Raw genomic sequence first — 126,818 nt, 5'->3', positions numbered from 1 at the left:
TAAAGGCTTGCACGCTGTTTCAGATCTTTAAGATCCTGTTGTAGGTCCAAAAATTTTCCTTCTCAGGCGACACCACCTATCGCAAATTCCTAATATGAGGTATGAAGTTTTCTCCCTTGTGTACCTTGTTGTACCGCAATTTGGACAGAGTGGATTTTCTCTTATACCAAGAAGGTGTACATGCAATTATTCCCAGATAGGATTTCCACCATGTCTTTAATCCCTTGTTGGCTCTTTGTTAGGAGTAGCCCTACATCCTTCCGTATTTCTTTTTTTCCCCCGGCTCAATTATGAAGTTCCTGAGAAATTTGTTGTCCGGGGCGGGGCATACGAAGGGACTAAGGAACCTTCTTTTACTAGTTCGTCAGCCCGTTCATTGCCCTCGACACCCTGATGTTCTGGAATCCACTTCAGTCTCACTTCTGGGCTCTGGGTTTTTGGATCGCCTTGAGAGCAGCTTAACTATCATCGCAGATACAAATCCCCCTGTTAACTACCAATGCTTCCCGTTTGTTTGCTACTTCAAGTATAGCAAACAGCTCCGCTTGGAAAACTGTGGTGTGTTTCCCTAGCGGAAAGAATTCTCCTGTGTTCGTTTCTATCTTGTACACTCCGGCCCCGGCTGACTTGGTCCATCCATGACCCATCTGTGTACCAGGCCAAACAAACGGTTAAGCTTCTTGATTTGGTTCATTGACCATTCTTCCCTTGTCGAAACTTCCACCCGAAAGCCTTTCTTTAACCTTAGTTTTTCACTCGTTGTAGTATTCTGGATGTCTGAATTGGTGTAATGATCGTCATAAGGCTTTGGGCAAATGAACATTGCGCCATTCTCCGCTATCCTTCATCTATTATGCGCCGCCTTGTCCTCCCTTTCAATCTAGACTGGGAGTTCCAGTAGCCTAAGAAGAATTCCGCAAGTATTGTTCTCTTGGCTCCAGAAATTTCCAAACAGACCAGTCTTTGCAGTCTAATCAGTTTTTGGGCGTTGGTAATCCGTATGAGACCCACGGTCATATGACTGCAACATAAAGCCACTGGAGAACATGGGGCTTTAGTAGAGACAAATCTCCTATCGACATAATTTATATTAAGGTCTCCAATCAGAATAATGTGTGCTGTTTGAGGAATATAATATTAGAAACCAAAAGAAATGATAGACAAGGAGAAAGCAGTAACGGCATAAAATGCCTTGGAGAAATCTGAAACTACTGCAGCTCAAGTTCTGGAAGAGTAAAAAAGGAAATGCTGGACAAAGAGGAACCAACTGCCTAGAAGCCTTGGAGGGTGAAAAAACTACTTCAAATGAAGGAACGAGTTGCAGCATAAGAATGTAAAATTCTTTAGAAAAGGCTCTTTTGACGGATCTTCGTTAATGCGAGTAGAATCTACCATAGCTTCAAAGGATAACACACACACACAAAAAATAGAAATTTAAAAAATATTTATGGGTTACTGTGAAAATCCCCTGTATAGTGCCAGTGAGGGAGCCCTAAACCCAAATCGGGGAGCAAAAGGGGGATCCCATCGGGGCGCTTCTATTGGTCCGGGGGCAATGGCAACGTTCTGTATCCCCCCTCGCCGCCCACACCGCCACCCTCTTTCTCCTCGCCCCCTTCTCCTACCCGTTCGGTTGACGACGTCGACAAAAACAAACTACGACGCGTCGCTACGCTCAGGGTTGCTACGGCGCCTCGCGTCGCTTTAATTTGGAATGTTTGAATCGGGCGGAAGCGGGAGAGTTTTTCTTTTATTTTATTTTTGTCGTTTGTTTGTTGCTTTAGGGGTTGTTTTTACTTACGCTCATGGATGACTTAAGTCTAATTCTTCATTCAGCCCAAATCACTTTTTAGGACGAAAGTAATACGAGTGTAAATAAATAATAAGGTAGAAAGAATTGTTTTAGAAGGTGATTGCTGGAGCCCCAACACAAAGAGAATTAATGGGGAGGTTGCGCCAAAACTCCCCGATTCGAACCCTTCGTTCATCGCCGCTCGTTAGGGAGGAAAATTTTTCAAAAGTTTTGGAGGGAGAACTTTGATACCCGGCATTTTTTAAACGGCCGGGTAGTATTTCCTTTTGTCGGGGGTTGTATTCAAATTAGAACGACCGCTGAAAGGGAAATTATTAAAGTTTTTAGATATGAATGGAGAAGGGTTACGTAACAGTGCGGAAGTAAAGTTTTTACTACTTTTGTTTCCAATAGAAGATTATCCTGTTGACTTTCTTTATGCTTAGTGTTCGTGACTATGACCAAGTTTACTACCCAAAGAAAAAAAACAACAACCTCTCACGCACGTAAGTAAAAGGAAGACGACGGATCACCTTGGTCACAACAACCGAAACAACCAGGAAGGAATTCCAAAGATCACCCTGTATATGAGAATTCTTTCAAACTCTTCGTCGAAACGCGGCAACGTGGGTTTTATAATGGGGCGAGAGAGCAATTGCCTGTGCTCCGGCGTCAGCCCTCGGTCGCAGTTCCGAGAAGGGTGGTCTGAACAGAGAACTGCGGGCCCCTTGCCACCCCCGTTTTCATGTTACTAATCCGCTCAGCCCTCGCTCTGTCTCCCTTTCTCTTATGCCCGGTACGCGGTCCCAGGGCCGCACAGTGCTGCGCCTTATGGACAAACGGGACAAAAATCTCATAACTGAAAAATCATTTGCTTGACAGTACCGATTTGAATAAAACAAAAACTTCTTGGTAACTAAGGCTATTACGTATATTTCAGTAACATTAATCTATACCGAGAGCCCTAAGTATAATGAGAGAGTAAAGAACAAACTTGGATCAAGATCGTTCTGGTCTGTAGCAAAAGCAGTTAGTTGGTCAAGAGAGAGTCCACTTGTCCAGCAGATTGTTCATTGATGCAGCTGCTTCGAATTTAGCTATATTGATTATAGGTTCAGACCCTACCGACCGGTTCGCAGATCCCAGTTTAGCAATATAGTCCGCTTTGTCGTTTCCAACAGTGCATAGGTACGCAGATAAGCTGAATCCTACCGTCCATCTTTACCGTAGCTCACCAAGGGCACGTAGCGTATGCGCAGCCCTCATTGCCTCCAATTGCATCACCAGGTCCAATGACGGAAAGCTCAACAGTCTCTATCGCTGTAACTAACGCCGTTCGCATGGAACCTATTAAGAGGAGACATGTACGGCGCTGGACTTTATCCAGTTGAGACCAGATTTTTGCTTTTTCAGTATATGACCACCAAACTATAGCCATGTGAGGAGAGTTTGTCAATAGATGAATAGATCCCGTGAAGGATTTTAGAGTACAAACTGCAGGTGTTGCCGAAAGCCCTTCTACAGGCCCATAGTGCGCAGGTGGCCTTTTTTATTGTGGTATCTGCGTCATCGTTCGAAAGTTGATATTTATATTTCTAGCCTAATACACAAATATTTATAATCAATACACTTTTGCATAGCCACTGAAAAATTCCTTTGTTTTCCGAGACCGATGTGTGAGACCTCTTCTGCTTTTTTTGAATTTCTCCGATCACTTCTGGAAAACAAGTGGTCGAGTACCATTCAGACTTTCAATTGACTGTGCTACATTTTTCTCACGTCACTGTCACCACATGACCGGTAATGCACAAGAAAAAGGCAATCTTTTGCTTCGATGTGCTTCTTCCGCGAACAACTTTTGTTGGATTTGGCTCATTTTGGAAGACCCATACAGTCGATTGTGGTTTGGTTTCATGCTCATATGCATAGATCCATGATTCGTCACCTGTGTAAATGTTATACACTTATGCCTTTGATCAACATAAGCTTTCTTTTTTGCGATATGATGATGCCTCAATCTCACGGTCATATGACAATCTTGTTTTATCAGTTCACACACAGCATCGATATTTTCTGGCAAAACAACCGATTTTGGAAGACCCTCACAGAATTTGTCCTGAAGCTAATGTCGGCTACAATTAAATTTGTTATACGAGTTTTTTAAGGTGCTTTCTAGCCGTATAAAGAATAAAGTTCATCGATACACGCTTGTTTTGAGAATCCACATCGAAAGTTATAAAAAGTAATTGCACAAACATGTTCACGAGTTAGAATAATTTTTCGCAAATAGTAACCCTCGGACCAAGCAGGCTTGGAATCTAATGTAATTTCTCAATCGAACTGTCCTGGAGTATTGCAACTGCACTCCTTCCAGAGACACAGCAGGTGGTGATCTGTGTATATAGGCCGGCCGTGTTTAAATATTCGTCCTGCAGCAGCCCCTAGCCACTAATGTTTTGACAACGCTGCAAGAACATGGCCTCTATCGAACTCACCAAACAAGGTTCTGAGGCACGGCATTTGAGTGCTTGGCTGATCACTGCGAAAGGGGTATTATTAAATGGCATTTCAATATCTAAGAACGCATTCGGGCAGGCCTTACAATTGACTAGAGCACATTCCACCTTTCTCAACGGTCAGTACGATGTGTAGGGGCTGTCTAATCGCTTTTTCCTGGTTTCGGAATAAAGACAACTTTTAACTCACGCCTTTGAGACGTAGCCCTGAGCAAGGGAAGTCCTGAATAGTCTCTCGATATGTGCAGTTAGAACTTCAAACCCATTTTGTAAAAGGCGTGTGTTTAATCTATCCATGCCCGGAAACTGAAAGGGCAGGAATGATTTTATTGCTCTGATAGATGACTATTCTTCTAGCAGTCTCGTACTCGATATGATTCGAGGCCCGAGAACTGCGAGGGGGATCGTGAAACGAGTTGGGGCCTGGAAAGCGTAGTATGACTTCTAAGGTCTCCCTCTCATTGGTTGTAAAGCCGCCATTTGGAAATGACAGCGATCCCATTTTAGTACCAGAGTCCTTGGACAGCAATCGCCTGCAGCACTTTTTTACATACACTCTTTTAGAGTCTCTGAGTATCTTTTTGTACTGCCTTTGAGCGGCATAGAACGCATTCCACTCAGTGCCAAGCTTGGGACGCTCTGCCTTGCGAAGAAGCCAGCCCGTAGTAACACGGTGTTGTTCGATCCTAATGTTCCACCGGGTATTCTTAGCATTTGGGGGTCTCCGCCTGAGTGGACAGCTGCTCTCAAATGCTGCAACTGTCTTACGATCAGGTTGATGGTCCCGATCTCAGTGTCTCCCGGAAGGATGTACCTTGCCGGCATGTCCACAAGATCACCGACTAGTTCCTCTCGAAAGTGGTCCCAATCAGCGTTTCTCGGATTTCTGTAGATTTTCAAATAATATGTGCCTGTGGTTTGACATTGTGACCTCAAGGGACACCCTCCATCAGCCAAAAAGGTTCACAGTGTTGAGTGAACAGATCATGAGATCGATGATTGATTGGCCCGTGTAGTTCTAGGCCGTTTGAGCAAAGGCTGTGATGCGAATTGGAATCACTACCCATGAGAAGTGGGAGACTCAAATATTCACAATATTTGACCATTACCGGTGGGGAGGAGGGTGAATCAACTTGATGAGAACATAGGCAGAGCACACTACCAGGTCCTTTTCCAAACCGGCTACTAAGTTCATTGTGCAGAGACCTGTGTGTGAAAATGCCGCATATTCCTAGTTAGAATGCAGGCGCGAGAATTTCCACAGGATGCATGTTTGTGCTAAACAAGATGGTTACAATGACTGCCATGGTAAAGGCAGACATGCTGGGTTAGATGTTCGCATTTTTCGAGTCCAGAGATAGTCTTGCGTCAAATACATCTTGAAAAAGTCCTATCCTGACCTGACCGTTTGTGGGATGACTTGAGGCATTTGTAGCGATTAATCACCTTCTTAAGAATAAGCATTTAATTCAGGATTTTTTAAATTAATTTTTATATCTCTAAATAATTTTCTTTTAATTTAAAGTCAAGGGTTAATTTATTTCAAAAAGTCAATGGCAAACCGTCAATTTTCTTTTTAAAAGAGCTTTCTAACAATGGACCATAAGTGTCATCATTCCATTTAGAGAACTTAAGTAGCGTTAGGTTTTACCATGTCAAAATTTTAGTAGACCTATGCTTGCGTCTTTCCGAAATATTTGTTTAAGAGCGTAGCGAATTTTTATAAAAAGAAAAACCTTAATAAAAACTATAATTAAATTATAAAAAGGATACCTGCATTAATCCTATCCATATTTGCAATAATTACAAATATTTGGCTAAATAACTAAATTTTGTAAATATTTTGACCCAGGAAATAAACCTAATAAACAAGCGCAATCAGATAACTTAGAACCCAAATTTATTTGATTGTCATACTGGAACCAAAGCTAACTATCATTTTTATTACATCGATGCTTGTCCTGTAAATAAAATTGCTATTTAAAATATGCGGAATTTATTTTTTTATTTTTTCATTTTTGTCCATTGTGTGCGATACTGTAGGCCGGCCAGACAGAAATGAATATTACTAGAAATTTTTTTCGAATGATGATGACGGTGTTTGAATGTCTGGTGACGTCACTGATCTGATTTATAAGGAAGAAGTCAAGGATTGATATTATTTTTCTGCAAGAATTCACTTAGAGTTCGAATAAAAACAAAAACTCGAGAAAATGGGAAATAATTGATTTCAGTTTCCCGGAACAAAATAATTTTTTTAGCATTTCTGTAGTAAATACGTCCCTGGACAAGTACAGAAAATACTTCAAATCGGTTTCAACTATCTAAAAGAAAAAATCTAATAAAGCACTTTAATGTTAAACCCGTCCCTGTCCCTCTCTCGTGTTACTAATCTAGACTCCCGCTCGCTCCGTCTCTGTCCCTCCTCGCCTCACGTGTTCTCTGCTCCCTCTGTCCCTCTTCCATCGTGCGGTTCTTTCTATCCGGCGAGCAGGGAGGCAACGGCCCGAACGAACGTTTCGAATTAAACTCTGTAAAGTCGGTATTAAACCGAAAGGGGGGTTTTGTTCAAGGCTGATTTTAAAAGGGTCACCGCCGCTGAAGAACGCCACCAATGACTAATGCGGGTTTTTATCCCCAGATGTCGGGCGTATGGCATTTTTATACTTGAGAAGATGAGCAAGCCACCGTTTCGAGGATAAGCAAATTTTAAAATGCTGGCGGGAAAATACGCATTTTTCAAATTCAAATTAAGGAGTTTGGAGAAATGTTGGCGCCCAACAGTGTGGTCCTGGCGTCGCGTCAGTGAGATGGAGCGAATATATATAAGAGTGAAAGTTGAACTTTTCCAACTTTGTTCGTATATCACTATTTCATACCTAAATTACGGTCTGGACCAAATTGCGTTCTTTCTAGCATAGTACGTTACTCGTAAGAATTCTTGGCACCCAACAGTGGTAATTCGATGAACATCCTGCCGCGAAAGCCACCCTTGGCTGTACTTCATGATATAATTTAAATTTTAAAAAATGTATAGTATATTCTCTTGAATGTTTCAGACTTTACCAGTCTTATTGAATGTATAATATCGATAATGCCCTTAACCCGTACCACTTGCTCCCTTTTTATCCGACGTTTGCACCTGTACAACCAACCAACCTGCCTGCCAACACTTGCTTGGGACCGTTCGGGGCTAAATGTATTAAAAAGTACGTATTTCTTGATAGAGTAATTTTGATTTTATTCCAGGCATTTGAGGCAATTTTCAGGCAGTTTTTCGAGGAACTTAGGTCACTTTTGAGTCATTATTTAACGCTTTTAAGCCATAATAAACATAACTTCAAATGCGCGGAAAAGTCCTAGAAATATAAAATATTCAAAATGCCCAAAAACTAACCAAAACGGGCTTTAAATACCTGAGAGACCACAGGAAATAGTTTTTCAACTTTAACCCACTGAAATAACTGAAAAAATGCCTTCAAATCAGTAAATGAACAGAGAAAACATTCCAAAGCTGGTTTCAAATGCTTGAAAGAGAATAGAAAATACTTCAAATATCTGGACGAAATAATAAATGGCTTCAAATACCTGAAATAACTGGCTTCACTTAAAGAACTCAGAAAACAATGAAAAACTGGCTTTAGATGCCTGAAAGGGCACAAAAGATACTTTAATTGCCTGGACTAAATAATAAATGGCTTTAAATGCTTGAAATAAATGGCTTTAGCTCACTAAAAGAACAGAGAAAACACTCCATAACTGGATTCAAATTGTTGAAAAGGAGCAGAAAATACTCCTTCTCCTTTAATGAAATAAAAAATGGCTTCAACTGCTTGGAATAAATAACTTCAAGCCACTAAAAAAAAACAGAGAAAATACTCCAAAAGTAGTTTTAAATTCATGAAATAACATAAAAAAATACTTCAAATGCTAGGACGAATTATTGAATAACTTCAAATGCCTGAAATAACTGATTTCAATCCTCTAAAAGAGCAGAGAAAACGCTTCAAAACTAGCTTATTTAAATGCCAAAAATAGCACAGGATACTTCTAATACTAGACGAAATAATAAATGGCTTTAAATGCTTAGAATAAAGCAAGTTAAAATCACTTTTATTAACTAAGGGATATTAATACCCTAATGATTTTTTTTATTTTATATATACCTTTAATTTTTGTAATAACTTTTGTTTTGTTCTATTATTATTTAATTTAGTTCCCCCAATTTCTGTTTGTGGCAGTACTTTTACTTATTTTTAAGCCTGTTTTTAAAAATTTTACAGTTTAGAAATATGTGTTGATTCTGCTATGAATTTTTAATTTTTCATTTTTTAGGATGCTTGTATGTAAACAAGATTTTCTCTTAAGTAATATAGCACATTTTCTTTTCTCACTCATTCTTTTGTCTTTCTTTTTAATAGCTTAAATTCTGGAAATAACATAAAAATTACTTCATAAAAATCTGTACGAATTAATAAAGGAGTTCAAATACTTGGAGTAAATGACTTCAATCCACTGAAAGAACAGAGAAAACATTCCAAAACTGGTTTCAAATGCCTGTAAGAGAATAAATGGTTTCTCAACACTTCAAAACTAGCTTTAATTGCTTAAAAGAGCATACACTTTAGCAAATATTTTAAATGCCTGGACAAAATAATAAATGACTTCAAACACCTGCAAGAACATTAAAAAGACGAACAAGAATAAACTTAAATGCCTCAAATAAACAGATTTAATTCTCAGATAGAATAAAGATTTTTAAATGCCTGAAAGACCTCAAAAAAAAACTTCAAATGCCTAGAACGCACATTCAATGGATAACCAACTGATGATACATTTTGTTAAAAAAAACCTCATCTAGACGCAGCTCTAAGAAACTCTCTCTGGCTGTCACATTAAAAAACCCCAAAAAGTTCTCAAGGCAGCCGACGTTTTAAAAATTCTCTCCCTTCGCCCTATAGTCAGACCCTCGTACAAAAAACCCCCTATAGAATAGAAATCCGTCGATGAGTGCACCCTCTTCCTCTCTCTCTTTCTCTCTACCTCTCTCTGTGTGTGCAACGTCGGCCAAATGTTCGTCGTATTCGACTACCTACCTGGGGCTCGGAAAAAGGGTCTTTCTCTTCTCGAAAGTCTCGCAGATGCCTACGGCCCAGGTATACGGAGTTTATGAAATCTTAGGGTTGATTTTGAGCGGGTCCTTCCTATTCTTCTCTCGATTTTCGAATTTTTAAATTACCCGCCTCGGTTTTATGGCTTCTCGGGACTGAGGAGGTCTAAGGGTTTTTCCCGATTTTTTGGCCTGCTTTTAAACCTGTTTTTATTCGATTTGAGGCCAAGTAGATCCGTATTATGGATCGTTTGGAGTTTATTTGATGTTAGATCCCATAAAAAATTTTAATTGCAATGTGTAAGGAAATAAATATTATTCACTTTGTCCAGGCAGTTGAAGACACCTTTGGGCGTTTAAGCTCATTTTTTTTTACTCTTCATATTTTCTCTCAAAGTAGCTTTAATTGCCTAAAATATAGTGAAAATATTTGAAAGGTAAATTCTTTGCAGTTAGGGCAATTTTTTCAGGCAATTTAAAGTCAATTTTTCTTCTTTCCAGGTACTTGATAATTTTTTTCTCAGATTTGGAAATGTTTAATAATGAATGAAAAGTTACTTCAATTATCGTTAATATTTCTCCAATTGCTTAAAAAATTTTAAGAATTGCTGCAACTGCCTGAAATATAGTGAAAATGGCTTCAACTGCCTAGAATAAATTTAAAATTATGATTTTAATGGCCCGGAAAATGTCTGAGAATAAATATAGAAAATAACTTCAACAAAAGAAAGAAATATAAAATTGCTGCAACTACCTGAAATATAGTGAAAATGGCTTCAACTTCCTAGAATAAATTTAAAATTATGATTTTAATGGCCCGGAAAATGTCTAAGGTTAAATATAGAAAATAACTTCAACAAAAGAAAGAAATATAAAATTGCTGCAACTGCCTGAAATATAGTGAAAATGGCTTTAACTGCCTGAAAGAAATTTTTAATTATCCTGTAAAAAATTACGTAATTTGTCCATGCACTTAAGGTCAGTATTATGCTAATAGGGGAATTTTTAATAGGCAATTGAAGTCAAATTTAGACGGTTAAAGTCAATTTCTCTTGCTTCCAAGCCTGAAAACATTTAAAAATGTGACTTCAAAAAAATCGAAATTTTCCAAATTGTAACTACCGTGAAATATCGGCAGTTGCCTGAAGTATAGTGAAAATAGCTGAACAAGTCAGTATTTTGCTGTTAAAGGAATTTTTTATAAACAGTTAAAGTCACCTTTAAGTCCTTAAATACGTTGTCTCTTTCTTCCAGAACTGAAAATGTGACATTAAAATTTTTTCTGAAAAATGTTAAATTTATTATCACTACTCGAAATGAAGCTCCAATATCTAGAAGGAGACGTAATTCTATGCATAAGCCATCAAGGAATTTATTCGCCGGCTAGTCTTATGAACTCTGGAAAACAGCGTACGTGAATTTTGAACCAGTGGACCCTTTGGTCATCTGCAATAAGAGTTAATATACTTCCAAGATATACAACAGCCTGGAAATAGAAAAAAATAAGTTCAAAAAGGATATCTAGTCTAAAAAAGGATAAATAGCTTAAAATTTTTACTGTGATTATAATAAGAGGCAGAAGATCTGAAAAATTACTCTAACATCTTAAGATGTTAAAAATTACTTTAAATACCTCAAGCTCAAAAGTGCCCTTAAATGGTTGAATTAAAACCAGGCTGTTGAGCTGCTGAACAATCAGAAGAAAAGAAAAGCTCCTCTACAGCACATACAACGATAAAATGACAACTAAGTTCAAAATCTGTCTCCAGAGAAGAAGTGCTACTGCAAAATAAGTCATGAGACACTTCCCTTTACTAGTTACTCAAGTGAACATTATTTCGTTTTAATGATCTCGATCTGAGTTTCATCGAAATAAATTAAAGATACGAAATTACCCGAACCGAAGAACAATTATCGAAACTAATTCCATACTTCTACAACAAATTCCTTTAACTGCGTGAAAATAAAATAGAAAATAAATACAACATCCTGGAAAAGTCTTATATATTACTTCCGTTCAATAAATACAAAATATTCCAATTGTGTGAAGTGACTTAGGAAATTAGTAAATAGGAAATAACTTTAACAACCTAAAATCTTAAAAATTACTAAAAATAAATTAAAAGTTGCTGAAATATTATGAAAATGACTTCAACTACCTGATAGAAATTACTCAGTCAAAAAATCAATAATTTTTGCATGCATTTGAAATCACCTTAATTACTGCAAATGGTTTCAACTGCCTGAAAGAATTCAAAAATTTGCCCTGTTGTCTGAAAAATGTTAAAACTGGCTTCAAGTACCTGAAAGAGTTTAAAAAATTACTCATTACAGTCAAAAATTAAATATTTTCTTCAGACACTTGAAGTAGCTTTTTATGATGCTAAGGAATTTTTAAGCAGATAAAGTCTTCTTTAGAAAATTAAAATATTCGTTTTAGAAATAACGAAAAACGAGGAAAAATATCAACATTTTTCCAATTGCCTGAAAAATATTTAAAATTACTTTAACTGACTGAAGAAAAAAAGAGAAAATAACTGGGGCACCAGCAAAGAAAACAAGAGCCTGGAAAAGTCCTAAAAATGACTTCAACTACCTGGAATAAATCGAAAATTATTATTTGAATTGCCTGGAAAATATTGAAAATGATGACTACTCAAGAGGAAATAAAATACTGACTTCAACTGTCTGGAAATGAAATAACTTTTCTCTACACGTCAGTTTTATGCAACTAAAAGAATTTTTTTGGGCAATTAAAGTCGCATTTAAACATCTAAGATTTTTTTTCATGTTAGACACTTTATGTCTTGTAAGGACTTCAGTTGCCTAAAAAAAAACTCTAAAGTGCTCCAATTGCATCAAGTATATTTAAAATGGATTTAACTGCCAGCAAGGAATTAAAAATTGAAGTTTTCCAGGCAACTGAAGTTTGTTTTAGTCAATTTTTTTCAGGTAATTTTTTTATGCATTAAAAGTAATTTTTTCTTCTTCAACGCACTCAATTTAAAAGAGTTTTTCCAGGGAATTAAAAATTAGTTTGACCTACAGATATTTAAAACGGGCTTCATTTGCCTTTTAATCTTTACCCAGGCACTTGAACTTAACTACCCAACACGAAATAAAATAGTAACTTCAAATGCCTGGAAGAAATTTATAATTATTCTGTCAAAAATTAAATAATTTTCCCACGCACACTTGGAAGTCGGTATTATGCTATTAAGGGTTTTCCAAGCATTTGAAGTCACGATTAAATGCTTAAAATCAATTTCTCTCTATTCCAGGCCTCAAAATATTTAACACCGTGACTTGGCTGAAAAATATTAAAAATTACTTGAGGTGCATGAAAAAAAATAACTTCTACAGAAAAGATCACCAGTCTAAAATAAATTAAAAAAATATTCCAGTTGCCTCGAATTACTTCAACTCCCTGTATTCTTAAAATTATGGTTACTGTTATTGAAATATTACTATAATTGAAAATTATGATTTAAATTGCGTGAAAAATATTGAAAATTATTTGAACTACTCAGATGAAAAAAAATTGTGACTTAAATTGCCCTAAAGAAATATTAAATTTTGGCAATTGCCTGAAATATGTATAGAAAAATGGCTTTAATTTTCTGAAAGATAAAATATAATTAAGAATTATTTTAATTGCCTGCAAATAATTTCAACTGCCCAAAAGAAATAAAAAATTTCTGTATTTGCCTGAAAAATATTAAGAATTACTTCAACTACTTAAAAAACTAAACAAATAGGAAATAACTTTAACAACATAAAGTTTAAAAAATTGCTCATCAGAGAAATCATCTATTCTGTATCCAAGATGCTCATATAAGATTTTAGGAAACGAATTGCCTCAATAAATAAAATATTTATAGTTAACTTTGATGCAGTAAATTTTCAAAAAATCTTCTTCTAAATCTTCTAAAAAGAAATATCCTTAAGTGACTTCAACTGGCTGAAATAAATAAAAAATTATTATTTGAATTGCCTGAGAAATATGAAAAATTTAAAATAAAATAGTCACCTCAACTGCCTGGAAGAAGCAAATTTTTGCAATTGTCTAAAATATAGTGAAAATAACTTTAACTGCCTGAAAGACATTTATAATTACCCTGTCAAAAGCTAAATAATTTTTCCAAGACTATTTGAAGTCAGTTTGATGCAACAAAAAAAATTTTTTTAGGCAATTAAAGTCGCTTTTAGGCATCTAAGGCTAATCTTTCTCATTTTAGCTACCTAATGCTTTCTAAGAACTTCAATTGCCTGTAAGAAACTCCAAATTTTTCCAATTATATGAAGAATATTGAAAATAGTTTCAGTGGCGTATAAAAAAACTAAAAAACTAAAAATTGAAATGTTCTCGGTCAGTTATAAGTACTAAAATAATTTTTTCAAGTATAAGTTAGAGTATCACCTGTAAGATGTAAAGTCAATTCTTTTAGGAACCCGATTCTACGTAGCGTTAGCTTTAGGCAGTTGAGGTTTTAGGCACAAAAATTTTAAAGATAAAATCGAGTGCCTGGAAGAAAAGAAAATAATATTTAACGTCTAGAAATGACTTCAATTGCCTGGAAAAAAATAAAAATGACTTTAATTGTTTGCAAATCACTTCAACTGGCTGGAATAAATCGAAAATTATTATTTGTTTTACCACCTGGAAAGTATTGAAAATTACTGCTCAAAAGAAAATACAATAATATCATCAACTGCCTGTAAGAATTAAAGAGAGTAGAGTAAAATTTTTCCAACTGCCTGAAATATTCAACATATTTCAAATGCCTTTAGCTTTTTGGCAAATGAAATATAATAAAGAATTATTCCAATTGCTTGTGTAATCTCTCTGCTTGTAGCGTCATATATTTGGGAAGCGTCTTTTTTTTGATGTAACTAACTCAGGGTTATTAACACACTCTGGAATTATTCAATATAAGCAAAAGGTGTTTCATTTATAATGCGAAAAAGACACGCGCGTTTACGCAAAACAAACAAACAGTAAAAAAGGAGGTCATTAGTGAACCCGCCATGAAAATTGGCTAAATGAAGCGCATAATGGCCCTTTTGTAGTTGAAAACATACACTTGTAACCACCAATAAACTCTCGTTTACGATCCTTGAATGAAAGGCAGGTCAAGTTTTGATCCTGACGTTATAAATAAGTTTCCATTCAGCGGGATTTATGAGATTTATGATGTGAAGATTAACATTTATTGATTATATGATTGGTTTAATTGAAGTGTTCATTTAAGAGATATCCTGTAACTAATTAGTATCATATAATTTAATTTCGTGTCTAGAAAAGTTGTTCTTTTTTTCTTTAAAAAGGATTTTTTTTTTGGATTTTGACCCACAAAACTTGTTGGATTTGTGGATGAAACTTGTCTCTATTTCCCTTAGTGAAGCCAAGTAAAAAAAATTACTCCTTTAGAAAAAAATGAGACATTGTTAAATATTTTTCCGGAAATTTAATAAAGGAAAATTTTCTATTTAGTTGATAGATCGATAGGCTAACCAGGTTTATCGGTACTTTAATATAAATTTTTGCTGTATTATAAGAAATCTTATATGAGCAGTATTAATTCACTTTCTTTAAGGGAGGCAGGAGAAGATGGCTTTCCAACTATTTTTATTAAAAATATAGCAAAATGCAAGATTCTGCGAATGTCAATTTTTAGCTATCCAATATCCCAGTACAAATGAAATTCATGATCAAATTTTAAATAGATAAACCTCACACAAAAATTTTGAACTTTTTGAATACGCACCCTGCTTTCCAAATCTAGAAAAACCCATAAATTGAATCACAACTGAAATAATTAAAATGCGACAAGCCAAGAGAATGGCTTAACCCCGTACGTAACTTAACATTTAACACATACAGTATTTTTAATGACATAAAAGTTCTTTGAAAAGATCTTAGTTGGTCATCGAGAATCATTCACCAAGTTTTTAGCAGAGTTTATACAGGTTGTTTCAAATTTGATCCTTAGCATGGGGATATCGAAATCTATAAGAGATACGAAGATGATTAAATTGGTAAATGGTTCGTAAGACATTCTTATGGGCGCCATATTTGGTTCTTGCATTTTTAAAATCTTTGCAAAATTCCGTTTTTATAATGTATGAGAAGTAATATATTTTATTATTATAAATACAAGATAGATAAAAATCAATCAATCAATCAATTTATTAATGCCAATATACAAAATAGTATTCACACAAGTCAAGAATTACAAAAAGTTAGTTAAAAGTTAAAAAATGGGGTATGACTGTTTATAAAAATTGATAATAAAATTTTTCCTAAAACACTACATAAAAGTCATTAAAACCAAAACATAGTGATTGATATACATACTATGAACAATACACAATCACAATATGTCTTAAATAAAATGCAATATTTAGGTAGGTACTCAATATCACAGATAGAATCCGAAGTTTAAAAACTCTTCAGTTGATTAGAATGCATTAGAGACTAGAATTTGTTTTATTTTATTCTTAAAACGTTCCAAATCTAAATCCACATAGTCGGTAGGAAGTTTATTATATAACTTAACAGCTAGAAATCCGGGACCACTCTGACACCTTGTTAAGCGTTGGTAAATTGGAACTAGCCTATTTATGTTTCTAGTACCATAGTTGTGTATATCACCATGTAGTTTATACCGATCCCTATTCCTGTGTACCCATAAAAGTTTTTCCAATATATATTCGGAAGGTAGGGTAAGTATTCCCTCCATAGAGAAAACAGATCTACAATCCTCCCTGCAACCCAGCCTACCCAAAATTCTGATTGCCCTTCTCCTTAGTGAAAACAACCTTTTTGTTTGAGGGGCATGACCCCACGCTAGAATAGCATATGTGGCTAAGGGATGGAAGGTGCCAAAATAGGTTGTTCTTAAGCCAGATTCAGATAAACATCCAGCTAGGCGACGAAGGGCATATAGAGATGTTTTTAGCCTTACGGCAACAATATTAATGTGGGAATGCCAGTGAAGTAGAGGATCCAATAAAACTCCCAGAAACTTAACAGAAGAATCCTTTGATATGTCAGCTGGTCTCAGAGTAAAAATAACTTTGTTGGTCTTGTCTGCGTTCCTGAATTCCTCCCTGAAATACTCTCAATTTCCTCTCTACGGTCTCGAGAGTATCTCCGGCACATGCCACTGTTATGTCATCAGCAAAAATGGTGAATTTACCAGATGGTTCAGTTAATGGTAGGTCATTTATATATATCAAAAAGAGGATAGGCCCCAAAACAGATCTTTGGGGAACACCTATGGTTATCCCACTGCTGATGACACCCCACCAACACTTACCATCTGATCTCTATTGGCCAGATAGGAAGCGAGAAGTTTAACACTGTTGGGACTGAGTCCATATTTAGAAAGTTTTTGCAGCAATATGTTATGAAGAACACAGTCGAATGCCTTGCTCAGATCGCAGAACAAGACACTGCCATATTGCAAACTATCAAAAGCATTTAACAAGTAATCAACTAAGACTAAAATGGCCATAGTGGTACTTTTACCCTTCCTGAAACCAAACTGGCTGGATGTAAAAAGATTGTTACCCTCAAAAAATTCCACAAGTTGAGTAGCAATACATTTTTCAAAGATTTTTGAGATTATGGGCAGCAAGGAGATAGGACGGTAGTTCTCGGGCCTATCAGGATCACCCTTTTTAAAAATAGGTATTACCTTGGCTGATCCGAGCACACCTGGAAAAGTGTTCTCCCTGAAGCATCTGTTTATTAGTTTTGTTACTGGAGCTATGAAAATGTTTTTAACAGACTTAATTAATTTGACATTTAGCCCATAGATGTCTTGACTAGTCTTATTTTTTAAGCCATCAATAATCTCTCTTACTTTTATGAATGATACAGGAGAGAAAGAGAACACATTCTCCGGCATACACAGAATAGAGAGACTTTGGATAGGGTTACCCTGGGACAGTGGAATGTCTCTAACAGTATCATGGGCAATACGTGAAAAGAAATTATTGAAATCGTCAGCCTTTAAAGTACTTTCATGAGATTTTTTCGTTTTTGACGTACCTACACTACCATTAACAACTTGCCATACGACCTTAGTTGGATTAGAAGCTGATGAGATGAATTTATCATTGGCTTTTATTTTTGCCTCCTGTATAGCAGCTCTATAAGCTTTTTGAAAGTCCTTAAACTCCTCCTCAAAATTTCTGTTTTTGTACTGTCGAGACACTTCACTCAGCAACTGTAGATGATCCCGCATGGCCCTTAGGTTATTGTCAAACCAAGTTATTGTACTTCTCTGATCAGTCCTCACCCTATATGTTTTCAGGGGAAAAGATTGAGTATATGCTTTTTCTAGAAAAGATAGAAATATTTTGAAACACTCATTGACAGCTACACTCTCCTCTGTCACAAAATTCCAGTTATATGAGGAAACCAGTTCAAAGAAACACAACCTACCTACCTCCTTGGGTCACAGGCCTACATACCTTATGGTGGTGCAGAGTCCCACCAATAATACTCTCATCGATTACTTCGCCAACAGCAGCTCCTGTCCAAGATGATCTGACACCCCAATATCGAACACACTGGATTTAAAGGAATCGGTACTGAAATTTATAAAAATGTTGTTCAGACAAGCTCCAGCCCTTGTATGGTCTGTTATAGTTTGTTAAAACCATAGCTCCCCATGATGTCAGAAAGGTCAAGGAAATTCTGCTGATCAGTATTGAAGTGGACATTAAAATCTCCCACAAAAAATTTTGTTTTATGTATACCAATTTTATTTATAATTGATTCAATTGAATTTAAGAATTATTGGAAATTTCCTGATGGAGACCTATATTTTGCTAAAACATATACATTTAAGTCATTTAAAAATGCTGCACAATATTCAAAACATTTTTCTACACAAAACATTTTTACATCATAGTCTGTTACTTTAAAACAATTCTTAGTATATATACCTACTCCCCCACCATTAAAGGATGCTCTCGAGTATATTGCTCTCGAGGTAGTTACAAACAAGCTAGCTGTAACTACCAAGCTGTAGAACAAGCAATACATTACTACAGTAGAGCACACACATTACTTTAGGGTTACACCATTACAAATTAATCCACTTACTCAAAAAAACAACTAAGGAAACTTTATTAACAATTTTATTGAGTTTTACACGCGTTGGTAAATAAATAAATAAATAAACAATAAATTTAACAAAAAAATAATTTATCTTAAAATAAAATTACATTAAGTGCTTAAATAATTGTCCCTGTGTACCAAGACAGCACTGCACTCTCTTACGAATATTGAGCACCTTGCGATTTATTGCTCGTTTACTTAATGATGGTTAATCGCATCTCCTCAAAATTTAAATTTCGAACTATAAAACTCAATTTTTTAGTGTTTCCCATAAATATGTGTCTGAAACATTTAAATCAGGAGATCTTGCCGGCCATCTTACAGGACCCTTTTTTCCAATCTACCTGTCACCAAACCATTCTGCAAGATAATTTGAAACTTGTGTTTTGTGTGGAGGAGCATCATCTTGATAAAACAGAACTTTTCTAAAGTAATCATGTTATCCAAATAGCCTTCAAAATCGTACTTTGGAAGAAGAATCTCCGTTTCAAAGTTCCATTAACAAAATAAAGACCCAAAATTCGATTTTTATAAATACCTGTCCAAACATTTAGGCTAAATCGCGCTTGTGCCCGAATTTCCCGAAATTGTCGGGGATTATTTTGTAAATTGGGGTAATCAGAATTTTTTTACGCTAGCCAGGTACAAAAAAACATTCGTCTTACAGCATCAATGTACTATTTGAGCTAAATATATTTTAAATGCCTTAAATCCACTTTTTTTCTAAAATTGAAATAATATTTTAGAAAACTTGTACTATGTGGATTTCTCTGAATTCATATTTATCTAGAAAGTATTTTTTATGTAGCGCAATAAGTACAGGAATTGCTAGTCTATACCTCAAGTAAATTTTCTTTAGCTTCTTCATTCATTCTATCTCTATATTTACTTTTGGGCCTGCTAAACCAAACATACAAAGATTTTTATCTTAATTGAGTATGGTGTGGTTGTTGTCGCTCAGAATAAATAAAAAATACATTTCTGATGTCCTAATGGCATTTTTATCTTATTTATAATAAATTTTAACCATAATTCGCTTTTCTTCATTCGTAAGAACCAAATTGCTTAAATTACTAGTAAAATACCTGTCACTTTGTACTACAATACTATCAAAACATACAAATATTTAAAATATATGATACTTATGACAGTCCAAATATTGTCTTGTCACTTTATCACAACCTATATACTGCGGCAAATTTAGTTATTTTCTAAAATTTCGTGTTATTACAAAAAATAAATATTACTCGTTAAAAAGGTAATTTTGCAGAGATATAAAAAATAAGAGATCCAATATGGTGCCTATAAAAAAAATAGACTTGATGATGGTTGGCAAAAGACGAATGTAGCACGAAAAAAGTGGCAAATTATTTTAATATCAGAGAAGAAATAAGTTCAGAAAAAAATAAAATCGATATTTCAAAATTTTGAATTTTTTCGAATATCTTCGGAAACATTCGAAATTTTTTATTTTTTAAAAAGGCATTTTAAGCTCAAAAATTCTCAAATTGGCCCAAATTTAACCATCATGCGTTCCTCTTATAGATTACGAGATTCCAGTTGAGAGTCGAATGTGAAACACCAAACGTTAATTTTATATTATATCTAAAAAACTCTTTTTGATTTTTATTGCCACATATTATGGACTTATTAGGATTTACTTTTAAATTATGATTCATTTACGCTCAATATTTCTAGATACTCCTTCATAAGTAATTTTGCTTCATTATAGTCGTTGTGATCAAAAGAATATTATAAATATACTTATCGTCAGCAAATGCCTGTAGCTTACAATATTCAAGCGAATCTAAAATATCTTCAGTATAAATTATAAAAAGTATAGAACCTTAAGGGTCACCGTAAGTAATACTTGAGGCGGGTCATTCCAAAGTGATTATTGTGCACTTTGAAGAATTGTTGGCAGATTGAAAAAAACGGATAAGTTGAGGTTTACCAGCATTGTTGCTTAAATTAACACTTTAATATTATATATTTTGATATTCGAAAATGTACAAAGATTGTCCCATAAATCAGTTTTACTTGGAATGCCTTAAAAATAAAATTGAATTTTGGACAAGATGCATTTTGGAACACCGCTGTGGATTAGACGCATTATGGAATAACAAATTAGACAAATCGTGTAGTATTATACCCATATTTTTTTTAGTTTATTTAAACCCAAAATAAGACAAAAGGCCAGCATTAAACTAAATTAAACATTTTATTTCGTATGACAAATTTTAATTTATCAACTGAGAAACAAAAAAATGGTTGTTAACAAAAAAACGCTTTAAAAAACGAAATTTTAAGGTCTTTAGGCTCCTCTGATAATTGGCAAAAGTTATCATCTTCTTCCTCTTGGATAGTATCAGAGTTTTCCATTATTTCTTCCGATGTAATACAGCTTTCCATTAAGTTTCTAAAAAACTCACACTCAGAATTGTCCATCCACTGGTCACCAAAATGAGATTTCAATAAGGTTTGAATATCTTTAACTTTCGCAGGTTTCATGGGCACTCCTTTTGGAAGATTGTAAAGACTTATGTTGGAACTATTTTTTCCGCGCTTCCATAGACTCGCAGACTTGCCAAAATCACTTCTATAGAATTCCTCTCCTCGCACTGTCACATCTCCTTTCTTCTTCTTCGTAAGAATGATCCTCCTACATTGAGATATTTTAAAATGCCACGACTGCAATGCGGTCGGATGGTAAAAAAGAGTGACCCCTGACTGGAAAAACTAATTCAATTTCTTTTAAAGAAATTGAAGAAATTTTACTTAAATAGTAGACCAGCATGCCAACCATTACTGAGTTTCTATTTTGTCCTCCGCATCCGTCTGCACAAAGTCTTAGTTTCTTAATGTTGTTCATATCAATAAATGAAAGCAAGTAAAATACTGCAGACGCGATTTCATTTGAGCTTTTTTGGTATTTGTGCTCCATCCAGGTGAACGAAAATACGTTTGTTTTTGTTAATTGAGAAGAAGACGTCCCTTTTACAACAGAAAAATTATAAGTATATAGTTGCCTACTGTAATATGCTACTTGATCAGGTACTTTTGGATTTACTAAATTTTTTTGACAGTCATAGAAGAAAGTCAACATCCCATCTTTCTCTTCCTTCAAAAAGTCATAAAATGTTTTACTGCGCAACTTATGTACCCTTTTTTCAATAATAAGTTGGTTTTTTAGATTAACATCTTTTGTTGTCTTTATTTGCTCTGATAGCGAGATACATTTTGAGCAAGCATCGGTAACTGGTGACCCAAAGCCAATATTATAATCTTGTGTGAAAATTTTTCTAAACAAACTTCTTTTTACCTTTAAATTATTGGGCGCAGTATTATTGTACATGTCCATTATTTTCTTATTAGAAAGATCACAAGAAAGGTACTGTCTCATACTTTTACCTCTACAGTAATGACTTTCTACACCTTTTAATCTTTCAATAAAAGCCTTCACAGAGTTCCTTTTCACTATATTTAATTCCTTTAATCTAGCGCCACCTCTTTTTTCAACAGGCATTTTACCAGTTTTAATATAGCGATTGGCAACCCTTTGAACTCTGCTCTTTGTTACATGTAAAATGCCTAAAAAAGTTTTTTGACAGACCTGTATATGGAAGTTATCAGTATTGTACACTTTGACAAAATAATTTATTGTAATTTGTTTTCTTGATGAGGTTGGTTTTGTAGCTCTCTCACGTTTTGGCTTTCTTATATCAATATATTTCAAAATAAATGCATCTTGTACCTGTTTTTTCTTAACTTCGTAGAATCTTTCATGAAAATGTTTCACGTCTATCATTTTTAGTGAATGACATCGATAAGTAGCTTTAATGGAGTGATTACAATTCGGGTAAACTGGTGGTTTATTCGCAGAATACCTAAAAAGAAACACAAGTTGAAAAAAATCTTAACTAAAAAGACCTAACAATAACTAATAACCCTTAACCAAATTAATAATGTAGCCAAAAAAAAACAACAAAAAACTAGGAATAACAAGCCTCTTTTCTTTTTTAATATTCTTTTCCCACAAATTGGGATCGGATATTTTTTTTCGTCCTCTACCACGTGGTACAGCTTTAATTGTTTCTTCCGCCATTATTAAATTTTACAAATGACCACTCTGCTAACGTCTTACTCGCGTAAAAAGCTGCAAACATTAATGACGATAGGAATAAAAAACGCACCACAACAAAGACGTCATTATAACTTCAATAAACAATAATGTCTTTAAAATCCGACTTTGTGATTGGTTAGTTGGATATGACTCGCTTTGAAACAAGACCTCTCGCAAATAAGAAGCGTTTTGGAATAACACGCAAAATATGAATGGATTTTTAATAGGATTATAAGCAATTTGGACGAAAATTATGTGTTTCAGCTGCAAAATGTCAACGTATATTTTTGATATAGGTATCAAACTCAATTTTGAATAAAAGTGGACAAGACGCACTTTGGAATGACCCGCCTCACTTAGTTGTTCAGACTGTTATCGGGAAAAATGTTTTGATATCTATTTGATAAATATGATTTTGAAGGCAAACATGAACCAATATTAAAACCGTAACCAGGTTTTCATATAACAAATCAAGGTGTCATTTTATTTATAAATAGGGAATCAACATACTTCCTCTTCTTCCTCCGAAGAAATCAGAATGAAATTTCTTAATTTTTTGTCAATTATCCAATTCTCTATTCTTTTTGTACGTAAGCATTCATTATTTCTTTAGGCTTTTAAATTTAGTTTTTATATTATTTTCTCGAATAGGCGCATGCGTGTCAAATAGGTGTAAAATAAAATCATAACATACATATGTTATTTTCGTAAAATATATTATTCCAAGGCAAATTGCGCATATCGACATTAAGACTTGCATTAAGAGTGGCTCTGCCGTATATTGAAATAAATAAATAAATAAAGATTATATACATTAAAGTTTCTAACAATTATAATTATAATATTTAACAAGTTTGGGAATGCAGCTTATTTCCGTTAAATTTAATTTGTAATATATTCTCTCATGGTTAGATATACATAACAAACATACCCTTATTAGAAACCAGCAACACATTAGACACAAAAATCACATCTAAGAGAGTAGTTATATTATTTGTCATTACTCTTGTGGGTTCTTCAATTAATTGATGTAGCTTATAGTTTTCGAAAAGTTTAACTTGATTCTGAAGATTTAATAAAATATTATTAAAATCCCCTAAACAGAAAACTTTATCTACAGCCAGGTAAAGATATGGAAATATTGATATTGAATCAAAATCAGCAGTTAAAACATTATAATTTAGCATTATTGATGGCTTATAACAAAACACAATACCATAATATTTCTTACCCCAAAATTCAGGATATTAAGAAAATTCGTAGGTAGTACCAAAGTTTACAAAATATATATATTCTGTAAACTTTGGCAATACCCATTGGGCTTAAACCCTTTACGAGTTCCTGAAAATTCCCCTATCCTGAAAGAAGATATACATCCCAAAAGTATATTGGAAATCTTACAGTTCCGTTCCGGTGTGCTTATCTCGCCGATTCACCACTAATCAGCCCGATGAAAATAATTAAACGAACCGCATAATAGCCCTTAAAGGGGGACAGGCCCCATAGAAGACGAACGAACCGTTTACACTTGTCGTAAACGTCAATGTCTCTATTGACGAGGAAAAAGCAGGTCAGATTTCCATCTAAATTACCAATTAGCATCAGCACCAGTTAAATTCAATTGAGTGAAGAGGTCGAGGATGTCGCACCTTCATTATTGTTGCGGTAGGTAAAGGAAATATATTTTAATGTTATAAACGGTTCGATTACCGGTTTAACAATGAACGGCACGAGGATAACTCAATTATGATAATAAATAATCATTATTTATGATTAAGTGAGAGTGTTTGGGTTGGTTTGCTGTGGAGTCGCACTCAGTCTTTTATGTACATACTTATTTTAATTTATTACTTACTCTTTTCAGGCAAATGAAGTCACTTTTGTGCAATTTAGGTAGTTTTTTTAGACGTTGAAAATAATTTGCTCATTTTCCAAGATTTCGATTTCATTAATTAAAAATTAATTAAATCGTCTTATATCTTAATCGATAATTATTGTAATTGCGTGGCAAAAAAATAAAAACGGCTTTAAATAATTCAAGTCCCTTGAATACATTCAAAATTACTTAATAATCCTAAATTTTCTTTGAAACTTTTGAAATTTCATCGAGAATTTGAAGATTATTAAAGTCAAAATCAAAAATAAAAAATCCTAAATCTCGATTCTCTTTCTTTCAGGCCTGAAACATTAGGAACTTGACTTGAACAAAAATTAACATTTCTCCAATTGCCTGATATAAAATATTAAGAATTGCTTCGATTGAAAATTGCTTTAATTACCCAAAACGAATAGTGACGTCAACTTTGACATCAAATTTCTCCTATTATCTGAAATATATTGCATGTTGACAGAGCATACTGTCCCTCAATTAGGTATTCTGGTGAAAATGTAGATAGCGGGATTAGGGACAACAAATCAAACCTCAAGTTTTTAATTGGCTGACGTTTCGACGATATTTATGTTTCGTCTTTATCAAGGCTAATATAAAAATTTAGAGGTTTTCGTAAAACTTATGCCTAACCTTACCCATATACGGATAACAACAACCAGGAACATTAATAACATTAACGCAAAACAAGAAACATCAATAAAATTGTATATACATAAAGCAATCTGCGATCTTTTTTAAAACAGAAATTATAAAATACTACAATAGTACACACAATTGTAAAATACTACAATAGTAGTATTTTATAATATCTATTTTAAAAAAGATCGCAGATTGCCTTATGTATGTACAATTTTATTAATTTTACTAATGTTTCTTGTTTTGCGTTAATGGTATTAATGTTCCCGTCTGTATATGTGTAATGGAGGCTGTTAGTCATAAGTTTTAAAATCGAAAATATTTATTGTATAACCTAAATAAAACTTATTTAATTTTATACTTTGTAAAAAATTTAGGTTTTACAGGCAATTGAAATCATCTTTAGATGTTTAAAGGTAATTTCTTTTCCTTTCAGAACGAAGACATTTAAAAATGTGACTTGATAAAAGTCGAGTTTTCTGCAGTCACCTAAATATAAAAAATTGCTTTTATTATCTGAAAAAAAAACACAATAATTTAAACAGTCTGGAAATAACTTAAAAATTAATTTAAATACCTTAAATAAAGAATTATTCCAATTACCTGCAAGTGATTTCAACTGCATGGAAGCAATCAAATATTACTCTAATTTCCTGAAAATGACCTGAAAATAACTTTGAGATTTAAATTCTGACTACAACAATTACATCGAAAATTTCATTTTATTTGTTAAAGTCAAAATCAAGACTTAAAAGTCCTAAATTCCAAGTTTTCAACACTAAATCAAGTTTTCAACACTTAATAACTGTTAGTTTTAAATATCGAAAATTTCAAGACCAAATTAATGCTATTAAAGATTAAAAAACATGAATTTCACGTATTCAGGACGAATCAAGACTGCCAGTCTGAAAAATGCCTTAAATTCCACCAACCAGAATTTCGACATTTCTAGGTCCAAATCAATGATTTCACCTTAAAATTAACCTGAATTTATACATTTTTGACATTGTTAGTTTGCAAATAAAAATTCCTGAAAGTTCCCCTTTTTGTAAGGCTAAATCAACAGTGCTTAAAGTCATATTTTCGTCTTTCAAGGCGTTTGAATTCGTTTTTAACTCTTTCCAAGCAATTAAAGTTACCTTAAGGCACTTAAAGTCTAGGTACTTGATATAATCCTATAATACTAATTTTTTCCAGGCCTGAAACATTTGAAAAAATGATTTAGAAGTCACTCCAGTTGTCTAAGAAATATTGATAATGGCTTTAACTGCCTGGAAATTGACGTAATTCTTAATTTCTTGTAGGCTAAAAACATTAAAAATTGACTTAAAAGTGTCTCAAAAAAAATATTTAAAAAGTGCTTCAACTGCTTGCAAGAAAATCAAAACTATTTTTAGTGCCTGAAAAAGACCTGAATTCCTTTCAATTAATAAAATTGACTTTACCTTTTGAAATACCATCGAGAATTTCACGAATTTTAAAGTCAAAATAAGGAATGAAAAAAAAAGTCTCGAGTCTTTTAAGACTAAACCCATATTGAATTCGTTTTTAATTTTTTCCAGGCAGTTGAAATCACTTTTAGGTAGTTAAAGTCAATTATTTTAGCTCTCAATCACTTGATGTTATTTTCATTTTTTTTTCAAATTCGAAACGTTTAAAAATGACTCAAAAATGATTTCTGAACTGTTTGAAAAATATATAAAATGCCTTCAACTGCATGGAAGAGATTCAAAATAGTTAAAAGTTACTTTAATTGCCTAAAAAAGACGGAAATCGTTTAACTGCTTGGAAAAGGGTCCATATTACTGTGTCAAATTTTACAGTTATTTAAAGTCAGTTTTATGCCATTAAGATTATTTTTTTACGTCGTTTAAAGTAAATTTTCTTTCCATTATACTTGAATTGATTTTTAGTTTTTTTCCAGGCAATTGAAGTCACTTTAAATGTAAAAAGGTTTTTTTTTCTTCTAGACTCTTGTTGCAATTTTTGCAATTTTTATTGTTTTCCAGGCAATTGATGTAGGTAATTCTTTTAATTTATCTGGGCCTGGAAACATTAAAAAATTACTTTAAAGTGCCTAAAAAAATATTGGAAATGGTATTCAACTGTCTGGAATAAATTCAAAATTATTTAATAATTTTAAATTTGACTTCAACTTTTGAAATTTCATCGAGAATTTGAAAATTTTTAAGGTCAAAATTAAAACTAAAGAATCCTAAATATCAAGTCTTTTAAAACTAAATTCATATTGAATTCATTTTTAATTTTTTCGAGGCAGTTGAAATCACCTTCAGGCAGTTATAGTCAATTATTCTTCCTTTCCGGCACTAGATATTATTTTCATCTTTTTTCAGATCTGAAACGTTTAAAAATTACTCAAAAATGAGCTCAACTGTTTGAAAAATATATAAAATGCCTTCAACTGCATGGAAGAGATTCAAAATAGTTAAAAGTGACTTTAAGATGGAAAACTGCTTGGAAAAGAGTTAAAATTACTGTCTCAAAAATGACAGTTACTTAAAGTCAGTTTTATGCTATTTAGATTATTTTTTTACGTCGTTTAAAGTAAATTTTCTTTTCATTATACTTGAATTTATTTTTAGTTTTTTTCACGCAATTGAAACTACTTTTAGCTGAATCTGAATCTGAAAAGGATTTTTTTTCCTTCTATTTTCTTTTTTTTTCTTCTATCTTGTTGTAATTTTTATTGTTTTTCAGGAAATTGACAAACGTAATTCTTAATTTCTCTGAGCTTGGAAGCATTAAGAAATGACTTTAAAGTGCCTGAACAAAATATTGAAAATTTTATTCAACCGCCTGGAATAAATTCAAAATTACTTAATAATCTTAAATTTGACTTTAACTTTTGAAATTTCATCGAGAATTTTACGATTTTAAGCCAAAATCAAGACTAAAGAATCCTAAAACTCGAGTCTGTTTAAACGCAATTTTTCTTCCCTCGAGGCATTTGAATTCGTTTTTAATTCTTTCCAGGCAGTTGAAATCACTTTTAGGCACTTTTGAAAAGGACTTAAAAATAATTGAAATTGCGTAAAAAATATTAAAAATGCCTTCAATTCTGGAAGGTCACAAAATTGACTTACTAAAATTGACGCAGTTAAGGTCATTTTTTTAGACAGTTGCGTGTCAATTTCTTTTTAGTCAATTGAATTCCCTTTAAGACGAGCAAAGACAATGTTAATTTTTCCAACCTGAACCATTTAAAAATGACTCAAATGAACTCCTATTGCCTGAAAAAGTCTTCAACTGTTTAGAAGAGATTTAAAATGACTCAATGCGAGAATGACGAACTAAAGATCATTTCACTTAAAGGTCAGTACTCAAAAAACCAAAACCTATTAAGGAGTAAATAACGACCCCATCATAAAGCGACACAGCTTCCGCAACGATTTAAAATAAAACCGCCATCAACTACAAACGGGGGCAATTTTGTGGCTGGCACGAGTTTACATCCCTTATATACAATAAACTTGAATGACACTCCAAACACCTGTAGTAGTATTTAGTAGTAAACACATAAATGATTCCCTGAAGGGCAGGTCTCGGATTTCGATCTCGGAATTAGGTTTGCAATGTTACGTTTGCCTTGTTATTCATTGTTCCGCCTGTCGTCGCAATTAAACGACCTTATCGACTTGTTTGCTGTTTGTGTTTAACCTTTTGTCATATTTCGGTTTTTATGCCTTTCAGAAGGGATCATAATAGGGCTTAACACGTTTGATTTGATATAAGCAACAATAAATTCTTGATGCTTGTTACTCATTCATTGTGAAAGCCAGACCTTTAAATGATTTGAAATATTAAGAAATTTTAGTTGTCCGTCCTGACAGTCTTCATTTAGTCGTTGAAAATCGTGAATGTTAGAATGACTTAGATAGTATTGATTTGCCGCTGAAACACTTGATATTTAGAGAATTTCGATTTTCAGGCTAGCAGTACTGATTTGGTGTTGAAAGGACTGACATTTCCATACTGAATGCTTATCTTCTTTATATTCCTCTTAGACTTACGTTTGCTCTTTTCATTGAATTACTTTAGAATAGTCAGAAATAACTTAAAGTGGTAAATTGCTTTCTGAGATGAACCAAATGAACCATATTATACCCAGGCTGGAAGCCCATTGTCTGGGAATAAAAAATAGGTTACAGCTCTTTAAAACTGAAGCAAGCAAAAAATATTGACTCTTTACCAAAAAAGAATTAAACTATTAAAATTTGATCTGAAGAACTTAATTCCTTGAAGAATCTTAATGAAGAAAACCATAATATTGATAGATTGAGGAATGAAATGTCTCTCAAAGATATTGACATTGAGCGACACAACAGAAAGTAATTATGCCGAAAGTGAAGCTATGTCCACTTCAACAATCTTAAGTAGTGAAGAAGTAAACTGGTTAAAGGAAACTTTATTGAGGGTCCTTGGGAAGAGAGGTATGAAAAATTAAGAAAGCAAAAATTAAGGACCAAACAATTGCCACATTTGAAAAAGAAAGAGAACAATCGTCGAAAGTCTTTAAAGGTAATAAATTATTACAAGCTTAAATTTACAAATTGGAAGATAAAGCAGAAAAATTAAATAAAGTAAATACACAGTGTAGCTAGAAATATTTCAGAAGGCAAAATGCTCTATTTCAAAATTCATCAAAAAAATTGATTAAGGCTGTGATGCATGCAAATTTGTTAAAGCATGGAAGATACAAGTAAGAGCCAAAGTACAAAGTCTAAAAGAGCTAGCACCTAAAAATATGCTGATTAAAGATTCTGAAGCAAAAATAACAAAACTGGAGCAGGAATGAAGTCATGAGAAAGACCAACATAAATACACAAACAACCAATGAGTATAAAAAAAATCTGTTTTAAACCTGGAAATGCAGGAGCATGAAAGTGAAGTGTACAAGAGCTTTCCCAAGAAATTGAGAAGCAAAAAAGAGATGACGTGCAAACTCAATTAGAAAGTGAAAGACATACTATACATACTATACGTGCTTCAAAAGAACATAATAATTTATTAGAAAAGAGACTTCCGGTAGAGAAAGCAATATTGTTGAAATGACTGCTTATAAAAATTTCATATTGGGAGGATTTGTTGCAGCAAAAGGAAGCAGAGCTATGTACCTTTTTACTGTATATGTTATGGCTGCTATTTGTTGTTTCAGTTTCTCCGTTATTTTGTCCTAATCTTTCTTGTACTTTATCTTGAATTTTGTTGATACAACCCTTGTTCTCTGTCCAACATTGATTTGCTAAGTTCAGGTTTCATTGCTTCCTTAGGTTGTGATAGGTCCTTCCCAAGTACACCAATTTGTTTCTGTATTTCTTTTTCAACGATCATAGTTTATTTTCTTGCTTTCTTTGGGCTTGGGAGTAATGGGTGAGACTTTTTTAAGAGGTCTTTGTAATAGGGCTGGCTTTGTCAAGATGACTTGATGAAGTTCATAAATAGTGAATTTGATGCAAGTTTTAGTTTCCTCATTGACGTTAGTTTTCTTCAGAGCACTTCGATTGATCTTGTTTTTGTCTTCTGCCATTTCATCTTTAATTTCAGTTATTACTTTCATGATATTATCAACTGCTTCTCCGTTGTTCTCAATATTAGTTTTTATACCATTTTGTTTATTTCGCTGGTGGAAAGTGGTCTTCTGATTCAAAATAAATCGTCGTTAGTTTGCCACAATGTTAGGATCTAGTTTGCGACAAGCATGGGGGTTTCTCTGTTTCCATAGACACCACATTATTTCTGTATATTCGTTAATATTCCGTTTAGTTCGTGCTTGTTTTCCTGTTTCTTTCATTTGGTTTGTGCGCCTTATTAGAGCTGGCAGATTTTCAGTTGATTGCGTTGCTGTTAACCTCTTTTTGATGTAGTAACCCGATTCATAGTGCTTGTTGGTTGGTACACTTTGTTTTGGTTTTAACAAATCAAATTGATGTCTCCAATCTAGAGAAGGGTGAAGTCTGTAGTATATTCGATTTTCGAAACTATAGTAGGATGATCACTTGTTATGAATTATTCGACAAAAATATTTATTAGTTTATGAGTTTCAGAAAATGATAAGATTTCGACACTGGCTTCATACATTCCATGTATTCCAATCTTACATCATTTCCTAACAGTAATTCCGTTCTTGCTTCATTCTAGGCATTCTAGGATCTGTTGTCACTAAATGTTCTCTAGACATCTAATATATGCATCAGCTTCTCTCATAATTGGAGGTGTTTTTTTTTGGTATTGTAAAGATGAAGAAAAATTAAATAAGATTTGATTTTAATACCAGAAAATCAATATATTTCAAAAATGCCAAATTGACTGTACTAGAGAGATACATGCTGATTAAAAACAAGCCGGCCGGCGCATTTTGTTTTTTTTTTTTTTAATTTATGGATTGTTACCGTTCCGTTCTGCTGTTACGTAACCGAGAGATTATGAACGGACGTGATTCGTGATACAGATTTTTAAGCGCCTAAAGTGAGGATTTGTTTACGTTTTGAACCGCTGAATCGTTAAGGCGAATTAAGTGGTAGCCCCGTAATTGCGACCGTTTTATCGAGTAGCGATCGGTTGTAAATAAAGGTGTGATCGTCTCTTCCGATTCATTCATCGCGGACCGATAATTATCGTAATTAATCTCCCGAGGCTAATCTGACGGGCAATCATGTATCATTGGTATTTACTATTTTATTAATCGGTTTTTGTACTATATTAACCATAATAGTTTTCTTATGTAATGTTATTCATCCTTTTAAGTGTCATTCAGTTTTATGATGTTAAAAGTACATTGCAGCGATGTATGTCTGTCTAAGTTCCACAAATCGTTGACGATGTAATAGTGTGTGGTGGTTAACTACTAAATTGTTTGTGTTTTAATTTTATGATTAAAAGATATTTCATACTCAAAACATATTTATTTAAAAAGCACTACTCCTAAAAGAGGAAGCACAAAAGTAAAATCCTAAAATTCTAGCACAGTTTCATCTTCTATAAAATTCTATAAGATTCCCCGACCTAAAGACATTAACATGGCAGACGTCATTTGCTTCAGCTTATGGTACGTGTACATTAATGTCTAAAACTAAAGGACAGTTTACAGGTAATACATTACACACCTTCCCTTTTAAGATGAACTATTCGAATGATAAGATATGCACATTTTAAAACGATGCGGCGGCCTTATTGTGCGATGTGACAGTCTTATCACTGTCACATTATTCACATATTCACATTTGCTCTATTATGCAAGTTACTGTTTTCACTCACTTTTTCTACGAACATTATTTTCACTGCTTGAACTACTATGAGAAACATTAGAGTTATAATTAGAATGAGAAGCTATATTAATTAAATTACTGGTGGATAAACGAAAAGAATTATCTTAATTATTATTGACACTTGGTAATTTTATTTTCATCCAGAAAATTAGAATCAGAATTCAATTCTTGTTCACAAATTTGAATTTGTAATCAAATCTAGTGTTTAAAAACTTTATTTGTGATGTATTACGACGAACAATTTAACTATTGCTCTCTTTTCTCACCCAGTAAGATCTTGGTTCGAAGGCTATCTAAGTTACAATAGCTTTGGACCATATACTATCATTTTTACATCTTATAACTACTTTATCCCCTTTTAAAACCCCTTGGGGGTTCCTACGAACTACGAAAGTACTTCTTCCTGACCTAAAAGTCTCTGTTAAATGTGTATTTGATTATTAGGTTCAAATGTGGTCATAGTTACTGGTATTTGTGATTTTAAATTTCTACTTTGCAAAATTAGAGCAGGAGATCAATATTTGTTATAGGAAAATTATTGTATTAAAGAATGCATTCCTTAAAATGAATCCTATCTTCACTATATTACCTCAAAATCTATTACTAATACTAACTGCCTTTTCAGCCATACCCATTACTCTGGTAATAATAAGTCAACATGATTGTATTGTGATATCTTTGACTTTACAATATTTAAGACAACTTTCAAGACATACCTATTTAAGATTCGAAACAAATGGAAGATTATCAGCAATAATAAACTTTGGATAACCATTAATGCAGACATATTTTTTACATAACACCCAACATAGTTAAATGAATCTACAAATGTAGGAGGAAACACCAAAGTAAAATCTTAAAATTCTAGCACATGTTCATCTTCTATAAAATTCTAAAGACTCTAAAGATTCCCCGACCTAAAGATATTGACATGGCAGATGTTAATTGCTTAAGCGTAAGTTACGTGTACATTAATGTCTAAAACTAAAGGACCGTTTCCAGCTAATACATTACAAAGTTTGGGACAATTCCGGACGTGTCTGAAAAATTATATGAGGTATAATGTCAAAAAAATTACTTTTCACCCAATTTAATTAGACATAATTGTCCATCTCACCCCCATCAATCTTCGACGATTGTATTACAGAAGTACAAGAACGTCTAGCTCATACGATTCATAATATTAAAATTCGCAAAACTTGGGCACTAGGAGAACTACAACGAGGCAAATTTTGAAAAAAGATTTAAGTCTACATCCTTGCAAGATTCAACTTACAAAGGAGCTAAAGCCAGCCGATCATGGACAACGCCATACTTACGTAAATACGTAAATAAACAAAATTATCGCATCTGGGGCAATAAAAATCCTAGGCAAATCCACGAAAAGCCAATGGCATGTTCGAAGTGTCAAAGACATTTTGAAAAGTGGCTGCTTTTGTTGCTGCTATCCTTTTCCTCGTTGTAGACACAGCTGTTCTAAAGAAGCTGCATTTTCCACTACCAGTTATAGGCCCCTCCTTATTACATACAGGGCACTTGGGTTTATTTGGGCAATCTTTGGCTGCATGACCCTCTCCAGCGCAGTTGAAGCAGCAGCCTTTGCTATCTGTTTTTTGGCAATCTCTTGGTAACCCAAGCATTTTCTACATTTAGTGACGTTAATCCTTTTATACACATAGCACATCACTACTCCCATTCTAATTCTCTTGTTTAATAGGAGTGAATTTGCATCTTCTATCCTGATACGGTTATGGCTTGTGTATTATTGAAAAAAGGCCTTAGTTCAAACATCCTATGTAATTTTGTGCTCAAGTCTTCCACCTGTTCTTCCAGGCCGGCTATGACCTCTTCTTTTTTAGATAGGCCATGAATGTTTTTTATATGTAGCACTTCTGCTCCAGCCAGTGTGCTGAATTTTTATATTTTTGCGTTATCCTTATCGTTTAATTGTTCCAGGGCAGACTTTATTGAGATCTTCTTTTTTTTCCGTAGCTAACAATAGTTTTCCCCCTCTAGTACTTCGTATATTTGCGATACATTCTGTTATGTTGTTGTCTTTAAGTACCCTTTTAACATCTTTTAATGTATCGTTGAAATTGTGAGTTTTATTTCCGATAAAGACTGCGTACGAGTTCTTGTCCGTAGTTTTAGTCTGTTTCGTCACAGTTTTCGCAAGTAAGCGAAAAGGGTTAACGATTCAGGTTAACGATCAGGTTCGGATGAGGTATATCATCCCAAACTTTGGTATTATGATATACTAAACTTTGTGGCGGAGTAAGAAGTTCCTTGGATCTCCCGAAGTAATATGTCTGGTGACAGCAGCGAAAGTGTTGTAATTGGTAAAAAAAACCAAGTGGGTATTAGATATCATTTTGTTTATTATTTTATACGTATTAACATTATGAAATTGAAATTAAAACTAAAATATCTTATTTATTAGACCACAAACCTACGGTATAATTTATACGAAGTCACCTGGACCAATATAAAAACTAAATTCCGGAAATCTTTGGCGTTATTTTTTTTAAACAGAGGTAAGTTACGATTTTTCAATATTTTTTATGCATACTTTCATTTATATTTGATATGTTTGTTTTTTCAACATTTACATTTTTTATCTCGTTGTAAATTTGAGAAATTGCAATTTAAAAGGTAATCCAAGTGACTTCATATAAATTATACAAGTGAGACTACCCTATCATTAGACACTTGTAAATTTCTACCATGATAGTATCAATAAGTTTTTAATGAATAAAGTTTTCTTGCCAAGAAACTTTACCTTGGTGCGAAAAGTAACTCATAAAGGCTCTTACTTCTTTTGCTATATTTCCAAGCGACCTTCGTTGTAATCTAGACATATTAGAATTTAGAGAATTCAATCCAAAATTTGATATACCTTGTTCGGCATCATGGTCAAAGCACTCTGAAGAAACATATGTTCTTATTGAGCTAGCTATCAAAAAGTTATGTAACATGCAGCAAGCCATTACAACGGATTCAATGTTCTAGATTAATGTAAGTGTGAAATATCTGAAATCGAGCTGCCAGTATTCCGGATACATTTTTAACAATACGTCTTGCTCGTGATAAGCAATAGTTGTAAATTTTTTCTCTCTAGCAGTCAGATTTGCCTGTCTAAATGTTTCATTAGATCTACACGCAATGGAAATGCATCATCTCCTATAAATACATATGCCAGTTTTTTTGGAGGAATTTCCTTTCCTTTTAGTTTAATCTCCAGGACTGTTCAAGGCATTGTTTTGGAGTTTTTCAAAAAAATGGGGTATTTTGTAATACACCATCATCAGACACTCATCACACTGACCACAAATTTATATCGAAATCGCACATTAAAATATGATCCGCTTCCAGCTGGAGGAATATGATCCGTTTCCAGCTGGAGGAATGATGCTCACATATTTGCCATCAATTGCCCCAAGACAATGGGAAAAATTCCAGAGTTCTTCAAAACTTTGAGCAATTTTTATCCAGTCTTCTCCTAGGTGTGGAAACTAAAAAAAAATTTTAGGTTTTACGTTTAAGCCTGTTATTATGTTGAAACCGATTTAGTTAACGTTACAGGACGAATCAAATAATGATGAAGACACCGATGCTCATAAAAATATAGACAGCCCTCAAACTCCACAAGCCAAGCAAGCCCCAAATAGTTCTGGAATTTCAAGATCAGCTTCAGCTTCTCTGTTTCGTACTAGCGACTGTAAATAACCATTTTAAACAGCCGCAGAAGGTTGACTGGTTTGACAGTGTGGGTAAAAATGTAGATATGAAGCTTAGAGAGCAGCCCAACAACCAGAGACGCCTTGCTGAAAAATTCATAGATGACATACTTTTTGAAGCCGAGGGTGGAACTTTAACAATTTTTTATAATTTTGCCATCCATCACCGCTAATCACCCATCGCCGGTAACCTATAAGCCATCATCGACAACCTATCAACTCGAGTATCAACCACCACTGGCATCTTTTGCAATTAGGATATAATATTGACTACACAATATACTGCCTTAATCTGTTTTATTATGTTTCATGTTCCATACTTACTGGAGACAACCCCACTGTTAACTTGTGACATCTTTATCTGATTGTGAATAACCAAAAATCAAAATTTGAATTTTGTTTTTATTTGCTTATACTAAAAAAATAAAAAAGAAAAAAACATGCATATTAACTTGTACATATGTATTTGTGTTAATCTAGTCATTCTAAATTAACTTATTTACAATGAGAAGCCAGAATTATTTCAAGAGCTAGGTTCAGTTTCTGTTGTTATAAGAGTTTATATTTTGTTATCCATAATATGTGGATATATATTATTTTGTTACAATTGTATAGATGGTTAAAAAATATATATGTTTTATTTTTTATTTAGGTATGTTACATGTTTATTATAATGTTTTATACACTTATGGAAAGACAAAAAAGCAGATAATTTTTTCTGAAAATCCAGAAATTAGGATTTTCAGTTAAAATATGCTTTAGACCTGCAAAATTCTATTTTTTTACATAAAAGGTCTTATTAATACCATACTTACAGTTTACAGTATTTAATTTAGAATATATTGTAACTATTTTTATGCATTTTAAAACCCTTTGTTAAATTTATTTTATTTCATCTTAAAATAAAATATTTAAAAGTCAATTTAGTTTTGTTTTTTTTTTAATTTAAATTTGCTCCCATACCTATCGTGCCAATTTATAATTCTTGGTAAGTATCTACAGCTAAATATCTTAAATGTCCTAAATAAGCAATGTCTGAGATGCAATATTTTTATTTTTCTCTCAACATTTAAAATTCGCGATTTTAATTAAATGTGGATATTTCTAAATTGATAAGCATATTGTTATATATAAAATAAAATTCTATTTAAATATATCTATCACTCGTCAGTTAACGCATCTTTTGTAATTCTGCAAATTACTTCAAATTTAAATATCAGGCTTAAGTTTCCCGCCACACGCCACCCAAGATGGTTGCCTCCGTCTTTGTCAACAACATCAATGAAGCTGTCAACAGAATTTCTGTCTGTTCATTAGGCAACACGCATTTCTCTATTTTTGTGGTCTGTGATATTTCCAAAAAGAGGAAACCTTTGAATGTCCATTGGACATATTTGTGCTGTGTGGGGCATAATTGTTCTAACAACCTTTATAAACCTAGTTTTTCTAATTGAGAACCCCAGACAAACATTACCTAAAATAAAATTTAAGGAATATTAAATTTAAATTAAAATCATATACAGGGTGAGTCAGAATTAAGCAAAAAAAATAACAAAATATTTCTATATTCCAAACGCGTTGTACGCTTTTGTTCAATTTCCAACGTTATAGCGTACACAGTTACCAGCATCGGGCAGTCAGGCAGGCGAGACCGGTATTTTCGAAACTCAGGCAGGCAAAACCCGCACTAAATACAGTTGCGCGCGCACTTAAACCAACCGAGAGAGAGAAAGAGAGTATCACATCGGCCAAAAGGAGACTTGTAGCGTGGGGTCTTTAGTCTTTGTAGGAACGTAGTTCGCGTCAGTCGTACGTGCGTATCATACAATTTTATATTACGTTACCGAGACACGTCGTATAATATAAACGCGTAGCATAAAGGCGAATGCCCGTGGGTTTCTTCATTATTTTTCGGCGGAGGTTCGGGTACGCGCCAGTATTTGTTTACGATATGCGAATATGTGTTTAGTTCGTGAACTGTGTGGAAAGTTTGGGAAAAATGTAAGTTTGGATTACCTTTAGCCATTTATAGGTATGGGCCTACATATGAAACCTACCCTATATATAAATACTCTCCTTTTTGTATTTGTGTTAGTTTATTGTTATGACTTCTGACAGTTCTTTTAGGCTCTATTTACAAATGTAATTGGGGCCTTAAGGTTTGCGTATGCGCAGTATAACTATTTTTTCAAATACACAAATAAATAAATGAATATATTTTTTTAAATCCTATATAATAAAGTTAATTTATATGCAAGCTGATGTGGCCTATGAGTTTTCAAATTTTTCATTTATCCGATCTACACAGTGTTGCGGATGAATTTTAAAAAAATGTTGCTCCTAGTATGTGGAAACGAAGCTATGTTTGAATGATAAGGCTTAACTATAAGTATGTACCCAAATTCATTGGTTTGATATTATAGAAATGATATAACTGTAACTTATCAATTATAGTTATATGAACCTAAAAAAAAACCTACATATAAACAAGAAAAATACTTATAAAGTTAAGATAATGATAGCATTTGTATATAATATTAATTATTATAGATATTAACTGTAATTAGAGGTATAACTATTTAATAAATAAGAATATTCAAGCCTTGGTTATCATAACTCTTAGACCACAACATTGAAAAATAGCAAAAGACCCAAAAATTCTTATCTAATTTTTGTATTATTAATTATAGTTATGTAACTGTAACTAGAAATATAACTAATTATCCAAAATACTATTAAAATTGAAAATTGTCAAAAACTCATAAAATTAAAACAATAATAGGTTTCGTGTGAACATTAATTTATAGTTATTTAGCTCTAACTATAAAAATAACTTTTTAACTAAATAAATATTACAATTACCAGAAATTTGAAATTATCAAAAAGCTAAGACAAATATTATAGGTTTTATATGTAAGATTAATTATAGATATTAACTGTAATTAGAGATATAACTATTTAATAAATATGTAACTTGGTTATCATAACTCCTTAACCAGAATATTTTTAAAAATCCAAAAAAAACACAAAAATTCTTATTTAATTTTTGTATAATCAATTATAGTTATTTAACTGTAAGTAGGAATATAATTATTCAATTAAATGTCTAAAAATCTTGATATATCAAAACTCTTGAACCAAAAAATTGCAAATTACCAAAAAAAACCTAAAATTTCCATTTAATTATTGTATGATCAATTATAGTTATGTAACTGTAACTGTGAATATAACTGTAACTATTCATACAAACAAATATCAAAATTTAAAACTGTCAAAAATTCATAAAATTTAAATATAATATATAGTTTTTGTGTGTCACATTAATTTATAATTATTTAACTATAACTAGGGAAATAATTATTCATCTAAATAAATCTCAAAATTGTCATCAAATTAAGATAGATTTTATATGTTAAAGTAATTGTAGTTATTTAACTATAACAGAAGCAAATACCTATTTAACTAAATATATAAAGACCTTAAAATATCAAAACTCCTAGACCAAACAATTGAAAATTACCTATCAAAAATCACACACGTTCTCGTTTAATTTTAGTATTATCAATTATAGTTATGTTATTGATGTATGATTAATATACTTTGATAAAAATCTTGAAAATTATCCAAAAAACATCAGAATTTTCGTTTAAGTTTTGTATGAGCAATTATAGCTATTTAACTGTAGCTAGGAATATAACTATTTTTTTAATTATAGATATTATTGTCCTTAGGAAAAAATTAAAGCTATCAAGAGTCATAACATTAGGATGATTATAACTTTTGGAGTGAATATTAATTATAGTTATTTAACTACAACTAGGAAAATAGCTATTCAACTAAATATATGAAAACCTTGAATATCAAAACTCCTAGACCAAACAATTGAAAATCAGCAAAAATCACATACGTTCTCGTTTAATTTTAATATTATTAGTGATAGTTATGTTAATGTTATATGTAATTATTAAAATATACTAAATTATTCATCATCACTGAACTAACAAAATTTGTAAAAAATTTATTGAAATTATGAAAAAAATTTCATCAAAATGTATGAAAATCTTGAAATATCAAAGTCCTTAGAAAAGAAATGAAAACACTTAAAATTTCAATAAAATTTTAAGTAATATTTAATCTTTTGTAAAATTAATTATACTTATATATCCAACTGTAACTAGAGGTATAATGATTTATCCACATTTTTAAAAATTATTAGATTTCCAAAAATACCCTATAGAAATGCCATGCCAAAAATAAACAATCTAAGTGAAATAACTATAACTATGAATATATCTGACACTATAAATAAAACTAGCTCTAGTTAAGTGGTTATAAAATTAATGATACTTATATAACTGTAACTAGATTTTTTTAAATTATTACAAGAAGACATGACTATAACTACAAATATATGTATGACTATAACTATTTATCAAAATAGATGAAAATATTAATATCCTTAAGAAAAATTAAAACACTTAAATCTTTGCTATAATTTTAAGAAATATTTAATTATTCATAAAATAATTTATAGTTATGTAACTGTAACTAGAAGTGTAGCTATTTATTAAATTTTGTAAAAATATTAAAATTCCCTTAAATACTTTATGGAAATAAAAAATTTAATAACTTTAACTATATATATATATATATATATATATATATATATAATTGACAGTATAACTACTCACCAAAATTTCTAAAATTAATAAAATTCCTTAAAAATTGTAAATTTAAGCCATTTGTACACGAGTTATTTAGTAATAAATATAAAAAATGCTGGATAAAAACTGTAGAATCTACTACGAGAAGTCATAACTATAAAATAATAAATTTAAGTTAATACATTATAACTTAAAGTAGATATAAAAATGTTTAATATGAATTTAGAATCGCTTACAGTCTACTGTGAAAATCCATAACTATAAAATCGTCAAATTTGAGCAGTTTGTACGCGAGTAATTGTAGAAATATTTCAGTTATTGAAATAAATTCAACTGTCACTATTCATACCTCAATATATTTTAAACTAAAATAATAGAAACAAAATAACTACATAAAAACTCATCTATTGTGAAAAGTAATAACTATAAAATGTTAAATTTGAGTCATTTCTACGTAAGTTATTGAATGAAAACATAACTAATTAATACCTCAATACACTTCTCCTCACCAAAACTCCTACAAACTACTGTGAAAAGCCTAGAATTTAAATTGTTACATTTTAACCATTTGTACGTGAGTTCTTGGAAAAAATGTCAGTTATTGAAAAAAAACATAATATAACTAACTATTCGCAGCCCAACCTTGACCTTATGAAAAATTCCAAAAGGTCTTGTTCACACTACTCTACCTCAAAACTATTAATTTACAAGTTTACCGTAACCAAACAACGTAATGTTTACATAAAAATACGCACATTGTATTTATTTACCTATTCGGCGTGTCCTTGCACGGCCTTAAATAATTCAACCGGGGGGAATTTAATTAACGAGTGCATTAAACGGTGTCATTATGATTTTATAGTTATTTATGCCAATAAATTAGGCTTCAACTGAAAGTTGATCTGAATGTTTTATATTTATGGAAAAAACTAACTTTGATATGTGGCGGCATTAACAAAGTCTATATATTTCAACGAAATATTCAACTATATTGAAATGTTGAAATATATGGCAGTAAAATCAAAAAAGGACCCTCACTTGATTTATATAAGACGTCGCCACTTTCAACTGTACGCTCCCCTGACGTCCGTGACGTTCACAGTGTATATACGTAACATAAAGCAGATGAGGATCAAGAACTTTAAAATATCAATCAAATTAAGCTCATAACTTAAGGTACAATAATTTGAGCCGAGAATTTTACAAACATTCCACTTAATGATAAAATGGTGAAAGCACGCAAACTATGCGCTAACAAGAACAAATAATAATTCCAGCCGCTAATTATACGAAATAAGCCGCTCGCTCTCTCGTTTGCCTGCTGTACAAACAACGAGGACGAATTATACAAAAATGCGACGTTGCCGAGTCGTTGTCCTGCTAACCATACAAAAACTATTATATAGCAAATATCACGATTTTAGATTTTCCCCCTATGGGGAATATTGTCAGAATATCCAGGCAGATTATTACCAACAGGAGACAAATTGGCTTGAAAATAATAAAAAAATGAAATTTTATTATTTCCTCCTGCTTGTGGCGTCGAGCGTCGTATCCTGCTGAACACACGCGGCCGGTTTTACCGTCGAAGGCCGATCGCTTCGGTTTGTGTCATGAGAAACTACGTTCACTCAAGGTTATTTTCAACCATGAGTCGTTTACCACACCACACAACGAAATTTTCAAATATATATAAGCGCGGCGACGTTGCCACGTTGCCGAGAACCTAGTCGACAAATGCCACAACCGCTAAATCATCATTTAAAAACATCCTGTTGTGTGGTGCGTTCTTGGTACGCTTGACGTCAACGCCTTTTTTTGACTGTACAGTGTGGTCAACTTATTTTTTCTTTGGTTTTGTTTGATAGCCCCTATAGATCTGTAGAACAGAAAAAAATATCTCAAGGTTGTTTGTACTTTCGTCAATGACGTCAGGATAAAGTTGAGAAAATACAGTTTACGTCAATGGTGTCTTCAAACTCAAAAAGTAATTTATTTTCCATAAAGCGTCAATACATTGCTAATTGCTAGAAACAAAATGCTAAGATAATTAATATTTTAAATTACATCGTCTCTTGGAAAAAGGTCTGTCCCGCGATTTTCACCAACCGACACTCTTTAGCTACTGACAAAAGCAGTCAAGAGTGGGATCTATCTCAAGCCGTTCTAGAATAATTCATGTTTTAAAGTATTAAACGTTGTTAAAGTTGGAAACGTTTTGACCCGCCTAGTACATCATGGATATATTAAAGATGAAATGTCTCCGCAACGGAATGTGATTATGTATTGGTCGCCGTTGGGCTTATTTTAATAGGAAAAACTTTTAAAAAATCAGCAAGATTTCAAAAATATAAGCAAATAAGCGGGGTAAGCGGTTGTATCTCAGAACCTGTACATCTGGCAACAATAAAAAAAAATATTATTATATTAGTGGCCATGAAAAAATTCTGGAAATTATTTTCAAGGTCCCTATTTCAGCGCTAGAAGGCGCAACTAAGAATTAAAATAAAAGTTTTTTTCCGAAAACTTATACAGTGCTTTTCTTTAATGTCCCTCCCCCCTTCTTTATTTTTTGAACGGATCAATCCAAAATGTTGAAACTTGAGGTAATGCAATTGATGAATGAATACTGTTTTAAAGCAAAATTGACAGATGAAAGTTTCAAGATGGCTGGTGAGCGCCATCTTGGAAAAAAAGTTAAATCGAAAGGGTGGTCTTGTGGTACATCATTTTGAAGCTCCTGACGAGTACTTTATAACCCTAGAACATAAATTCTATATCTTTACCTACTATAAAATGGTGGTACATTTAATAATTACCTGAATACATTAACCTTTAACTTGATATATCGAATAAATACATTGAGTTCAATTGAGAAGATGCTGGAAATGGTTGCCTTGAACTTCTTGTCACAAGAACAGTCGGTCCGAAATTTGACACCGAACATTTTCAAATACACTAACATCGATATCTCTATAAATATTCGTTATTGTCTGTTGTAAATCCAATACTGAAGCAGGTTCAGTTTCGTACATCTTTTGCTTCAAATAGCCGTCGAGGACATGTGGAATGGCCAGCTCCCTCGCCAGATTTGAAACCTCTAGACTTTTTCTTATATATCTGTCAATTTTGCTTTAAAACATAGTATTCATTCAGCAATTGCATTACCTCACGTTTCAATCTTTTGAATAAAGAGGGGGGAACATTAAAGAAAAGCACTGTATATTAACCTATACTTTTGATAATACTGTTAGAAAGCCTGGAAAATTGTTTTATTTGTTTGCAAGATCGCTGTTTTAAATATTTTACCTTATTACTACTATAGTTCTTGCAAAAAGAACTAGAGTGCGAAATTTGTAATATTTTCCCGTTTTTAAGGCTGCTGGATAAAAAGAGGAAGTCCATTTCCTTGACCGGCCAAGTCACCCGATTTAAAATGCGTCGACTTTTACTTATGGAGTCGTTTAAAAACTCCACCCACGACCAGACATAATATTAAAAACAGAATCCGTGACGCAATTATTGAAATATTAGCTGCTGAATTTGAAACAGCAGTTTTATCCACCCAAAGAAGATCGGAAGCTTATTTAGAATATGATGGAAGTCAGTTTGAACATCTATTGAGGAATTAAATACATAATTCGAGTTTAAAATCAGTCTTTTTAAGGACCAGCTTGAGGAAACCTCTATAGTAATGTTAATTAGACATTTTAAGACCGAACGCTAGATCGCGGTACATAAGTTTTGCCTTAGTGCGTAAAAAAACTTATATTCGCTATCACTTTAAAACGAGCAAAAACTCCATTGTCCGGTTTGCACAATAGTTTTGCAATATGATGTTCAAAATATACCGTTCTATTTGAACTTTTTGACAAAAATGAAAAAAAAATTCATTGTTACAAATTGCGCCCTCTAGCTCTTTTATTAGGAACTATATAGTAATAAGATCGGGCATATATAACAGCTATATTAAACAAATTTTGAATTGCTAAAATCGATTTTAATGGTTACACTTTCAATCATTTCCCCCACCCTTCCCAAGCAACACATCCTATATTATTATCGTTAAGTATATGTTTATTCAACGATTTTTTGGTAAATTTTTGGTTTTGGTATATTTATCAACCGTATATGGTCAAGGGTATTAAACTGTAGAATTTACGTATATTACATATTTACATATCTAGTTTTTAAACTCGATTACCATAGCTCAAATATTTGACGAAATGCCCCCGTTATCATATGCCAATGTGTGGTATATTATATACTTTTTATACATGTATAAATCTTATAGTGTAATATTGGAATAACATACACAGGGAAATCTAGGAAATGCATTAATGTGCATGAAACATAATAATTATACCAAATAAGATACACAAATCAAAAAAACTCAAAAATATAAATTTGCTCAAAACTGCACAAGCACTGCAACTATTTAACGATTAAAATAAAGGTGTAATACTGATTTTCTATAACTAAAAATTCAACGTTTTATTTATGGGTAAGTATATTTGTTTAGAAGCTCATTCGATTAAACGTCTTTAAATAGTATACATATTAAACCATACTTAAACTTTTACGAAGTAATAATTGTAAATTATTAACATGTCATAAACCTTCTTTTTAAACGTGAATAACATTAACATAATATTAAATTCCTCAAAGTATATCACGCGGGCATTTTATCCGATATTTATCGTTGAGTTGGGAACCAAAAATGTACATGTGGTGTAAACCAAAAATAAACGTTTATTTAATTATCGTGTTCGATTTTATAACTATCGTTGCTATCGTATTAATTACGCCCTCTAACGGTGAAATACGGAACTTAATAAATTGTTGAGAGTTTCGGAAAATAATTTGTTAAGAGTTCCATTAGTTAGTTCCACTTCTTCTTCAGAAGTAAAAAAAACATTGTATATTATAAGCATACTTTTATTATTGTGCGTTCTAATGTTTATGGACGAAAGCTTTTAATTTTTTTTCGCTTTGAGGATGGCCTCATATAGGCCGAAACGTCGGCATTATCAAAATCTTAAAGACTTACTCTCTATATCAATATATTAAACTCATTTTAACTTATTTTAATTGGAAAAATACAGGGAATTTGAAAATCTCGAAAAAAACATATATTTAATTTTTATTTGCATAAACAATCTATAGATTTCTGTATACAGGAAATTCAAGAATTTCAGGCAAATTTAAAAAGCATAAACTCCTATTGGTTTAATTAACTGTTACACATGAGAGCTTTTTGAATCACCCTGTATATCGTCATAATATATTAAAAGTGAAATATCTCTGCAACGGAACATGATAAACTGGTCATGTTTGGAGTAATTTTAATCAGAAAAATTTGGGTAATTCAGAAATCTAATTGACAACGCATTACAGAACTGTGCCATGATGGGTTTGCAAGCAACCACAACAGCAGTAGCGGCCGGAAAACGCAAACTTGAATCCTTGGAAGCCGAAGCATCTCCCGCCAAGAACGGCAAATGGGACAATGTCCAGTCGGACGATTGTATCGCCCGCCTAAGGGCGGTGGCGGTACCGACGGCGGACGCCTGGCGTTCCCCCACCCCCTCCCTCGCCGCCTCCCTCCTCAGCGAGGACGAGTTCGACGAGGACGAATTCGATGAGGACCTGAGCGACGACGAAAAGTGCGTCGGAGTCGTTCCACCCTCGTTCGAAACCCCCCGGTTTACCACCCCGGTACCACAACAAGTGTATGCAAGGTAAACCATTAATATTATTTTTAGTTAGTTTAGGTCTGTCATGAAAGGTGGACACAAAAAAAACAGCTCACAATTAAATAATATAAAGTCGTTTTACACAAATATGGTCGTCTTGTACAAATATCGTCTTAATATAAATCACGCGTCTTTTACACTTGTACGTCTTACACATACCGCAATCGTCTTTATAATAAGTCGCAAGGGGTTCCCCGCGGCGCACTTTTACTCAACCAGTTGAGGGCGCCAGTGGTAACAGCGTTGACACGTTTAATTGAAATTGTAAAATTACACCTACACTCGGCCATATCTGACATCTAATCCGACTCGGATTCGCTGCTGCAGTCCACCCACGTATATTTCATATATTCCGAACATATAGAAGTCTTCATTGGCCATCATGAAATCCAACTTTGACTATATCGTACCTTTCATTAGGTTTTAATTTAAAAAATTCATAACGGCCTAGGTACTTCTTATGTAGCCAGAGCCAAACAGTTCGTTTTAGACCGACTAGGTCCCCAATCTTTATATTTCTTTGGTAGTATTTGCCTTTTTTCTCTCCTGCACCTTCTGAATTTGAATTTCACTTCGTTGTCTTAGCTCGTCCCTTTGTTTATAACCAAAGAATCGACAGCTTCATTTTCTAATAGTTCCTTAATAAGTATATTTTCTTGGTTCCTCATTTTTACTCCAGTTAGTATTTTAAATGGTGTAGTGTTGATACTCCTTCGAATGGTAAAATTTAACATTCTCTGCACAGTATCCAAGTATTTATATATTTCTGTGGGTCACTTAGGCTTAATTTAGTCAATACAGGAATGATTATTCAGTTAATCCTTTCCACCTGACTGTTATCTCTTGGAGCATCAGCTATAATCTTTACTTGTTGAATTTTTTCTTCCTTGAAATAATTTGTAAATTGCGTAGCGGTGAAAGCAGTTCTACTATCGGTAATAATTCGTTCTGCATTCCCAAAGAGTTAGCTCAAAATGTTGCCGCACATTTTGCAATAGTAGAATGTGTAGTACTCACACCTAGTACCTTACGCACTAAGTAGTAAAAAAATAACTTTATTTTCCATAGAAAACGCTCCAATCGCTATTTCCAACAACAAAATGATTAACAAACCATGGGAGTAGTGAAGAAAAGCACGAAGTTTTGAAGTAAATGCTTTTACTAGAATTTTTTCTGAAAGTAAGACAAACTAATCTTATGTTACTATTAAAGACTACTTTAAGCTTTAAATCAGTTAATCTCCAAAAGTACTGAATTGAAGTACATGACTTTTAGATCATTATAATGGGAATTGAAAGACCTTTAAGATATGGCATCACTCGAGCCCCCTTTTCATTTAAGATTTTTGGGGTGGTGTTACCCCTGCCCAGGAGCCTGCACGTGGTAACATGATTTTTCACCAAACTCGTGTCTCCCTCGAAAACAAACTCGATGGGTTTTAGCGTTTTCTCAAAAAAAAACTGCCAGTAAATGCCTGTTTCATTTTTAATGTGCCACCCTGTACAGTCGTGTTTCACAAATACCATCTTAATATAACTCACTGGTCTTTTCACTTACACCCTTTTACGTCTTCACATACCATCATCGTCTTTATAATAATTCACGAGTAGTTCCCCGAGTCCCTTTTTAACTCAATCCATTGAGAGCGCCAGTTGTAACTGCGTGGTCATGTTCAATTAAAACTATTGAAATTGTCGGCAAAATATTAAAAGTCCTATAAATTAAATAAAATTACACCTACATATTTATCCCTTAAAGTGTTTGAATTTAATCAGTTTTTGTTGTTCTATAGGTACCAAACGCCTTCCGAATACTGGCAGTACTACCAGCCGCCCCAACAACAAACCATCCGATGCGAAGAGAACGGGAAATCTTACCTGGAACTGGGGGCGTCCCCGCAAGTGAAGCAGAGGGTGCGGTGTTGCGATGGCAGGACGCGGTGGTGCCACGTCCCCTGCTACCGACAAAGAAGGCTGGCTGTGTTAAACCTATCCATGTGCAAACTGGCTAGGTATAGACAATGTTCGGACCCCTCGCTGCGTCGCTCTGTCCTTATCTGTAACACGTTAAGGAGGTTAGAGAGGGAGATGGAAACGGATCCTCCGGAGCCTAGCTACACTACCATACTACCTGAGATGACTCCTCCGACGAAACCTTGCCCCGTTGAACCAAACAGCTACGAGCAGAGTTTGAGGGAGATGGCGTGCTCGTCGGGTAGGGCGACCCCTTTTCCTTCTGCCGCCCCCGATACGGATTCCGGCCTAGGGGACGAGGACAGCGATATGACCCGACCGATCAATTGGGGTTCGGTGTTAAGTTTAACCTCCCAAACGGACTTGGAGTCTTTGAACAATAACGAACTGTACGCGGAACTTGGTTTGAGTGGTACCAGTGAGGTAGAACCGTCCAGCTCACGGACTGACAGTATAAACGAGTGGGATGGGTTCATGCACGTGCTGGTGGGCGGCTCGTAGCAGTAAATATTAAATATTTTTCGGTGTTTTTTACTCAGGTTGTGATCTATTTTGTAATTTAACGAACAAATTGGTTCGTTCTTTTTTCTCTTTTTTTTTTTGATGCCCGATTGATGACTGATGTGGACTTTGGTACTTATTCTTAATAATTGAGTAAAACGCAATTCCGATCTCAGTCGCTCAATTTTCGTATGAATGTGATCGTGTGTATGTACTTCACGCAGCGTAGACGATTTTATATTTTAAAAAAATCTACGATATAGTCGCTCTACGCTGCGTAGCTCAATAGCACTTAAGAGAAAAATGATATTAAAGCCCCTTTGGCATTTATTATCTGTACATATTATAGTTTTAACAGTGTACATAGACATAATGTATATAAGAGAAACTATAAATAGGCACTATATAAATATGTTTGTATATAAGTAAAAGAGAGGAAGAAGTTTCTATAACTGATGTTTTAAGATTAAATGTGAAATTTTTAATATTGGCCGTATAATACGACCCGGCGAATTGTCATTTTTATGTTTGTTAGTAGATCAGTTCCTTGAGCCGATTACGGTGTGGCTTAAGACCAGAAATTTCCGTGTACGTGTTTGAAAACGTTGACGTATTTTTATCAATCAGTCTTTGATAAATCGCCTATTTTAAAGGAACCACGCTATAAATTATTGCATTGTTGGGTTCTACGTGAAATTCTAGACCTATTTTTATAAAGAATGTCCTTAAACTAAATAAATATAGCCGTTTTAGAGATTTACATTTTTAAGTCATCAGACGATTATGTAGAATGTTGCGTAGAATTCAAAAATAGAATAATAAAATAACTTCTCAATATAGACCACGTCCGAAAGTCTCAATAAATAAAGTTTTCATAGCAAAAATATATGATAACTTGGTCATTTTAAAAAGAGACATCCTGTATATTATTGCATTTTTGGATTCTGCGTAAAATTCTACACATATTTTATATATTTTGTCGTATACCTAAGTATGACTGTTTATGAGAAATTTTCTTTTTTATGTCAACATTGCTAAAAATTTCCAAAAATGTAATAACAAATTAAATTTTATTATAGGGTGTCCCACGGCGTAATTTTGTCTTTAAGCAATAAATTGCTTTTACGGAAATCTATGATAACTAACTTATTTTAAATAGGACATTCTATATAATTATGCATTTTTCTATTCCGCGTAGACAATAACCTATACCTATGTTTAACTGTTTTCGCGCTGCTATTTTCTTTTTTCTGTCAATATTGATGAAAAATGGGTAAATTTTCAATAAAATATTAAAGTTTAAGGGTTTTTGAGATACTTTAATTTTTCTGTCAATATTGATAAAAAATGGGTCGATTTTAACTGAAAAACTGAAATATATTATCAAAAACTTATAAATTTTACCATATGACAAACGATCTGAAAATTGTTTAGAATTTTACTTAGAATCCGAAAATGTAATAATCAGATAATATTTCAATATACAGGATGACCCATGACGAACTTTCGGTTTTAAAGAATAAAGCTGTTTTACCCTAAATCTATTACAACTCGCTTATTTTAAATGGGACATATTGTATATTTATGTATTTCTATATTCTGCTTAGAATTCTAAATACATTTCATTTATATATAATTTCATAAATCCTATACCTAAAGTTTAAACGTTTTTGAGATATTATTTTAATTGTTCTGTGAATATTGGTGCAAATGGATTAATTTTAATTGAATTGAAAAAAATTAAATTGAATTTCTTAGAATCAGAAAATGTTATAATAATACAAAATCTCAATATACAGGGTGTCCCATGACATACTTTCATCTTTAAGAAATAAAGTTGTTTTACCGAAAATCGCCTGTCAAATGTGACACACTGTATATTTATGTATTTGATATGACATTGTCTATGAGACACTGTATATTTATGTATTTTTGAATTCTGCATAAAACTCTAAATATATTTTATATCTAATGTCCCATACCTAAGTTTAACTGTTTTTTGCAATATTTTCATTTTTTTCTCAATATTTTTGCAAATAGATATAATTTGACTTAAAATTGAAATATTTCAAACAACGCTAAATTTAAGCATATGACATGCTTTATGAAAATTGTCTAAAATAATGCGTAGAATACAATAATATTATAATAAAATAACTTCTTCATATACAGGGTGTCTTACAACATACTTTCGCCTTCAAGAAATAATGTTTTTTTTTCTGAAAAATCTATGATAACTCACTTATTTTAATTATGATGCCCTAAATATTCATGCGTTTTTTAATTGTGTGTAAAATTTCAGAAAGATTTCGTATATAATGTCCTACACCTAAATTTAACCGTTTTTGAGATTTTTTTTTCAATTATGATGGAAGTGAATCAATTTTGACTTAAAAATTGAATTATTTCGAAAACCGTTAAATTTAAGCATACGATGTGCTATATGAAATTCGCTTCAAATTTTACGTACAATCTAAAGATTCTGACTTAAAAGTTGTCCCATTTAAAATAAGCGATCTATCATCGATTCTCTATATACATCTAAAGCCACACTGTTTCGTTAATTAGTAAGTTTTTTCGCCGGGTAATTAATTCTAGTCAATCCACCACAGGGTACGCCCGTTTTGCCAAGAAGTCTAGCCAGTATTAGGTTTCATAACAAAAAAACAAAATTCAATAAAAAAAACATTGAACCGTCCGATTTTGACTTCTTGAATGTTCGGGTGTCCCCGGTGTGGCGAATGTTTCTTAATTGTACGCCATAATTCAATAGTAGCTCTTAAGGTCCATGATTTCCACGATTTAAGGTGGGATATCCTCCCCCAACCAACCCCCTCCTGAAAATTAAGTTTTTTTTGGTTATTTTACTGATTTCTTGCCATATTTTTCGTTTAAAAAAACAGAAGATTTTGCTTTTTTTGGAAATTTTTAAGCTGGAACCGAATAATACAATATGAGGGCACAAACTACGACTGTTAAAATTTAATGGATTTTAATACATTTTTTTTTGTCATTTTTCAACATAATTATATGGCAATCATACATTTCTAAGGTAACAAAAGATAATTTTTAATAGTTTTTTCAAAAAAAACAACAAAGGCTGGCAATAAGGATTTTAACGCACTGGATTTAATTAAGGATTTCCGATAATTAAAAATGTTTTCTCGCCTTTTTTTTGTGGATTTTCGAAATCCAAATTAAATCCACTGCGCAGGTTAGCAAAAATTACTGACCCATCACATCGACGTCTCGTCAATAATTACGTTTACGTACAACACTTGGATGTGTGCAAATAAACATGTGATATCATCATGTAATATGTTAGGTGTTAAAAAATTATTAAATCGGTATATTATACATATTACCTCATTTATTGTTTTATATTTTTATGTTTTAATATATTAAATTAAACATTTTTTAATGTGTTTTTTTATTACCTTTAATACCTGTAGGCTTTAGTACAGTACACAGTATGGTAGTATGAATATTATACAGGCGTACCTTGTATAATATTCATATATTAAAACTTAAATATCCTCACCACAGATCGTGATAAGTTGGTCGTGTTTGGACTCATTTTAATCAGAAATAAAATGTAAGGTATAACCCATCAATTTTTTATGCAGTAAAATAGAGAATCTCAAACAGATTTTTAAAATATAATATACTATGAGTCTATCTTTAGCCGTTTTCGCGTAATTAACATTAAAAGATGAGAACTTTTTGAACCATCCTGTATATTATTTATATATTAAAACTTAAATATCTCCGCAACGAGGAAAGATAAATTGGTCGTGTTTGGGCTCATTTAAATCGGAAAAATGTCGAGAATTAAGTAATCGGATATGGAGGCTTGAACTGCTAATATTCTTCCAGGCATATACTGTGGAATATTTAAAAAATTACATTTTTTTTAGCTATAGTCGGATTACCGAACAGATGGAGTAAATGATGTGCGCGAAATATAGGCCTGCCCATAGATGAAACCCTGGCAGATTTAGACGAAGAGAATTATGCCTACTTATTTTAAATTATTTTACCGTACAGCTTTGCTTTTTTAAGCAGCTTTTTTTAAAATATAATACGGTCGCCTGTAAAATGGGTCCAAACCGATTTTGAGGTTTTGCCAGGTAATGATATAATAATCCCTTTTAAGTATTTTGTTATGCAAAGTTATGTTAATATATTGGGGTTTACCGAAAATGGATAGGTAGTAACATCCCTAGAACAGCCTTTATAGCTGACTATGCAATTGTACTATATAAATACAATCGCTCAATTGCCGCGGGCAACATTTGTCGCGTGTCAAAGCTAAGTCGCCGTTCGTGATAATTGTTCACCATAGTAATTAGTAAAAAACCCTTTTGTAACGTAGTTGGTCCTATTAGTAAATTAATCTTTTTTAAAAGAAGCTCCGCAGGTCTTGTCATTTAACTGGCGCTGCGAACAGGATAGTGCAATTTCGCCCTTTAACGTGTTTTCGTTGTGTGAAAGTGAACCTTCGTTCTAAGTGCACTATCAAAAAACGAGATCATCCCATCCAGACATTCTACAAGGCGTTGGTACCCTTACTGGAAAATTGCTGCAATATAAGCTCTGTGGATAAACCATGCTGTTATTGTAAGTAATTGCCAAATTGCCATTTTATTTTTAAAATTTTTATGTTTTAATGTCTAAGGCTTCATTACGATTAAAAGAGTTTTTACGGAAAAATAGGGCTGCCTTAGGTTTAAATTTGAGTTCTGATAGTGATTCAGATAGTGCAGAAAACTCTGACTTAGAAGGAAATAATTTAGATAATACTATATCTGTTAATTCAGAAGTTCAGGAAGAACTTATTAGCTTATTAGATAAATTAAATTTAAATCCCGACATTATGGAAAATATTAGATTTTTCACTTTTTTATTGCCAGTGTTCTCAGGAAATCAAGAACACCTCGAGAGTTTTATTAAAGCAATAATTGACGAATATTATAATCTTTATTATGTCACCGCAACTACAGAAGATCAGAAAAAAGTAGTTCTAGCTGCTATTAAATCTTAGTTAGTTGATAATGCTCAAAGTTTTCTTTTATCACGTCCAGACTTAGACAACTGGCCTTCAATTATAGTAGAATTAAGAAAAAAGTTTGGCGATCCAGTGACGTATTTGATTCTTTTACAGCAATTACAATATATTAAAAGAACTAGGGGAGAAACAATTTTACAATTTGTGGATAGGTTAAAATCTTTTATGCAGAGAATTATTTCAAAAATAAACTCTGAAATAGAGCACGAAGCCTTTAAAGCATTAGTTTTAAGGCAGGCTGATACCACAGCAGTGTTAATCCTTACTGCAAATTCGCCACAGACCTTAAAAACTATGTTAATGCTAAAACAACCCCAAACCTTAAACGATGCCTACACACATGTTTTAAATTTTAATATTATAGAATCCCAAATTAATTTTACAAACCAATTTACCGGACCTTCAAATGTAACCCAGAATTTTAACAAAAATAATAATAATAACCCTACGTATAAGCAAAATTTTAATTTAAATCCTCGCCCCTTTATACCACTACCAGTACAGTCACAACCCTTCCCAAGCCAACCAGTTTTTGTCCAACCTAGGCCCGTCCAAAGACGTTACCCTACGAATGCCGAAGTTTTTGGCAATCAAGCCAAACCAATAAACCCTCCATACAAACCTCCTCAAAAACAAGATCCACCCACAAATTTTTCCATTCATTTGCAGGTGCTTGACCTGGAAAATCCAGAGGAAATTCAAGACGACCTCTTAGAGCCAATAAATTTTTAAGGAATTGTTTTACAAAAACAAAATCACTATATTGTAATTTTAATTGGTTGTATAGTAGTAATAACTAGCTTAAGTATAGTCCTGTACCAGTGGAAGAAACATAGTTCTCTCAGGACAATTCCAGTGAAAGTGCTCCAGAAGATGTTCACCGAGGACGTTACTAGTTAATCCTTTTAAGTAATCGTGCCAGGTCAAACATTTAGGGTGTAATTGGCCAGGTTCATCAGAACCGAGAGCTACCTGTGCGCTGGAAGTTTTGCCTATAATAGTAAGGACCAATAAAAATTGTTATACCTGAGCAACAATCGAGCGTTCAGGGAGCCCTTTTTTTATGAATCCGGACATTATAAAATATAATTTCATGATCATAATCTGGTTTTGAGAATTACTTAAGTAGCTTTTATCTTTTTTTAAATATGTGTTTTAAAATGAAAGAAAGAATAACAAGTTAGGGGCTGCGCTGGTAGGCCTGTGAGATTTAAATTTATAGATTGAATATAAGTATATATTTGTTATTTTAATACATTTTTTACACATTATGTTTATAATTTTGTAAAAAATTAAAATTATTTCATCATCTCATCCTGGGACACACTGTATATTAAAAATATTTATTACCTGCTGCTTCTGCTGTAAACTGGACTTTTTGCACTTTGTTGTATGCTGGATGCTCGTTATCACATGTTTTATATATGTTCATAATCACTTCCTTTTCAGCAATGGTCAAATGTTTTCGTACTCTTTTCTTGGGGGGTGACAATGGGGGTGTACGTGGTGCGTCAGCCATTATTTGTTAACAAACAAATTAACAAAAAAATAAACACAATCTCAACTTTTCAATATTGCGAAGATTCAAATATTCGAATAGCAGAAAATTCAACCAAAACGATCTAAAGCCGCTCGACTAATAAAATTAAATAAAACCCCAAGTCATGAACCCTATCTACTATCTAGGCTCTAGGCCACACCTCCGGCGCAGAACGATCACGTGACCACTCCATCTGTTCGGTAACCCAAGTATAACTCTGTACAATTTTTAAATAAAAAATCATGAAAAAATTATAGACGGCGTATTTTGAAATTGTAAGCTTTAACAACCCGTAAATTTTCCTATGCAGTAAAAGAGAAAATTTTAAGCAGATTGTAAAAATATTAAATACTATGGTTCTATTTTTAGCCGTTTTCGAGTAACAAGCATTTAAAGATAACAACTTTTTGGGCGCACTCTGTATAATTGTATTTTATTAAAACTTAAATATCCTCGCAACGGAACGTGGTAAGTTGGCCGTGTTTAGAGGCATTTTAATCAGAAAAATTGTCGGAATTTGAAAATTATAAAAAAATTACAAACAGAGGATTTCTAAGTTTTCTTTTAACAACCCAAAGATTTTTCTATGCAGTTAACTAGAGAATCTTTAGCAGATTTAAAAATTATAAAACGACAAGGCTCTATCTTTAGCCGTTTACGAGTTATAAGCGTTTACAGATAAGAACTTTTTGGGCGCACCCTGTACAATTGTAATTTATTAAAACTCAAATCTCTTCGCAACGGAACGTGATAAGTTGGTCGTGTTTGACTCATTTTAATCAGAAGAATTGTAGGAATTTCGAAATGAGAAAGAAAATTTTGCAGATTTTTAATTTTTATTCTTTCTTAACAAGCCCTAAATTTGTAGATGCAGTAAAATGCAGAATTTTAAGCAGATTGTGAAAATATAAAACATGGCTTTATCTTCAACCGTTTCGGAGTTATAACTGTTTAAAGGTAACAACTTCTTGAACTCTACCTGTATAATTTTAATATATTAAAACTTAAATATCGTCGAAACGGAACGTGATAAGTTGGTCATATTTGGGCTCATTTTAATCAGAAAAACTGTATTAATTTGAAAATCGTAGAAAAATTATAAACGGGTAATTTCAACAATTTTATGGTTAAACAACTTGTAAGTTTTTTTATGCAGTGAAATAGACAATTTTAATGAAATTGTAACAATATCAAACACTATGATTTTTTTAGCTGCTTTCTAGTAATAAGCGTTTAAAGATAAGCACTTTTTGGACGCACACTGTATAATTATAATTTATTAAAACTCATACTAAGTTGGTCATGTTAGGACTCGTGTTAATCAGAAAAATTGTAGGAATTTAAAACTCACGAAAAAAATTATAAACGGCGAATTTCGACACTATGGCTCTATGTATAGCCGTTTACCAGTTATAAGCTGTATAATTTTAATATATTCAAAATCAAATATCGTCGCAACAATCAATCAATCAATAGATGCTTTATTGTCATAAAAGTAAATTTGTTGACAAAGCTGTAAAAAAGAAAAACATATACACAAACACGTAAAAAGGTTATTTAGCATGCTATGGTCCATCATCCTAAAGGCATTCTGCTTCCATGAATATGATTTACCTATGCCGGTAAAACCAACAACATCCCCATTCTTCATAACTCTCACTAAATACTCCTCCAAGACTCTGAACCAAAACATACAAAGCTAATGTAATGTCAAGCGTATCAATATGTATAACACAAACAGATATTATTCACTCCCGAAATATACAAGGTGTAAAAATATAAAGAATATACCTAAAGTCCTGCAAGAAAAAGGTAAAAATGACTAAAATCTATCTGACAAAAATTCAGTTATTTCATAATAGCCCTTTGCAACTAAGAGTTTTTTAACACGTTTTCTAAAAAGTTTCCAGCTACCTATACCTTTCAAATCTATAGGAAGATGATTAAAGAGTTTTTTACCATCAAATATAAAAGTTCTTTTGATTGTAGTGAACTTGTAGGCCTAGGCAAGAGCACATCATTAGCTCGTCCACTGCTATATTCATGCCTATTTGTTGTGCTCACATTTCTAAATTTCTTATGAACGAGGCAAACAGATTCCAATATAAATAAGGCAGGAAGGGTTAGAAGTTTATGAGTGATAAATATCTGTTTGCACGACTCTCTCATACTCACATTACACAGATGTCGGATCGCTCTCTTTTGCAAAACAAAAACACTATTAAATAAGTAATGTGTGCATGCACCCCAGAAACACAAACCATACCTTCAATGGGACTCAATTAAAGAAAAATAAACATTTCTCGCCATGTCAAAATCAACCTCTCCTGCGACCACTTTAAGAGCATAACAATTTGCTGATATTTTTCTACACAGTTGCGTGATATGGCCCTCAAATTTTAGTTTATTATCAATAAATAAACCTAAAAATTTATTATCGTCTAAGTTGTTTAGAATGTGATTTTCCAAAAACACATTATTTAAATTGCATTTAAAATTCATAACACTAGTTTTTGAAATATTTAAACGCAGTTTGTTGGAATCACACCATTTCTTGATTTCAACAATATCTCTGTTAACTGTGGTATTTAGATTCATCGCACTCGTGTCTTGCCATAAAATTGTTGAATGATACGCAAACTGAATGAATTTAACTGAGATCCTAACATTGGCCATCTCATTAATATAAATGAGGAATAGAAGTGGCCCAAGAACTGAACCCTATGGAACACCGTGAGTCACAAGCTGCTCCCTTGAAAGGGCACCATCCACAGAAACACTCTGCATTCTAGTATGCAAATAAGACTCAAACCACTGAAGAGCCAGACCTCTGAATCCATACCGCTCAAGCTTCCACAGCAGTATTTCGTGACTAACACAGTCAAATGCTTTGGTCAAGTCACATCACACTGCTGCAGCAATATCACCACTGTTCAAGCTCAAAAATAAGGACTCAAAGAATTAAAAGATTGCATCTGATATTCCCTTGGCACTTTGAAACCCAAATTGCTCCGATCTTATAATTTGCTTTTCAGCTAAATATGACATAAGTCGGTTTTTAACCAATTTCTCGATGATTTTTGAGAGGGTGGAAAGCAATGCTATTGGTCTGTAAGAAGAGGTTGATTCTGAAGCTCCCCCCTTAAACAAAGGCATGATTCTGGCTACTTTAAGACAATTGGGAAATTGGCCATTATTGAAAGAATGATTAATTGCAGATACAAGTACCTCCAGTGCCGAATCAGGTAAATTAAAAAATAACCGTACATTAAGTTCATCATAGCCAGACGTATTTTTCTTCTTTATCTCCTTTAGAGTAGACTTAAGCTCAATTAGATCAGTTGGCAAAAAAGAAAGAATCTGGTACAGCCCTATACTCAAAAAACTGTTCATAGTTGGAAAAACCCTGAATTTGACTTGCTATGTTACTACCCATGGTACAGTAGAAGTTATTCATCCTATCAGGTTCAATATTTACCTTTACAATATTGCCCCGTTTACTTCTTAGTTCATTTACTATCTTCCAAGCCTCCCCCTGAACATTATTTGAATTACCTAAGCGACTTTTAAAGTATTTTTGCTTTGCAGTCTTAATTGTTAGTCTGTACAGTGCTCTATAAGATTTCTTAAAATAGTTAATAAAAGCAATGTTATTTATATAAAATTTCCGAATATAGTGCAGTGATCTAAGATTTCTAGCAGACACCTTCAGACCCTTGGTAATCCAATTTTTTTTTGTTTTCGTTTTAAAGGTTTTTATCGGAAAACATTTATTAAAATTTTCACAAATAATTGCGTGAAATGACTCTAAAGGGCTTGCAGTAGACAAAACGCGCTGCCAATCCTCTGATCTACCCAGTTGCAAGAAGCTACTATAGTTTTTTTTACTATAAATTCTGCACCTTCTCTTTCACCTCATTTGACTCTTGTGACCTATGCAAAAATCACATGCAATAGCCTCATGGTCAGAGAGCCCTGAATTTATAACATTACAATTAAAATCATTTGCATCTATGTTGGTGCACACATAGTCAATTTGAGTGGTAGAGTTAGAAGTGATTGTAGTTGGATTATTAACTACAACATTTAAACTATAAGACCTTAAAAGGTAAGTCAATTGGTTTGTAAAATTATTAGACAGATTTGACCAGACAATATTAAAATCTCCGCACAAAATTACTTTCGAGAAAACATTTAAACCAGACAATAACACTTCTAGTCTAAATAAAAAGTCACCTACAGCGGCAGCAGGAGCTCTATATAAACATATAATATACAGATCAATAGAGCTACTATATATAATTGACAGTTCAAATATCCTGTCATCAGCTAAATAATCAAACTTACTTACTTTTACAAAACTAATTTCCTTAACCAATTCAGAATGCAAAAAAATTAATGACCCTCCATGCAACATATTTGAACGACAGTACTTATCAATAACAACATAATTCTCTAAATTTACAAGTTCATCAATGCGATAAGTTGGTTTTAATTAGAAAAATTGTAGGAATTTAAAAATCACAAAAAAAAATTGTAAATGGGGATTTCAAATTTTTTGATCATTTTAATCAGAAAAATGTCGAGAATTATAAAATCGGACATGGATTCTTGAACTGCTAATATTCTTCCAGGCATATTCTGAAAACATACTGTGGAATATTGAAATAAATTACAGTTTTCTGAGCTAATTCTGTACAACTTTTGGATAAATGGCGAATCTTTAGATCCCAGAAAAGCACGTTTAATTTACTGTCAAATCCACCCCCTAGACCGATATTTTGCGTGTTAAAAAATTAATTGTGAAATATTGAGAAACCGCCTAAGAAAGCCCAAGTATATTGCGATTCACCTTGTATAAGTTCGACAATTAAGGTAAATATATGACGCTGTCTAGTTGACAATGAAAATTATTTGTCTTTTGCATGGTTTTTTTGTATAAACTTTTACCAAATAATTTTTTATAATTTTTTTTGAAAAATCCTTAAGGCGGAAGTGAGAACAAAATTAAAACAAGGAAAGGAATGAAAAGTTTTGAACCAAAAATTACCTGTAAGTATATAAGTGCCCGCAAGAAAACAGTCTTACCTTATAATATGATAAAACCATTTTAGACAGTAAGGAAACCGTAAATTTAGGAGAAGTAAGCAGGAGTAAACATAAGTAAGTATCTTTAACTAAAAACAAATTTATTATTTATTGTGAAAATATAGGAGGAACGCTCTAGAGGGACATTTACTTTATAATTTATATCATATAGATATCGAGCTGAAGAATGGAAAAAACAAACGGAAAAGTGGCGACCAACCACCTATAGAGATGGGTAATTATTATCAATTTATTAAACCTATAAATACACAGGGTGTCTCAAAGTTTCCACTCATTTATAATTGATACCCTGTATAATTTCTTGCAGAATAATAGACAGATCGGTAAGAAAATTAGCTCAATACTACGCACGTTCGCATGCGGAAGAAACGGCTGACATCAATAAGGTCAAGAAGCAGAGAGAATGTACTTTTAATTTTATTGAACATAATAAGAAAAAGTATGTGGAAATTATATATTGATTTAATTATTTATTTATTTATATATTTTATTTAGGTATTCACACGATGATCATATAAGCTGTTTTAGGTCCAAATCAGAGTTTGTACCTAAAACTTCTTGTGATGATTACCCCAGGGATAAGAGGGTCCTAATGCACCCCAGCAGTCCGGCAGTAAATAAGTAATAATTTATTTGTTTATTTATTTTTGATTTATTTATGTGTTTCTTTTTTTTAGTGCCCATGAAAGAAGCAATAGCAAAAAAGAAACGAACGATGGCAAACCTGTACGTGAGAAAACAGGGAAACGTCAATGCACCAAAACCGGCTCTATTGAGTAACTTCACCTAGAAAAACTCTCAATTTTTATTCATTTCCTAATTTTTACAGGAAACTCATTGAAAAGTACGATAAAATCGTGTTTGATAACGTTGGAAGCCCTCCAGTTTGCCCCAACAGAACCCGGTAAGTATAAAACCCCTCATTTTTAGCCTTACCAGTCACAATTGCTTATAGAGCACCCATGTGGAAAGATCCAAGGTTAAAGGAAAAATACTCCCTACTTAAAGTACCTTGGCAGAATTCCCAAAGGGTTGCGGCTTATAAAGTGCAACCGGTTTACCAGAGGGAAGAGACACAACCGAGGGAGGATTCTCCTAGTAGTAAGACTTACTATTACGACGAGGGAAGCGATATTGACTCTTTGTGTCTGCCCAGAGGCTCTGCAGGTACGAATGAGACCTACGGCAATGGTAAGTTTGAAAATTTATTGTCCGATTTCTATATGAAAATAATTTGGATATAGTTGAATTTTTTATGGAAAGTCTATTGGACTATATAAAAAAATTGTTTAGAATACTAAGGGCTAAATACCAGTTTAGAGTACTAGGAGAGATTTTCTCAAAATGTATGGGAAATTTTTATTTTTTTTATTTCTGCAATGAATGTCCTCTTAAATACAAAATAAAAAGTGTTTTAAATTTTATTATGAAAAATAAAACAAAAAGACGTTATTGGCGTTTTTTAATAAAACTGGCAAAAATATAATTACTTATGCTATATTTGATTTTTTATTAGAAAGTCTATGGGACTGAGAGAAAAATAGTTTAAGTAAAAATTGTTTGGAATAGGAAGAGATGTACTTGAAAAAATAAAATTTCAATTTATTTTCTATGCATAATTTGTCCTGCACCAATGTTGGTTTTTTGCTTATATAAAATCAGATTTAATTTTTTTATAGAAATTTATTTTATTATACAGTAGTAGAAAATCTTAAAAACCTCTAAACCAAAAGGTGCAATTTTGTATTGATGTATGGGAAATTTAGGATTTTTTATTTTTGAAGCAGATTTGTTTTAAATTACAAAATAAAAGATATTTTACATATTTTTTCAAAAAACAAATAAGAAAGGTCATTTGTAGCGTGTTTTTAGACTAAACTGGCAGGATTATGATAAAATGTGATATATTTAATTGTTTATAGAAAGTCTATAGGTCTAAAAGAAAAATGGCTTAAGTAAAAATTGTCTGTAATAATAAAAAATATACTTAGAAAAGGAAATTTTGACTTTATTTACAGTGGTAGAAAATAAGGGAAAACCACTAAGCCAAAGAGGCAATTTATTCAAAATTTATGGGAAATTTGGAGTTTTTTATTTTGCTAGTAAATACTTTCTTAAATTACTAACTATACTCATACTCATATATTATCAAAATTAAATTGTTACATACATGATTAAATTATACAAAAAATTTTATGTTTTATAAAATAAAAAAATTTTCGAAAAATGTACAAAAAATACGTCATTGGCGTGTTATCGGGAAATTTGTAATTCTCTATTTCTGCAATCGATGCTCTCTTAAATTACACAACAAACAGTGTTTTACACATTTTTTTCAAAAACGAACAAAAAGAAGTTATAGATTTAATTTTTTTTATACAGGGTGTCCCGGTTCATGTGGGAAATCTCTCGGATTCAGGTAGAAGATCGAAAAATAATACCGAACGTTCCTATAAAAAAAATTCCTACAGGCCTTCTTTACGAAAATAGAGCCTCCTAAAGGACGCTGCTGGAAATTGTTTTTTCATAAATTACTTTTAAACTACCCGGTAGAATTGAATAAAAATTTTAGGTGATGAACACTATTAGGGACCTTTTAAAATGGTATCCTTAAAATCCATTTACCCTGTTTACTTTACCAGAGGCGGACTAGGTTGTACACTTTAATGCGTATATTTTTAACACCCTCTATGTTAAAATTTAAAAAAAATAAATTTGGATACCTTGAACCCTAGGCTAAAAAAAAAGGTACTCTTGTTCATTATCGATAAACTGAACCGTTTTGGAGAAAAAAAATAAAAAACGAGCCAATGTTTTTTATTTTTTTTTAATGAGATAAGTACACTAGTTATTTAAAGAACAGAGAAATTTCGAGGTAAGTCATTTAATTAAAATAATGCATGTTCCTAAAAATACAGTGGTGTCCTAAAAAATACTTTTACAAAATAATTTTAAAAAAAACCTCTGATGAGTGTATGTTTTTAAATTAGAAAAAACTACTTACAAAAAAATGCCAAAAGCCAAATATGTAAACAAAAGTTAAATTCTTCAATACGAGCAATAAACAATTAATTATTAAAAACTTCATAAGTAGGTTCGACGTGGGCTCCGTGAACTCTAACACATTCGCGGGCACGACGAATCGAGGACTGCTGCACTCTTTCTGCATGTAATTCTTTGGAGCAGTTCTTCCCGAGTATCGACTAGGGTGGAATACACCAAGGTTTTGAGGTGACCCCATAGATAAAAATCTAATGGCGTTAGATCGGGAGACCGAGGAGGCCAAGCAACAGGTCCTCCTCTATGCATAAAATACATCTATCATGCATAAAATACATATCTCGGCGAGTTGCAAGGGGCAAATCTTCTAATAAATCTGGAAGATTGTTCTGGAGAAACTCCAAATAAAGTTCTCCGTTTAAACGTGGTGGCAGTTCAAATGGCCCAATCAAAAAATTGCCGATAATTCCTGTCCAAATATTTATTGATTGGAATTGATGTTGATGATGAGAAATAATAGTATCACGGGGTTTTTCATCAGCCCATACAGGTGAGTTATGTAAGTTTTCTCAATTCCATTTTTGGTAAACCCTGCTTCATCCGTAAGAAGAATCGTGTTGATAAAGTTAGGGTTATTGCGCTTCTGATCTAATAGCCAGTTTGCGAAGTGTATTCTAGGAGCAAAATCTCTGGGCAGTAGTTCATGCACTTTTTGTAATTGATATGGGTACAACAGTTGTTCTTGAAGTACCATATATGTACAATTGTTTTGGACGAATGAAGCAGAGCGGCTAATTTTCGAGTACTCGTTGTAGGAGTGTCAGCTACAGCGTCTAAAATATTTTCTTCCAATTGCACTGTACGTGCTGTTCTCCTCCGACCACCATTATTCTTTTTTTTTCAAAACATCCTAAAATTGCATTAAGGAAATTTAATAGTATTACCTCATTAAGTGGAAAACAGAAACCTACCAGTTTCCCTTAGACGTTGATCAACACGTTGAAATGTTTTCTGATCCGGATTAATGCGATTGGGAAATCTTTCTTCATACAATCTTTTTGCTTCCAATGCATTGCAAGACGCCAGACCATACATAAGATGCATATCTGCATACTCAATAAACGTAAACTCCATATTTTGACGTAATTTAAATTAAAAGTTACCAAAAAATACAAAAATTAAAAAAATATTATCAAGTAAAGGATGAATATGTTGACAAATATTAGGTTTAAATCTTATTTGCTATGTTAATTGTATTTGCTAAATTTGGAGTATAGCAACGTTTGTAACAATAATGCGTTCAAAAATGCAAAAATTCCGATAAATAAGTCAGGTACAATACAATTGGTTTACATTATTTTTTTAGTTTTTTTTATGTTTAGCTTTTATCTTAAGAATAACAAAAAAGAAATAAACGTATATTAAATAAGAAATATTTTGTAAAAGTATTTTTTAGGACACCACTGTATTTTTAGGTATAACATGTATTTTTTTAAAATTAAATGACTTACATCGAAATTTTCTGGTCTTTAATAACTGAACTTTTAAAACATTGGCTCGTTTATTATTTTTTTTCTCCAAAGCGGTTCATTTTATCGATAATGAACAAGAGTACCTTTTTTTTAGCCTAGGGTTCAAGGTATCCAAATTAATTTTTTTTAGACTTAAACATACAGGGTGTTAAGAATATACGCATTAAAGTGTACAACCTAGTCCGCCCCTGGTAAAGTAAACAAGGTAAATGTATTTTAAGGATGCCATTTTAAGAGATCCTTAATAGTGTTCATCACCTAAAATTTTTATTAAATTCTACCAGGTAGCTTAAAAGTAATTTATGAAAAACCAATTTCCAGCAGCGTCCTTTAGGAGGCTGTATCTTCGTAAAGAAGGCCTGTAGGAATTTTTTTTATAGGAACGTTCGGTATTATTTTTCCATGTTCTACCTGGATCCGAGAGATTTCCCACATGAATCGGGTGTACCTGTATAAAGTCGATTAGTCTGAGAGAAAAACTGCTTAAGTAAAAATTGTTTGTAATATTTAGGACTATACTTAGAAAAATACATTTTTAATTTGTTTCCCATACATTGGGAGAAAATAAGGTAATGCCTGTAAGACAATTTACTCAAAAACGATGGGAAATTTGAGATTTGTTATTTTTGTTATAGATAGTCTTTTAAATTCTAAAATAAAAAGTATTTTATATATTTTTTCAAAAAATTAAAAACAAAGAAGTGATGGTCGGTTTTTGGTTGTTGCACAAAACTGGCAGGAATATGATTAATTCTGCTATATTTGATTTTTCATAGAGTCTATGCGTCTGAGACAAAAAGAGTTTATTAGACAACTTAGTTAGGCATTTTCAATTTTTTTATTTTTGTTCTGGATGCTCTCTTAAATTATAAAATAAAAAGTATTTAATGCATTTTTTTTTGAAAACTAACAAAAAAGATGGTATTGGTCTTTTTGGGACACGACATGCTGAAATTGACTAATTCCTGCTCCAAATATATAATTTTTTTCTTGTAACAATTCAGATTAAATTCTTTTATTCATTTAAATATTAATAGTCGTTGTTGAAATTTTTTTTTTATTTCTTATGTGTTATATTTATTAGTTCTTATGTTCGTTTTTAAACGTTTGATTTTTTATACGATTTGATTTTAAGCGAGATAATTATTTGTTTTTAGTACGTATGTTTCTTTTTTATTTGTTATTTTAATATTTAAGAAATAATATTTTAACATTTAAAAAATATTTTTCAAAAAAGTTAACTTAATGTTTCTTGATATGCGTTTTAAGATTTAGAATCTTACATCTCAATCTTTTAGATTATTGCTGCAATATTTAAAATTGTATAAATCTCCTCGGCATTGTTTATATAAAAATTGCTTGGAATACCAAAAACTGTATGTAAAGCAGGAAAAATAAACTAATTTTATTTCCCAAATAGTGGGAAAAACTCTGGAAACACTCAAAGTCAAATGACCTCATTTACTCGAAATGTATGGTAAATTTTTATCATTTCAATAGATCCTGTCTTAAATTACAAAATTAAAAGTGTTTTACACATTTTTTCGAATAACGAATCAGAAAAAAATGATTGTCCTTCTTTTTTTATTTAATTTTTGGCCAAAACTTTCCGGAAAACCCCGCTTAGGAAAAGAATCTCAGGGCCACTTTAAAGGCATTTTAGGAATTTAAAAAAAACAAAACTTCCTATAAGCACTATCATTTAATCACAATTAATAATTATCTAACTGTCCAATAAATTCAAAAAACACATTAATAAATCACTCTTAATGCAAATGTACAAGATGAGCGGAATGTACTGGAGCAGCGTGGTACACATGGGCGGAATGTACAACTGGGGCGGCACCATGCACAATCGAGCTAGCTTGGACAGTCTTGTGTACAGTTGGACCGGATACAGCAACTACTGGGGCGGCATGGTGTACAACTGGGGCAGAGTGAACAACTGGGGCAGAGTGTACAACTGGGACGGAGTGTACAACTGGGGCAGAATGTACAACTGGGGCAGAGTGTACAACTGGAGAAGCTCCATGAACAATTGAGGTAGCCTGGACAGTCTTGTGTACTTCAGGTCCTGATACGGCTACGGGTACGACATGTTGGGCGTGTACAACTGGGGCGGCATGTACGACGGGGGCGGCATGGTGTACAACTGGGGCGGCTTCCACGATGGTTTTAACAGTTCCGGGGTCAACGATTGTTTGGGAGTGAACACTTTTGTGGTAAGTTGCTGGTTCTACGATGGCGCTGTGGGCCAGAACGGGGGAGTGGTGGGCGATCAGTCCGGCGGAAGCGTAGGCCAAAGTGGCGGCGAGTACGACCTGCAATTTTAAGAAAAAATTGAGAAAATCTTAACGGCAATCTTAAAATATATATTTAGGTATAAAAAGGTACTTACGAACTTGTACATTTTAGATGAGTGCGTGGTGGGCTGATTACTCAACAAGCTGCAGTTGTGTTATGATTTCCTTAGCTCGGACCCTCCTAATTTATACCAAAAAACCTTAAGCATAAAAAATTGTTCTTCCGTATTGTTGTGTGTGTTAATAACCAATTCGGGCGCGCCCATCTATCTAACCTTGAGTAATCTAATACATCTTAACACCGATTAAAAAAAATATATTTGGACATTCATTCTTAAAAATCATTGTGAATAGTAATGAGTTAAATGGGTTTCTTGGTAGATAATTTTTTATGTGAAAAGTTCAAGAGCAGCGTATGTACAGGGTCATTTAAAATTTCCTTGTAAATCCAGCGATTTTGGGATTATTGAGAAGAAATCTCGATACTGTCAAAGGCTTTACAAAAGTCACAATATTGTGGAAATTCATGTAACGTTTTTGGTTTTATTGGAAAGCCACTGAATTTTTTTACCAAAAAGGCCTTTACAAATTTTCTTGTAAATACAACTGCTAAGAACTTATTGAGTAGTTTCTCAATTAACTGAAATGACCTAGATAATAAATAACATAAATAAAAAAAAATATATTTTCACTTTCCTCAAAATTACCAATAATCATAAAAAAAAATTTACTATTAACGAAAATAAACATGCTTACATTTGAAGCGGCTTTACCACTTGTTGTGAGTTGAAGGTCCATATCCATTTTAATAACTGTCCAAATCTTGTTTAAGTTTTTGTTTTGGGATCTTTAGTCCATGTAGGGAATTTGTCTTAATTAATTGGGTTCACAAGCACTTGACTAAAATCTACATACTATAATTACACACTATTTTTTAACATTTATAAACTAAATATCCGTAGACATTACAATACAATTGCACATGCAGTTTTATAATCCTAAGAACGACTAGTTAATGAAATTTTGAATTTTGTTATTTGAATTGTAAATCCACCTGTTAAAATCTTTTTTGTATGTTTCTATGTTTTCTTTTTCAATGTTTTAATTTGATTTGGGGTCATATTATATATTTTAGGTGCTAGTGCAGTTATATTTTTGGCTGCTATGGTCTTGTTACAACTATGCAATATCATATGTTTGCAACCCTTTTCATTTGATACTGTCAAAGGCTTTTGAAAAAGCTAAAAATTTAGAAAACTCATGAAAAAATTTTAACACTGTCAAACGCCTTACAAAAATCTCAATATTTTGAAAATTCAGGTTTAATGATTTTAGTTTTATTTGAAAGCTCATGAGTTTCTATACCAAAAAGGTCCTTAGAAGTTTTCTTGTAAATAGAACCATTTAAGAGTAAGGTACCTGCGGCAAGTAAAGCCCGGCGGTCAATAAGGCCTACTGACCATATCTTTAATATTTAAAACTATAACCCAAATCTGACAACGTCAAATTACTCCCCTCCTTAGATATACCACATATTACTATAACGAACTCAAAGGAAGCAGCACGCGGGAACAGTGTTAAATTATGTTATTGAGTTGATGTGTCGCAATTATCCATTTCATAATTCTCGTGTGCCACATTTTCGTAAATTTTTTTGACTTAACGAACTTTTTGGTTTTACTGTTTGGGTTTCTTACATTCGCTGTTTCACAGAGCATCTTTTGATGTAAAAATCTAGTCAAAACGGTAAATAAGTTTTTAATTATTTAGATTTTAAATAAAAATTGCCAATTCGGATATTAAGGCCCACCGTATAAATGGTGGGCCTTATTAAACGACAAGGTTTCTATCTTTAATTTCTCTCCAGAAGGATACCTAAAATGCCAGGAGAAAGAACAAAAAGTGCAATATGGACGTCAGAACAACTTCAGTCTGCCATAAATGCCATACAAACTCAAACCATGTCACAAAGACAAGCCGCAGAACATTACAAAATTCCGAGAAGAACCCTACGGAACCACATACAATCTGGAAACGCTATAAAAAAGATGGGTAGATCTAGCATTTTAACAGCAAATTAGGAAAATCAATTTTCGCAAAGAATCATTCGTTTGTGTGAAATTGGCATGCCTTTAACTCCTCTGTTAGTGAGACGATCGGCTTTTAAATTCTGTGTCGACAATAACATTAAACACCAGTTTCGCACGTCTAAAGGTGTTGCTGGAAAAGATTGGCTTTACGGGTTCTTGAAGCGCAACCCACATCTTTCTAGACAGAAAGCTCAACTTATGAATCCTGGGAGAGCTCAAAAGCTAAATAAATTTATAGTAAATGGTTTTTTTGCCAAGCTCTCTGATATTTACAGAGAAATAAAAATTCAATCCCCAAAATCTCGTGCACCTGAACATGCCGAGAACGTGACCATTGCAGGATGCTGCAATGCTTTGGGGAATTCCATACCTCCTATGATCATATTTAAGGGCAAAAGATTGAAGCCTGAATGGCAAGATGGTCTGCCACCGGGTTCCCTTGTGAAAATGGCGGAGAAGGGTAGTATGACGACAGAACTTTTTATTGCATTTCTACAACATCTATCTCGCTATAAGAATAACGGACCGGCTGTACCTATCTTTGACGGAGCTTCTAGCCACCTAGATATTTCAATCGCTGATGCTGCAGATCAAGTGGGACTTAGACTGTTTTGTTTGCCGTCGAATACCACCCACGAGCTCCAACCGTTGGACGAGGCTGTTTATCGCTCGTTCGAGTATCATTGGGATCAGGAGCTTCTTCGATATTGGGATACGCATCCAGACCAACGTCTTAATAAAAGCCGCTTTGGTTATATTTTCTCCAAAGTCTGGAGCAAATAGAAATTCCAAAATAAACAAAAACCCACAAGCTACTACTAACACTACCTCTACTCAAAACATTAATAATGACCATCTTAATAAATCTTTTAAAGAATTACTACCAACCCCTGAAATTTTCGAAAGAAAAACTAACATAGCAAGGAAGAAATCACTTAACTACAGGGCACAAGCAGTGACTAAAGATCTTTTTGCATCAGCTACCAAACCCACCACGAAGCCATCCAAAATATCTGCTTCTAAGGAGCATCGGCTCCTTAGACCGTCATCTTCAAAAGGTATTGGAAGAAGGACTTTAGAAGTAAATCCTTCAATTACGGACTCTTGGTTTTGTTTTGTTTGCCAGACACAAGATAAAATCGACATGAGACAGTGCATAGCATGCGAGACTTGGTGTCACGAGGCGTGTGTTGGCTTCTCACAAGATGATGATGACGACTTTATCTGCCCAAACTGCTCCTAGATTTTAGTGGTCGAATTTGCTTCTTGGTTAGAAATGGATTTTTTACGTTTATATTTTTATTATTTGATGAGCCTTTTTAACCGACATCATTAATTTAATGGGGCCTTACAGAACAGTCGGATAATAAGGCCCACTTTCATATTTTTTTACAAAGCTTGTCAAAAGCCTAATCAAAATAATAAACTTTTTAATTAATGTATTATTTTGTTAAAAAGGCTTCATATTTTTAATATTTGGAGTGTCCTGTTTTTGTTTAAATTTTTGATAACACAATAAAGCATTTTTTCCTTAGCTGGGCCTTATTTGCCGTATTATATTAATTGGGTAGTTTTTCAATGCATTAGAAAAATCTTGGTACTGTCAAAGGCCTTACAAAAGTCCCAATATTTTGAACAATAATTTTTTACGATGAATGAAATTTGAAAAAATTGAACGATTTTATTAATTTTAGATTCATATGAAAGCTAATGAGTTTCTTTACCAGGAGAGTCTTGATGCTATCAAAGATCTTACAAAAAATTAAATATTTTAAGAATTCATTTAACGATTTTATTGATTTAACTTTCGCTTGAAAGTCGATGAGTTTCTTTACCAAAAAGTCATTATAAATTTCTTTGTAATTATAACAGATTTGGAGTTATTGAACAGTTTTCCAACGGATTGAAAAAATATTCTAAGAACTCATGTAACGATTTTATTAACTTCAGTTTCATATGAGTTAGCTATTTCCAAAAGTCGTTTTGTCACTTTTGCTTAACTTTAAGATATTCTAAAAAAATTTTAGTTTTGTTTGCTGCTTAACTTAATTTTGTAAATTATTTACTTAAAGCTTATAAATATAAAGGCACTATTTAATTATTGTTGGTATTACATGGGCTAAAACTTAAAGTTCCAAGAAAATTAGATTTAATAAATAAAAGGTAAATAAGTCATTGCAAAATAAACCATATTTTGCTTGTAAGGTCTATATTACATAAGAGTATATGTAGTAACATTAACAAAATAATAAAAAACATTTTTTTGACTTAGAAAACGTCTAATACAAAAAATTATACTTTCTCTTTAGGCATTTCAGTAGCTGTTTCATCTTCATCTACTTCGTTTTGAGTTATTTCGACACGTGGTTCATCTAAGTTGTTTTCGTACTGTATAGCCTTAACGTAAATATTTAAGCATTGGATCTTCCTTCCAATCTAGTTCAAAATGAAGTGTTTATAACTTGTTAACAATTTGTAATTTTTCTCGCTTAACATTTTTTCCACACTTAAATACTCAATCCGGTGGTATAAAAGTGGTAGTTGGTTTATGTATTAGATTAGTTATACATCTGTAATATTATTATGGTGCAGTATATTCCATGGCAACAAGGCAAGTTTTGGAACCGTACCTTATTATAAGATCTAATTTTGAATAAGAAAAAAACGATTTTCGATATTGTTTCTCATGATATTTATGTAGATTTTAGTATGTGGCTTAGTTCTATACGAAAAAGTTAAGTTTTTATAAAAAATGACTAAACGATAGTTTTGGAAATAGAGATAACTCATATGAGCTTTTTTAGCAAAAAGGTCATTACAAGTTTCCTTATAACTATTTTGGATTTATTGAGTAGTTTTCCAATGAATTTTAAAAATCTTGATTCTGTCAAAGGCTTTACAAAACTCTATACGATTTATATGACGATTTTCTTGATTTGAGTTTCATATGAAAACTGTTGAGTTTCTTTATCAAAAAGATTATACAAATTTCCTTGTAAATACAACTGCTTTGAAGTTATTAAGTAGTTTTTCAATGAATTAAAAGCAAATCATACGTGTGTTGCAGTGTAGTGAAAAAAGTAGGAAATTACGATTTTTCGTAAGGAATCTTTTTTTTTCTAATATTTTCTGGCTAAATATGGAGATTCATGTGCTATGTAAGTGCTATGCAATGTACTAAGTAAATGGTTTTAAAATATCTTTTATTTCCTTTTAATTTAGTTTTAACCATATAATTGTATAAAAAGACAGTGGGACTATAATAGGGTAGTTAAAATACGTGTTTTCCATATATTGGCATCGTATGCCAACTATAGTGATATTTAGAGTTATTAATTATACCTGCCTAAAGTTGGCATCTTTTAAAAGTTTGTGTTTTTCTAAATATTTGTCACTTTAACATATTGTAAATAAAAAATAACCACAACTATAAAAATGTAGTATAGAAATTTAGTTCAGTTAGTACTGACTGTTTTTATATTATATTGTGGTCTAAATTATTAATCTAGATAATGTTCAAGTTATACTTTTTCATTAAAATTTAGGAAGATTTTTTTGTGATTTTTATGACTTTTTTACTTTATTTATATGCTTGTTATTTACTATGCTAAATGATGATTTTTATTGACAAATGCAATCCTACAGTATCAATATGAGGGATATACAGTGAAAGCTCCCATAAGCGAACACTCACGGTTCCGTAACTTTTGTCCGCTTATGGAAGGTGTCCGTTTAAAAGAGAGTATGTGAGTATAGAGTATAAATAAATAACGGGGTATATAATCATGAGGAAAATGAAACAGAAACTCGCCACATTTTTAAAGTATGTATTTATGCTATATATCTATATGTACGTATACGCATACAAAAACATAAATGCTTCAATACATGGTACGAGAATTTAAAAAAAAACATTATTCTTTAGCTTTTTGAAAAATGTTTAAAATGTTTGTCTGGCGAAATTTCACCATCTTTTGCTGAAGGCGACAATTTTCGTATTAACTTTCTAAATTTTTTAAATGTTGAAATGCAGTGAAATCATCTTTAGCAAATTTTTTCAATATAAAAATATGATTTAGAGCTTCCCCATATGAATTTATAGTTTTTGAACCTCTTAGTGAGTCCACCAGTTCCACTTCTTCTTCTGAGTCCTTTGGACTACCATAGTCAAGTTGGCCTGGGCTTTCTACATCCAAATTCGAAAAGTTGTCAATGGCATTTTCTTCTGTTGTTATGTTATTGTCTAAGGCCAGGAAATCATCTACTTTCTGGGGGTCTGCTACTCCTAAATGTTTGGCATGTCGCAGTAACTGAGCAAGTGTCGCTATAAGGGCAGATCGTCTTCAGCATCGCAATAATTTTGCTCAGCAAACTCTGAGCTACATCCACTTTTTCTGAATCCAGCTTTGCAAAAACAGTTCTTAATTCTAGAGGAATTTACTTTATCCCATGCTGTTTTTGTAAAATACAGAGCTTCTAACACATTAATAGACTATCGTAAAATTTTGTTCAAATATGTTTTAAAATCAAATGCCGATAATAAAATTTAAAGTTCTGTATAATACCTTGATCCAAGGGCTGACAAACTGAAGTTGTGTTTGGCGGTAAAAATATAATTTTCACATTTTTCATTTTCAGATCACGAGGATGAGAGCATGCGTTGTGTAAAAATAAAAAAAACTTGCCTTTTTTGGATTCCCATTTTCCGATCGAATTCCAGTAACCACTCAGACATGATTTCTCGGGTCATCCATGCCTTTTTGTTGGATTTCCAAGTCGCTGGTAGATCCTTAATAGCAACGTTTTTTAAAGCACGGGGACGAGCCGCTTTCCCGATCACAATCAAATCGCATTTTTCACCGGCCATATTTGCTCAGAATAAAATGGTTAGTCTATCTTTAGACAACTTTCCACCCACACATGTTTCTCCTTTAAGGGACAGAGTTTTGTCGGGCAATGCGCGAAAAAAAAGTCCACTTTCATCTGCGTTATATACGTCTTCTGGTTTGTAGCCAAGCAACATGGACGGAAGTTTCTCCAAAAATTGTGACACATCAACTTGATTTACTGCAGCAGCTTTGCCAGATATGCATTTGAAACTCACACTATGTCTCTTGCGCCACTTTTGCAGCCACCCGTCGGACGCACTGAAATTATTATAGCCCAAAGTAATGGCGATTTTCTAAGCTTTCATTTTCACTAACGGCCCTGAGATTGGAATGTTCTGACTTCTAGCTTTCACAAACCACTCAAAACATGTTTTGTCTATAGCAAAGCCTTCCTTTTTTAAAAAATCCTTCTTTTGATTTATATTAGTTCCTGATTGCCATTTACTCCTGATATCTTCCTTATTTTTGGCAATTTCAGCTGCTTGCGTTTTCCCAATATTAAACCTCTTTGCCAAATGATGAACTGAAACACTTTCTCTGTCTAATACGTTAACAACTTCCATCTTTTTTTTTTTGGTGCCATTACAGGTACAATAATAAAATATCTCAATCAACTACGAATTTGCCTGAACTGAAGATAAACCACAAGATTACATACTTTCTAGCCAATGAAATGCGTAAATGGGGAATCACCTAATATAAATCGGGGAATTACCGAATTTTATGTATGTAGATATGTGTATTGCAATAAGCGGAACTAAAAATCTTCCGGGTATTAGAGTTTCGCGTCCGCTTATGGGAGATATTTTGATCACATACAGAAAAATCTAGTGTCCGCGTCCGTTTATAAGAGCGTCCGCTTATCGGAATGCATTTAACATTGAAAATGATATGCTGAAATTCGGTTCCAGGAACTTTGTCCGGTTAAAAGAGATGTCCGCTTATAGGAGCTGTCCGCAAGGAGAGCTTTCACTGTATTTAAGAAAGTTTCCAAAGGACCATTTCGCAGTATTATCTGAGGAAGAAAAAAAGTTAACTGGATTGTCAAAAGCCAAACAAAGGTTTTGCAAAAAAAAATTTGATATTCAGATTTTGCAGCAATTTTTAAATCAAAGTAACAAAAAAAACTGTACTTAAAGATTTTAAATAAATTAAATACTTAAATTTTCTGGAATATAAGCTGTATAAAAATGTTTTCTATATACGCACGCGATTTTGGCACCGAAAACCAGAAGGATTTTCAAGCAAAGAAAACCAGAAGGATTTTCAATAGGGATGAGAAGAATTTTTTTTATTGTCCCACTAACATGGGAAAAGTTCTTGCTCCAAGAGAAACTAAAAACATGTATGAAGTCGACCAAGAGGCTGTCAAACAGTATTTAACTGTAATGTTTACTTTTTCGGCGTGCAACCTACCTTTCTAAGTTCCTAGACTTTCCTTGATTCTTATCAAAGTATTTTTTTAAGTTTAATATTTAAGAACATAAGTATGTTCTTAAGCAAATATTTATATGTTTTATGAAAATAATTTTAATTTTTGTTATTTACCTAAGTTAATGCTTTATTTTGATAATCAAATTTTTGTCAAATTAATTTTTTCAAGTCAATTACTTTGTTTTTTTTTTCCGAAGTTTTTTTATTACACATCATTTAAAATATATTTGGTACGATAAAAATTTTTGCGTTTTAAATTCAAAATATGTACCTATAACTTTTCTTAAAAAAAAAACCTTGGTATAGTAAAGAGTACCTAAAATTAGGTTAAAAGGTGCCAATCATTGGTCTCTTTTCTAGTTTTATTTATTTATAATAAATATGACTTTTTTACTATTAATCTAATTTTTATTTTTCGAAAATAGTATCTTTGGAGATTCAAAAAATTTACCTCAATATTAAGAAGAAATAATTAAAAGGCTTAAAAATTGAACGTAAAGATAGAACTTTCCTTAAAGTGCCAACCATCGTAGTTTACCCTACATAGAAATTACGTAAAATACTCCATATAATGGCAAATATTAAGAAGAAATGCGTGAACTGCACCAAACAAAACCCTGTAACATCCTTTTTTATTAAACTTAGGGAAAAGTTGATATAACATAACAATCATCTTCCAACCTTTTCCCATCTTTTAGCTCTCCAAGGGCAGGCTTTTACCATACTAAACATAATCACCTGGACGTGCTTCGCTTGTATAATGGGTTTGGTGGTATGGTTCGTTTCCGAGAACCAAATATTACGGAATATTCTATTCCCAAAACCTCCCGAAAGTACCTTGATGAGGTACGTGAAGCTGGTGGGCGGAGCGGTGGTGTATTCGGCAAATAGCGTCCTCAAGTTCATTGGAAGACTATTGACCATACCAGTGCGTATTTTAAGGTAATTTTTTACTATAATTTGATTTTTTTTTAAATTTTAGACCCAAACAGTGTTTCAATCGGCCCATGAAGAAATATGGCCACCTACCGGATAAACTTTTCAGTATAATAGATAATTATGTACTCACTGCTTGCTTAATTTTATGTATATATTTACGACTTAAATAAATATGTATAAGGTACATAAAACATATTATTGAATATCAATCAGTTTAATCTATCTCACTTCTTCATGGACCTTATAATTCCCAAAAGCCTTATTATTGTGATAGTTATTGGCAGCTGCATGAAAATAAAGACCTTTTTGCCCCGTTGCACCATGCAAAGGAAGATAACGGCCATATCTTGATAGTAAAACAGTAAAATATGGATTAATTTCATGATTTTGTCCCTTTGGATCCTAAAAAATTATGCTGTACACATTGTTTTATTATAAAATAGCCGTAAGACCTCAAGTTGTAAGGGTGGTGTCTTTTTTAAAGACCCAAATTGGAGAGTCATAGGATGATCTACAAAAGGCCAAAAATAACATTTAAGATTAACATTTAACTAAATTTGAGGAAAAATACTGATATGCATAAAATGTGCTATACTTCTTACTTGGATGTTCTGCTACTGGTAATAACCAAACTTTTACTGGGCTATTATAATAATATCCAACATATGCATCTTGTGTATTCCCATTAATGGAACCCAGAAATAATATCATCATTATCCTTAGAATTTGCCACTTAATTAAGAACAAAGTTATTTTTAAAATTTATAGCAAAATAATTGACTTACCATGATTTTACAGTGTTTCAGCAAAACTAATTAACTGTATGTAGTGAACCTTCCAAAGAAATTTGAGGGGGATAAGTGGAAAACCATGTTTTCCTTAATTTAGTGAAAGTTTACAACTATTCTATGGTTATGTAAATTAAATTGTTGCTTTAACGGTTTGAATAAGGTGGGAATAATTATCAGAAAATTTAAGAAGATTCAACCCTTTTTTTATTGTTTTTTTCAACAATGCATGATGGCCAACTTTCACCAAGTAAAATACCATAATCAACTCAAAAAATAAAATAAACATAACATATTTATTAAATACTTTTGACCTAATTATTTACTATATACACTTTCTTTGATCATGAAACAACTCTTTGAGACTAGATGGTCATTTTATCATTTAAACCTGAATATTTCACTTAAGTAATATAATGCTTGAATAACATAACTTTCTTCTCTGTTTCTTCCCAATGGATAATTCCAAAATTCCCTTGTAACTTCATCCACTGATCTCAGTAACAGGATAGGGGATGATTCCTGATTAGAAGACACTAATTGGTAAATTTCTGGGGACTTATTGATTTTACTTAAATTTGGATCATTATTCACAGGAGAATAAGGTGGAGGCTCATTGGGACTTTGTCCTAGCTCTTCCGTTTTTATGCCTATTTTATTTGCTGAAACAATTAAAATAAAATAATCCATTAACACTAATTAAATACTTACTTAGCATTTCTAGTTTTGTATGTTGGTCTCCAAGTTTCCTAAGCAGTTCCCTAATTTGGGCCCTTTCTTCTTCTGCTTGTATATACAACTCCCTTATGTCACTTTTAATGTCACTTAATTCTTGTAAGCGGCTGGCCTCTTTGGCAGCCTCCTTAACGGAGGATCTAAAACTTCTCTTTAAATTTTTCTGTAAAAACCATTAGACAATCAAACCTATTGTATTCATTTATAAGTATTCCCGCGGCAATTAAGAAAATTATAGCTTCACCTAACAAGTTTGCGCCTAGTTCTATTGCTTGGGCCTCACTTAGCACTGGAATGTTCACTGGCTTTCCGAGATTCAGTATCCACATTTTAGCCTTTATTTCACACCAATTGTAAACTAAAAACGATGAAAAGCAGTTGATAAAAGGGTACTGGTTAAAATAAAACGCGTACATTGAGCCGGGGGCATACAAACGTATTTTCGGAAAACTGGGGAGCTTTTTGCCTGATTTTTTACTACGGTCGCTATTGGTTTGCTGACTTGTTTCAGTAAGAGGGCTCCTAATTTGGCGGCCGGGAATGCTCCTATAACCATGATTCAATCCGAACTTTACAAAATGGTTTAGGATAGTAAATAACTATGATAAATATTTTAAAATAAATAACATAAATTCCTTTTTTTCAAGAGCTTCTTAAGCTGTCATAACCCCAAAAAGTGTATATACGTCAACGTCATTGCCATGATTGTCATATGTGATAAATTACGTCATGTAGCGTTTTCCAATTGTTTATTAATATTAATGCCCGTTAGGGTTTAATTGAATTGGAGTTTATCCTTAAAATTATAAACATACTTGTTTATTCTAATATAGACTCATGAAGTCACTAGAAGTGAATTTCTTGTTCGTTTTTTTTAAGGGTTGATATAACCTCACATAGCCTTTTTCAATGGTTTATTAATTCTTGTTGAATTGTTCGGGTTTCAACTCCGATTTAAACTTAAAATTTTAAAATACTCGTTTATTATATTATAAACATATAACATCAGTAGAAATGTCTTTTTGTTTGATTTTTTTCATGCTGACATAACCTCAATCCATGTATGCTATACCTCAACGTCAATGTCATAATTGTCATATAATTACGTCATATAGCGGTTTTCAATTGTTTATTAATTCTTGTTAGGGTTAAATTAAATCGGAGTTCACACGTAACGTTTTAGGTCCGGTTGTACAGGCAGTGGTTCAACTTAAGTTCTACCAAAACTGCAGTTCTTCGTTGAACGTAGTTCAGAGGTTCGTGTATTGTTCCAGTACAATTTTAGTTAAACTAGGTTCTATTTAGTCTGCAATGGCCACATAAAAAAGAAGACAAAGAAAAGAAGAACCTTACCTATTCATTAAAATTAATTAATTTATTTACTTATTTAACTTAACTTTCTTTTGCCTGTTGCCGATTATAAGTATTTTTGAACACAAAAAATACCGTAAATTCCGAAGTGTTGTTTGTTTAAAAGTGTTTTGGGTCTGCTTATCTGACATGGAGAAAAAATGAGGGCAAGCAATTTCTCTGTGAGAGAAGAAAATGTTCTTATTAATTAAATTAGTAAAGAAATACAAGGAAAGCATAGAATGTAAGAAAACGGATCACAACAATAATGAAATTAAAGCAGAGGCCTTGGAGAAAATTTGTCAGGAATTTAACAGTGTTCTCGGAGAGCCCCTTAGAACTGTTATATTTCTAAAAAATAAGTATGAGAATATAAAAAAAAGGGCCAAGCAAAAAATTATAACAATAACTGCAAGCGAGAGTGATATCCATGAAATATTGGGAAGCCAACTTACACGACTAAAATGTCAAAATATTATTTTTTTTTTTTTTTTTTTTTTTTTTTATGGTACCCACAAGCACAAGAGGGAAGTTCTATGTCACTCTTGGAGTGGTGCTTGCGCGAAGATATTTGTGGGCATTTATCTTAAATCGCTGCAGGTTCTATGCGTCGGGAAATATGTGAGGTGGAAGCCCGTTCCACAAAGAAGATGTTCTCCAGATGAATGAGTCCCGATACAGCGACGTCCTTGGGGTAGGCAGGTGGACTCGATGTTGATGAGCCGCAACTGCTAGACGCGTCCTTCTTGCCGGAACAGCCCTGGGTGGAATCAGGCCTGCCAGCTCAGAGGAGCACTTACCGTGATAATAACGGTAGAATAAACAGAGATCAGCCACCTTTCTCCTGTGCTCCAGACTATCCAGACTCTTTGTCAGTTCTGGTTTGTCGATAAGACGAATAGCTCTCTTCTGTATAGAATCTAGCAGCTTTAAACTATGCTTGGGTGCAGAACTCCAGACATGCGAGCAATACTCGAAGGAAGGGCGTATTTGAGCCTTATAAAGAGTCAGCAGCTGTTCTGGTGTATACAGTTTTTTCGTTTTGAAAAGCACTCCGAGTTTTTTGGAAGCTGCCCTGGCGATCTCGGCAACGTGGTCATGCCAGGACACACTGTTGGTGACTTCGACTCCTAGAAGATGTAAAGATGATTTCATTGGCAATGTTTTCCCTGCCATAACCAGCTCCGGGCCACCAAGGCTAGTCTTCATCGTAAATATTACAGCCTGCGTTTTTTTAGCGTTAAAATTGACCAGATTGTTACCGCCCCACTCCAAGATTGCTTTAATACCGTTGTTGGTTGAAGCTACTTTTTGCTGCCTAAGATTCTGAGAAGTTGCGGCTGTCGTTGGTTTGGCGGACTTAAATGTGGAAATAAGTGTGCTATCGTCCGCAAAGCTGTAGATTGGATTGACAGTGGTTCCTAGCAAATCGTTGATATATATCAAGAAAAGGGTGGGGGATAGAATGCATGGGACTCCAGCGTTAATGTTAAATTTGTCGGAGAGGTGTCCATCGACGGCTACTTGGATTGTTCGTTGTTCAAGAAAACTTTTGATACAATTCAATAATGAGTTTTGTATGCCGATTGAGGAGAGCTTGGTTAGTAGTCCCTCATGCCACACTCTGTCAAATGCCTTGGAAATGTCAAGAGCGACTGAGCGGGACTCGCCGTGCTTCTCCATGGCCTCCGTCCACAAGTATGTGACGTAAGCCAGAAGATCGCCGGTGGATCTAAGCTTTCGGAAGCCGTATTGATGATCGCTGATTAGTCCAGATGATTCCAGATATCTTAACAGTTGTTGGTTGACTGCTTTCTCCATAATCTTCGATATTACTGGAACTAGTGCAATCGGGCGGTAATTGGACGGCATCGTCTTCTTACCCTTTTTGGGTACAGCTTGCACTTGAGCAGTTTTCCAGCTTGTTGGAAATGAGTCCTGCTTATACGATGCCGTGAACAGTCTACATAAGGGAGGAGTCAATTCGTCTGCACAACGTTTTAGTTCTAGGGCTGGAATTCCATCGGGTCCAGAAGCTTTGTTGGTGTCTACGGTTATACTAAATATGGCGGTGTTTTGCCTTGCGAGTGCAGAGTAGAATTGGACGCGAAGAGTTTACCCAGTAAGTTGGCTTTTTCCCTTGCTGTTACCGCGATAGAATCATCATCTGCTGTTAGGGGTGGCAAGGCCTACTTAGCAAATCCTTGACTAACGGCTTTCGATACCGACCAGAAAGATCTTGTTCCATTTGGGCAGTTGAGCAATTTGTTTTTGATCCTGTTGTTGTGAATCTCTTTGCATTCATCAATAATTCGCTTGCAGCTATTTCTGGAGGTTAGAAGGATGTTGACGCCATTTGCGATATGCTGCGTTTTTAGTGTTTACTACCTTTTTGCAATTCAGGTTGAACCATTGCTTGTTGTTTGATCTGCATTTAGTAGAAAAAGGGATATAAGCTTCCATTCCTGCCAAGACGTCTCTGTAATTTGGTTTGTACATTCTGAGATGTTATTGGTTCTAAAGCAGCCTTCTTTCCAAGGGAATGAGCGATAAAATTCCCGAAGATGGTTCCACTCTGCTGATTTATAGTGCCATACCTTCCGCGGCATCGGAGGATCCTGCGTTTTAACATCCAACTGGCAAGAGACTGTTATCAATTTGTGGTCCGATGTTCCTAGGGGGGCCTGTTCTGATACAGTATACAGGGTCTGAAGCCAGGACCAGATTTAGGATACTCGCGATCTCGCCGTCTCGATCGGGGATTCTGGTAGGTTCCTCCACAAGCTGCGTAAGCCCGCATATGGTGGCAAATAGCTCAGCTTCTCGTCCTTCATCGTCCACCTTTGTTTCTGCCAATGCCAGAATGTGAGGCTTTTTTGATTGCAGGTGTTGGTGTACTGCATTAATATTGGTGTTTAGGCCTCTGATGTTGCAGAAATTGATCTTTAGGCTTTTAAATCCGCCTGATGGACCCCCCCGACCAGCCTCCGCCCGGAGATCCGAATGGGAGGCTAGTTTACCTCCGGAAAGTTTTGGTCGTGAGGGCGCCATCATGCATTAATTTTACTACTCTATTTCCCCTTCGGAAACCGGACACATCGACATGGCGTCGAAACGTGAGTTCCATGGAACCACTTCACAAGTCCTATGTGGTGGTATTGAACCGGGCGATGCAAGTGGACAACATCTACCACCAAAGAAGTTGCTCTTTTAGTCGCCTTTTACGATAGGCAGAGTATACCGGAGGGCTATTCTACCCCGGCCCTCCCCGGGTAAATGCACATTAGGATATATGGATATATGGATACATAAAGGACATTGATGCTACAGCAGGTTTTTTTTAACTTGTTCAATCCTGTAACTTGTAAATCATTTTCAATCTTAAATATAGTAAAATTTTTAGAATCAGTTGTTATTCAGATTAAAAGCAAAAATGCTGACGATATTCTATCTAAAATCTAAAAGTATTTTTAAAGTTTATAAATAGTGTAATTGAACTAATACAAATCATCACAGTTGTCCGTAACAGATGAAATTTGTTCAGAAATTCTATCTACTATGAATCTTACAGCTTGCTTTTCCAACCTAAATGTAGCCTAGGGTATCTACTAGGGGACTAGTAGGGTACCTAGTAACTAATAAATTAGCACCTCACCAAACACAATAATTATTGAAAGGCGGCTATATTTACATAAATAAAAAATATCAAAATGATATACTAAATATTAATTTAAACTCAAAAGTTTGCTTGCACTCCCTTTGAACGCTCCAAATTGGACGTTCAAGATGAACCGCAGGTTATCGTTTGAACCAACATTGTACAACCTGGCCTAAAATACACTTGTTTATTATACAATAATTAACATGTAAAATCAGCAGAAATGCCTTTTTTTCAAGGTTGATATAACCTCAAACAAGTAAAAGTGTAATATGTCAATAGTGTCAAATAAGCGGTTACCCTTCTTTTCTTTGTTCATTTATTCTCTATTAGGACCTATTTAAATAGAAGTTTAATCTTATGATTTAAGTTGACTTATTTCATACATTTAATGGTTTCAATCTATAAATGAAAATTATCCTAAAAAAAACAAGAATCTAATAACAGGAATGAACGAACATGCTGCTAATCCAAAATTAGCATGTCAAGTTTATGACAGTTATACGACAGTAATACTAAGAGAACTTTCCCAGCAAGAATGGCATTGCCTTGTTTGCCATCCAGGAATGTAACACTGGTGTCCGAAGACCACGCCTTCCTTACACCCGTGAAGCTCATCAAAAGTATAGAGGATATGATGAAATGGGACAGATCAGAGGCATATTATGAGTATTTAGGGTTTATATACGTGATCAACGACGCTCTTAAGGGGACGGACAACACAAATGGGTCAAAAGAGGCCTCCCCTAACATTAATAAGACCATTGCGCTTCTAGACAACATTAGCCAGTGGGTCGACAACATACCACCGGTTGATCAGTCGCAAACCACCGGAAACGCTGGTTTTAGAATTTGGTACAACAAGCTGAAAGAACAGGCCATTGAATTACTGCAGAAGGTGCTACCGAGTGACGTGCACAGAGCCATTCCGGAGATAATGGTTTACTTGGAAGAAAGTTTCGGAGATTCTTATGATATTAAATATGGAAGCCAGCACGAAATATCATTTGTGATGTTCCTGTGCTCTCTGTACAAAATAGGGTTCTTGACGGAGTCTGATTTTGCTGCCAGCGCTTGTAAGTTGTTCGTAAGGTACTTGCACCTGGTGAGGAAATTACAGGAAACGTATAAGTTGCAACCTGTTTCTTTCTCGGGGGCGTGGGGCTTGGACGACTACCAGTTTGTGCCGTTCATCTGGGGAAGCGCCCAATTAATCGGTAACACAGAGATTCAACCCTGTATGCTCGTGAAACCAGAAATCGCTGACACACATGCAGATAACTACATGTTTATGGGGTGTATTCAACACATTAATAAACTTAAATCCGGACCGTTTGGGGAGCATTCGAACCAGTTGTGGAGTGTCAGCGGAGTTAACAATTGGTTCACCGTGAATGGGGGATTAGTGAGAATGTACCGGTCGGACATCCTCGGCAAGTTTTCAGTAGTGCAAAATATTGTTTTTGGGTCCTTGTTTACGCTTAAACAAGCTGAATTTGGCGCTAGCATCAGGAGCAATTTTACTAATGGTAGGCCTAATTGTTGGAGTCCGTCCGATATTACGAGCGTTCCTACGTCAACTACAAAGCATGAATCTCGTAATGTCGCTTAAAACTGTATATGTATTATATACTTGTTAATAAAACTTTTATAACCTGTTTTAATTATCTCAAGTTCTAAAGGCGGATTAAGTTGAATTTCGGTTAACGTCAGTTTAAATTTTACTCCTAACCTTCTTCTTTCTCGTTTTTCATGGACTCAAGTCTTCAAACAAGTATGCTGTCAAACGTCAATTTTTTACAAACGTTCATAATAGGTACTATGAACCTTTGTAAAAAATATATTTGTGTGCTGTGGTAAGTACCTTAAACCAGAACCAAATAAAGAGGATTTTTTTCTTTCTTTTTTTAAATCAAAACAAAGAGTCTTGGGCTCTTTTAATATTACCCTTTATCAGGAGAACCGTTTAGGACAGTAACAAAAGGACAGAATATTTATGGTAAATATTTTAATATAAACAACATAAATTCTTTTTTTTTGTGTTTGTTGACATAACCTCAAAAAAATGTGTTGGCGTCAACGTCAATGCCATAATTGTCATAGAGCGTTTTTCAACATTTTATTAATGATTTAGGGTTTATTTTAATCGAATTTTATTTCAAAATTTTAAATACACCTGTTTATTATATCATAAAACACATAAAATCAGTAGAAATGCCTTTTTGTTTTTTTTGGAAAGTTGTATATGGTGGGGCCCCGAACTTAATAAATATACCTGAACTCGCCCCTGTACTCAAGCAATCATGCTATCAAATGTCAAAATTTTACAAACGTCAGTAGTAGCTTGAACCATAACCAAGTAAAAAAAAGAGTTGGATTTTTCTTTTTTTTTTTTTAAGGTTAGAAATACAAGTGTTGGGTCCCTTTTTGCCCTTAAAAGCCCCAACTAATAAATAATAGTCTTACTATATTGCAATAAATTATGAAAATTACCCTTAATAAAAACAACCCGCCCTTAGGTAAGATATAAAATTTCCAGATTGCATCAGCCACTGCCCTCAATTACATCCATCTTATCTTTCCACTTTAGGAGGCCTACTTGTAACCAACTATGTAAAGAATGCCACGAAGACTGCCTTAGATCTTTCCTGGGGCGAAACAACAACTGTTGAAGATTTTACTTGTAAAACGAGCAATGATGTGGCCAGATCTGTCTCTAAAAGGCTCTTACCAAACCTCTATGGGGCCAGTGCCATTCAGAGCACTGAGGTGGACCATTGGCTTACTTTTGCGGAAGGACCTTTGAGCTCCAAGTATAATTTTTTTAATGCTTTGCAAGTACTGGATCGATCTTTAGGTTCAGTAACCTACTTGGCAAATAATCAATTGACTATTGCTGATTTTATTGTATTTGCTACTCTGTATGGTAAGTGGCAAAAGGCTGACTTTTATAAGCCAATAAAAATATAATTTTTATTTCTTTACAGTAAGCAAACAATTCAATGATCTCTCAGCCAAAAAAGCTATTCCAGCAAATGTTGAAAGGTGGTTTGAGTTTATTAGGTCTCAGGAAGTAGTTGAACAAAGTATAAATTCACTTACACCAGAACAAAAAGCCTCACTATTTCCAGTTGAGAAGAGCAGTAGGGCCTCTTTGGATAATACTGATCAGAAATCAGCACCAGCATCGGGCAGAGCTAAGGAAGGAAAGTTTGTTGAATTGCCTGGGGCTGAGATGGGAAAAGTTGTTGTTAGGTTTCCACCCGAGGCATCTGGGTAAGTTTTCTTCAATTGAACTTGTCATTTTTAATAGCAAAAACATGCTGAATCAGATAATTAAAAAAATTCATCCAATATTCTCAAAAAGAATTTAATAATATCTAAGAAGGAGGAAAAGAAACTATGTAGCAACTCACAAATGTGGCGTCTATTAGTTTAGTTACATGTTTTGTGTTACAGGATCATCAGACTTTATTTTAAGTACAAAACAAACATTAAATATACTTATGATAACAAGGTTCAGGTAAACTCAGTGACTACATCTTGTGTCTTTATTAACAGAGGCAGATAGTTACTGTCCAACTTAATATACATGTGAGTCCTTGAATCAAGTTTCTACCTTTATTAACAAAAAGGTATCCAAGATTTTAAAAATGAGATGAATCATGAAGATATAAATTATAAATTTATAAATTTTAGGTTTTCTCAAAAATTATTGATTTTCCAGATTTTTTGTATTTATTTCTTTATTTACGGCCACAGTGTCCATTACAATGTTTCCATGTACAAAAATTATAACAAAAAAAGATAAAACATATAAACACTAAAAGTAGTAAGGGTCAAATTGACATAGACTATGTAGGCATACTAGGTAAAAAATAAAAGGCATATAAATATCTAATAACTCCAGATGATGTGATTTTTTTGGCACAACAGATTGAAATAGATTACTAATAATAGAATAAAGCATGTCTATCTATAAACATCACTATCTACATTTAAAGTTAAAATCCATCTTTCTAGTTTATGGCAGAGTCTTGGTTTTACATAGATAATGTCATATTTGTTATAATTTATGCCATAAGGAAACATTTTTTGATTCCATTTTTTTTTTCAGGAAAGTTAAGAATTGAACCTAATATTCCATTAAAAATATGTTTTTAATATATTGGGATCCAATTAAGTTATGCATTTTTTTAAAGAATTTGCACATGATAAATTCACAATGCTTTAGCTTCCTCAGCAGTACCTCATGATTATCACTATCAAATGCCTAAGTGCAGGGTGAAATTGTAATATGAAATTCTTTAGAATTTTGGGAGAATGGAAACAATTTGAACTTGTTTAAAATCCAAAGTGTTTTTTACATTTGTTCTGGAAATCAAAAATTGTAAAATTCAAGACATTTTATAGGATTATTAATGTTTCCAAAAATTTTTCAAAAGATTTAGAAATTTTTGGATTTTTATTGGAATGCAGAGAAAATTGTAATATTTTATGACTTTTTTAGAGTCCTTTTTTGGGAATGGAGGTAATTAAGAAAATTCCCAGAAACATTTGACATTTTTATTGTAAGATTTAAAGGCATTTTTTAAGAAATTCACTATTTCTCTGAGAATCAAATAAGAATGTAAATTTCCCAGACATTTTCTAGAATTATTGCAATATCTAAATATTTTCAAGATTTTTTGGAATTTTTAGATTTTTATGGGAATCAATGCAAATTCTAAGATTCCAAAGCATTTTTCCAAAATATGTAAGATTCTGAGTCGGTTTTTGAAATTTTTCTAGAATACAAAATTAATTTTAAGATAACAATACATCTTTATAAATTAAATTACAATTTCAAAATTGTTTTCATAAAGTTGTAAGTTTTTATTGGAAAGCAAAAGAAGTTGTAATATTCTAATTAGATCTAGAACTTTGGAAGAATAAAAGCAATTTCTAATATTTTAAGAAACTTTTAGGATATTGGATTATTGTAGGAAATTAGAGCAAATTGGAAGATTGCAAGGACATTTTTTGAATTTTTATTAGGAATTAAAATAATTTAAAACATTTCATATAACTTTGAAGTTTTCAATAAAAATCAAAGCAAATTGCAAATTTTCTTGATAATTATGTGGAATTATTTGGAATCTGACGTTTTTATAGTTTTCTGAAAGTTGCAAAATTCCTTGACTTTTATTTGAAATTGTTTGGAATCAGAGTCGTTTTTTACAGTTTTTGTGGAGTAAAAAAATCATAATGCATTTCTCGCGAATTTAATAAAATATTAGAAAAACGATACAGATTTAGCTGAAGCAGCAGTACGTGAAAGGACTCATATTTTAGTACTAGAAGATATCTGTAGGCCATTACAACTCACTAAGTTATGATTCGGAAGTAAAGTATCTAGGTGTGACACTCAGTATGACCACACTACCACACTAGAACTGTGGTTCCAGAGGCCATATCATATACATACATTCTTGATTGAACATGATTAAAAATTACGGGCCCCCTTGACTTTTTTAAATTTAATTTGGTGCCATTTTTTTTGCCAAATTTTTGCACACAAAATTATTTATGTTATTGCTGAGAGCTACTGTTTTACCACTATTTACTTTATTTGTTGCCACTATTTTGAAACCTTCGTCGCTGTCAATTGGTTATTTATTAGTTATAGAAAGATTTTCTTCTTTAAACTGTATTTCTCAATGGTCAGTCTTGGGCCCTCTGTTGTTCGTTAATGATTTAACACGTCTAAGGATTATGGGATCTTGACATTTCTGTTGTCTGGCATCATAAAAATGTTACAGTGTATGTATATTGAAAGTTTTAATATCTGAAGATCCGTTAAAAATTAAGAATTGGCGTAATGCTAATCGCCTTTCTTTTAATAATTGTACTCGTATAAAACAAATATCTTAGGTTTTAAGTACTTCTAAGTGTGATCTGCGAAATGTGAATTTTGGTGTTCTCCTGAAGTGGACAATAGATGTTTGGGAGTTTATATTGATAGTAAGTTGAGGTTTGATAAATAAATATTTAAATTAAGTAAAAAACTGTCTTCTGGATGTGTTGCAATCTTATGATAATTTCTTTGTCGTTATTCTTTCTATATGGATTTATTTCTTATGTGGACATATTTTATTTATTTTTTTATTATAGACATTTAGATGATTTATTGTAGTTTGACACTGGCGTATGTTCTTATTATCATTATCATACATCATTTTTGTCTGCAGCAAGGTTTAAAAGGTGAATGAGCTTTAACTTTTAACCAGAACTGTGATGCGATTGTCTTGGCAATAATTGTTCTAATTTTTTTAACTAAATACTCCCTCAATTTATGACTTTATTGACTGTGTGTATATTTATGTTTATGTATACTTTTCATTTTACTTGATCACGAATTAGGTACTGTAATACCTTTAGTATTTTTTTTTGTATGAAATTTATGTTCTCTAGACAATAAAATATTTCTAGAATTGAACTGAATCAAATCATATGACAGGTACCTCCATATTGGTCATGCAAAAGCTGCTCTCCTGAACCAATACTACCAAGAGGCCTTCAAAGGTAAACTGATCATGCGCTTCGATGATACCAATCCTGCCAAAGAAAACCCTCACTTTGAAAAAGTAATTCTGGAAGATGTAGAAATGCTACAAATTAAGCCAGATATGTTTACCCATACCTCTCAATACTTTGATCTTATGTTAGATTATTGTGAGAAGTTAATTAAAGAGGGAAAAGCTTATGTGGATGATACGGGAGCCGAGCAAATGAAGCTTGAAAGGGAACAGAAAGTCGAATCGGCCAATAGGAATAACTGTAAGAAACGTTCTTTAAAAGAAAAAATGTCTTGATTTCAAAATTACTTGCAGCCGTAGAAAAGAACTTACAAGTATGGGAAGAAATGAAGAAAGGTTCAGATATAGGCCAAAAGTACTGTGTAAGGGCAAAAATCGATATGCAATCTGTCAACGGCTGTATGCGGGATCCAACAATATATAGGTGTAAAAATGAAGAGCATCCTCGAACCGGAAACAAATACAAGTAATAAAAGTGCGATTTTCTTCCATTTTAGTCTTAAAAACCGTTTTTAGGGTATATCCAACATATGATTTTGCTTGTCCCATAGTAGATGCCATAGAAGGTGTCACACACACTTTAAGAACTATGGAATACCATGATAGGGACGCCCAGTTTTATTGGTTTATCGACGCACTAGGGTTGAGAAAACCTTATATTTGGGAATACAGCAGGCTATCCATGACTAATACTGTACTAAGTAAAAGGAAACTCACCTGGTTTGTTAATGAAGGTTTGGTGGACGGATGGGACGATCCCAGGATGCCTACCGTACGCGGTGTTTTAAGAAGAGGTTAATTGAGCTTGTACATGCATGCAAATATGTCTAAATTTATTTTTTTCTCTGCAGGTATGACAGTAGAAGGGCTCAAAGAGTTCATTATAGCCCAAGGGTCAAGCAGATCGGTGGTTTTCATGGAATGGGACAAAATTTGGGCTTTTAATAAGAAAATAATCGACCCAATTGCTCCTCGTTATACCGTGGTGGCCCATGAGGAGCCGGTAGTAGTTCTTGTGGATGCAGTGAAAGAGGAGTGCTTAACGGTTCCCTGTCACCCAAAAAATCCGGATGTTGGGACTAAGGAAACCTGGATTGGTCCCAAGATTCTTATTGATAGGGCTGATGCTGATTGTTTAAAGGAGGGCGAAAATGCGACCTTCATAAACTGGGGCAATTTGTTGATCAAGAAGGTTACATTGAAAGATTTTTTCAGGCAATTTTTTTACTATTCATATAATTGTAGATAAACAAAGAAAGTGGTAAAATTACTTCAGTGGAAGCAGTTCCTAACTTAGAGAACAAAGACTACAAAAAAACGCTAAAACTAACGTGGTTGGCCGAAACAGAGAAAGCACCCTTTACACCAACGTATTGCGTATATTTCGACCATCTTATGAGCAAAGCGCTACTGGGAAAAGACGAAGACTTTAAGCAATTTGTGGGGCACGAGACGCGAAAAGAAGTGCAAGTGTTGGGCGATCCTGAGCTGAGAAAACTGAAAAAGGGAGACATTATTCAGGTCCAGAGAAAAGGATTTTTCAAGGCAAGTTATTTAGAAATTGCCATCCATGATGGCTATTGATTAATTAATTCTTGTTTTAGGTTGATGTGGCTTATGAACCTCCAACGCCATTTACAGGCAGAGCGAAACCGGTGGTACTGTTTTACGTTCCCGATGGTAGTACTAAAGACCCGGCATTCGGGGCCTCACAAAATGCTGCTCCTAAAGAAGTAAGTTCTCATTTAAAAAAATTTAAGTGGACTATTAATTACTTGACATTTTTGTGAAAGGAATGTAAAATATTTCTGATAAAACCACTTAAAGATTAAAGATTGGACGTACGAAAACTCTCCATATCGTTATTTTTAAAGTGAAAGTAGTTCGGCCGCGTGGTACCGAATTTAAAATAATGCATCAGTCATAATTGTACCGCGGCCATAACTACAGATATCGTGGCGGGTTCTTTTTAGCATATGTATACCCTGGAATGTAATTTTTGCTGTTAATAAGTTGTTTTGTAGGGACATTTTGTAAGGTATGTTGGCTTAAACAGATTTGTTTTTTTAAATAGATTCAAAGTATAAGGATTTTTAAATAAATTTTCATAAATTTATCTTATTTGATGTGTTGGCAGTGTAGTAGAGCCTCAAAAGCCCTTTTTTATTTCAAAAAACGTATTTTTTTTTAAATTTTGCAACAATTGGCTGCTAAAAATTGTTTATGTTTATGTCATCATTTTTAGTTAACTCTGCTGTTTTATTAACTTTAATACAATACACGTCATATCCAGTTACTCTTAAATAGTTGCAAATTGACCATATTTAAATGTGTGCTTTTCAATTTGAATTTTTTAATAAATTGCAATTTTTATGATGAAAAATTTTAAATTTAATTTTTTTTACCGTACTGATTATGCAAATCATCAAAATGGTAAATAAGTACTTTTCAATTTTTCTTAAAAACTGCTTCCTGACCTGGCACACCCTTCAGACTTTGATTCAAGTTTTTCTGTATTTTTATGATTTGGCTTATTTTCAAAATTGTTGATAACTTCTTTGCTAGTAAAGATAGAAATTTGATTCAAACATTAACATGTGTATCAGGCCATGAAGCATACGTTTTAAGTAACTATGTGGTTTTTAAAAAAAAGTGGAAATTAGGATTGTTGCCATATTTATTATGTATGAATAAAACAAACCATTTAATATCTTCTTCTATTCTACATAGACAAAATTGAGAACTTATTTAAAAAAGATAGTAATATGATTTCAATAAAAAATATTGAAGAAAAAGTGCATACCAGAATTTTTGAGTTTTTGAATCGAGTTTGATATTGCAACAGTGATTGCATCATTATAAATTATATATCCATCATCAACTTAAGACAACATTAATAAATTGCATAAGTAATATTGTAAGCAAAAAATGCCCCTCTATATACTACACCACCCTGTATTGTTTTGTAGGAAAATGTTTGTTTAAATAGTTTTTCCATTGATGTTCATTGTAAGTTCACTCATCTGATCAGAATTTCCTTATTCTAATTTTTTCTAGAATCAAAAAAAAATTGCATTAATTGGCTGCTAATAATTGTTTATGTTTTATGTCAGCATTTTTAGTTAACTCTGCTGTTTCATTAATTTTAATACAATCTATATCATATCAAATTTGACCATACTTAATACAATAAACGCCATATCAAATTTGCTCCAAATTGAAGCATTTTAAAAACAATTTTTGTTTTTAGAAAAAGCATTGACGTACCATTTTTGCTTCGAAAATATTCAATTAAAAATCTCATACGGATATTACTGATAAGAAATTTAAGAAATCTTTCAGATCAAAAAATGCCTTTTGTTACTTCAAACATGTGCACCAAATTGCATAAATTGAAGAACTTAAAAAAATTATGATTAAAAAAAACTCTTATATTTAATATTTGGAAATTCATCATATTTAAATGTGTTCTTTTAAATTTGAAATTGCCATTTCTACTATACAGGATGGTCGGTAATGAATGTGCTAAAAAGGTATTCTAGGTTAAAGTGAAAAATTCTTTGTGAAAACATCCATGTTGAGCCACATATGCCTTAGTAAAATGTCGCTCATAATTAAGGTACAGGGCGCTAAAATTTAATTTTTCAATCTGTTTTTTCTCTATAGCTCAAGTTGTTTTTGAGATATCGACATAAAAACTGGGGATCGGGAGTTTGCGGGGATGAGAAATATGATTTCATTTTATTTTTTGACATAAATTGTAGAAGCCGCTAGTTACACCGTATTCAGACGCTGTTTTATACCAAAACGTTCTTAGTAGTACCGTTTTATTATCTTTTATTAAAGTAGCTGATAGAAAAATGATTTTTAAGAAAAAGGGGTGTACTCTACTTATTTAGATTAAACAAAGCGTTTTCAAAACATTTGCATTTAAACATTCTGTGGCACAGGTAAAAAATGGTTTAATACTAAATTGAGATCACATTAACAATGAATAAAATAATGGAAAACATCAAATTTAATATTTGCAAAAAATTTCCACTGAAATTCACTGCCACGACCAAAGCATCTGTAACGAAACAATTCATCAAATACTGGCTTAATGGTGAGCCTTGCGGGTGACTTGAAAGGTTCAATAATTAAATCACCAATTATACCACATCAAATATTAATAAAAAATTCTCTGATTGGAAGTGTGGATTTTCCAGTTCCCACATATGATTATTTCGCCAATTAAACACACCTCGTCTAATGAAGGTTGCTTTGTCCGTAAGGATTTTGTTAATTGTTAATAAATGTTGGATCGTGATTGTGAAGCAGAAATTGACGAAACTTAATCCCGGGTGGTAAATCAGATAATAATAAATAATGAACGGGATTGGAATGGTAAAGGTATAGTTTTTCAGTTTGTAAAATTGCTGAAACTGTGGTTCTCTTCACAGAAGTAGTGTTTGCCAAATGTCTTTGACAGGGCAGCAATAGGATTTTCACACACTCTCACTAAAATGTCTTCTTCTTGATCTACATAGATTGCTCTAAGATGCTCAACACGTCTCTGAGAGCCAGAAAAAGCACTGTTTCTCCTAGCCGACTGTATAATTTTCGAAAAATATTTCTATTTGGATATTGTTGCCGGTAGCATCTGATGCCGCATGACTGTTAAAATTTACATGAACGTAGATGCAAATCATATATCTCATTTCACTATTGGAATATTCACTATGCCAGTTTAAGACCTATTTTTCAAATTAATATGTGTCAAAACTAATGTCAATCTGCCGGACATTAGATTAATGACCCTCCATGTTATATCCATATTATATCCATGACTACGTTAATTTGTTATCCGTAGTATCGGTGTTTAGTGTTTTTACTGTGCAATAGGACGTTTAAATGCAAAATGTAGTATACCTTTTTTTCTAGTCAGTTACTGTCATAAAAAATAATAAAACTGTACTGTACTAAGAAAGTTAGGGCATAAACCAGCAAGCGAATATTGTTTAACTAGCGCCCTCTACACTTCATGTCAAAAAATTAAAAAAAATCATAGCCCTCATCCTCAAAATCCCCCGATTTTTCGTTTTCATATCGATATCCCAAAAAAATTTGAGCTACAGGTAAAAAACAGATTCGAGAATTAAGCTTTAACACCTTACTTATTAAGGCATATTTTTATATAACATACACCGATAGTTTCATGAGTTTAACTTAGAATTGCTTTTTGGCGCATTCATTACCGACTACCGTGTATATATTGGTGATGTAGATCATGAAAATACACACCCCACAAAAATTATCGCATCACTTATTATTTCTTAAATATTTTAAATTTTTTGTCTGTTTTTTTAAATTTTATTGATATTGATAATTAAATTATCAAATAATACGACTTTTGCAACATTTATTTTAAATCAGTTCAATCTACAATAAAAAAATCAAAAAAATTGTACAAAACATGCATACAAAAAAAGTTAACTTTATTTAAGACAATGAATTTCTAATAGCGTGTGTTACCGCCCGTGACTCTAATTACAGCTTCCATTCGTCTTCGAAGGCTTCTAAACAGGTTCTGGAGGTATTCTTGCGGCACGTTTGCCCAGAAGTCGAAAAAAAAAAAACATTTTGAAGATCATCTAGTGTTCTTATTGGTGCTGGATGTTGCCATGAATTTGTCATCCTAGATGGTCCCAGACATGTTCTATCGGATTAAGGTCCGGGCTACGTGCAGGCCAATTTAGGGTGGGTATCTTGACCTCTTCTAAGTATTGCCGAAAAACTCTAGCAGCGTGTGGACGAGCATTATCATGCATTAGCACAGAATTATCACCGACATATGGCATATAGGACACTACATGGGGTTCTAGGATATCGGTTATGTACCTGTCAGCATTTAATCCCCAAACCATGATAGAGCCACCACCAAAGCTTTTAGTTTGACAAAAATTAACCTGATCGTGCCGTTCACCACGTCGCCTATATACTGGTACACGCCTATCTGATGAATATAGACAAAATCTTGATTCATCCGTGAATAAAATATTGGACCAATCTTGAATATTACAATTTGCGTGTTCTCTAGCAAATTGCAATCTTGCTACTCGATGTTCTCTGGTAAGACGTGGACCTCTAGCTGGCACTCTGGCTCGTAAACCTGCTTCTCAGCCTATTTCGAACTGTCTGTAGGCTTATTCGGACATTACGAGCAGCCAACAGATCTGTTTGCAGTCTTCTAGAGGTGGTATGCCTAATTCTTAAAGCCGTTAACCTTAAGTAACAATCATCTACTACCGAAGTTACCCTTCTGCGGCCTTGTCCGGGTCGTCTGGATAGTTGTCCTGTTTCTTGGTAGCGATTAACAATTCTTGATATGGTGCTTTGTTCAACTCCCATTATCCGAGCGACGTATCTTTGACTGCGGCCATCTTCTATGAGCGCAATGATTCTAGCGGCTTCTTCATTAGTCACATGTCTTGTTAAACGTTCAGGCACATCCATTATTAACAATAAATTTAAATTTTCACTTTAGAATAACACTATTTGCTTAGAACGTTTTCGATCTCAATGCATTCGCCAACACAAGAATAATCTACGCGAGCATTTTTGCTTCAAAAAAATATGTAAGAAATTCCGATCATTTTTTGTCCAGGATAAGAAACCAGAAATATCTCTTAAGTTGATACATAATATACAGATTGTCCCAAAAAATATTAAAAATATCTTAAAATACTAGTGATGCGATAATTTTTGTGAGGTGTGTAGTAAAAAAGACACATTTCACTTTTCTTGAAAAACTGTTTACTTCTTAGGTATTTTTGTAGCTATATAAAACGTAACTCATGGCCTGATCTTCTGAAGTTTCTATCTTTAATAGCTCAACAGTTTTAAAATAAGCTGAATCATCAAAAATGGTAATAATCATAAATTTCTCTTTTACTTAAGACTCTTGATTTTTCAAATCTTTTTGTAGTTATATAAAACGTATTTCAAAGCCTGAGACACATGTCAGTCTGTGAATCAAGTGTAACACAAATACTTATTATTTCCATCAGAAAGCACCATCCAAAACTGCTTCAAAACCTGCAGCAGCAACAGCAAAACCCACGCCCATCGAGGTTTCTCAAAAGTCCACCGGCGGTACTGCAGTCGAAATTTACGAAAAAATCACAAAACAAGGCGACTCGGTGCGAAACCTGAAAGCTCAAAAGGCGGCAAAGGGAGAAATCGACGCGGCTGTTAAAACTTTATTGGAACTAAAGGCCGATTATAAAAAGGTAATTTATACCGAACTTTATCTCAACCAATTGATTTGTATCTTATTTATTATACAGGTAACTGGTCAGGATTGGAAACCGGGCGTTCTTCCTCCTGCTGAACCAGCGATGGCCACCAATGGCCAGGCAGGTGGAGACGAATTAGGTGCTCGAGTACAAGCCCAAGCCGATAAGGTAGCAATATTTAAAGATATCAAAGTATAAAAAGTAATATTTGTCAATGTGGAATTAAGGTTCGAAAGGTGAAGAGTGAAAAAGCAGCAAAATCGGTAATCGACGATGAAGTTAAAACTTTATTGGCCCTTAAAGCTGAATTCAAGAAAATGACTGGTAAAGATTGGGTGGCAGGTGCCACTAGTTCTTCTGTACCCTCTCAGCCTAAAAAAGCGGTTAATTCCGGGGATATGAGTGGTTTAGTTGAGAAAATTGCCGCCCAGAGGAATAAAGTCAGAGATCTTAAAGCTAAAAAGGTGGATGAGGCAACAGTTAATGCCGAAGTAGAGGTGAGCTTGAATGGTCGTTTTATTATTCTCTATTCACTCTAAGCGGCTTCTGGTTTTCAATATTTTCCTATTTTAGGTCTTATTTTCGATATTGGACGATTTTGTCCCACCTGAAGCGACGACTCCTGCTGCATCTGTAAATATTTCGACTGTGACACCGCCAGTCAGGAGTTCAGGGAACGCAGATCAAAATTCACTGCTCGCCCAAATAGCCGAACAAGGGGATAAAGTGCGTCAATTGAAAACTGGTAAGAAATTCTTTTTAAAACACCGTTTTTTCTTAAAAAGTGAACAGGATAGAAGTTATTGCAGCTTTTCAATGGGCAGTTAATCAGTGATATTTTCTGTGCATTGGTAAAAAAATATATAAAACCTGTAATCAAAGGCAAAGTTCGTACAAATTCATACGTATTTATTTTCAGCCAAAGCCGATAAGTCAGCTGTGGACGCGGAAGTGCAAACCCTCCTGAAACTGAAAAGTGAATTTAAATCGTTAACCGGGAAGGACTGGAAACCGGAAATGAAGCCTGCAGAGGTCGCTCCTCCAATTGCAGCTACGGGCGATGGCGCCAAAGAAGCCCTAGTCGCCAAAGTAACTGAGCAAGGCAACGTTGTTCGAGACTTAAAAACCCAGAAAGCGAGCAAGGTAAAAAATAATTTAATTTCTTATATGGGTTTAATGTTTATTTATTTAGGTAGCTAATCCTATTACAAAGTCTAAATCTAAATTATTCCAACGAACTATAAATTACATTGTTTTTAAAATTCTTTTTAGTAGGGGTAAAGTAATATTAAGTAAGTCTATTTTATTAAAGAGATTACACATATGTACTAAAAAGAGGAGAATTTGCATGTCTATTGTTATTGACTACATATGGGAGATAAAAACTAGTGTGGTATACTGGCACATTAAGAGAAAGTTTATATAAAAATAGATGATCATCCATACAGTATTATTAATTGAAAAAGATACACTATAAAGTAAAGTTGAATCTACGTCTCCCAAGTGACTTCATATTGTAAATATTTATTTATTTATTTATTTCAATATACGGCAGAGCCAGTTTACAAAAACAAAATAGATAATACAAAATATTAGACAATATAACATTATAAATACAATACTAGAATTACAAAAAAAAATATACCAAGATAAAACCTCTGAAAAAACAATCATCAACAGATTTGAATGACCGTAAAATGGTCCGGAAAATGGATCCAAACTATTTTCATTAAAGAAAGCAAGGTCCTAGTCAGTGGAGAAAAAAACCCATAGTTGGCCGAATGAAAGGGTAAACGAAACATAGAAGAGTTGATCCTTCTTTGACAGGCGTTAAAAGGAATTGCTTCCAAGATGGTAGGACAATGATATAAACCATTTAAGATCTTATAAAACATTAAAGCATCAGAATAATGCCGTCTGACTTCAAGATTAGGGATATTAAATTGGACACTGATAGCATTATAGTCGATGTAATAATTACGAAAACTATTTACTTCAGCTCTATAAGCAAGGGATTTTAAGAATCTTCTTTGTACAGCCTCAAGGCGTTCAATATGAGAATCATAATAAGGGGACCAAATTACAGACGCATACTCAAGCACGGAACGTACCAAAGAGTAATAAAGTAATTTGAAACAATAAGGTGAAAGATGTACACTATTTCTAATGATAAAACCAAGACTACGCATACTCCTGTTAATAATATCCAAAATGTGGGGCAAAAAAGTTAGCTTGGTATCAAAAAGAACACCTAAATCTGTAACTATATCAACTGACTTGAATTCGTTATTGTTGATTGTGTTTTGATAATTAATAATTTTATTAGAACGACCAAACTTCTTCTTCTTCAATTCAATTGAAGAGGCATTATTATGTACTATTTGTTTTTTCTAAAAAACATGTAACGCGCCATTTTCTTTTAAATACGCTGTAAGTCATATTTGTAACATTCATAATACGGGTTCCAAATTATGCAAGCATACTCTAACTTCTTATGTAGGCGTAATATATCATCCTCAAACTTGCCGGATTATTAAATTCTTTAAGTATGTCTTACTATAAACCGACACATTTGAGATGTTTTATTTGTAATGTATTTGTAATGAAGTATACAAATTTTTGATCAAAAACCTAAATGAATAGAAATTGAGCTATAATTGATCGTATGTGATCGTATTCTCGAAATTGATATTTAATATACTGCCGCCCTAACATGAAAGGTCCTATCTGCAAAATGTAGTTTTTTGGGAAATCAGTTTTTTTGTTTGTTTTCATTATATAAGAAGAGGTATTTTAGCAAACTCTTCATGGTATATTTTATATATTAAGTCGGAAAACAGGATCTAATTGGTAAAAATAATTTTGAGATACCTCTTACCAATTAGTAGATTTTTGATTATATTGTCACTTAGGACAATATAGCCTAGTATATGAAATAGTTAATATTTTACTTACGAAAACTGTCTTAAATGAAACTAATATTCTAATTTACTAAACGGTTTTATTTATTATACCAATTTTTATAAACTTATTACGTATAATAGGTATATAACGAAATGAACATACTAAAAAAATAGAAATATTAATCTATTTCTTCCTCAAAACCGTCTTCGCTAACCGGCAGATCTTGCAAAATTTTATACGATTTTGAGGAATGTGCGCTTTTAATTTGGATGTAAGATCATTTTTTCGAGCTAAAGCCACACCGCGACATACATTACGAGATTGCGGTTGCGTTAGCGTGCCCTTAACATACTTCATTATGAAAATGTCTGTCAAGTCAGTAAAATCGTTCTCAAATTCTGTTTTGCAAGAAAAAAAGTAATTTCCTCTTTTAAAAAGAATACAAACCATATCTTTTAAGTAAACGCGAGAAATAAGCTTTTGTAACTTATACTTGGAGGTATAGTCGGTAAAGTTAAAAAATTGGACAAGTTGCATTTTTATTACATTAACTTTTGACGAATTGGCTTGTTTTACCACAAAAATCGTCAAAATCGTATACTTTTTTTTTCCTTTTGAGGGCAAGCTCAGCTTGGTGATGGAACGAATCGGCTGCCATAAAAGTATGGCCTGGCTCAAAAAACTTAATAGTTGTTAATAAAACTTAATAATGTTTTCTACAGCAACTTCTAAACTGTTGACCAAATACATAAAGAAACTAAAAAGGGACCAATTTTTATTTTGGCTCGAACAATTATCAAGCCAAATTGTTATATGTTTAATGTCCCTATATGCCTGAAAAAACGCATAGAAAGTAGAAATGATATCATCTTTGGATCTGGATCTGGTACTGGATTTCTTACCAAGCGAAACGAAGCTCATTGTATGCTACTATACGTGGCGTGAAAATAATTTCTTTGAATGTTTCCAATCGGGGAAGCATGATCACCTGAAAATTAACAAAACTGTGTTTAAGTAATTATAGGCAAATTCTTAAATAAACATTTTACCTTTTGCAAATCAGCAGCTACATAAATTTCATCATCTTGTTTTTTCTCGCGTTAGTGGCCTTTACTTTATGAATTTTCCATTTTTTGCACACATCACAGTTGGCAACGTTTTCCGCATCAGATTCATGAGATTTTCTGTGTATATTAAATTCTTCGCAGTCCCAGCATTCTTCATTTCCTAAGTTCGCGAAGGATATATTTAGGTCATTAGTAACAAATTTTCGGTATAATTCGTAAGAAAATTCGGTATTTGGATATTTCTGTCGAAAATCCTTGTACATCAAGGTTATATTTATATCACTGGAAAGGTATTTTCTAAGAGGAGCGTGCTCTCTTCTGTAGTGAGATATTGTGGGGTTGAATGAATTAACATGCCCAATAATTGTGTCCCTGTCTACTTTGTGTGGATGTGATCGTTTCCTTCCATCTTTTTTAGGTACTATCAATTTTGAATCCGTTTTACGAATGTTTTTTAACATTCTGTCATTATCTTTCTCATAGCCCAATGTTGCTAACAAAAATATCTTGCAAACACACACCTTTTCGGCTTTCTTTGATATTAAATTATATTTATAGGAATAAACTCTTGGTAAAGTTTGCTTTTTAGTTGTACTTCGTTTTTTTTTTACTTGGTTCTACGCAGCTCAAAACAAACTGCTTTTGTTGTTCTTTTGGCAATACCCAGTATTGTTTATTAATGTCTCTTTGCCTACTATACGAGATTTTTCTGGAGCAATTGAGTTTGCATTTACATGATCTTTTAACTTCATGAGCTCTTACGTAACTCTCTATTTTTTGTTTCTTCCTTTCAACGAGTGGTTCTTCAAATTTTTTCCTTTTTCTTATTTCTCCAGTTTTTGTATAACGCTTACCCTCAGCTTTATCAATGGCTTTATTTATAATATCTTGTAAAATATTGTCCCGAATGAAATCCTGAACAGAGTTAAGTTCGTTCTCTTCTGGTTCTATATTTGATAGATTCTCTTTACGTTCTTCTACTTCGATATTCGAATAACTTGAAGTACTTAAGGTTACCTGATTGGAACATCCAAGGGATAGCAAAACATTGGACAATATGCGTATTTTTTTACTTGGGGGGCTGTATTCGCAACTAGAATCCGACTTATTTTTACTTAAATTTTGGTCGTAATCATTGGACAGTCCTGGCACATAATCCGGATCTTTATCATCTTTTTTGGCTTTATTCTGTTTAGATTTTCTGACAACATTTCATTTTTCTTTGAGTTGGTTATTTAAAGCAAGAAATAGCATACGCTTACATCTACTATTGCTGTTCTGGATACCAAATGCACTACTGCTACTACAAACCAGAATTAAAATCAATTATTGCTTAAATATAAGGTGACATTGTTAAACTTACCCTGTATCCATTTCTTGCAATATTAGTTTGCTTAAAAATGCAAAAAAACTCACAAAGTCTGATAAATAACTGTATAACAACACACCTTTTATTATCAATAATTTAAGGTTATGTTACACCAGGTGCTTCTGTCATGCTACGTTTAATTGTCCTTACTGATATCGTTTAACACAAAATGCTAGCTTAAATAGTCCTAACTGCATTTTTAAAGTAAAAACTGACATATTTTCTTAGTATATGTGAGATCGGACAATTTATCTTCTATGATATCTGATATCTATCTTCTATGATATGAAAGGATTACACATTTACCTATATTAAAGTATATTTTATTCTCGAGTGACTTATAAATAACACTATCCAAATCTGTTGTGCAAATCACAGTCAGTAGAGCTTTTTCTTATTTGATAAATGTTTAAATCATCGGTAACCCATTTTTTTTTAAGTTTTGTAATTCTATTAATAAATAAGAAAAATAACGGGAGGACCTAAATTGGAACTCTGTGGTACACTAGATTTGGGTATAAATAAATGACTGAGATTTATATCCTTTAATATTCACTGGACTTTCACAAAGATATCCTTTAAAAAACTCTAAAAATTAAATTTTCATAAATAAAGAAAATAAATAAAATCCGCTTCTTTAGTTTCACTAAACCGCTAAATTAACCCTTATATTAAAAACACATTGATCAAATATTAATCAAAAAAATTTTCGGATATGTCCTGTAGATAAAATTGTCATTAATATCTACTAAAATTTAAACAATTCTGTGCAATATTAAACTCTAATCTTGCCCAAAAAAAGCAACTATACATTTTGATGAAATAATGACTCATTCTTTATAATTTTTCGGAATATTAAGATAAAGAATTAAAAATTGGAAAATTAATTAATAAGAATATTATATAATAACATAAGCTATGAAAGAAAGACTTCTCTGAATTGATGCAGTAGTAAGTTGTGGCACAATTAATTAATCTCTAACTCTTTTTCTTGAAATCCATATTTTAATTCATCCAATAATATCCCAGAGGATATTTTTATACAGGTTTTTTTAAAGTCAGTGTATATAAAATCCATTTGTACTCGACGATTTTAAGCATCAGATATCTCTTGGGTAGCAATCATTAAATTACTTAAAGTAGCCTTAGATTTAAAAAAAAAACCATGCTGAAAAACGGATATACTATTTTTCACTTCACTATATATTATTTTAGATAAAATTAGTCGATAATTTCGTATATTCGATTTGTCTCCTTTTTTAAGAACTGGACATATTCTGATTCCAGTAAGTTGAAAAAGTGTTAGTTTTCAGGCTTGAATTAAATAAGAGTGTGAGGGTGACAGTAATAATTATGGAGAATTAATAAATATGTGAGGGAAAAATTAACGTACCGTAGGTTGCTGATTCCTTTCTTCTTTATACAATTGTGCTGTCCGTCACTCGAGTTACCTACTGGTATTCTCCCGATATTTTTGGTAAAGTTTTACAGGATTGATTACTGAGATTAAGTACTAGTGAATTGTACACCAAAATACGCAAACGCTCCTAGTCATACACGAAGTCGTTCCTTTTTGGTACTACTCCCCGTTCCCCGTTCATTTTAGGAGGGAAATAAGGAATTTTGGTGTGAGTGAGCAGACTACTATAATAATAATATTAAATATAGGCGTCATTCGAAATTTACTTGGAGAATCAAGACAAATATGAATATTAAAATAATGCTAATGTCATTTTCTAAAAAAAGAGTAATCAAGGGAAACTAAGAAAATCAGATAATCCCTTAAAAAATAATGAGGATATAAAGTCTTGTCCCACTGCTTTGCCTTCTTTCATGTCTCTTAATGCATTTAGTATATCATCCATATGCACCTGCCTAATTACCACGTCATGAGCATTGTATGGAATATTGGGAGTGGTACAGATAGCATTTGACTAAACAATATCAAAGTATCTGGCAAAAGCATCACAAATTTTATACCCATCATTAAATTCTTCTTTAGTAAGATACATTGAGTTGAGGATATGAATAGAGTTTTTCTTGGAGTCAAAAAAAAACTTGGAATACACACTTATCTTGATTTGTATTGTAAATATGTAATTTTTAAATACATTTTTTATTTAATAATAATAATAAGGTTTATTAATCCACATATACATATGTGTACAAAGCTGTAAAAAAACATCATTGTAACAAAAAGTGACAGACAAAATGCGGATTAAAAGGCATAATTTCAGCTTTTCAACGCAGTTGAAGGCCGAAGGCCTATAAAGTAGAATAATTTATCCAAAAAAGTATCTAATAGTAATTTCCCAAAGAAAAATAAATTAATAGTGCACTAAAATCGAAGAAACACATTTAAAAAATTTTTACATAAATAAAATGAAAAAGAGAATATACAAAAATAAAAACCTATAACAAATCCAAAATTCATATTTTTAAATGCATTGCTCTGTTTTTAAATAATATTCTGGAGCTTAGATTTCATGCATTTTCGGAAGCCGTTTGTCGTTAGCGAAAGATCAGTAATATATTTATTTACTACAGATGTAATATTATAAGAAAATGATCGTTTAAAAATTTCTTTTCGATGTCGTGGAATACCTAAACGCCGTCTATTTCTAACATTAGCCTGATGATGAATATCAGCTCTAAATACCACCCTATCCAATAGATATTGTGGGCACCTCATCTTAAGAATATTGTAGCAAAATACCACATAATGTAACTCTTTCCTCGATGACATATTAAGTCACTCAAGATATGTCAACTTGTGCGACACTCCATATGGCCTGCGAATACCAAAAATAAACCTTATACATGCATTTTACAACTTTTGTATACGCTTTTTATCTTTGTCGTCTAAACAAAGGGGCATACACTGTATCACAAAAGTTAAAATGAGAAAGAATGAGAGAGTCGCGCAGCATTCGCTTAGTATCCACATTTAACTCATGGCGCTGCGGATATAAAGTTTTCAACATTGAATAAGCTTTTTGCAATGTTGATGTCACATGATATGAGAATCTTAATCCTACATTAATGTACAAACCGAGATTTTTGCAAATATCTTGAAATACGATAGGCTCGTTATTAATTTGTATTTTTAAATTTTCTAATAGGTGCTGCCTTAAATTTTGTTTGGTAAACAACATTGCAACAGATTTCTTAGGGTTTAACTGTCAGCCATGTTTTCCAGATAAATTATATAGACTTGACAAGTGTTCATTTAAACAGTCACCAGCATTGCCCGGGTTTGATGAATCAAAAGACAACATCAACAACATAACTATGATGTTTAGTATACTTTAAACATTTAAACAAAACGCACGTATAAATCAAAAAAAGAAGAGGACCAAGAACACTGCCCTGAGGAACTCCCATAACTACAGCCATGTCTTCCGAAAAATTGTCATTTAAACAATATAACTCTTTGCTTTCGATGTGTGATAAACCTTTCCATGAGTTTCATTGCAGCATTAGAAAATCCTACAAAGCCAAGTATCGACAATAAAAGCTCGTGGTTAAGCATATCGAAAGCTTTGCTATAATCTAGCATCACTAGTACAACGGATTCGTTTTCATCTAAAGATCGAATATTATTATCCGTCACATCGCATAGAGCGGTCGCACAGCTATGATTAGAACGGAATCCAGACTGCTTCAAAGGAAGGATAGAATTGCTGTTCACTTCTTATGTTGTCTTATGAGCAAATATTATTTATTTTGTATGTTCTATTTTTTTTGCGTCAACTATTTCTCAGTTTTCACTTTTTAATTATAGCATTATTAAACTAAACCGGGTATTTTTCTTAGAAGTTTTATTTTTGGGAATACACAAGTCAATAATTTCATATAATTAATCGTAAAAAAAACAGATATAATTGCCTTTTTTAAAGGTATACTTGAAATTATTATTTTGTAGTTAGCGAAATATTTAATTTGAGATGGAAGGTATCTTCATTAGCCAGGCTAAAATCACTTCTAGATACAATGCGATTCTTAAAATTTATTATATTTACTCCCATAAATAACACATAAAAATTATATAAGCCTTTGAACTAGAGGAACAGATCTTCGAGTATCATAATAGCTTTTTACATAGTTAGGCAATATTTAGGTGAACGTAAATTACAAGTTGGAGTAGCATATACGTAACATAAAAATAAAAATTTTTATTTAAAGATAGTTTTACCATCAATATCACTATTACTGAATGCGATTTACTAGTGCTTCTATAATTTCGATCTTTACGATACACGTTAAAAATACTTACTGATCAAAACTCACATTCCTTGTTATATAACCATATTTCTGTTATCACAAAAATATCGTACTCTCCATATGTAGCCCATAAATTATTATTAAATTCCCTAAATTTGAAGTTAAGACTATGTTGAAGTTTGTTGCTGTACCGAAAATCTTAGCCAATTATCTCAATGTGAAATTTTCTAAATCGGGAGAAAGGCAGTCTATTTACATCATTTCCTTATTCCACAGCTTAGGGGCTTAAGGTTACGGGAATCCAGATATTTAATTTTGCTGTCAGAGGTGCAATCAAAATTTAAATTCCAGATGTCTGATGGTCCCGAATTTGTTCCTCTGACAACAAAAGGTTGCCTAGCTGATGATATTTGAGGTATATTTGCAAGTGATGTTACGATTGCGATCTTATTGGTAGTTCCTCTTATGTTGAAGATGACCGGTTTAAAAAAATTACTAATTCGATGTTGTCTAATTTACAACTAATCTCTAGTATATTTAAACATCTTAAAATTATCATTTTTGGCCTATTTGGTCGCCAGTCTAGGGTACAAGATCCTAATTTTTTTTTAATTTTTTACCTGAAATGTGTATAATTTAAGGTTTAGCTTTAAAAAAAACTTATTTTCAGGACCAAATCGATGCCGCAGTAAAAATCTTACTGGACCTTAAAGCCGAATATAAAAAGGTAACCGGAGAAGATTTCCCAGCTCCAGCTAAACCAACAAGTAAGCCCAAAGAAGCCAAACCTAAAGAAGAAAAAGTGTCCAAAAAGAAACCGGCACAAAAAGAGAAAAAACCTGCTAATGTAAGTCGGAAAATATTATTTTTAATTCATCATTGCCAAATCTCCCTCTATTTTAGGCGGAAGAGCCGGGATCAAAAAAACAAACTCGCCTGGGATTAGAAGCCAAAAAGGAGGAGTCCTTATCGGACTGGTACTCGCAAGTGATTACCAAAGGCGAACTGATCGAATACTACGACGTTTCGGGCTGTTACATCCTCAGGCCGTGGTCGTTCGCCATCTGGAAAGTGATACGGAACTGGTTCGATGCGGAAATCACGAAACTCGGTGTTAAGGAGTGTTATTTCCCGATTTTCGTGTCTAAGGCGATGTTGGAGAGGGAGAAGGATCATATTGCTGATTTTTCACCCGAAGTAAGCGGAATTAAATTAAAAATAAATATGTTTTTTATTCGAATTTGTTCACAGGTTGCATGGGTAACTAAATCCGGTGATTCCGATTTGGCGGAACCAATTGCTGTCCGACCCACGTCCGAAACTGTTATGTATCCTGCTTATGCCAAGTGGATTCAGTCGTACCGTGATTTGCCCATTAGATTAAACCAGTGGAATAATGTTGTGGTAAGTAAATAAATTTATATTGTTATTTTCGCGAGTTAAATTCAGATATCGACGAACGGACTTTTAAAAAACATTTATTAATACAAAAGGGCCTTAAAACTAGGTGAACAAAAATATGAACAGCAACGGTATTAGCCGAGGCTTTGACACAATATTAATGTTAACGATATATTACAAGCGATTTCTTAAATATAAAAATAGTCCTCAGCTAAGCATTTTATAAGGTAATATAAACAATTAATTGTGGTTTGAGGATATGTCTCCTCCACCCTCAGTTCTGTCAACGTCCTCGCTGACAAGTCTCTGCAGGATTCTCAAATGGATGGCCTTCTTTCTTCCTTGTTTTTGCCAATGGTAGATGATCAATGCTAAGCAGCATAAAAGAATGATTGATATTGTCGTGAGAACATAATTGTGCATTGGAACATGTTGTGCTAGGTCATGGAAATGTACTGGTTTGATGATATCTTCTTGGATTTTCTTAGGATCTTGAAGATGTCTAATTTCTAGATTGATTGAAATATTGGTGTTTGGGACTTGTATAATTTTTGGAATTATGACTGAAATATTGTTGATGGCTAATGATTATTTGTGTTGATTAATTATTACGTCACATTGACTTTGAATAAGGTTGCAGTCTTGGACTATAATCTTCTGAAACTGGAAGCAATCTGCATAAATTGTTTCAGGGCTTTTTGTACAAAATAGGAGTGCATTCCTATAAGTTAAGGTATGTACCTTAAAATTGTTTAGAACAGTGGCATACTGACAATTTTTGGGTAAAATACATCCATTGGCAATTGGTCCAGAGCAGATCCATTGTGAGTTGACTTCTTAGCATTGGCTATACCATAGTTCGTTGCAATAGTATTTACTAGGACTTATATAATTAATTTTGATTCATTATTTGGCACGGGATAAACTAATTCTAAATTACATACATTTTGTTCAAATATGGGTATCTTAATTGCTAGAATTGCCATTTCATTTAAAATTAAAAGGCCGGTTTTACAGATTAAGGTTAATTCCGATAAATGCTTGGCCATAGTGCATTTTTAGGATAGTGAACTTTTAAGTATTGCCATATTTCATTGATTTGTTTTAATGTTAAAATTTCGAGATCTAAAGTTGCTAGGTGTCCAAAAGATAAAATACATAATATTTTTTCTAAAAATTGATTTAAGTTGGTAATCTGAATATATTGACTTTGCAGATTTAACATTAAATTAGACTGGGTATTTGATTTAGAAATTTCATTACGTATGTTTTTCGAGTTCTCGTTAATCGTGTGAATATTATTTTTAAACTCTTGCATTATATTTCCTGCGAATGAACTAAGGTCGTTGATTTTATGCATAGACTCAAGCTGATTAAATTTCAATATTTGCAAATTCTGGGTAATAACCTCTAGGTCGTTGTTATCTAAGTTTCCTGTAATGAACTTGATACCACTACCTAGGTAGTTTATTAAACCTCGTTTTTTTCAATTTTGCATAATATTTAAGTTATTTTCGTCAAATACATTTAACTTTGCGAAAGTGTCATATGTATCATTTAATGCTTTAGAAGTCAAAATTGTGATTTAATTAAAATACTATTTTGATTATTTACAGAAGGTTGCATAATTAATAAATTGGTAAATAATTGGGATAACGAATACTTAAGGCTACTTATATTAAAGGGTATATAATATGTAGTATGATACTGACTTATTACTAAAGAGGGAGCAACTTCTTCTATATAATATCCATTATTGTGGAGTTTGTGCACCTGAAGTGCTTGGCAAGGGCTCGTAATATTCAGAATAATGTTAGGGTGAATAATCGGTATAATGTTCAGACTGATTATCTTCGACATAAGGAACATCGGGATAAGAGTTAGCGTTGGTCTCAATGTTAGTTAACTCTTGGGACACAAAATTTCGGGGGCCTCATGATTGGAAAAAGTTTGGTTGTCGAAATGGCATTCTTTGTTGATACTGCCTAGAGGGTCCAGTTATGGAGATTGACATTGGAGTAGGGGGGTCTAATTTAGGTTTATTATGATTTTGGGGAGCGAAGACATTTCTTGGTTTTTCAAAAACTTGAGCATTTATTCGATAATGTCTTTGAACTGGTCTAGGTCGTATTTGCATGGGCTGACTGGGAAATTGTTGCTGGGGGAATGTCATGGGGGGTTGATTCTGCGGTAGTAATCTTACGGGACTTTGAAAGCTATTTTGTTTTACATAGGAATTATGGTTATTATTATTAGTAAATTGGTTATTATGAACATTAGAGAGATTTGAAAAATTTACCTGTGATTCAATCATATTATAGTTAATTACATGCGTATATGCATCATCAAGTGTATTAGGGCGTTGTAACATTAACATCGTTTTTAATGTCTGAGGCGAATTGGCTGTCAGAATTAAAACCGAAGTTTTTTCTATTTGATTAATTAAAATTAATTTCGCATTTACATCTGAGACTTCGCAATGTAATTTAGAAAAAATTCTTTGTACAAAGGATTTGAGTCTATCTACAAATTGTAATATGCTTTCATTTTTATTGATCTTAAAGTATTGTAATTGTTGGTGTAAAATTTGAGAAGTGATAGGATCACCGAACTTTAGCCTTAGGGCCTCTTTAATTGAAGGCCATGAATCTAAATCTGGTCTAGAAAGTAAAAAGTCTCGAGCATTGTCAATTAACTTTGACGTAATGGCTGCTAAAACAACTTTATTTTGTTCAATACCATCATTTGTAAAATATAATTGGTAAAACTCATCTATGGATATTATGATACTTTCCAAATGGTTTTGAATTCCAGAGAAGGTTGGTAAGAGAGAAGTGTGAAATCTTATGTTTTCCATTTTAATATTTAAATTAGGCTTTGATAAATTAGAATCTAAAGTTAAGTTATCTAATAGGTTACTTATGCTATCTAAATTTTTTTGATCGGAGATATTTTGACTACTTAAATTAGAAATGTTTTCAAATATTCGTTTTCAACTACTAATCCTATCTACTAAGATGCCCTATTTCGTATTAATATGTTTTTTAATTTTTGCGACGGATATGGACTAGACTAGACTAGATTAAATAATGGCAATTCAAACAAAAACGTACAGTACAATCAAGGGATGACCCATAGAGATTGCACAGTAGAGGTTCACAACCAAAGGAGTCCCTATAAAGGCGTGACTTGAATCGTTCTGGTCCAGATGAGATGTTTGGGAAGGCAGCTTGGATCAGCTAGGTCCCTGACAACACGGTAGGCGGCTTAGCAGTTTCTCGGCTTGGTCTTCGCCAAAAGGGTCGCAGTACCAAGGGTTGCGGTACTTGGGGTTGGTCGATGTCTTCAGATTCTTGATGGATAGTGCACTAAGATTTGACAATCACTTTTACACAACGGTAAACCGATAAAGGGTAAAATTGCACTATCCTGTTCGCAGCGCCAGTTAAATTCAGATATCGACGAACAGACTTTTAAAAAACATTTATTGATACAAAAGGGCCTTAAAACTAGGTGAACAAAAATATGAACAGCAACGGTATTAGCCGAGGCTTTGACACAATATTAATGTTAACGATATATTACAAGCGATTTCTTAAATATAAAAATAGTCCTAAGCTAAGCATTTTATAATGTAATATAAACAATTAATTGTGATTTGAGAATATGTCTCGCGTACCCAATACAATTAATTTGTTTTTTAGAGATGGGAATTTAAGCATCCTCAACCGTTCATCAGGACCAGAGAGTTTTTGTGGCAGGAAGGTCATTCAGCTTTTGCCACCGATACCGAAGCTTTTGAGGAAGTTACCACGATATTAGGTATAGTCTGCTAGTATTCAAAATGTCAATACAATTGCCTTTATGAGTTTATTTATAACAGACTTGTACGCGCAAGTTTACGAAGATCTTCTCGCCATTCCGGTGGTTAAAGGTCGTAAAACGGAAAAAGAAAAATTCGCCGGTGGAAACTATACGCTAACAGTGGAAGCGTTTATTTCCTGTAGCGGTAGAGGAATTCAAGGGGCCACCTCTCACCATTTAGGTCAGAACTTTTCGAAAATGTTCGAGCTTGTTTATGAAGATCCAAAGACCCAGGAGAAGAAATATGTTTATCAGAACTCGTATGGTATTACTACCAGGACTATAGGTAAAGTGCTTTCTCGGTTACTTACTAAAAGTGTATAAAGTTGCACTTTTTGAATTTATATATGAGTTTTTGGATCAAGCTTCTATCTTTTATAGCAAGAAAGTGATCCTATATTTTGGAAATGATCAAAATCATAAAAATTATAAAAAGCACAAACATTTTAGTTCTTCTTAAGAACCGTTGATTTTTTGTTTTTCTTTGGTAGTTATATAAAAGATGCTGAATAACTTAATCTACATGTAAGTCTTTAAATCAAGCTTCTATGCTTAATAGCAAAAAATTCATTTGAAATTTTGAAAACGGTCAAAATCATAAAAATAGCAAATATCACAAATTTCACTTTTGCTCAAAAACTATTGATTTTTCGGATATTTTTGTAGTTACATAAAAAATCCTGAATAACTTGATCTACATATCTTCTCTCAAACTATTGATTTTTAGATTTTTTTTTAGTTACATAAGATACTCAATATCTTGTAATACATGTCAATTTTGAAATAAAGCTTCTATGTTTAATAGCAAAAAAATTATATGAAATTTTGAAAATTGTCAAAACCATAAAAATTGTGAAAACTGCAAATTTCAATGTTTTTATAAACGTGTCAGTTTTGGAATCAAGCTTTCGTCTCAAATAGGAAAAAACTTAAAAATTAAAAAAAATAGTCTAAACCATAACCATTTTTATGGTTATGTAAATTCACAATACCATTTTTGGTCAGCAATAGAACATATCGTTCTCTTTAATTAAAATAAAGCAGTGATTCCTTAATTTTTTTTTTTCGAAAACGGATCATTTTATTGATAATGAACAAGAGTGCCTTTTCTTTAGTTTAAGGTTCAAGCTATCCATATTTATTTTTTCAGAGTCTTTATCATACAGGGTGTTTAAGCATTATAATGTACAAACCTAGTCCGCTCCTGGTAAAATAAACAAGGTAAATGTGTTTTAAGGACTCCGTCTTAAGAGGTCCTTAGTAGTGTTGATACACGTAAAACAAGTAAAATTTTTATTAAATTATAACAAGTACTTCAAATGTTATTTAAGAAAAACCGATTTCTAGTATCTTCGTAGGGAGGGCTTATAGGAAAGTTAGTAATAATAATAATAAACTACTTTTATTTGCAAAAATTCATTACATAATATTTGTATTATAATATGTTTATTAACCTAACAGTTGGCGAAGTCTAGCCTAGGGTTATTCAAACTCAACCATCTAACAGATTTCATTAAATGCTAAATAACACACGTGCCAAATAATTATGCACTTTATTAATAATTATGCTGTTTTATGTTTAGAAATCACGAACTTTGTCGGCAACACATATTTTGGATTTTTTGTATTCGAAACTTGTCACACTGTCTGAGGCACGGGCCATAAACTATGTCTGCATAATTAAAGTGATACAAAACAAGGGTTTCACATAGCTTTCTTTTTAATTCGACGCTTAAAATTTGACGACTATTATATAACTGTTTTAATGAAATATATGCTTTTTGAATAAGGTTTTTAATATGACTTTCAAAATTTAATTCAGTATCTATTACTACCCCTAAATTACGTGCTTCTTCGCAGAATACAAGCTTTTCACCATTTATTTTTATATTACTAACAACTGAAAATATATTTTTACTTTTTTTCGGCCAAAAAACATAAGCTGAGACTTTGATGAATTAAGTTTTAAAGAGTGTTCCTGTGAAATGTTTGTTATTATTTGAAGATCCCTGTTTATGTTTTCTATTGTTTGGTTATGATTTTTAATATTAAAATGACAATAAAGCTGAGTGTCGTCAACGAACGCTTGAACTTTACAACACTGAGGAGATCTTAAGACGTCAGCAGTGTAAATGATAAATAAAAGTGGACCCAATATTGACCCCTGTGGCACTCCGGATGACACTTTACACTCCTCTGAATACTCTTCACCCACTTTAACACGCTGTGCTCTGTTTGAAATGTATGCTGTCATAAGAGTCAGAGCGTCAGCACTGAATCCATAATATTTTAGCTTGGCGATTAGAAGTTCGTGATTAATCGTTCGAAGGCCTTTGAGTAGTCCAAAAGTATTAGAACGCCATATTATTTTTTGATTTTCTACCTGAATCCGACAGATTTCCCGCATTTTCTGGGACACCTTGTATATGCCAGTATTTGGATAAAGCTTTAATAGCAAAAATGTTATTCAACGGTTTATATATGGTCCAAATCATAAAAATGCAAAAATTATAAATTCTACTTTTTAATTTAGATATACAGGGGAACGTTTAACTTTATATTTGACAAAGTTCTGTCAGTCTCCTCCTCGTCTCCAGCTAACTTGACTTTGACAAACCTCTTTGATAATTGTTCCGTCGTTGCATAAATAATAATCCTTAAGCGTACGATCTCCTTTAATGGAAGCGCTTCGCGCGCCCTCTTTACTAATGTAGAACCCCTCTCTTTCACATTCATTCAGTATTAAGATTTCAGCCATCATCAACGGCAAACACATCACTTCCATTCAATAATTCGGCTAGAATTATTTATATTTTAAACATAATTTCATGTAAACCAGTAGTTACTCTCTTTAAGTATACCTTAATTGCAAAATAGTGTTTTTTATTGAAAACCGAACCAGAATACGTGTGTGAACCCACATACACAACAATAATTATGTAAACATCTATGCAATCTACAATATTGTTTATATTTTTTACTTTTACCTTTTTTATTTTTTAAATATTGTTTTATTATTTATTTTATTTTGTAAATATTTATCTTTTATTAAATGTTTAAGTCTTTCCAAGCTTAGATAGATATTCTACACTTACACCATGTACGTACGTAACTTTCTTTTAATTCGAATAAAAATACTATTCGAAAAAAAATTACACGTACCTCCAAATTTTTTTTGACTTTTCGTTCATTGAGAAATTGTTCTTCTCTACGACCCATATTAATGACACCCAAAAGGAGCCACAACTAAAACAATAAAAGACTAAAAATATCAAATATTTTATAAGTTGGAATAATAATCGCGAGGGTGTGTAGCCTTTCTCAAATGAAATTACCAAACGATAACGTCAGGGACTAAAGAATTGTTTTGAGGAGGCATTAGCCATTAGCGGCTAATCATACCACCACATTTCTTTTTCGTAAAAAGCTCACCGACTTATTTCATTAGGTAAATCGTTAATAGCATATTAAATATCGTTTGCATTTCAAATCCTGTATTTTTTTCTATAAAAAAGTCTACTTAGTGTCATACCTATAAATGTATATTTTTATATTATTCCCGAAAAATAAAACATGAAAGTACTGCAGGTGTTTGTTACGCTTTTACTTATTTCTGTTCGTCTCTCGCGTATGAAGTCCGGTTCAAAATCCGTACGACAGCAGCCACTTTGAACGCTTTCGACACAAGCATGTATAGTAAACTCTTGGTTATTGCAACTCCCATTTATTACAACTCCCGCCAAATGCAAAATTTTTGTTTAGTGCAATTTCCCCTTACTTGCTTCATCCCCACCAAGCTACAGTGTAACGTAACTCCGAGTAATCAAACACCGAAGTGGGAGTGGCGCGAGTTTTAATTGTTTGAATTAAACCAAGATTTACATTTACATGTAAATTAATGCAGATCATATAGTGCAAATTCATATATTTTTAACAATACAGATAGGTATGCATGTTATATTATAGCTTTATTTTATTAAATTTATTAAAATTAATACGGATAAGGTTTCGCTAGTAGCGCGAAGGGCGCGGTTATGCGTTGACCAATCAAATGCGACAGATGCGCTGTCGCGGTAAAATGGGAGGCAGAGTGGGAGCCCCTCTCGAGTTGCAATAACTGAAAGATATAGGATTTGGGGATGTTGCCATAAACGAGAGTTTACTGTAAATAGCAGATGATGATGTGTAAGAGAACTATGGTGCATGTCGATTGAACGGGTCGAGCGACGGTAGTTTTAACAAATTTACATATTTGAGAGTCGAGAATGCGTTCGAGAATTATTCATGATTTTACAACCATCTTAATCATGATCCAATTTCCCCCGACAGATCTTAGAAATTTCTATTGAATTATTCCGCTGGTTTCAGGTGTAATGATCATGGTCCATGCGGACAATCAAGGTCTAGTACTACCGCCCAAAGTAGCTAGCGTTCAAGTAGTGATAGTGCCATGCGGCATAACCGCCAATTTATCAGACGATGGCAAGAAATTACTGCAAAAATCGTGCGACAGCTTAGAAAACGATCTGCGACAAGCCGGCGTTAAAGTAGAAGGGGACTATCGAGAAAACTATTCGCCTGGCTGGAAGTTTAATCATTGGGAACTCAAGGTAAACGAAATTTAAAAGTATTGAAACATTTTTTTTACAGATGTTTCTTAGGGTGTGCCTATTAGGATAGAACTAGGACCAAAGGATATAGAAAAGAATGAAATCGTTGCTGTAAGAAGAGACACTGGCGAAAAACTCACTTTACCAAGAGATTCCGCATCTGAAAAGATACAAGAATTGCTTGAAGACATCCAGAAGTGCTTATTTAACAAGTAATTATTAACCTAATTTATCATATTTATAATAATTCTTTTTCGATTTTAAGGGCCCTAGCGGATCTAAATTCCCATAAAGTACTACTAACAGATTGGTCCCAATTTAGCAGCAACTTAGATAAGAGAAACATTATTTTGGCGCCCTCTTGTGGTACCATTCAGTGCGAAGACAACATTAAAAACGACAGCTCGAGGTAATTAGAGGAAATCTCAACAATTTTGTAAAAATATAAAAAACTTTTACTTCTTAGGGACGAAGAGGCAGACTCTGGAGCTCCGTCTAGCGGGGCGAAGGCCTTGTGCATCCCTCTAGACCAGCCAACTACGATTAAACCGACTGATAAGTGTATACATCCGGCGTGTAAAAATGCTCCCAAACATTACACTTTGTTCGGAAGAAGTTATTAAGTGTAAAATTGTTTTTTTTAAACAAGAGTTAATTTATTGATAATTTGAAATAAAAGGATTTGATCATTAAGCGTTTTGTTTAATTTTTTTGTAGCTGTACAGGTATGTCCACCTAAAGAGAGTATCTAAAAACCATAAATCCGTGGCCATTAGAATAACGCTATACACTCGCATTCAGATCGATAATAAACATTTTTGACCTTCACGCTGAGCTATAAATGGATTATTATTAAGATGAGGGGAATGTAGTGCATTTTGGTACAAGCATCAAGATAAATGGCAAATATCAAAAGTTCTAATTTTTCTTAATACGGAATACCTACAGATTTTTCCAAAAATGTTTGTAGTTACATAAAAGGTTTTTATTGTCACATGTCAGTCTTCGAATTGAGTTTCTATCTTCAATAGGAAAAAGTTTAACGAATATATTGAAAATTCAAATGAAAAAAATAAAAAATTCGATTTTTTCTTGAAAACCTAAAAGGTACATATTGGCCAGAAACACATGTCACTTTTGAATCAAGCTCCTATTTTTAATAACAAAAGTTACCGAACATTTTGAAAATCATCTAGATGTAAAACATTAAAAATTAAATTTCTTTTAAATAATAATAAATTATAGTTTTGGTTTCATTGATATTATACTGCAGTTTCGTCGCATTTGGCTTTCTGATAGGTGAATATTTATTTTACTCCATCTTCCCCTACTATAATAAAACTTTGGTGATTATGAGTAAGTAAATGAATCAACAAAAACTACATTCCTTATAACCGCCAACGTAGATACGGTTGAAACAGATAAAAATGATAATTCAATCAGTTTTCTTTTTGTCAAATTAATCCACGTATACCATATTATTATTTGAATTGTTTTAATTATTGACAATAAACTATAAAACGGGTAAGTTCGTAATTTATACCATAACAAAGAGACTTTACTGAGGATTACTATTTTCATTACGATCTGGTCTGAGATAATTTTTTGCTCCTTTTGGTAACGGTTGTTGCATCAAAAAAACTTAAAAAATACAACATAATTTTTTGTTAAAAATACGTAGGGGCTCTTAGCTAAACCTATAACTGTGCCACATAGAATAACAATGGTACAACTCCATAAAAGACTAATTAACAGGTATAAGTATTAAAGTATAGAACATTATAATAAATGATAACGAGGCGCTATCCACGAGCACTTGTATGGCATATCACCATCGGTGGTCTTTGTAAAAGAAGAACTACTTCTGGTGGTAGGTCTCAGTAATAATGGTGCATGACAATAAATCTATCATGTTTCTATTTTTAACTGTAACTACTCTGCTTGATGGATAGAGTTAATCTTGATGAACATGATTCAAGTTGTTTAATTCTCTGCTTTTTTTTCAACAAGTCAACTTTCTAAATTCCTATATTATTCGGGTCTAAAGTTTCTTTGAATTGAAGCTGCATAGGTTTATCACGTTGAAAGCGAAGCCTTCGAATTTTAAGCCAGTTGAAACTGTAGCTTCAGGTTGTTTTCTATCTATTAGTCATAACAGCTTAGGTTTTTTGTGCTCAGTAATTCCTCATGCTGCTCAACAACTTTGAAATATAGCAACTTCTAAGCTGACTCGTTTTAAATAAGGAGCAGACATTTGAAAAAAAATGTATTTGGGCTACTGTTATTCTATGTGCCTTGAGTAACCAAGAAACACATTGACGAACATCTAAAAAAACCCTGAATTTGCTTCTTGCTCGCTTCTATTTACAATGTTTGTTTTCAGATCATGCCTGCAAGAACCTGGAAAGAATCCCTAATAGCCCTCCTGGAAGAAAACCGTGGCTTAGTGGTTCTGCTGTTTTGTCTCCCAGCGAGTTTCTTCTTCGACCTCGTTCTCTCCCTACAAAACAAACTCCACAAATGGATCTTTGGTAGTGCAGTCAAACACGATGAGAGAGTACGAGCGATCCAGAAACAAGTCCAAGACTATAACAAGCTCCCAAAAGAAGGCAGAAAACTTTTATGCAACGCCAGACCAAACTGGATGAGTTTATCTACAACTTTTTACCAAAAAAAACACTGCCATAAAGTATCCGTGGATTTGTTTGATGTTTTGAAGTTAGACGAAGAGAATCTCACTGTGCGAGTTGAACCGATGGTTACAGTAGGTGAAATTACAAAATTCCTCATCCCTAAAGGGTATACTCTGGCTGTAACCCTTGAAATATCTGATGCCACCCTGGGTGGTTTGGCTATGGGCACAGGAATGACCACCCATTCCCATATAGTCGGATTATACCAAGAAACCATTGTGTCTTATGAAATGGTTCTGGGAGATGGTTCTTTAGTTATTGCTTCCCAAGAAGAGAATGAAGATCTCTACAAATGCTTGCCGTGGTCGCACGGAAGTTTAGGCTTTTTAGTCGGATTAACTCTTAAAATTGTTAAGGTGAAACCGTATGTTAAAATGACTTATATCCCTGTAAAGGGTCAAAAGAACTACTGTGATATGATAAGACTATTGTCTGGAGATACTGGGGCAGACTATCAGGTGGCAAATTATATTGAAGCGACGATTTTTAGTAAAGATGAGGCGGTTATTATGGTTGGAGACTATTCGGATTTTGACGGTAATTTACCAGTTAATAATCTCACGAAGTGGTATAAGCCTTGGTTTTACAAGTATGTGGAGTCATTTTTGCAAAAAGGGAAACATACCGAATTAATACCCTTAAGAGAGTACTTACTTAGGCACAATAGGGCGATTTTCTGGGTGGTGGAGTCCATGATACCTTTCGGGAATAACCCGTTATTTAGGCTTCTTTTTGGCTGGTTATTGCCGCCTAAACCGGCTTTTTTGAAGTTTACCACCACTCCGGGAATAAGGGCGTTTACTTTTACGAGGCAAGTGTTCCAGGACATAGTGCTACCCATCAGGAAACTGGAAGAACAAATTGAAAAGGCCACAGAACTCTTTGACGTGTATCCCTTGCTGGTTTATCCTTGCAAGGTGTATAATCACGGGAGTCACTCTGGACAAATCAGACCCCCGCCTGAGGAATATCTCGTAGATGGTACCAATTATGCAATGTATAATGATTTGGGCATCTATGGAGTACCCGGGTTTGTGAAACGTAAAGAAGCATATGATCCAGTTAAGGCCATGCGGGATATGGAAGAATTCACAAGAGACGTGGGTGGATTTTCATTTTTGTACGCCGATATCTTCATGACCCGGGAAGAGTTCGAGAAAATGTTTGATTTAACCCTGTACGAGACGGTGCGAAAGAAGTACTGGGCACAAAACGTTTTTCCGCACTTGTACGATAAGGTTAAGCCGGAAATTGATGTTTATGAGGTGGGCAGGCGGTATGCTATAAAGGATTAGATTTTGTAAGGATTGAATAAAGGTTGCTAAAACGACTAATATGTAAAACCTTTTATTTTCTTTATAATACATAATATTTGCTTTTAATGGTTGCACTACCTATTAGCGTAAAAAAAATTATATAAATAAATTAAATCCATTAGTAGGGAGGATTTTGTTCGATATATAATATGGCTATTATAATACAGAACGTCCCGAAGAACTATTGGGATACCCCGTATATTATTAAAAAGAAACCACTTATCACTCATGGCAATCCCCCTTAAATTTCTAACATTATTAAGTAATAAAAAAAAACAAATAAATTAATTCTATAAAACCATAAACAACAATATAATAATAAATTCTAACTTATTAAATAGATATTGAAGAATAGCCCTTAAGTTGCCACATTTTCTCATATAGGGTGCATAAGTTTTATAACCAAATCATGTAAATTTACTAAAACATTGTTATGTAAAAAGAGTATTCAGATAATACAGTCTTATCCAGTATTCCATAATCTGCAAATGATGTTTTTCCAGGGCTAATAAAATTGCTTTGGAAGCCATATTGCATACAATTCACTAATATTAACGATTTAAAATCATAGAAAAATCATTGTGCTTAATACTTTTATAATATGTGCATTAAATAACTATATTAAACTATTTGAAAGGCTGATGAAATGTGGCACCATGAGATCAGTAGTTGTGCGCATTTTTTTTTATTAAAACGCCATTGGCCACAGTTAGAACGGAAATTTCAAACAACCTGTCAAATAGTCTAAGCCGTTTTAATTTTCATGAAAAGAAAAATGCAAAAATTTAAATGCAAACAACAATTTCTAAAAACTTATCTCTAAATTGTTTAGTACTTATTTATTTATATGCTTTTTAGTATATGATTTTTATTAAATATTCTAACTATCCTTATCGACAAATCAGTCTAGAGGTAGGCTATAATTCGGTAATAGGTAGGTTTCGTGATGTTTACTGGTTTAAATAGAGCAATTTTGGTTTCACTGTCAATTTTTTTACAATTAACTTGCGAACTTTTTGAGGTGCGAACCTTCAAAGGAGTTTTTGCTCAATGAAAATGCCTTTTCTGAAGAGCAATTGCATATATGGACCGTTCTTGTAGGTATAGTATTTCTTGAGCCCGACCGATGTTTGCCCTCCAAGACCCAGATCCTATAAGATTTGAAGTTTTTGGAATAAATTTGAATTGTTTAATTATACTTGATAGTTTTTCCAAGCTATTTTATATATTTCTACAATTAGTTTAAAATATTATGGAGGGTACCTTGTAGATCAATTGTATGAAAAAAAATTGATCCTAAGTTAATAATTGACTTAACTAGAACAAGGTTGGTTTCGAGGGGATTTTCTCACAACATTTTCGACTTGAACACATTTTAAAATATTTAAATTGGATTTCTACTTCAAGAGAACTGTTATTGTCTCTGAACTGAAAATTCTGATTATAATAATTTGATATATGAACTATTTTTATGGACCCAATATTTCTGAGCTAGAACAACTTGGTTGAGGTTCTTGTATTGTAATTATAGTTTAAAATTGTTAAACACCATGAAACCTACAAAACACTCCTGTGCTGTAGTTTTATTCAAATTTTTTAGTTACACTTATCTCGACTAGCCCACCTCAAGATGAGATCCAAAAACAACAAAGTACTATGTACCTATTACAATTTTATGTTTGATCGGCATCAAAATTTACGTACGCAGAAATCCGCTGATATCCTATTTATCGAGGAAATATTCGATTATTTATAAAAGCACACCTAAAATAAATTGCAAATCGTCATCTTTAATTTTGATAATACGAACGAAACTAACTTTTAATTATTTAACGAAACTTAAAAACCATGAACGGTAGTGCCAGTGCGATCATAATTTATTATTTAACGTAATTGAGCGGTGGGTAAGATTTGATTTTTTTAGTGAATATTTTTTATCCCTTTCTTTACCAGCGTCATATATAATGTATATACGACAGAACACAGTTTTTCTGTAACTCCCAGTGTCGTATTACTAGGTTCGAATGTAAGCGCCCCTAAAAATCTCAGAAGTAAGAAACGCCTTGGATGAAAATTTTTCTACAAAGTGGAGCAACCACTAATTTAATCCTGCAATACAAAACGATGCAAATTCTGGTAGAAAATTTTTGAATGATGGGATGATAGATACGATAATAACTCTAAATACGCTTTAAAATAGAAATAAACAATAAAAAAAATAATTTGGGTAGCAATTACTAAAGAAGAATTCTTGAGCTGTACTTTTGTTTCCGGGCCGTAATAGAAAAAAGAAATTAGTAGAGAGTTACTCTACCAGCATATACTCCGCTATCAAATGATATTGCAGATAACTTTTATATTAATTATCATTAACGGAAAACAATTCTTTAAGAAAAAATTTGACACCTTATAATTTTAGTGCTAAAAGCCTAAAAATGAAGAAAGCCTGGAAACAAGGAAAATTATTTGAAATTTACGTCTAATCTCTGGAATAAAATGAAGAAGGAGAAAGAAAGAGGAAGGTCCCACCCTCAAGTACCCACTTTATTCCCTGAAGAGTGCCTTTAGACGCCTTTCAAAAAAATTAATTTTATTCAATAAATATTACCCAAAAAAAAGTTTTCTTTCTTTCTTTTTTCAATCGTCATTTTTCTGATTTATATGTAAACATCCTAGAGGTACCGTAAATTTTCCCATCGAATAAAATGAAAACTGACTTCAAACGTCTAAAATATAATTCCCTTATTAATTCGTATGAAGGCAAACAAACAATTTTGAAATGGACCTCCTAAGCTTTTGCGAAAAGGCGAGTTAATTTGAGTCGATTTGTAAACGGATCCGTGAAATAACACCAAATATACACTGGTGGCCAAAAGTAGATTGGACAAATTCAATTTTTATGGATATATTTTATCTGAAGCAAAGGAAAAACCGTTTGAGCTTATTAGTGTTCAGGAATGTAAACAACATAGTTTAAAGAAACAAATTCCATAGATTTTTATTGCTTGCACTTTTTCTCAATATTTTTTTTTATCAAATTTCATTAATTTTGTTTGACTGCTAGGTGGCCAAAATTGGATTGACAAACAACATATTTATTCAATCTCTGAGTTTTATGCGTTGGTTTCTGTTGATTTGACTTTCCTTACTATTAGTTTCGAAAAATATTCACAATGCCACGTGGTATAACTTTATCGATCGATATTAAGATGCGAATAATCGACGATTACCGGAAAGGGGTTAAACAGGCAGATATTGCTCGAAAATTTTCTCTTTTGAGGGCAACAGTAAGTCAAATAATAAAAAAACTTAATCTCCGTGGAAGTGTTGTTCCTCTAAAAAAAATTGGCCGACCAAAGAAGACCACTACTCGTGTTGACAAATTAATTTGAAAAAAGCAAAACTTGACTCATTCACAACTTCAAAAGAAATCCAGCTGCATTTGGAAGAAGAAGGTGTGGGTTCAGTTAGTTGTCGTACCATTAGAAGGAGACTTCAATATAGTGATTTAAAAACAAGACGCCCTGCAAAGAAACCACTGATAAGTTTAAAAAACGTACGGGCGCGATTGAGCTTTGCTCGAGAACAGTCACTGGACAGTCTCCGAATAGAAAAAGGTTATTTTTAGTGATGAATCAAAGTTCAATTTGATTAATTCGGATGGCAAAAGATATGTTAGGCGTCCTGTGAACCAAAGGTATGATCCCAAATATACGGGGTCCACAGTCAAGCATGGAGGTGGTTTCGTGATGGTGTGGGGGTGTTTTTCGGGCTTTGGGATGGGTCCACTACACTTGATAGAAGGCACGATGGATCGTTTCATATATAAAGACGTACTGCAGGATGTTATGGTACCTTACGTTGATGAAGTTATGCCACTCAACCACTACTTTCAACATAAACGATCCGAAATACGCATCCAAGGTCGTTAAGCAATGGTTGACCCAAGAAAAAATTAATATTATCAAATGGCCATCACAGTCACCGGACCTAAATCCGATCGAGAACCTTTGGGATTACATTGATCGTCACATCCGATGTAAAAATTTCAAAAATAAACAAGAACTTTTTCAAGCTTTGAAGGCATGTTGGATATCCATTGACACGTCCTATATTGACAATTTAATTAGGTCAATGCCCAAAAGGTTGGTGGAAGTGAGAAGAAATAGAGGTTATGCAACGCATTATTGAATAAAACCCTTTAAATTTTCTATACTTATTTTTATTTTAGTAAGCTTTGAATTTGTCAATTTAATTTTGGCCAGTTGAAAATTGTTTAGTTTTTTAATTTTTTTTTAATAAAATTGGGTATAACGAATAAATAGTTTAAATATAATTAAACATTACAAATAGGCTCCGTTGTTTTTTAATCAGGTACTATCCCACTTAATTTATCATTTCCTAAACCGTGATATAAACAAATTTGAAAAATAAGTAGTTGTCGATCTACTTTTGGCCACCAGTGTATATGCGCCGAATATCACACACAGGATTTATACTAAAAAGTTATTTAAAAAATGTTTATTTACCCACATCTGTGTTATATTGCTTGTTAACAATTCGTAATAAAGTCTTTTCTAAAACTTAATCTCATTTCTGAAGTGTCGTATTACTAAGTCACTAAGGCTTAAGGCTATTCAAAAAGACTGACATTAGGGGCAACGTAACGATATTTATGTGCGGTAAAGAAAGGGTTAAATGCACAAGTTTGCAGGTTTATTCAGGCCCATAAAAATAACTGAATAACATGCAGAAAAATCGTATAATTTAAATGAAATTAAGTTTTTGTTGTTCCTTTTCAGTTCAATTTTCACTTAATTATACCCATATTAAATGGAGCACTATTCACAGCGGATTTGGATATAATTAACTGAAATATTATTTTCTTTACTTAGAATAACTGTTACGTCATGAGACAGATTTGTAATTATTTTTTTATGATCTATACAGAGTATTTAGAAACGGGTGTTAGAGAATTGATTATATACAGCATAATAAAAAATCTATAAAGATGCCTTAAAGATTTGAAATGACTCAGCAATTACAGTTTACAGTTACAGTTTAAGCCTGACAATTCCACATCGAATTTCTAAAACGTAGTATAATAGTGCAATTTTGCAATTGTAATCACAAAACGATTTACATACCAGTGGCGGCTCGTAGCTTGTGAGAGAAGCAGCGCACAAGTTTACCGAGCGTGGACAAAAATGTTCGCGGAAAGTATAAAAATATTGAAAATCCCCAAGAGAAAAAACGATAAGACAGAAAGTCTTCAATGTTATTGAGTAACACTTTTTCAGCTGATAACATCTCCAACGTTTTCTTCTCTCATTGGGTTACGTAGAAAAGTTTTTATCCTCTTGCAGAAGCATTTTTCAACTTCAGATGTTGACCTGGGTGTGATTACCACGACTCCGAGCTGCTTAATAATTTCTTGAAAAGTGATCTTTATTTCTTCCTATCAAACTAACGATAAAAGAGGAATATCTTCAGAAATTATTTGAAGTTCTTCTTTTTCATAAAGTACTTGCAGTTCTGTTTTTAGACGCATTTAATTTTTATTTGGAAAAGGTTTTTTAATATTTAATAAAATATTCTGTCACAAATAATGCGATAGCTACTAGATGTCCTGTAAAACTAAATCGAACCCTAATTTGTTGCAAAGTGGAATCACAGACTTACTCAAAGGCTAAGCTTTAACTAAACAAGGGCCTCTAGTTTTTTATTCGTTTAAACAGATCGAAACGAGGATAAGATCGCGTTTTTGGAGAAATGATTCATCGATCTCTCCAAGCTCCGAGTCTAGGTTGTCAATAATCTTGTTTAGCTTTAACCGGGTTAGTATTAATCGTCTGCAGTTGCTTAAGAATTATTTTAATATATGTGGCGTGATTTTAGTAATCAAAATATGAAATCTCTGTTCTTCAATTTAACTTTATATGCACCGACTTCTTCAATG

The 126,818-nt window shown here is 33.0% G+C and overlaps 7 protein-coding genes and 1 pseudogene across 7 annotated transcripts; 5 read left to right on the top strand and 3 right to left on the bottom strand.

The window, feature by feature from the left end:
• Nucleotides 1-37,997: 37,997 nt before the first annotated feature.
• Nucleotides 37,998-52,537, top strand: LOC126743470 (uncharacterized). Its single transcript, XM_050450602.1, has 3 exons — nucleotides 37,998-38,228; nucleotides 46,289-46,632; nucleotides 48,440-52,537. Exons 1-3 carry the CDS (start codon nucleotides 38,187-38,189, stop codon nucleotides 49,119-49,121), a joined length of 1,068 nt encoding a protein of 355 aa, XP_050306559.1. The 5' UTR covers nucleotides 37,998-38,186; the 3' UTR covers nucleotides 49,122-52,537.
• Nucleotides 52,538-60,613: 8,076 nt separating this feature from the next.
• LOC126743391 (uncharacterized) lies at nucleotides 60,614-77,220 on the top strand. The gene is made up of 10 exons (XM_050450500.1): nucleotides 60,614-60,781; nucleotides 60,844-60,892; nucleotides 60,990-61,052; nucleotides 61,146-61,277; nucleotides 61,334-61,459; nucleotides 61,516-61,614; nucleotides 61,668-61,742; nucleotides 61,794-62,029; nucleotides 76,785-77,014; nucleotides 77,069-77,220. Exons 1-10 carry the CDS (start codon nucleotides 60,754-60,756, stop codon nucleotides 77,120-77,122), a joined length of 1,092 nt encoding a protein of 363 aa, XP_050306457.1. The 5' UTR covers nucleotides 60,614-60,753; the 3' UTR covers nucleotides 77,123-77,220.
• Nucleotides 67,054-67,924, bottom strand: LOC126743692 (A-kinase anchor protein 14-like). Its single transcript, XM_050450939.1, has 2 exons — nucleotides 67,769-67,924; nucleotides 67,054-67,691 (listed from the first exon to the last, which is right to left on the bottom strand). The coding sequence occupies exons 1-2, from the start codon at nucleotides 67,778-67,780 to the stop codon at nucleotides 67,137-67,139; spliced, it is 567 nt and encodes a 188-aa protein (XP_050306896.1). The 5' UTR covers nucleotides 67,781-67,924; the 3' UTR covers nucleotides 67,054-67,136.
• Nucleotides 73,849-75,289, bottom strand: LOC126743614 (tigger transposable element-derived protein 6-like; annotated as a pseudogene).
• An 870-nt stretch (nucleotides 77,221-78,090) lies between the features above and the next one.
• LOC126743538 (optic atrophy 3 protein homolog) lies at nucleotides 78,091-79,237 on the bottom strand. The gene is made up of 4 exons (XM_050450711.1): nucleotides 78,963-79,237; nucleotides 78,738-78,906; nucleotides 78,525-78,688; nucleotides 78,091-78,475 (listed from the first exon to the last, which is right to left on the bottom strand). The coding sequence occupies exons 1-4, from the start codon at nucleotides 79,102-79,104 to the stop codon at nucleotides 78,195-78,197; spliced, it is 756 nt and encodes a 251-aa protein (XP_050306668.1). The 5' UTR covers nucleotides 79,105-79,237; the 3' UTR covers nucleotides 78,091-78,194.
• Nucleotides 79,238-84,001: 4,764 nt separating this feature from the next.
• Nucleotides 84,002-85,215, top strand: LOC126738098 (serine/threonine-protein phosphatase 2A activator-like). Its single transcript, XM_050443249.1, has one exon. It carries the CDS (start codon nucleotides 84,095-84,097, stop codon nucleotides 85,166-85,168), a length of 1,074 nt encoding a protein of 357 aa, XP_050299206.1. The 5' UTR covers nucleotides 84,002-84,094; the 3' UTR covers nucleotides 85,169-85,215.
• Nucleotides 85,216-85,906: 691 nt separating this feature from the next.
• Nucleotides 85,907-117,543, top strand: LOC126750702 (bifunctional glutamate/proline--tRNA ligase). Its single transcript, XM_050460401.1, has 23 exons — nucleotides 85,907-86,075; nucleotides 86,147-86,482; nucleotides 86,544-86,832; nucleotides 90,056-90,375; nucleotides 90,429-90,600; nucleotides 90,651-90,928; nucleotides 90,986-91,326; nucleotides 91,380-91,679; nucleotides 91,739-91,867; nucleotides 97,184-97,405; nucleotides 97,463-97,579; nucleotides 97,639-97,908; nucleotides 97,985-98,156; nucleotides 98,331-98,554; nucleotides 107,646-107,822; nucleotides 107,879-108,172; nucleotides 108,227-108,379; nucleotides 112,081-112,198; nucleotides 112,260-112,526; nucleotides 116,609-116,850; nucleotides 116,902-117,062; nucleotides 117,116-117,259; nucleotides 117,317-117,543. The coding sequence occupies exons 1-23, from the start codon at nucleotides 86,039-86,041 to the stop codon at nucleotides 117,471-117,473; spliced, it is 4,920 nt and encodes a 1,639-aa protein (XP_050316358.1). The 5' UTR covers nucleotides 85,907-86,038; the 3' UTR covers nucleotides 117,474-117,543.
• Nucleotides 117,544-118,222: 679 nt separating this feature from the next.
• On the top strand, nucleotides 118,223-120,879 carry LOC126737016 (delta(24)-sterol reductase-like). Its single transcript, XM_050441700.1, has 2 exons — nucleotides 118,223-118,374; nucleotides 119,234-120,879. The coding sequence occupies exon 2, from the start codon at nucleotides 119,237-119,239 to the stop codon at nucleotides 120,836-120,838; it is 1,602 nt and encodes a 533-aa protein (XP_050297657.1). The 5' UTR covers nucleotides 118,223-118,374; nucleotides 119,234-119,236; the 3' UTR covers nucleotides 120,839-120,879.
• Nucleotides 120,880-126,818: the final 5,939 nt, after the last annotated feature.

This window comes from Anthonomus grandis, chromosome 1 (genome assembly GCF_022605725.1).
Source record: "Anthonomus grandis grandis chromosome 1, icAntGran1.3, whole genome shotgun sequence".
Classification (NCBI taxonomy): domain Eukaryota; kingdom Metazoa; phylum Arthropoda; class Insecta; order Coleoptera; family Curculionidae; genus Anthonomus; species Anthonomus grandis.
This window is presented reverse-complemented; position numbering and strand designations above follow the sequence as displayed.

Coding starts and splice junctions, on each gene's coding strand:
- LOC126743470 (XM_050450602.1), top strand. CDS start 38,187: ATGTGTTTAGTTCGTGAACTGTGTGGAAAGTTTGGGAAAAAT. Junction 38,229..46,288: donor GTGGAAAGTTTGGGAAAAAT/GTAAGTTTGGAT, acceptor AACGCATTACAG/AACTGTGCCATGATGGGTTT. Junction 46,633..48,439: donor CCACAACAAGTGTATGCAAG/GTAAACCATTAA, acceptor GTTGTTCTATAG/GTACCAAACGCCTTCCGAAT.
- LOC126743391 (XM_050450500.1), top strand. CDS start 60,754: ATGAAAAGTTTTGAACCAAAAATTACCT. Junction 60,782..60,843: donor TTTTGAACCAAAAATTACCT/GTAAGTATATAA, acceptor AAACCATTTTAG/ACAGTAAGGAAACCGTAAAT. Junction 61,743..61,793: donor GTTTGCCCCAACAGAACCCG/GTAAGTATAAAA, acceptor AATTGCTTATAG/AGCACCCATGTGGAAAGATC.
- LOC126743538 (XM_050450711.1), bottom strand. CDS start 79,104: ATGGTTATAGGAGCATTCCCGGCCGCCAAATTAGGAGCCCTCTTACTG. Junction 78,907..78,962: donor TTGTATGCCCCCGGCTCAAT/GTACGCGTTTTA, acceptor CATCGTTTTTAG/TTTACAATTGGTGTGAAATA. Junction 78,476..78,524: donor TACAAAACTAGAAATGCTAA/GTAAGTATTTAA, acceptor TAATTGTTTCAG/CAAATAAAATAGGCATAAAA.
- LOC126738098 (XM_050443249.1), top strand. CDS start 84,095: ATGGCATTGCCTTGTTTGCCATCCAGGAATGTAACACTGGTGTCCGAA.
- LOC126750702 (XM_050460401.1), top strand. CDS start 86,039: ATGAAAATTACCCTTAATAAAAACAACCCGCCCTTAG. Junction 91,868..97,183: donor AAAATGCTGCTCCTAAAGAA/GTAAGTTCTCAT, acceptor TATTTCCATCAG/AAAGCACCATCCAAAACTGC. Junction 97,580..97,638: donor TACAAGCCCAAGCCGATAAG/GTAGCAATATTT, acceptor TGTGGAATTAAG/GTTCGAAAGGTGAAGAGTGA.
- LOC126737016 (XM_050441700.1), top strand. CDS start 119,237: ATGCCTGCAAGAACCTGGAAAGAATCCCTAATAGCCCTCCTGGAAGAA.